Source organism: Cibotium barometz, chromosome 23, assembly GCF_041138505.1.
Source record: "Cibotium barometz isolate CiBa-2024 chromosome 23, ASM4113850v1, whole genome shotgun sequence".
Taxonomy (NCBI): domain Eukaryota; kingdom Viridiplantae; phylum Streptophyta; class Polypodiopsida; order Cyatheales; family Cibotiaceae; genus Cibotium; species Cibotium barometz.
The window spans coordinates 11,609,303-11,753,481 of record NC_141068.1 but is presented as its reverse complement, the minus strand read 5'-3'; the positions used below and the strand labels follow the sequence as shown (position 1 = coordinate 11,753,481).

The following is a 144,179-nucleotide window of genomic DNA, read 5'->3' as shown; positions in this document are numbered from 1 at the left end:
CATGTAATTCTATAGCAATGCATGTATATAGTTATAAAGCTGCGGATTTTGACAATAATGATTATAGAAAAATATATTGCTCACTTTTGCAAAAAAAAACAGCTTTTAGCTCCTACACCTCCTTGTCGCTAACTAGAAACATGGTCACAAGGTGGGGGATGTGCATGGCACGGCACCAAGGTAGGGGGGCTGCGGGATGTGAGGGCACCGCACCGGGGGGGGGGCACTGCACCAGGGGGGAGCCTTCTTCATCAAGTTGTGTACCATTTAACCTAGCAATTAGAGTTGGTAAGCCTTCTTTATCAACTTTTGTATCGTTTGGTCTATCAATTAGAGTTTAAGGTTTATCAACTTTTGTATCGTTTTGGTCTATCAATTAGAGTTTAAGGTTTATCATGCTCCTAAAAATGGCCTACATTGTGTGGTTACACATATAAATCTCCATTGTTTCTTTAAATTCACTACTTATTTCATCCTTTTATGCTACACTAAGCCAAGCATGAGCTTGTTTATCATTGTGTGCTACACTAGTTATTTCTTTAAGGTTTATCATGCACTTATGAATCCCTTATGAAGAGCCTAAATTATACATATAAATCTCCATTGTTTCTTAAATTCACTACGTGTTTCATCCTTTTATGCTACACTAAGCCAAGCTTAAACTTTGTAATTGGTGTTTTTTGCTAAATTCTCAAACAAGTCCTAGAATAATCCTTAAAAGGCAAAGACACACTTATTTAAATACATCAAAGCTTTCTCAAAAAAAGTTATTAGAGAAAAACCTTCTCCAACTTTTTGTACTTCAAATTGGAGGGATGATTACAAATACTAGTTGCATCTTCTAGGGAGTTGGGGATGTAGTATACTTCTTCACAAGTGACTAAACAGTTAATAACAATCATCATAATTTGCACTAGTTGTATCATTATAACTCCTAAGAACTTTGTTCATGCACATAAGGACAAACCTCACCAATTAAACACTCGAACATCTTTCTTTATTGCTTGTATTTATTTATTTTAGATGCTTCCTATCTTCTCTAACTTCCCTGAGAGAATCGTCGATGCTTTATACCATAATTTATGTATAGGTATAGAATGATTTGTACCATAATTTATGTAGCATATGGACTACAAAAATTTGCTATAAATATTTTATGCAAATTTGAGTCATCCTTCCCATACAAATCACTTGAAGTGTATTCCGTGAATAACTTCACACGTCGACCTTGACTAACAACTAAAAGCACTCGATGAGAATGAATGCTTTCAATATTTCTCTAGCATGCCTTGGCTAGATATCGATGACCATGTTTTTTTTAAGGCAATCTAAAAGGTCCTAAAATAATTCTAAAGAATGCAAATGCTTCCATCTAATTGGGATCGACTTGTGCATTAGTGAGTTCCTAAATCTTGAGAACTTATAGCATAAGTGCACAATTGACATGACTCTCTTGCTCCCTGTCCTACTCGTCCATCCTTTTGGATTTGTAAAAAAATTGATGGTGTATTTGTGTTAATCCAAGTTTTTGCTCCATCTACTCATACCACAAACTTACTTAGATACCAAATTAAATTATGACCTCCTCCTCTTCCTTATCTCCTAAACTTGTGAATAGGTAGTGGCATATCCTTGATGATGGAGGGGTTTTTCTCCATTGAGAAGTTACTTGCACCACACTTAGGGAATGACTCACCCTTTAAGGAATAGTAGGCCCTAAGTCTTTGTCTTTAGATTCCACATGTCTTGCCTTAGAGAGGGTGACCTTGATAAAGAAGAAGACCCTCCCACAATCTTAGCTTCAAGTGATGCATATAGAGAGTACGCACGCACACTGATACAAACACACACACACACACACACATACACATAGAGTTTATAAATAGGAATTTACGCATATGCTCTATACACAAGGTTATATGCACCCCTCTCTATGCATATAGATGTATGCATACACTCTTATGCATTAAGAACTTACACATAAGCTTTTATACATAATGCATTAGAGCTTATGCATATAAGAAAATGAATTAGAGCTAAGTCATAGGCTCTTATGCCTTATGCATAATGTAAAAGAGCTAATGCATTAGCTATTATGTTGAAATTTGAGCATAACGATGAGCTATGGTGGATCAAACACTAGAATCAACATCATTAACAAAGTGATTAGTAAGTGATTAAGATGTAATTAGTGAATAATTAGCAAATAGATTAATGTAGGCATAGATACTCAAAAACCAGCAAATTCTCATTAGGGCTATGCCTCAATTTATAGAGTTTACATCAAGCATCTAATCCCATTGATTTCTCCATGATTCACTCCCAGAATATCTCCACCTCTTGCCTGATTCTCTCCACCTCTTCTCTTTTCCCTGAATATCTCCCAGAATAACTCCACACTCCTAAATTCCCTCATGCTACCCATTATTCTCTCCCAGTAGATTATCACCGTCTGCAGTCGCCCATCTGCAAATTATTGTGTCTAAATCATTGAATTGACAAAGAAAGAACATAGGTTTTCAGCAATCAAGGACCCAAAATGTTATAAGAAAGTCGCTCACCTTTGCTAGATCAGCGATAGAATTGCAATCAATTCTCTAGAGCAGAGACTTCAATTTTTTGTTATAACCCTTAGCTTATACATACAACTCTAAAAGACACTTCGTATCCACAGTGTTATATTTATTGAGAGTTCATATACTCCTGTAAAGCAATATTTTATTTATATGTATGAATAAACTTAAAAGTTAAAGACCTTACTAATCAATAGCAAAATATAATTATATGATTGAAAGGGTTTGATATGATGGACAATAGCATAGAGTTATTTAATCACAGATTGTGTTAGTACTAATGCAAGAAACCCACCCTTAATGTTAGTGGAGCTTGTATGTTTTAGGGAATCTATTAGAATCACATTGCTTATACTCATATTGATATACAACATAATCAAACAATATTTATAGATGAATGCATATTACTATACAGCTCTATATTTAGTAGGAGCAATGTGCACACCATTTAAATTAATTTTGTATGTAACCCACTTTCAATAGTTTCTAAAAACATCATTGACAGCCATGTAATTCTATAGCAATGCATGTATATAGTTATAAAGCTGCGGATTTTGACAATAATGATTATAGAAAAATATATTGCTCACTTTTGCAAAAAAACAACTTTTAGCTCCTACACCTCCTTGTCGCTAACTAGAAACATGGTCACAAGGTGGGGGGTGTGCATGGCACGGCACCAAGGTAGGGGGCTGCGGGATGTGAGGGCACCGCACCGCTATCAATTAGAGTTTAAGGTTTATCATGCTCCTAAAAATGGCCTACATTGTGTGGTTATACATAGAAATCTCCATTGTTTCTTTAAATTCACTACTTATTTCATCCTTTTATGCTACACTAAGCCAAGCATGAGCTTGTTTATCATTGTGCGCTACAATAGTTATTTCTTTAAGGTTTATCATGCACTTATGAATCCCTTATGTGAAGAGCCTAAATTATACATATAAATCTCCATTGTTTCTTAAATTCACTACGTGTTTCATCCTTTTATGCTACACTAAGCCAAGCTTGAACTTTGTAATTGGTGTTTTTTGGTAAATTCTCAAACAAGTCCTAGAATAATCCTTAAAAGGCAAAGACACACTTATTTAAATACATCAAAGCTTTCTCAAAAAAAGTTATTACAGAAAAACCTTCTCCAACTTTTTGTACGTCAAATTGGAGGGATGATTACAAATACTAGTTGTATCTTCTAGGGAGTTGGGGATGTAGTATACTTCTTCACAAGTGACTAAACAGTTAATGACAATCGTCATAATTTGCACTAGTTGTATCATTATAACTCCTAAGAACTTTGTTCATGCACATAAGGACAAATCTCACCAGTTAAACACTCAAACATCTTTCTTTATTTCTTGTATTTATTTATTTTAGATGCTTCCTATCTTCTCTAACTTCCATGAGAGAATTGTCGATGCTTTATACCATAATTTATGTATAGGTATAGAATGATTTGTACCATAATTTATGTAGCATATGGACTACAAAAATTTGCTGTAAATATTTTATGCAAATTTGAGTCATCCTTCCCATACAAATCACTTGAAGTGTATTCCATGGATAACTTCACACATCGACCTTGACTAACAACTAAAAGCACTCGATGAGAATGAATGCTTTCAATATTTCTCTAGCATGCCTTCACTAGATATCGATGACCATGTTTTTTAAAGGCAATCTAAAAGGTCCTAAAATAATTCTAAAGAATGCAAATGCTTCCATCTGCTCTCTAATTTATATAAGCATTCATTAAGAAGTAACTTATATTCATATCTATTTCAAGCTCTCGAATGTACATAAGTATTGATTAAAGATCTTGAGGTAGCTATGTTTCTTTTTGAGATTTCATGGCAATCATGGAAAGTCATTAAATTTTTTGAACTGAAGATGAATTCAAATGAGTCTCTTCCACTACATCAAGAGTATCTTAACTTAGCTGGCAGGTATCAAGAAACATTTTAAGGAAGATGTTATCATAATTGTTCTTTTAAAGAGTCTCCCTCGAGAAGAATATAGTAACATTGTTACTACTCTTACCAACTTGCTGGCACCCACGTTTATGGATGTCAAAGCATCTTTTCTAGAAGAGTTCAACAAAGTCAAGCAAAGGCAAGGCAACACAAAAGGAGCCTTTTTCAACAAAGGAGGATTTAAGAAGTTTGGCTCAAAAGCTCTCTTCAAAGGTTCACATTAAAAAAAAAAAGGATTTTCCTAAGAAGTCTTGTAACTTTTATGGAAAACTAGGGCATTAAGGGAAGGATTGTTTCTTCATAAACAAAGCACAAAAGGCACTTCTTGTTGCAGGTTAAGATAACTCAAGTGAAGAAGAAGCAGAGACCTCATGAGAGGTCAACTATGCTCAAGATGACTAGGCTTTCTAGACCAACTAGAGCCTAGTCCCATCTATGGTCACTCCTCTATACTAAGTGAAATATAATCATAACTAGAGGTCTAGCATCCATCATCATAACTGGCATTGTAAACCTCCTTGAGTAAGACCTACAGGTCCCTGGATGGTCATCATAACCAGCATTATAAACAATAACTAGAGCTAGCATTGATGTCTTAGTAGCCATGGATATTTTATTGAGGGAGGGTGTTGAAATAACACACCAAAATATCATGTGACATTGGGGATGTGGGCATATAACTCTATGGTCTAAAGTCTTGATTTGGCACAAAGTTTTTGGGCATGATCATACCTCTAGGAATATTTACAAGTCTTTCTCCACTCTCTACTTTACTATTATGGTAAGATCTTGCATCATCATGTGTACTTAACAATCACTTCACTTCTATATTCACCATGATTAAACCTTGTGAGTGACACCATGGATTCTAACAATGAGCACTAATGCAAGAAGGCTCTAAGAATAGTGTAGCCAATTAGAGTAGGTAAGAATGGGATTGACAAAAAAATATAGTAGTAGGGTAAGTAAAATCTTATATTCGCACCCCTGTGTAAAATCTGGTGCTTGCTCTCTCCTAACGAGTCACCTTAAGTCTTGCCCAACCCACCTCAATAGAGTAGCCATGCAAGTGGCTAGTGATTGTAAGCCATAGGAAAGACATTTGTCTATATGTATTGTGAGCCACAGGAAAGACATTTGTCTATTCGTATCTCAAACTCCTCTTTGACACAAGCTCAAGATAATAAATTTTATATTTTTTTATGTGCTCTCTTTTTTGGGATTTGTAATAGATAGTTAAGAACTTGGTTCCAAAATTGTCTATAAAAAAATCCCAAGATGGAGAACACTTGCACAACTCCAAATTTTACTATTTTGAGCTCATTTATAAATAAGATTTTGAGAAGATTATTTCAAGGTATTAACACTAACTTAGAACACTTTAAGCAAAAGTTATGAATACAACTAAGAGAGAGAAAGAAAATACAAATAATGAATAAAACCCAATGCACATAGAATGATGCCATATGCAAAAACGAATAAGAACTTAAAGGTCGGCCTTATTGAATAATTGATTTTGAGTTTTTTGATTAGGCTCTGAACAAAGTATGAAGTTTATTTGAGGCCTCTTCAAAAGTTTCTTTTCCATCTATATGATGGATGTAATTGTCACTAAGGCCCAAGGTAATGATTGCCAGTGCCTTTTTATCCTTGCTTACCTAGATGTTCATTCGTCTCTGGTGGTCAATATTCTCTCTTTTCCAATTGTGACACCCCACAAACCCTTCCTCATCAGAGTAAACTTAATTTTGGTTTGCCATGTATGGAAACCAATTCCTTCGAACGTTTCAAATTTGAATGAGTTGGACATGATGTGGATAGGTCTTACCACTTGGTAAATTAGTCCAAGGGTAGTGTCTAAAACCCTAAACTCAAGGTTAAAAACCACCTTCTCCATACAAATCCATGTCTGTAGCAAGAAATTCTAAAAACCCCATCTTCTTTGCATCAAAATAATAATAGGTTTTGGCTTTGGCCTTGGATTTTTAAACCTTTTCAAAATAACTAATAAAAATAGGGTTGAGAAAATTATGTCACAAACTTGTTTGTTGAAAGGAGGGATGAGGGCTAGTGTTGCTTCAAGGCATGTATAAAACCCACTAATTTTCTCTTATGTTTCTCCCTTTTTTTCACAACCTTATCCGCTTCTCTACCATGCACGTCGCTTCAAAAAGCTATGTTTTTGGGAAAAGGGACTTGAGGGTGAGTAGTGGGGACAAAGAGTAGAAAAATAACCGGTTTTTCCTCAACAATGGCATCAAAAGTGTTATGGCTTGCACCACCATTTGTAAGATTGCTCAAACATCAAGTCATGCTTACACCACCATTTGTAAGATTTCTCAAACATCAAGTCACGCTTACCTTAACATTGTGGGGACTTGCCAATTCCCGAGATTGTATCTGAGACTCCAAGCTCCACTAGTTGGTGCTACCTTCTTCCCCTTTGAATCCCACTCCTAGTTGTCACTGCCACAAGGGAGCTTTACGACAACTCCAAGTGCTCTCACTCTTGGTCCTTCACACACAATGGAAAAGAGCATCTCGTTTCCTCTCCTCACTTCATCTCGCTAGGTCATTGGCTAGATTTTCTCATAATACAACATTTTATAGTGTTGTTCATGACACTTATAAGCCATCTCATGTGTAGAGAAGATATGTTTAGTTAACCCAAAATAGGGTTAACTTATGCTACTTTTGTGGGTTAACTTATGCTACTTTTGTGGGTGTTTGTTATTTTGATCAAATTGTGTATCTAACCTTGTGCAATACAAAATGTATGTATGATGATTTATAAGAAGATGTAACCTTGGGTTGGGGAACGGATTATACCATCTACTCGGTTGATGAAATGGCCACCTTTCTTATCCATTCTAAGGAAATCATAGTACCATGAGGGTTGGTTATTTTGATCAAACTATGTAACCTTATGCAATGAACAATGTATGTATAATTTATAGGAAGATGTACTCTTGGGGGAATGCATTATACCATCTACTGGGTAAAGAAATGGCCACCTTTCTAATTCATTCTAAGGAAATCATAGTACCACTATGTGCCAAAGGAGGGCCCTACCTCCAACCCTCAACCTCCTGATCAAAGCCCAACTTTGTCACTAGCTATTTCCAAACTTAACTAAATAAAATACATAACACCAGTTAGGCCAAACATGGGATGTTACCTACAGATATCTCAAGAATAAACAACTTCAACTTACAACCAACAAAGTGGTTGACCTACCTAGTGTTCTCTAAGAAAGCTTTATCATCAACATTGGATATACTACTAATAAACATGTATATCGAAGATCAAAATCTTTTCAAGTGAGGCCTCTATGAGCAAAACCCCTTCCACCACAACCCTATAGGTTCCTAGCCAAGCCTCGCCATGGAAGATTACTGATATGTGAGGATGCTACAAAAATGGCTACCTATAAAGGTAGAATTAGAACCCTATAAAAATGGCTACCTACAAAGGTAGAATTAGAACCCTACAATCATGGGGTCAACCTAAATCTCGGGTGCCATGACAACATGAGTATCAGAGAAATCAACCATAGAACTTCAACATTGGATGATCTCAAGGGAGTTGCTCGAAGCTCAAGGCTACAAGTTGGCATGGTTTTCCAAACATCAAAGATATACCACAATTGCTACAATGTAGAAGTTGTCAATGTATTTCAAGAATACTCTGCACTCTGGTTACCAAAGAAGTTGCTACATGGTCAAGATTATTATCAAGGTAATACACGCATCTCCATTCCAAATCCCAAGGCATTATAGTCCAAGAAAGGAAGAACATGTAGATACTGCAACATTGCAATTTCAACCATACATATCTAGCATATTATTTAAGTCCCAATAGTCTCTAAACCATGGGGTAAAACATGTAAAAAATGCCTACCTCGAAAAAGGTAAGGAGCTATGGAGGTGAGTAAAGGTCATTCTTGGGATTTTTGAATTTAACAAAACTCTCTCAAATTAGTTTATACAAGTTAAATGGTACCTCGTAATTTTCCATTCTCATCCACAAGTATGATTACTATGCATCTATGAATCTACATCCAATATTAGACCACGGTCACAATTACAAATGGTACACATGCAATGGTATGTCATATAATAATGGTCCGTTCAAATTGGTTCCAACTTGTAAAGTTTCAAAGTTCATGCATAAATTTCTAATGGACCATAGACAAATTAAACATCTCTAATGGTCTACGGACAATTTCATTAGTACTTAAAATAGTACATGACACTTTCAAATGGTATGACATATATTTTCAATGGACATCATACATTTTTTAAGTTGGTTACAATGGTACACATCATACATTTTTTTAGTTGGTTACAATGGTACACATCAAATTTCAATGGACCAAGGTAGCATAAAAACATTGGGCCGTGTCCTTTTTTTCATACGAGATGGTTTGAAGATTAGGGGAGACTCTGGTAAAATTGCTCCAACCTCCTATATACCTATACAAGTAATCAACTCCATCATAAAACCATTGAACTCCTTCAATGCTTTTAGGGAAAATGGCATATGTATGGGCCATGCTTCTATAATTTTCAGTAGAGGAGGCTATGAATATGAAGCGGTTGGGCATTGAAGACATAGTCTTCTTTGGTGTATTAGCTTGTAATGATTTGTGCACATGGAGTGCATAGTTCTAATGTGTCAACATTTGAAAATTGTTTGCATCATTAAGTAGAGCACTGGGACATTGATGGGAGGAAGAGATCCAATCTATCTCTCTCTCTCTCATTTCTTTGAAAAAAGGGAGGTCCAAGCTTGTATCTTATACCAACGAGCCCTCTAGTCCCTCATGATCATGTGGGATAATCCCCATCATGCCCTCCTTGCATGTGGTGAACTCAAGCCCTTATTTGTTTCTGCTGGCACACGAGAAAATGCCTTGCTTATGGGAAATTTGGGACTATGATTTGAGAAGGCTATAAATGCCACCTTGGTGTAAGCTATGGTATGAATTAAGCTCCTAGTATGATCTTTAAAATGAGCTATCAATCTCCCCATAGGATTTATAACCTTATAGATAATAATTCCACAAAAGTTCCATTATGCGCGTGCCAATCATAGTAGCTAAAATTTCCACGTTTTTGGGATTGATTTGATGGAGCTCCAAAGTGTCTTTTGGATCATGGATTAGTACAAACAAACTTGTATAATACAATGTGCAGATATGCCATGTTGTACATTTTTTACCAACTCATTGATGGCCTTCACAATATCCTTTTAAGTAATATCCTAGTAAGATTATAGTACTTTATATGGGTAATAACCTAATTAGTTCAATAATTTGGTTTATGATTTAAGAGATATTATGATCTAAAAGTGTCTCTAGAGTCATAGTTGCATACATTCAACTAGTCATGGGATTTTCCAAGTTGTGGTTGTATTGCTTGGTGGTCTTTCCATGGGTTTACCAAGAGTTTTGGTCTGAGTCTACCCCATTTGCTTTGATCTCGATAGCTTTTTGGTCAAAGCCATCCACGTCCAACGATATTTGATTGGTGTTGGCTGCAAATACCTTATTTTAAACAACACTGTTAAAACCCTAAGATCTCTCTAGATAATTGTTATGCATAAACATGCATAAATCAGGCATAAACTCAACCACCCAACCACCCCCGAGCCCAAGGGATGCATACATGAATTATAAATAAAATACATCATACCTCTACCTTGATGTCCCATAACCCGTCAAGAGGTATAACACAATCCAATAGCATGTAGCTATAGTATGAAATGGTAGGTGAGTAGATATGGACCTCTACACAAGAGACCATAGCATAAGCCTCCAAGCCTCCAAGCTTCAAGCTCCCTTGAGTGTGCCCCATGCCCCTATTATATAGGAGGGCCCTCAAGTGACTTGACTTTCCATTTCCCATGTGTGATCCTTGGATGTCTGACCCTACCCTTAACCCTTAAGGTTAGTCCTAACCCATGCTCCACTAGAGCTTGTTCCCATGCTCCCATGCTCACAAGCCTAATGTGGGTTAGCCTCCTAGTATATGCACACATAATGTGTATATAACATAGCACACATAATGTACATATATAACAAACACCTACACATAAAGTTCAGACCTTAAAGGTAAGAAGCATGTGTATTTCTAATCAAATGGCTAGGAACCTTTACAAGTATGTCTAAATGTATACTTCACATATCCTTGTCCCACCCATCACTATTTGATTGTTGGTGAATTGTCTCCAGATGCCCTTTTTCACTACTATGCTAATTTTTGCTTATGAGATTACGATTAATAACGATCAACTTGTTGTAACTACATGGAGAATAATATTGCCAACCCCAATGATTAAAATAAAGCTTGCAATGTAAGAAATTACTTTATGGTGAAGACACTAACTTAATATGACGACTAGATTTTGATGTAGAAGCATGAAAATGTAGGTGAGTAGTTAATGCTATCCATTAATTTAGCAAATCAAATATCTCTTGGTTGGTGTAATATCTAAAATATCCCAATGTTTACAAGGAAGTTTATATATGTACTATATATTTTATTTTAAAATCTACCAAGCCAATGGTTAGATCTTTAAATATTTCATTATCAAAACCTACATGTAATCAATTATTCACCCACATAAAAACTTAAAACTTCAGAGCTTGTAAGCCTACATAATTTTGATAAAATGGATAATAAACTTTGCAAGAGTGTGTATCACTTACATATTCTTGTAAAGTTTTGTACCTATCCAATGTCATTTGATTGGTCAGTTGACTCAAGATGCCTTCTTTTCACAACACCTACACATAAAGTACACCATAATACCTACACAAAGTTTGGAGCTTAAAGCTTAAAAGCATGCTTACTTTTAATGCAAACTTTGTAAGAATGTGTATATGTATACCTTGCACCCCTTCCATGAAACTTGTCAAGACACACTCTTGCAAAGTTTTTACCCCATCCAACACTATTTGATTGGTAAATTGGTTGGAGAGATTCAAGCCTACGGGGTCAAAACATGCATATACACACATAGAATTGTGACCTCGGTGCTTGATGTAGCCACATGGAGATGAAACTTATCAATCCAAATGGTTAAACGAATGTTTGTTAGGCTAGGAACATCTTTGTAGAGAAGTCTTGAACTTGATTAAATGGCTAGATTTTTGTATAGAAGCTCGACAAGTTTTGGGATAAAAATTATGTTTATCTTCCTACACTACACGCTCATGTCCCCATACCTATGAGTGCAAAAACTTTTTTTATCCTCTACTTTATGCCAAGTACCTCGTTATGGGATGCAAAAAAATAAGGACTAGGTTACGCTCCCATGTGGAAACATTAAATTGGTATGTGTTAAATGTTTTCTTTGTTGTTCCCACACCTCACATCCTTTTACAATGGTTCGCAGCTCATTCAATACCTTACTTTGATCCCCATTTGGAAACATACTTGAAAATCACAATGGAGTGCCATTTTAGCTTCCTCTTCACTAGGAATTTTTAAACCTGTTTTTGGCACTAGAATGTATATGTAATATTTATTTAGTTTTTTCAAAACTAAATACAAATGTTGTCTTAAACAAGACCGATCATGCCTTGGACCAATAGTTTAGCCTAAGGTGATCCATCATTCTTCTTGGATTTTATCTTGCACCAATAGTTTGGCCATAAGGTGATCATCGCTCTTCTTCATAGATGTGGATGAATTAGATACCCAAATGGGAATTTGTATAATCATGAATTTGATAAGCATATGAATTATTAAATTGTGTTTAAATCACTATGATGAGTTTGATGTATCCATAATCACCCTTTAATTTCAAGCATATAAAATGTAATAAGAGACTATTTGAGAACGTTAGACTTGTCTCTAGTATGATAACCAATTAAAAAGTTGAATGAGCAAGGCCTTTTTTCTTTGGTAACTTAGATATGTCCTTAGATATGGGAGATATTTTGAATGGTTAGTCATTTTTTATCTTTTTAGTCCCACATAGGACATGTAACCCACTTGCAAAGATGCAAGGATGTATAGTGTGTTTGTTGGTAACGTCCTAAGTCTAGATGGGTGAAACACTTAGGAGAGCAACTAGGGCTAGCCAAAGGGGTTAGGATTTTTTTTGTATGCCTAAGTGTAGGCTATGTGGATATAGCCCAATTGAGCACACCAAAGTGCCCAGGCATAAGTTCCAAGGGGGCCTACCCTAAAATAAAATCATGGAAGCATCTTCTACTTTAAAATTACTCCCACAAATCTTGACTATAGAGAATACAACCCTCATGATGGCTTAATTTCAAGCCATGATGTAAGGAATAATGCAGTGCTTTATCTAAATAATGGAAGCCATGCTGGTAATCAATAACTTGAGAACACAATCTACCCTACATTGGAGTGAGAGCAATAATGACATAAGCACCACCAGAAGGCTATGGAAAATGTGATTGAAGCACCAAGCCATAGAATTGGAATGTTAACAAGGAGTCCCACCAATGGTGGGCCTTGGAAATTGAATGGGTTTGGAGGATCTTCAAAGGATCAATGCATAAAGGGTCCTCAAGGTATACCCCGATATAGGTTTTAGGAAGTCATAGCTCTAAGCCCACAGACACCACACCTAAACTAAGACACCAAATTAAAAGGCATGTGAAGGAGTGATAAAGAGTGGCTCCTACTGACATAAGACCCACATTGACCTCAAAATAAAAGGCATAAGAAAATTTGACAAGGGTTGCTAGTATGCAAAGAATAATTATCATGAAACATAAGACCCACATTGACCTCAATATAAAAGGCATAAGAAAATTTAACAAGGGTTCCATGTATGCGAAGAATAATTATCATGAAACCGAATGTTTTTTTAGCCATATAATCAAACATGGAAACAAGTTTGCCTAATAGCTCCACCTCTTCCATAACCACCCATGCATGGTTCTTGCCTAGCCATGTCCAGAAATTTGACAGGGGTTACTTGTATGCAAAGAATTATTGTAATGTTTTTTTAGCTACATAACAAACATAGAAACAAGTTTGCCTAATAGCTCCACCTCTTCAACAACCATGGTTCTTACCTAGCCATGTCCAGTGGATCATCCTTTTGAGGATGCAAGTGTCAACCCCATCACATAGCATTATTATCACATGTAGCCTTATCACATAGCTCACCTTTTCCACAACCATGGTTCTTACCTAGCCATGTTGAGTGGATCATCATGTTGAGGATGCAAGTGTTAACCCCATCACATAGCATCCTTATCACATGCATAAGTGGATGATTCATGATCATGATGTTTCACTACAAAAAAAGGTGTAGAAAGGGAGGAGATGAAAGGACATTATAGAATTTTGACCCTGAATGTATGGGGTATGGATTACCTTGTTCTGCTTCTTCTTAGTTTGGTGGCCACTATTGAGAGTGTGTCTTTTGTAGCCACATAAGCTTGAAGAGAATGGAGCAAAAAAGCATTCTTAGAGAGGGAGTGAGAAAGAGAAAGAACGAAAGAGTTTTCTCGTGTGTGTGTGTGTGTGTGTGTGTGAGAGAGAGAGAGAGAGAGAGAGAGAGAGAGAGAGTCTTTTGTAGCCACATAAGCTTGAAGAGAATGGAGCAAAAAAGCATTCTTAGAGAGGGAGTGAGAAAGAGAAAGAACTAAAGAGTTTTCTCGTGTGTGTGTGTGTGTGTGTGAGAGAGAGAGAGAGAGAGAGAGAGAGAGAGAGAGATTTTAGGGGGAGATCAATTTTCAAACGTTATCATTGCATACCAGATTTTGTGTGTGTGTGTGTGTGTGTGTGTGTGTGTGTGTGTGAGAGAGAGAGAGAGAGAGAGAGAGAGAGAGAGAGAGAGATTTTAGGGATTTCTCGTGTGTGTGTGTGTGTGTGAGAGAGAGAGAGAGAGAGAGAGAGATTTTAGGGGGAGATCAATTTTCAAACGTTATCATTGCATACCAGATTTTGCAACTCCTCTATATTTTGATGATGAGCTGAAATATGTTCTTAAATGTGCGAAAAGCAATTTGGTGATCAGGGTCACATTTTTATCACATTAGATACATTCTTTCAAGATATATCAGCCTACAAGAGGAAAATATCACAAGTTCATATCAAAGAAAGATCACTATTGTAATATTTTGAGAGTTTGAAAGAAGATACAAACTTCAAGTGCCCTTTTCTTACCATCTTGCATGCTCAAATTGTTGGAATTATTCGCATTATTTGGCATTTATGGATTTATTTGATGGATATTTATTTTATGTGCAAGCGAGACTAATCACCTCTAACTTGTCACATATTTTGAGCTTATATTGTGAATGTCAGTCTAGATCAGTGGGTGACACGGTTAATGTACAGGACGTGCATGGATCCATTGGGCTTGCTTCGCGACAGAAATCTATTGACGCATGGTGCATGGCGAGAAGAAGAAGGAGAGAGAAGAGAAGGGGAAAGAGAAGAAGAAGGAGAGAGAGAGAGAGAGAGAGAAGAGAGGAGTAAAAAAGAAGTATTTAAAAAAACTTAAAAAACCAAAAAGAAAACAAAAAACCCAATATATATATATATATATATATATATATATATATATATATATATCTTTTGAAGGGGTATATTTTTCCAATCCTTGTTTTCCTCTACATCCCCGATTTCTACCAAGCATCTACATCCATGGATTCTAATGATGGCACTCAACCACCAACCATTTCGAATGTGTCACCTCTTCCCGCTCCTACTTTGGAGAAGCACATTCTTCTACTTGAGATGCAACTTGAAGAGAACAATGCAAACGCCAACGTGTTCACGAAGAATCTCTCGATGTCATGCCTCTCGAAGAATCTCCTGATGTCATGCCTCTCGAAGATGATTGCTTGAGCAAGATTCTCAAATCCGTTTTCGACTCACAAACGAACTCACAAGGACTCCAAGATCAGTTGTCGCGCATTCACGTTCTCCAAATCTGACCAAAAAAAAGATGGTCATTTAGTTCTTTCTTGGTTGACTCAATTTGATGATTATTTTGCTGGTGAACGATTCTCGAAGGAAGATAAAATAAAGTGTGCTACTAATCATTTGAGTGATTGAGCTTCTTTGTGGTGGTGGAACGCACTTCGCATGGGTCCTACCAATCCTCTCACATGGGATCAATTCGAAGAAAAATTCAAGTCTGCTTTTCTTCCTCCACAATTCCACCTTAACACTCGTTGAGCATCGAATCTTCTCCGCATGAGAGATCCTGATATTGTTTCTCAATACACGGAGAGATTTTGGCAATCACTTCTTATGCTTCGTATGCTTGAGGATGTTCCTGTGAAGAGTCACTCCAACAAAAGTATGAAGATGGTCTTGAGACAACTATTCAAGCGGATGTGAACATGTCCAAGCCAATTTCTCTTGATGACATAATCTCTCTTGCTCATGATTCCGAGCGCAAGAAAGGTTTGCCTTTTCAATTACCTCGCAGTGGTCAGTATGCTTTTCCACCCAATTGGCAATCTTCTTTCGTGGGGAATCAAGGTTTCTGATCTTCTTTCGATGCCCTCAATTTTATCAATCTCCTTCATCACAACAACTGCGTCCATGGAATGGTAATAATGGTATTTTTGGTAATGGTAGTAGCAATGCACACACTTTTTCCAATTCAAATGTAAAGAATAATTTTAATACTACGCACCCAAGCAATGTACACCCGAAACCCAATTCTAGTCACAATAGTAATGCACCCACTCCTTGCCTTACCCAACCTCGTCAAGGCAATAATGTGCCTACATGCTTTAAGTGTCATCGAGTGGAACATCAAGCCGACAGGTGTACCTTTCGTCCTACTCAAGTGGCACAACTTCATAATATTGAAGACGACACATTCTACGATGGTGATGGTGATGGTGATACGACTCCGGATTGGACGGAAGAACAACTCAACAATGAAGAAGTAGGTATGCAAAGCGAATCGATAGGTACTTCAATCACTCCTCGCTCTTTACTTCGTATGAAAGGATCGACAGGTACTTCAATCACTCACTCTTTGCTTCGTATGAAAGGATCTATTAATGGAAATGATATCACTCCAATGCACCTGATGATTTGCTTGTCTTTAGTAAGAATCATGCCAAACATGAAGAGCATCTTGTATTAGTGTTTAATCTTCTTAGAGAAAATCAACTTTATGCTCATCCAGATAAAAGTCTCTTTTTCCAATATGAAATTGAGTACTTAGGCCACATTGTTTTAGGTGAAGGTATCAAAATTGATCCAAAAAAGGTAAAAGTTATTGAGACTTGGCCTATTCCAACATGTGTTAAAGAAGTTAGATATTGAGACTTGGCCTATTCCAACATGTGTTAAAGAAGTTAGATATTTTTTTGGTTTGGCTGGTTTAGGAAGTCTGTTCGCAATTTCTCATTGATAGCACTTCCTTTGACAATGTTGCTTAAGAAAGGTCTAGTTTTTCGATGGGGCGAAAGCAAAAAAAAAATCACTTGATAGACAAATATTTGTTGACTCATGGCCCTATCCTCTAACTTTCAGACTTTACTCGACCGTTCTTCCTTGTAGTCATTGATGCTAGTGGCTCAAGAATCGGTATTGTCCTCATGTAGGATGGACATTCTTTGGCTTATGAGAGTAGAAAATTGAGACCTTATGAACTTTCGTATAGTACATATGATAAGAAGTTATTAGCAGTTCCACATGCCTTACGCATGTGGAAACATTATCTTATGGGTTCTGAGTTTATGATTAAGATAGACCAACAAAGTATTAGATATCTTCTTAATCAACCTCTTATCTTAGACCGCCATATTAAATGGGCATCTTTTATTCAGAGTTTTCATCCTCTTATCCAATATCAACTTGGTAAAGATAATGTAGTGGCTGACGCACTTAGTCAACGACCTTCTATTTCTAACATTTCAGTGCCTGACATTCATTCATTGCATAATATGCGTGATTCATATGTTACAGATCTTGATTTTTCTAATGTTTGGCACAAGTTAGAAACTAATAATTGGTTGCCTCTTCATGATTATGCATATAATGATGGTTTCATTTTCTTTCAAAAGCGTTTATGCATTACACTTCCTTATAAATCTTTTATTCTTGAAGAGATGGATTGTCCCCCATGTGTTGGTCATCGTGGCATTCTCACTACACTTCGCACCATAGAAGAATATTTTTATTGGCCATAATTAAAACATGATGTTGCTTGTCTTTGTATCGGGATGATTCTTGTACTTAAACAAATATCTGACATAAACATTGCCATTGTGAGTTGTAGTTTGCTCACGAGATCAAGAATTACTTCAGCAACTAAAATTTTTGTTATCAGCCTCTAGGAGAGGTGGGTCATCATAAACGGGGATAGAGGGTGGTGTACCTTTAAAAGGTCTAAGTAGACTAATGTGAAAGAAATTATAAATATTCCAATGGTCAGGAAGGGATAAACGATAAGCATTGTCATTGATCTTAAAGGTTATTCTAAAAGGCCCATAAAATCATGGAGATAATTTAATGGCTGGATGTTTCTCAAACTTGAGTTTGCGCTTTTCTATGCAGAGCCAAACTAAATCATTTTCTTCAAAAGTCTTGGTCTTCTATGCTTGTTAGCCTATCTAGTATAAGCTTGTTGAGCCTTAAGAATAGACTCACGAGCTTCGGCCAAAATACAGTTATGAGTCATGGCATTACACTTCCTTATAGATCTTTTTCTGGTGTACCTTTAAAAGGTCTAAGTAGACTAATGTGAAAGGAATTATGAATATTCCAATGGTCAGAAAGGGACAAACGATAAGCATTGTCATTGATCTTAGCAGTTATTCCAAAAGACCTATAAAATCATGGAGATAATTTAATGGATGGATGTTTCTCAAGGGACTTTAGTTTGTGCTTTTCTATGCGAAGCCAAACTAAACCATTTTCTTCAAAAGTCTTTGGTCTTCTATGCTTGTTAGTCTGTCTAGTGTAAGCTTGTTGAGCCTTAAGAATAGACTCACGAGCTTTGGCCAAAATACGGTTATGAGTCACGGCGGTAAAATCATTGACCACTGCTGGAACTCCATGAGAAAGCCTAGTAATTGGACTTGGAAGTTTCTTACCATAGACAATCTCAAAAGGAGCATTGTCAGTGGTTGTATGAGGTGTGTTATTTTATGCAAAATGCAAAAGATGCAAATATTGATCCCAATTTGCAGGGAGATGAGATAGTGTAAGACCTTAAAAGATCTAAAATCGTGCTATTTGTGGCCTCAGTTTGTCCATTACTTTCTAGATGATATGCAGAACTAAAATCAATCTTTGTGCCTAAGTTTGAAAATAAGGCCATGCAAAAATGATTACCAAAACGAGAATCACGATCTGAAATAATGACTTCAGGTAATCTATGATTTGTGAAGACAATTTTGATAAACAATTATGCAGCATTTGAAGCATTCAATGTTTTATGACATGCAATGAGAAAAGCTTGCTTACTAAACCTATCCACAATTGTCCATATCATAACATTTCGAGAAGATGTGGTAGGTAAACTAGTTATAAAGTCCATAGAAATTTCTTCCCATGGTGCCGCGGGAATGGGTAAAGGCATGAGTAGCTCATACTGTTTTCCTTGACGTCTTTTAACTTGTTGACCTGTAGAAGAATCTCAGTGGATTCCAGACCATGCCCTTGCTACACAATGTTTAGCAACTGAGGACAGTTGCTTTTCACTAGGGAGGAATGTTGGAATTATTCGTATTATTTGGTATTTATTTATTTGATTGATATTTATTTTATGTGCGAGTGAGACTGATCACCTCTAACTTGTCACATATTTTGAGCTTATATTGTGAATGTTAGTGCAGATGAGTGGCAGGGTTAGTGTGCGGGATGTGGATGGATCCATTGGGCTTGCTTCGATGGAAATCTATTGATGCATGGCGTGTGGTGATTATTTATTTGGCAGTGGGCAGTGATATTTTATGTGCACATTAGCGTGCAACATTTTGATATACAATAGGTATATTTCATGAGTGAACCTTAGAGTGTTCACATTTTTGTATTTAGGCTTATGCAAGCCTAATGTGGAGATCCATATTTTTGGCTCTTGCTTTTTGTACAAGGATATATATTTAAATACACCATGAAGACGACGTGAGCCACTCTCATGGTGGGGGAGATTTAACCCACTTATGTCTTTCAAGTTGATTTTTATAAAGGGCCAACCGTGAGCTTCCAATACAAATGTTGGTACCTTACACCAATAGCGGAGTAGTTATCCCACTTACTTCAAGTCTCCATCAGCATAATTACACTACAAATGATTTCATAGATAGTTATAAAAGAGCTACAAACTTAGATGGTTAGTACATTGCACTAATGCTTACATCTTTCCATAGGAGTCCCTCTTGTGTGGTCAACATGCTAAGTGATTTCTTGTGGTGAGGCCCACATATGTGTCCATCCATGCCCAGAATATGGTAACAACCTCTAGTTTGTTGTAAAGAGGATGCCTTGTGTGTGTAAAAAGCATTGGATATTTTCATGCACCCATCGTGGGAGGGCCATGTATGTGGGCATAAATGCTCCATTGTGCTCTAGCACCCTAGGGGTTGATTTTTAAAGAACCTTTTTTAAAGAACCTATCTGTGTACAAATTAGGAGGGTTTACACAAAACATTCATGGTGTGAAGTTTGTTTTTGGCATTCTGTATCTTGGATAAAAAAAACACAAGCCATCTATATTTGTCTTTATTTTCTACTCATTTGCAAGGGTCATGGTGTCTTTAAAGTTTAGGCCTGCTTTTAAAAAAGCCAATAGTGCATAATAAATAATAGCTTGAAGTTTAGGCCTGCCTTAAAAAACCAATAGTGCACAATAATAATATCTTGAAGGGAGAAAAATAAAGGTTTTTTTTTTAAAAATGGGGTGAGTTCTCTAATATTACAGGAGCAAGATTTGTCTTCATCACCTTTCTCTCGCATCTGGGCTATTGCTTCTGCAAAAATGGGCTTCTTTAGGTCAGTTTGCTATTATTTTGATTTGTCGAGAGAGAGAGAGAGAGAGAGAGAGAGAGTTGACTGTAAAGTCTTCCATCCAGCTCTCTCGTTCTCTCACGAGAGAGAGAGAGAGAGAGAGAGAGAGAGATCTCTCTTCTTGTTTGTGAGAGATCAGGTATGAATCATGTTTTTTCATTGCGCAACTTTGAGAACTGGATCTGTACATACACACACGTAGAGACATTTTTTGCAGGCTCATTCCAGGGATTGATTTGGGCGTTTAGCAAAATCAGGTTTTCTTCTTAACTGGCCACTGTAACTGCCCTCTTCATCCTTTTGGGGGCCTTCTTAATCACATTCTGATTTGATATTTGATGTAGACAAACCATGTTTATGGGTCTTTTCAAAACATGGTTATTGGCTGCCCCTTTCTCCACATTCACAATACGAGATTAACCATCTTCAACACATGCTATTGGATTGCTTAATCTGGGCTCTCCTTTCTTTTGCCCCCCCTCATCAGACCAGGATTAGCCATTTTCTGGATCTTATAAACACATGCTATTTAACTGTAATTTGACCATCATACCCAGGTTTTGGTCTAGCTAAACCAGGTTTCTGTGTCTCTTAAACACATGCTTCTAATTAGGGCATACCCCCCCCTCCCTTCTTCTTTCCTTCCGCCCCTCATTAGACCAGCTTAATCAGAATATTGATCACGCAATTGAGAAAATCTGGTGAGTTCTTTATACAAGAGGATGGGTTATAGTATTTTTTAATGTCTAAACACTGCATTATGTCTGGACTTACGAATGTTAGAATGAGTGTTTGAAAGTTTGGACATGATAAGGCAAAGCTTTAGTTCTCGAGTTCTGGTTTCAGGATTCCAGTAGCTGGTCAGATTTGGACATGTTATTTCTCCTAGTCATCTCCTACCGATGGGATAGGAGGGGACATGAGCGCAAAGGAGGTTTAAGGGGTGTGATGGTGGCCACCCAACTATTCTGTTGGGTCCTCATTATACATACATGCATACATACATACATGTGTGTGTGTGTAGAGAGAGAGAGAGAGAGAGAGAGAGAGAGAGAGAGAGAGAGAGGTGATTTCTTTTTGCTGTAGAAATACCATGATAGAACTGCGAATCACCACGCAAACATGCCCCTCATTGTGTGCTGTGTCTAACAGGAAAATTGGGTGGCTATTAGGGCACGCCTGCATGTGTGCTTTAAAAAAAAACATGTTTGTTCATTCTTGTTTTTGTTTTTTGTTTTGGAGATTTCTTCTAACCCTCACCGGCATGTGTTAATAGTCACATTTGGTCTTGCAAGGCGCTGTGTGTAAGTAATATCCTTGAAGTAAAGAGTGAAGTTTTTTGAGTGTGTGTAACAGTTAGCTGCTGTGAAGGATAAAGGGGGCGTGCTGTGCTCTTTTGATGAGCACCTTCATCATTACTTTTCATGGCAAAGGATGCAGGCCAGGTAGGTTGTGTGTAATAACTCACCAAGACTGAAATAATGTCAAAACAACTATTAGAAGTTGCCCGACCAGCTCAAAGCTCGTCAGATATCTGACTGAAGTGGGTGGGGAGGTCTTGAGTTTGGACAGCAGGCAATATTGCTGGTTATCTAGCAGCTTGCCTGCCCATCCTCTGCATATTTGCAAAGCCCCTTAGCCTTCCTTGTTGTTGCATTAGTGGGTGTACTTCTACAAGCTTTGTGAAGCCACCCTTTTGAGAACAGCTTAACCTAGTCATACTCAGCTAAGCTAATTGGTTCTCTTATTTGCAGGAAGTTTCTTTTACTAGTACCGAGTGGAATTTGTCGTGTCCAGAACCCCGTCAAAAGGCTTTCTCAACATGCAATTTCACAGGTTGGTAATGCAGATGATATATATATCTTTAGCATCAAGATTAATGACCTCGACTTAGGCTGGACACAGATGGATACCTGCCTGTGTGATGCAGGCAGGGACTTGGATGGGCAATATTGCCTGTCCAATGATGGCCCCTTCACAGGTGGGGACCGTTATGTGTAACCAGCTTTAGTATTATAGTTTTTATATTTTATTCTTTGTTCTTTATCTGTACGTTTGCATTACAGAACCTGGGTTATTGGATGAAACAATCGAAGTTGTGAAGGAAAAGGTGTGGAGTTTCAGAAGCGGTAAGAGGTTACCCTCTAAATCTCTTATCTGTCATGGTTAGATATCGTGTCTAAGAGTTCATTAGTGACCACCTTTGGTGTCTCATACATGTTGTAATGGTTTATGAGCAGCCTGGAAGGGTGTTGCCGAGGTTTTCTGCAGGATTGGTGTGACTCCTACAATTCTTGGGTATTCGTATCCTTCAAGCATATATTTTAATCATATAGTTAACGATGGTGATTATCATCAACTTGAGTTATTGCCTTGCTTTTGGAGCTCCTTCAAGGTCACCTTTTGGGGCCATGTCTATGAGATTTGGCTAGATCAAACCAAGGTGGAAGCCTTTGTGATGTGGCCAGCCCCAGCAGATATGTATGAACTTCATGGATTTTTGGGGCTGACAGTGTTTTGTGGAGCATTATGCTCGGAAAACCAATCCTATAACAGATGCTGTGAAGAAGGAATCGGTATTTTGCTCATGGTAGAGTTGGCCAACTCAAGAGGAGAGGGGGGGGGGGGAAGAGAAGGCCTAACTTTTAAATCTGCACAACGGCTTTGCACATGGTGGGATGAGAAAACCATTTGTTTTTGAAACCTGCTGTTCATGTAGCTAATGCGCACATATATGTATGTATGTACACTTATGCAGGCATGTATGCAAAGTATGCATGTATCTCCATGTCTGTTTACATATATGCCCATTGGCTTTGCTTGTCAGGATGGGAAAACCATATGTATTGGGAATCTACTGAACATGTAGCCATTGCACGCATATACACATCCCCACGCACATATAGTATGTATGTATGTATGCGCACACATAGAGGCACACACACATGCACAAATCTCCGCTCAATTCTGTCGTGTATTTTAGTTTTGAACTTAATGTTGTCAGATCAGTGCCAATCCATGAGGATGATTATGTGAAGAAGCATGATGAAGACCGGATGGCTTTGGCAAAAGTTGATGCAGATGAAGGCAAGGTCCCAAGGGAGCCTTGTGCCCATGTTTTGAAGAGGAGTCTCTCGGGTGGTTCCATCCCTGAAGAAGACAACTTGTTGCTGACAGAGGATGAACATGAAGAAGATGTGGATCATGGGTTTGCAGAGTCAGCGAGAAAGGATATAGGTGTGCATTACGTTTCCTGCCTACTACACTTTAAATCACGACTCATTAAGAGGAACCAAACAAGAGTGTAGAATCATTTGTGCCATGTGGACTTGTCATAAAGTGTGTCATGTGCTAGAGATGGGGTTTGTTCATATATAGTTTTACCGACACAGTTGGGGCATGTGTTGTGTACGCAATCAGGAGTGTTGGTTATTGGTTGGTTTTGTTGATTGGGGTAGCATGGTCTGTATCTTATAGATTGCTTTTCTTGCAGTTGAGACAGAGTCTTTGACTAGATCAGCAAGCTAGCAACAGAGGAGAAGCCAAAAACTCGACAAGGGGAATAGAAGTGTTGTCGTTTTTCTTGATAGATGTGAAATGCCTGTGAATTGACAATGGCATGGACTGTTTTGTCCTCTATACACACATATATATGGAGAAAGGAGAAAGTTTCTTAGTACCACATCTTTGTCTTGAACATTGAGTGATGATTTTGCGAGATGAGTATGAAACAGTTTGCTGTATAATGGGTGGTGCTAAAGAGCACCTGGTCCTGGCCAAAGTGCTTGTGAGAACTGATGTGATTATTATGATTGTATACCTACTTGATAACTGTGTGCATGATCTAAACTTGCCTGGTTTGCATATCATATTAGGCTTGGAACAAATTATGAGAACAAGAATCTGCTTTTTATGATATGGGTACTTGTGTGACCATCTTGTTTGCCATTGTTAGCTTTGGAGATGTGGCAAAGTTCAATTGGGAAAACTGGTTCTTTGAGAATTTAGCAGTAGTCTTGGTTTCTTTGTTTACGGCAGGCAGCACTACGGGGATTTTTGGTTTCTAGCTTTGACAACTGGTCATGGGTGTCACCTTCTTCTTCAGATATGTATGTGGTCTTCACTCGCCCTCTCCAGGCTTGGCCTCAACTTGTCTTTCTCACCTCAAGCGTTGAGGCAAGGTAGGTCTCAAAGCAAAAACTTATTTGCTCTGCTGATTGTTAGTGTTTCGAGAAATTGTTTGCCAGAGTTGCCCACTAATCATTTGCAGATGTGCAAACTCCGGGTTATGGCGGATCTTGTTTTGCTCTCTGGCCATGGCAGAAGGCCATGCTTGCTGTACTGAAGGCAGAACCCTAATTTTGGCATCCTTCCATTCTGCGTTATAGTATTTTTTTTCCATGCTTGTTCTTCTGAGAACCCACATTAGGGTTCTGTTTCCATGTCTGATACTCTGGATCAGGGTTTCTTTATCTGCATTAGGATTCTCAATCAGGTACCTAGCTTTAGGGTTTCATTTTCCTACGTTTATTCATGTGCATCAGGGTTTTTACAACCCATACCATCAGGGGTTTTTGCCTGAGATCAAGGCTACGGTATCCGAGACTGTGTCAGAGTTTGCATTATCTGAAGCACGCACAAGGCTGTCTTAACAGCAATCTTTGAAGATGTAAGCTGCGATGGAAGGCATAAAGCTCCCAAGGGCAAGAATGATGGTGTAGTGATCTTCCTTGGCATACAAATTTTCTTACTGCTTCAAGAGGTAGGCATATGTTCCCTGTTAGATTAATTCAGACTAGGGTTTTCTCAAGTCTATTTCATGGTATCAAGGATTAATCCGTGAGATCCCACCATATGTGCTTCCCTCTTGCTTTGGAGACCATGGATCTCGAGCCTCAGACAGACATTGCAGGCGTCATGTCTTCACAAAATGTGGTCACTTGCCTGTACAAAACCAAGCTTGCAGGAGAATACAAGCTCATCTCCATTATGTGGTGCAAGAGCCTCCTGGGGCAAGGCCTTAGTGTGAATGTGGATCACCCTTTACCCCATCTCACGTGCTTCAGGGATGTGCATAACTGGATCTTCAACTCCAGTTACGGGCATGCTGTCTTCTTGTTTCAGAGGTGCACGGACGGTGAGAAGTCCCGGCTATGAGTGGTTGGAATTTCGTCACCTTTCTGCAAGGACATCGATCTTACAGTTTCAAGCATGCAGAGAAGAACAAGCTTTTGCATGAATTTAATGTAATGGCATTAATTTTTTCCTTTGCCTGCCTGCCCACTTCTAGTTATATTAATGACTATATATGCAAGTTAATGGCTCATTGACATTGAGTTTGTTGTATCTTCCATGTTTATAGTCTTGCGTTAGTCCTTTGTCACCACAGAAAGGTATGGTACACCTTAACAGCATCCATGCATACCGCGTCGTGGTAATGTGTGTGGAATTGTTCATGTCTCTAGGAAATCTCATGGTGGTTGCCACCATGATCATGCTAGTATTTGGTTTCCTCAGTGCAACGAAATGGGTTGTTTGACAAGCTTCTCTCTAGATGGTGGCGTATTTGTTTGCAGCTTGAAACATTGTGGCAACGACACATAAGGGTAGAGGAATACACACTGACCTTGGTGGTTTGGAGTAGATCTTGTTGTTGGCATCAAGGATGGTTGATATTTATCTGCTTACAAAGATAAATGTAGTTGGGAAGCATTGATTTATTTGGACTAAAGGGTGTCTTTACAAATGCTGTCACACGACTCCAGATGTATTGATAGAAAATGAGCTCTCATCCACACACATGTTGAAGATTTTTATTTTATTTTATTCTTTTTTTTTTTTGGGGGGGGGGGGGTTGCAATACTTCTATCTCAACTCCATACTCAACAATGTTCTTTTCTCAAATATTTGTTTACTTAAATGTTTATCGTCCTTGTGGAATTTGGACGAAAGAATATTTTTTGGTGTTCAATTATTTCTCTAGCCAACAAGGACTTGCATGGTTTTCCATGTTTTGGAATATGCTACAATTGGGTTTTTGAAATTTGGGTGGATTTTCCCTAGATACCTTTTCTTATTAATAGGCTCTTTTCTTTAAATAATAAGTGATTGTACTTTTATTTACTTAAAGACATTATTTGTCATTAAAGCAAACATAATTTCCCCCTTGTTTGTTAGTGAATGCATGCACATAGATGCTAGTACAATGCACATTTTCTTCATGTGCTTGTGTTATTTTAAGCATAGACAAATTCTACAATGCTACTTTTTTTTTCTTTTTTGTGGTACATTTGTTTTTTATATGAAAAAAAATTCGTATGGATTCTCTATACATGATACTTGACATTAAAATACAAGGGCCACTATCATCAGGAGTTATGACCACAACATAGATGAGATAGGTTTGTTCCCTTTTTTGTTTTTTTGGGAAGGAGCTCACACAAATGTGGATTTGGATTGTTTCTTCTTTGTTACATGTAGAACAAATCATGTTACTTGTCACACATGACATTTAACATAGCATGAAAGGATTTGAAGAAACACCACACTAGAGATCTTGTTTTGGTGACACATACTACATTTTACATGAAAGGACACTTGTTCAAGAAACACTACACTTGTGTTCAAGTCAAGAGCTTACCTTAGTCTTGATGAAGCATGTGTCTTGGGTTTTACTTTAGAGCCGCAATCTGTAACTTCCCATGTGGGAGCATTAGCTCGTCCCTGTCACATCCTCACTTCGTTTACACATCGGAATGCTCCTTGTCGAAGGGATGAAGGGAGAGCTCTCTATGCTTTGATGGAGGCAACAAAAGACCTGTCTTTGTGATGGTTCACTATCACAAAAGATGGGAGAAGAAGAGGAAGCTAATGCAAGAAGAAAACCTACAATTAAACCTATCTAGTATGCATCCATCATTCAAGCAAGAAGAGGGAAGAAGGGGAGCACACAAGGAAACTATTGTAAGGGAATGATTGTGCATTGCTTATTGTCAAAAATGACTTATGTATAGTGACTAGTTTTTACATTAGGTTGGTCAAACTTAAAAATGGTCTTGTCTCTATTACTAGTCAAGAATGTACACTAAGTCCGTAGACTTTTTCTATTTGACATTAAACTCACAGTAAGGTTACTTTATATATTCTAGTGCCGTCTTACAAAAGTCAAGTGTTTGTCCGCGCGAGTAAGATAGCAAAGTGCCTTATAGTAGATCGGTCGGGCGAAACCATGTTAACCTACATTGTGGTTAACATTTCCCCTTCCTAATGGTGACCACGTCCTCATGTCACCCAAGTTGATGGGTGAAGTTATTGCTAGGAAGTGGATGGTCTAGGATATGCCATGAAGGTAGTAGTTGAGGTTAAGTGGTATAGTTCGGGATCAATTCACAACTAGATGCAGGGCAAAGTGATGAGAAGCTTTGGATAGACTTGATGGTAGGCAGCTTGTTAAGGAAGCATGAAAAGAGACATGTGATGTAGAGGTTCTTCATGCTAGGCCTATGTTAGCTGTGAAAGTGGTGTGGACCCTCCAACATGAGGTAGCTGGTAGAAGTGATTCACACCGCATGACTGGTGGAATGAGTGCCATGACTCCATGGAATGATTGGCATGGGTAGATGGAGGTCCCATGATATCTTAGTGCAATAGAGTATAATGTCCGGATCTCATAGCATGATGATTAGAGATTGGGATGTTGCTAATACATCGGCCAGGGTGAGGTTGTGTTGGTATTGAGTAGGAGTGGAAGTAGAGGATAGGTACATGAGGGCCCGTTGGAGGTACCTGTAAGGTTAGGGATTCTCCAAGTGATAGGTCATACACCATGGGCCAAGCTTGCACCCGCCTAGTCTCCCTATTCAGAAATGTATCTGGAGGGTTAATGTTGACAAAATTAGGTATATGTACAAGTGTTTGTGTGAACCGTGAGATGCGAAAAGGGAAAAATTTTATAAAGCTCGTTGTGAAATATGCAAGTGACATGCATGGGCTATGGCCGGAAGGTGTGCTCGTGTGTGTACACTCCTCTAACACAAGGACTTCTGTAACACAATTGCGTTCTTTGACACTTTTTGCTTTCTTCGACTTTTACTTGACATCCCTGTTCTTGGGGAGTCAATATCAATAGAGGGTTTGAGGCATGGCAAACAGATTTCGTGCATGGTTGTGCCCACATTTGCAGGGAGTTTCGAGGCCTCTATGGCTCAAGGGATGTGGCATTGTTAAACCTGCGGGATAGTCACTGTGGATCAAGGGGTGGTGTGGTCAAAGATGGGGCCACGAAAGGTGCTTGTTGATTGTAGGAAGGTCCAAGTAATGGGTCGTACCATCATGGGCCAAGCTTGCACCCGCCATGGTCCCCTCATCTAAAAAATACCTAGAGGGTTATTGATGATGAGGTTACTATCGGTTCATGTATCGACAATGTTTAATGTGTCTATAGTATACAGAGTCCGTGTATATATCATAGGTGGCATGCATGGTCATTGGGTAAAAGGTGAGCCCATGTAGAAGCTTCGTCCGTTGAAAACTCCAACACGCTGCTTTCTTCGACACTTATTTGTTTGCTTTCTTCTACTCTTATACATGGTTTGAGATAGAAAATTGGTAGTTTGTGTCTATAACATGCAGAGCCTATATATATATTGCAAGTGGTGTACATGGGCATTGGGCAAAAAGTAGGCCTGTGTAGAAGCTTCTTCCATTGAAAACTCCAACACACTGCTGTCTTTGAAACTTGTTTGTTTGCTTTCTTCGAATCTCACACATGGCTTGAGGTAGAAAATTGGTAGTTGATGTGTAACGAGGTTGGCTGATAAGGTAGGTGGAAATGAGATTCGACTGTCCATGAGAATGGATTTATTTAGAACACCCAATCTCTTCGACTCTTACACATGGTTTGAGATAGAAAACTGGTAGTTGATGTATAATGAGGCTGGCCGATAAGGCGGGTGGTTTGAGATAGAAAATTAGTAGCGGTTGATGTGTAATGAGGTTGGCCGATAAGGCAGGTGGTTTGAGATAGAATATTAGTAGTTGATGTGTGACAAGGCTAGAAGGTAAGGTGGGTGGGAATGAGATTGGGTTATCCATGAGAATGGAATAATGGAAGAATTTAGGACATCCAATCTGGTAGGTACATGGGTAGACCACGAACTATGGGTGGCTTGCTGGACATGGAGGGATCCGGGTGCTTCTTGAGCCTCTTTTGAAATATTAGTAGCTATTCGGTCCACTTGCTTAATGCATGGTGATGTCAATGAAACGAAGGGAAGCATTATCGAGCTTCCTCGGCTTGGGTGTGAAATTTGGAGTGCCGAAGTGCCAGACAATGCCGGCCTTGGGCATGCGGCATTATTGTGACCTTTTGGGCATCTCTACCTTATGTCAAGAGTAGCAAATATGGAGGCAAGTGTTGTGCCATGGAGGTAGATGTAGAACATAGTTGAGTGAATCATTGCTTTTGCTAGCTTCAGTTGCGTTCATGGCTTCTTACCTCATTTAGGTGATCTTCTTGGTTCTCTTCTCATCGGAGGTTATGTGCCCTCTCCACTCCCCCCCCCTCTCTCTCCCCCTCTCTCTCTCCCCCCCGCCACAGAGAGACACTGATACAAACTCATACCACAGGGAGAGGTGGGCGACAGCTCTAGCTCACTGATTTCTTCCAGAGATCTATCCCAGTGCCTACCCTGGCACAGGAGGGGGTTACACTTTAGCGTGCTGCGGACCTCCGAGCCAGACAGAGACCGAGAGCACCAGGCTACCAGACTCCCAGACTACATCAAAGGGAGATCACAGAGATACGGGCTCGACATCAGCAACATATCCATGAGCGGTTAGTTCACTTACACACACCGGGAGATCATGCTCTGAGGTATTTTTGCCTCGCCATCGCCTATGTATCACATATTACACCCCCATTATGGTACTGGTTGGAGCTAGACAGATTTGCATTGCATTCTTGTATACCCTACGCATATAGGTTGCATACTGAGCCTCTAGCAGTAGTGCTCCATCCATCACACCCCCCAGTAGCTCAGTACTTTCATACTTTATTTCATGTTCATTTTGTCCTTTTTTTTGTGGACATCCAGAAGACATTGACAGTTGTACATTGATTTGTCTCATAAGTCGAGTTCGGCCTCTAGTAGACATTAATACAGCTTTCTTTCTCTCTCTCTCTCTCTCTCTCTCTCTCTCTCTCTCTCTCTCTCTCTCTCTCTCCTGTTCTATTGCGCGCTTTCTCTCTCTCTCTTTCTTCTTTTTGCTTGCTTTCTCTTATATTATTGTGATAATAATAATAAAAAAATATTATGAATTTTTTAAAAGTGTTTTTTATGTGGTGACATAAGCTAACTTTTATTTTCAAGATTTTTTTCGGGTGATGATATGCCAATGAGAGCCTACGTGAAGTGAGTCTATGTGATGACATGGCAATGTGACTCAATTTTTTCAGGTGATGATGTGGCAATGTAAGACTACATGATGATGTGCTTGTATGATTGCTAAATTCCCTTCATTCTCATCACACAAGAGAATACAGTAAGTAGGAACAATTGAACAAGAATGCAAGTATGCTATATTTTATACAACATGCTCATGCGAGGTTCTTACAAGAACTTTCAAACCATCATATAAGCTAGAAAACGAAAGCACCAGACTCATCTTGCCCCCCTCCCAATGGTATGCTAGTACATTGACCATCATGCTCCCCTTAATCATTACTCCATGATGCTTGGACTATGAGATTGACTCAACTGTGAGCATCGTCACACCAGGGGTCGCTTTTCCTGAGGACCTCTCACCAATGAGCCCGTTCAACCCCAAGTTACTAATCCTAACATCACCTAAGCTAAACTGGACGACCCGAGTCATGCATGGTCAGGCCCTAGACTCGTTACTTTCCACGATTAGGCTTTTGAGAAAGCCCTCAAATTTTTCTTCTAAACATGGGTTTTTCACATTAATGTGAGTTATTGGACCTTAGCAACTAGGGAGGTTGAAGTAATGTTAGAATAAGATTCGAGGTGGTGGAAGAAGATTCAAGGTTGTGGAAGAAGATTCGTTAACTTAAATTTAATGTGTATAAATACACGATGCTGGCCTCAATGCTTGGGGAGGCACAGAAGGGGGGCAAGGGGAGGAATAGGAAGAGGCTATGTAAACAAGATAAAACAACAAAACCAACACATCTAAGGCCCCAAAACCATCTATTCTTCAAAGTGTGACCTCCAAATTAATGCCGAGCAAGGTTGCCAAGCCCTTAGGCTACTCCCTTACCCTACCTTTGCCACAACAAGTGTAGTTGGGAGCTTTGCCTTAGAGCTACAATAGGCAATGCAAGGACCCCACTTGCAACCTAGTTCACCAAGCCCACATGAGTCTATTTCATTCTAAAATCATACGAGGCCAAAACTAGAGGTAATACTAGATGTAACATGAGCCTAGCCATACGTGACATGAACTCGCTAGACATGACAGGAGCTCACTAAATTCACGTAGCCCTAGCTCACTAAACCTATGTGAGCCTATTTCATCAAAAAATGCATAAAGCCTATTTTATCCAAACCGCGTGAGCCAAGCTCACCAGACACCGTATAAGCCCAACTACACATAACGTGAGCTTCACAAGACATGATGACATGAACCAAGCTCACCCAACCCATGTAAGCCAACATCATCAAATCCATGTGAGCCCAATAAGTCAGAGATAATCCAACTCTCTCTATTCTCTCAAAAGACTAGAGTAATCATTATTCTCTCAAAAGACTAGAGTAATCATTATTATAATTATTCTTTTTGTAATGCTGAGTTTGTGGATTAGTACGGTTAATAAGGATTAGGATTTTGATTCTCCTTAAATAGAAAAAGAATACTTTGTAATTGCAAATCGGGATTGAGTGAGAATGAATTATTCTTGTATATTGGGCATATCACAAGCTATGGTCTCCTTATGAATTCCCTTTCAATGTACTATGAGAGAAGTAATGGTTTTGCGAGAGTTTAGGAGATTAAAGAGAACTTTCATTTCTTTGTTGGGAGAGAGCTTGGTGTGTGTGAGTAAAACGGATTGTCTTCTCTTAATCTAGGTCCTCATTGTTTATGCTTAGAATTAATTTGCATGTGTTGGTGTTAAGAATATTGTTTATTACAATAGATACCCGAGTGGCTGAGTTAAAGGAAAATTAAAACAAATATGCGAAGAACTATGAGAATTTCTTTTAACATGAAAAGAATGTTGAAAACATTGAATTGGTTTCCAAATGTTGCATTGATGTCTTTATTGAAGAAGGTGTAATAAGACTAATAATAAAGATTGGAACCTAAGCCGACATACAAAATTGACGAGGGTAGCGAGGATTCCCCATCTACATCTCATTCAAATTCACAAAGGACCACTATAGCAGATCACTTGTTTGGGTACAAACTACATCTCAGGATTTTTATTCTCATGATATGTTTTCTTATAGCATTCAAATGTGTGTTGCGTTTATCGATTCTGAATAGTTCATAAGTAGCGGTGCATGAAGTAAACCAGAAAAAAGAAAAAAGAGTTCTTAACAGATATGTGATCAGAGGCGGTCCTAGATGATGCTACCACTGATGCCGATTTTGATGTCGTTTTTGTCTCTCCAACAGTTGCCGTGTTTGGAGTTCAAGCACCATTTGAGAGGCTATACCTCGAGCGGACCGTGTGTGTTTGAGAGCGACCTAATGTTCCATATCCTCCACCTTCGAGATGATGCCAAGTTTCACATCAATCCAATTGTGTTGTGTCAATTGTTCGCATCTAGTCTCTGGTCGAGTTTGTGTTGTAATGTAATAACATCCCCCCACACGAGGCGTTGGAACGAGTCATAGGTATAGGTAGTCTTTAGGACATTTGATGGTATAGGTAGTCTTTAGGTTTAGGACATTTGATTTGCAAGTTTTCGAAGGAAAAAACCAAATTTGAACATGAGGCAAGAGGTTTAGTTTTTTTTTTTGGGAAGGTAGATTTGTGCGTGCTGTGTGTGTAGACATCGAACCCGGCTCATTCTACCAGCATGCCCGTTGGCTAAAGGTCAGGGTTGTAATCTAACCAGCATTAAAAATAAAACTAATGCTCCGTACCCAAGCAACTTTGAAGTGCGTCCAACTCTGTAGTCGTGTTATACACTCTTTCCCTCCATTCTGAGAGAACCTTTTTTGTCGTTGGAGAGAGACATGGATACTCAGGAGACGGGTCTTCGTCGTCGTGCCGCCTCCTCTTCATCCCCTCCGAAAGAAGAAGACAGAGAAGAGAGGGTGTCCCCAGGCTCTTCTTCTTTTGCAGCGCCCGAGGGCCAAGAGAAGGCATCCTCATCATCATCATCATCATCATCCGCCCCACAGGGGATCACTTGGGGCTTTGCCTTCGTGGCCCTCCTCTTCGTCAGGCACTTCAGCGCCAAGTCCAACCTCATCCATGACTGCGACGAGGTCTTCAACTATTGGGAGCCCCTCCACTACCTCCTATACAAGTCCGGCTTCCAAACGTGGGAGTACAGGTACCTTCTCACCCTTACAGTTATGGTCCCGCTTAGGACCTAGTGTTCATGAATATGCCTTATGTGGCATTGCTGTGTATTGATCACTCGTTTAAGTGATCCCTATCGTCCTTGTAGTGGAGTAAGGGTGGCATCGGGACAGTCGATCTTGTTGGCCAGAGGGGCTTTGAAGGGCCGCCCTCATGCCGGGCCAGTTGCTATATCCACTGCCTGATTTCGCCAGATTTTTTCTGCAAGTGTGGGAAGGGCGGCCACTTATCTGAAGCCCCTAAAGCACTAAGGTTTCGACACTCTGAATCTGGGACTTGGCTGGGCATCTTCAAAGACTTTGTCTTCGTCGCATGGTTCTCTAACAGCTGTACATCCCATTGGTAGAGCGAGTCGTGACATACTTCTGGACATACCCTTTGTCCTTCAATCGCAAACATTTGGAAGGGTGTTGCCTTGTGGTACTTGGGCGTGTGTTGCAAAAAAATAAAATAAAATAAAAAATCAACTTGATACTAGCTTAAGACAAGGTTAGCTTTTCCCTAGCCTTGGTGCATAACGTAGATAGGAATGCCAAACCCATCTCAAACACTTAATATACTCCCTAGGTAATGTAGGTTGTTGTATTGTGTATTCTCTCTGTGAGCAAAGTAGCCTTACCTGATATCAAAGGCATTAGTCTTCAGATGCATGTGCCGAGGCACTCCAACAACATGTACAGGGTAGACCAAGGAAGAGTAGGGTGCAAAGACCAATGTGAGCCCTCACTTGCAGGGACAAGGTTGTTGAGTGTGTCAGATTAGGTTAGGGTTTGCACGAATAGGTGCATGCTAATGAGGGGAGGCAAAGGCCTTTCAGAATGATCAAGCCGGGAGTCAGAAGATCAGGTGTTAGCACAATTGGACATTTGGGTCCAAGATGGAGGCCCAAGGAGGACCTTAGGAAAGCATGCGTGAGACCAGATCAGGGTGGAAGTAGATGCATGCAAGATTTAGGGTGCCCATGGGTGGCTTAAAGCTCTTTGCCTGGGCATCAAATTGGGAAAAGGCCAAAAGGTGTGAAAGCCTTCAGGGGCATTAGTAGGTGATTTTATGCCATTAAGCAGCTTGACTTCTGGTCGTGTAAGTAAGGAGGTAAATATCACATATGGAGGACTCCATCAGCCCTCTTCCCCTCATTCATCTCCTTCAAGAGACAAAAAGCAGGACATTTTTGGCATCAGCCCAAAAATACAGCATAGTTATTACGTGCATCATGTAGAGAGATGTCACGTGGACATGGTTAGCCAGCTTAGAGGCAACATTAGAGGCTGGATAGGGCCAAATTCAGAAGGCCTAGGAGCTGTCTGGACATCTCTAGACCAGGCATCCTTGTGGGCATAGTTGGCCACAGTTGGTCGCCAGCAGATCATCCCTAAAAGGATACCTACAATAAGGCGACTGAGGACAGATGATACCATCCCAGCACCATTACCGCTTTTCCAGATTCTGCATTAATGCACATTGTCATGGTGCAAGACATGCACTGGCTAATCCTCAAGAGGCAACATATAAAGAACCAGACTTGACCCTGATTTTGGAGGAGTTGTTGATATTGGCAGGGAAGGAACTGGTGGTGGACGAAAGAGGTTGTCGGCCAGCGCATGACGGAGAGGAGGACCTGTCAGCTGCAGCAAGGGTACATGGAGTTCTTGACGACCAGCAGTTGGCCAGTTCACTAGTAAATCCCAAGGATGTCATGTGCAAGACATGCACTGTCAAATCCCCATAGATCTCCTCATGATCGTTCCTGGTACGAGACTCGAATCCTGCAAACAAACAAACAAACAAACAAACAAACAAACAAACAAACAAAGGGGGTGCAGGCTTGCAAAAGCCAGTACATGAATTAAATGTTTTATTCACTTTTTACTACAAATGGACCATCCATTTTAGCAACAACAATTAATTTATCAACAACGAGCCATTCAACTCATGAGCCTGGTTAAAGAAAAACTCATATGGAGAATCATTGAAGGGAAAAGCATGTACGTGGTTGCAGGATTGGAAATCCAAGAGGATCTCGATCGTAATTGAATGGGATAAGTTCAACCAAATGCTCGTGGGAGACTTATGCGAGCTTGAGGATGATCACACTAAGTCAACCAAATTTTGTGATCTCTGAGTGTTGGATTTGATGGAGTTTTTCCCCTTCTTCTCCAGCATTTGTGAGAGGATTTGATGCCTTAAATATGATCATGGCCTTGATAAGGCCATCAAAATGAGGTGCATAAGAACAAATTGACAAGCTTAGACAATGCTGTACTCTTTGCTCAGATGTAGTTGGATCTAGGAAGTATAAGAGTACCCATTCATCATCGTTTGCTAATGTTTCACAAAAGAAGAAAAGGTGGAAGAAAAGAAGAGTAAGAGCACTTGCCTTGACATCAAGGAAGACTTACCGACGTCCTTGTTTAAGAGGCCAAGGATGGAGACTACAATGGTAAAACGTAGGTGAATGACCTCCCATGTTTTAGATCATAGTCACACGGGACGGGGGATGACACAATATGTACGGAACGGGGACGGGGGTAGTGAACGGCACTTAAAAATTACTTTGTCGGCGCCACCCACTCGCCTATACGGGCAAAGCTTGCATGCCCATGGTCGTGCACCGCTTCCATATCAATATGACACCGATTGTGGCTCACTCGTTAGGAAAATTTCTTCTTGCATTATTCCTATAGGCATGACAGAACTTTCCTTCCAAGGGGTTATTCCCAATATGAAATAGAATTATAATAACACCTAAGCACTTAACACAATTTAAAGCGACAGTAATGATAGTGGCTGGGGTGTGGAGTAAAGTTGGTCGACCAAGAGAGTCCTATGTGTCATGACATTAAATTATGATAAGAACCCGTGTCTACAAGTGCTAACCTTTATGTAAAACTTGTTGGTGTGGTCATTCCTAACCACAAACGGGTAGGTTTGACTTCCCAGTCCTCTTCTTCAAGGTCCACTACATGATCCATGTTTACAAAGATTTTCTTGCCTCTAAGTTTTGCTTGCCTTTACTTGGTTTCTCTTTGTGCTTCCTTTTTCATCTCATTCTATTTTTCTTTTTCCTCCTTTTTGAGGTGAATTTCCTTCAGCGCATTTTGCGTGAGCGAGTGTGATTGACCTCATCCCACCATGTCCATCCTGTCGTCCTTCTACGGGAACTTGAAGTGCTGCCGCCACATGAGGAGAGGATGCCATGGATGATGGATGCCTCCTTGTCACTTGATAGCTTGAGAGAGAGAGAGTGTGAGTGAGGCTTGAGCCTTGAAAGTTGAGGGAGAAGTTGAGTGTGGGTGGGTGGGGGTGTGTTGTGTGTGTGTGTGTGAAGCTTGAGAGAGTGTGTGAGGGAGAGAGTGTGTTAGTCTTGAGAGGCTAGAGCTTGCTCGTATGAGAGCTTGAAACTTGAGACCTTGGCCCTTGAGGCTTGCCGCTTGAGGGAGAGTGTGTGTCGTGTGTGAAGCTTAAGCTTGAAGTGTGAGAGGGAGTGTGTGTGTGTTCTTATAGGGAGGGTGGCAAGAGAGAGGCCAAGGCCCAAAGCCTCAAAGGCTCAAGGCCTATGGGCCAAGGCTAAAGGCCCACGAAAAGCGCCCCCCCTTCCCCCCCTCCTCCCCCCCCCCCCCCCCCAAATGGCTAGAAAAAAATGGTCAAAAATTTGATCATTGCCCAAAGGGTAACGTGGGGCATTCCCATGCAGCCGTCCCCTCCTGGATCCATCCACGGAACGCCGTCCCTTGTGAGGGATGCCCAGCTGGGGATGTCGTCTGACCCCGTCCCAAAGTGTACCCGGGACGGCGTCCCCCCGTTCCAAGGGTCCGTCCCCTCCCTCCTTGTGACTATGGTTTAGATACACCCATGTTGGTCACCATGCCTGAGACCTGCTTGGAGTTGTCCGACACCATAGTCGCAATGCAACGGGAACAAGAAGGGGAATGCCCCACACACACACACACACACACACACACACACACACACAAATGCTATTGATCTTTCATTTAAAACATGACAAACATCATACATTATACATAGCCATTGATCATGAGACTTGAGATACTCAAGAAAAATAGAAATAGATCCAGATTCCACAATCAACTTCTAAAACTTCAAACAATACAAAGAGGTGCAATGCGCAAGAGCGTCAACAAGAATTATAGGATGCCACAACCTTCCAAGGAGGGAGGTAAGATATCACCTTGTTGAAGGTCATAGTTTTGGCTCTTGGGCATTGAATTTTTCCATATGGTTGAGTGGCTAGCCACACTTATATATAATTGAGAGGAATAATTTACATGGGATAATGTTGATGTAGTATTTGGCAAAATGGAATTTAACATAAAATCTTTCAATTTGTCATAATCCGGATTGGATTAATATATTATTTAGGTTTGATGTAATCAATGTATTCTTTTGTTTTCATGCTTGGCTTGTAGTTACTTTGTGTATTGGATTTTATGTTGTGATGTGTTTTTCGGCTGCATCCTATGAACCTAAACTCACTTGTAAATCTGAAATTCTAGTTTAATGAATGATTTATAGAAAGTAACATGGCAAAAAATCGAATCTAAAATTTGTGGATAGCTAGCTTAACTTGAGATTTATTGCTCTTAAGCTAGACTTGGATGCCATCCATATCGTCATGGATGGACGTGCAATCCACAAGTAAAGCATGCTGTAACGTCAGCAAACTAGGCCATGGACTAGTTGTTGCACACAATGACACCACCATGAAATGATTTATTTCCTATGACTTTAAAGTAGGACTCTAGTCCTAATCGACATTTTATATTTGAGTTGAACATGACTCACAGTCACACATATGTTGGACTACTTCAGTACTTATGGAGTTATCCCACAAGTTGGACAAGTCAATTATTTGATCCTATAGTGGATGACTACAGAGTTTGACACTAGTTGAAGGGTGGACTTCTCGTTAGCTGGCCACCCTGTGATGAGTAATGGGTAATGAGTTTTACACACATTAAGGTTTTTTGGACCATTTTTCACTAGTTTGGGCTGGACATCTTTATTTTTTGGGTATTTTAAGGAGCCGTGGGTCTCTAGAAGGGGGAATTTCCCTCAGAGGTGTTGACTTGCTCATAAAGGTGTCAAAACTTGTTATTTCCCACAACTCAAGGCTACAAACATTGAAAAGGGGCCCTTGTACACATCATTGCCACCCTTTCTCCTGTTCTCGAAGCCATGCGTTTCAGCCCTTACCTTCAGTTCAATTGCCTGCTGCTGTCCGTACCTTACGTACTTTCCCATAGCCATCCACATTAGCCCATGTATCTCTTGTACCAACGCTTGCACACAATGCACCTGCTGTACTAATCTGTTGTCCCGTCTGTACTGGTTGTACCAGCACATGAATTTGCAGATGTACATGCTGGCCATTGCTGTTGCAGAACAACAACATTTGTATGCCTGCACTCTCATGAGAGGTTACCAGACGATGGAATAGGAGGAATCACATTATGCATCTTCTCAAGATTTATGGCTGCTTCTCCTGTTGATATGATATTGTTTTTTTTTTGGTAAGCCTAACCCTTGAATAGAAATGCAAGGAGAAGAGTATATTGTTTTTCCTTGGGATTTTTTTTAGGGGGAAAAATTTGAAATTGGCCTAGGTTTATGGAAAATGTTTGTGGAGCACTCTTTGCCCACAACATCATGGATTTATGACATATGATCTTGGAATTCTTATGGTTTCATCCAAAATGCATATAAACTAAGAGAACCAGGGTATGCTTGTGGTATTGGAACCACTATATGCCCATACAGAAGCTAATGGGTTCATTGTTTATACCATATACGAGGAGTCGTGTTGGGATTGTGGAATGGAGTGAGTGCTTCATTGTTCCCAACACCAAGCTCATTGGTTGGAGTTGGGATTGTGTGAGACAACAAGGGGATTGTTGAGAGTGGGAGAAGGGTTGCCAAGACAAGGATCCTTGAAGATCGTGGAAGAACGAGGAATATCATAGCTAAGTGTTACGTCTCGACATGTCTAGGGTTAGGGCTAGGGATGTGGACTAACCTATGTTAGGGTTAGGGCTTAGCTGGGGCGTGGGGACCTGAAGGCTTCACACGTGGGCTAAGGACACTAGAAGGATGAGATCTAGATTGGCTAAGAGCTTGGGATTAATAGCCAAGGGCTAATAATGGCTAAAAGCTTATAAACAAAGCAAGGGTCAATAATAGCCAAGTTATCTACGTGGGTCCGTGGTGCTTCAAATAGTCCTTTCACCACAACAAGGTGGCGCTGGTTAAAGCTCTTTAGACATTGTGTAATTGGAAGTAATCAATCAAAAGTACTTGTCACCAACTTTTCACCAACATAGTGATCTTTTCCCAACCCCAATTGGTGCGTGTATCACCATCCAACTTTGCGTGTAACTTGGGGGCTTCAGTATCTTCATCGTTGGAGTCTTTTTGAATTGTTTATTGTGTGTAACAAGACCAAATCACAACAGTCCAGTTCGGGAACCTCAGCTAGGAGATAATGAACTAGAATGGGACGAGGAACTAAAGCTAGATGAAGAGTAATCCTGTGAGAAGGATCGATGGGGTGTCGCTCATCTAAATGACGACTGCAGTGCGAATGGAAAATCCCATGCTTGCTTGTCTTGTGATCCAAACGATGGCTTATTTAGGACCATGAGCAATGCTCCACTGGATGCTCAATGTGTTGTGTGGATGGAGTGAGGTGCTCTACCTCGTGCTTGAGCTCATCATCTTCGTGTAGTGAGTGTCGGTTAACGACGTGGTCCACGAGCCTTGGGTATTACACCCCAAGGGTCCTAATCATAGGACAAGCGTGATTATTTTCCAAAGTAAGGGTTGTGTAGGCTAGCTTACCGCCCAACCATAGGCCTACATCGGTAGGCCACCGTCGTGCCTAGGGGCTAAGGTTTTAGTCCTCAAAGATCCATGCCTCATGCAAGTCATGCAAGTTATGTGCATCCAACCATGGAATGGTAGGGGTGGGTCTCACTGTACTGACCACACAATACAATGGTGCTTACCCACTCATAATCCCCCACTTAAAGTTATAAATAGCTATAACTTATGGGATTATTAACTCTTGAGCCTTAGCTCCTACAACCAGCCCACTTTTCTAATCCTAGGGCCCCCTAACCCTCCATAATAGGTCAACTAACCCTGCGGTAAGCTTTAGGTATGTAACATATTGTCCCTCCTCGGAAATGAATCAATTGAAATCAGCTAAGTCGAACATTTGACTCCGAAATCAGGTTCATACTCTTTTAATCAATCCACGTATTTGCATGTACAGGAACCAGCTCAATTGAAAGTAGTTGTTTCAATAGACTATCTTCATGGAATAAAAGGACAAAATCAGAACCTACTTAAGTTTTTGAGGAACACAACAATCCCTCAATCCCCAACTCCCACGAAATCGGATAAGCTTAAATCACCGAGACAATTGTCATAACTAGCCACATCATAATACCTATTCTCATTAGCATTTGGTAATTCATCAAGCCTAGGGGGTATAAATACACTTCCCTCTCGAAGAATTATAGGATTGTGAGATATGTTAATCCTCAAGTATATGCAAATATTCAAAGGATACACGAGCATTCACATCTTGCGATCCCCCAAAGAATGCTCATATCAATATTGTGTCCAATACAGAACACCACTGCTAAACCTCTAACGTAAGCAGTTGGTTTGCTATGTACCAACAAGAAATTCTAGCTACACCTAGATCTATACTTGCGAGTTCTCGAAGTCTTAGGGAATCTGGGCTAATACACATACCAAACATTACCTTGCTGTCGCCATAAATTATATGCTCAGTATTGTCGTAGGCAAATCCCGACCAATCAAATGGTCACTCCATGTTCACTATATCCAGCGTGCCACCACTATCTGATAAATCATCTTTGCTTGTTGACAGATGGTGGACAATCATCACGAGCAAGAATTCAACTCAGTCAATCATTGACTATTCGAAGTATCCAAAAACTTTCTCCTCAATCATTGGGTTGTGGAAGTCACGACGCAAAATAGCATCAAGGCTCTATTGGACCAAATAACTCTACTAGTCAACACTTGACCACACAAGCAAATAAACTGGACATCTGCTACAGCCTACATCTGAGGCTAGTGTACCCACCTCATGAACAAGGCCGATAAAACAGTTGTTTTACTATCTAGCAATCATGAGTTCTAGATGTCTATCACATTGGAGGTTGATTCATCTGCCTCATCGAAAACCCATAAACCAAACATGGTAGGTCTTTGTGTCCCATACCACCAAGGTATGCTCCATATACGTTTTACTTTGGAATGTTTTTTTTGGAAGGTTGCTAGAAATGTCATCCGGTGCACAAATTGAACTTACTCAATATAATAATCCTATCCAAAAAATCAACTGATCTCAATGTGTGATATAAACTTTGAGAACATATGATATGTGTGTGCATCAAGATTCACAAATAAACCAAATAGTTTCCATAGTATCGCTAAGAACTAGCGAAACATTGAACCTTCACCTTGGCAAAACATAACAGCTTCACCATATCATAGACCCAATCGTTAATTGCTATCAACAAGCAACCACTCAGCACTTCAATCACCATTTTTCTTGTTGTCTATTCCAAAAAAACAACGTTGCTTCCCTTCGATCCAACAACCCACGAGATTAAGAATATAGATGTATGGAGAAATCCTACATGTAAGAGATCCTAGCATCCCATACCACGAAGGTATACTCCATATAAGATCTCTTGTAGACCATAAGATTAAGTCAAAGTGATTAAGTCTCGCTTAATCCCATCTTCAGACCAAGACTCTTGCCTTAGGGAGTAATTTTTAGGTTAACCCACCGCATCAATTCGCCTTGAACAACATTCGTTGCTACCTCCTTCTACAATCACCAGCTGTGCGTAAGTGTAGAGGGCTAAAAAATGGCAATCAATCTAGGTCCCCAAATGACACAGGTGACTGAAACAACTCATTGGCACAAATCACAATCTTCAGAAGGCTAGTGAGACTCAAAGTACCACAACTAAGTCGTACACAGGAATTTTGTGAAGAGCTTAATAAACTTGTCATTCCAATCAAAGGACTCATGGAGATTTTGTCAAAATCTGAAGAGGAAAGTCTTGGGAATTCCACTTTTACCCAGAATAGTATCATACTGCTTCTCAAAAGAAACAATAAATCCCATCACAATGAAGTTTCTAATCATCTTGTGTGACTGCCCGCTACAAAACACATGTTCTATCCAACAGATATAAAATCCATGAATGATCAAGTTCTGTCGACAAACCTTTCCTCACTTACAATAATCGATAGTGTCTCTCGTACCTAAACATTGAGAGGAGGCAAGGTGCACAGAGACAGAGGAGCACACGCTTAAGACTCCAGCCCTGCCTGCCTTGCTTTTCACCAAGAGAGAAGCATGTAGCTGCAGCGTGCCAGCCTTCCCAAGAAAAAGCACACCCACGTGCAGATGCAGCCGGTGCCTCCAAAAAGAGCATAGGCCCCCCATAATAGCATATGGGCCACGATCCCTCCATAAAGGGTATTGCTTTATTTTTAAAGGTTTTAAACCCCTTTTCCACATGGGTTGAATAAAAATAACCTTGTTAAAACCTTGAGTCCTTTTAAACTCCCAAACCGACACCATTCACACTGTCCACCATAGCTGACCCACTCATAACCCCCCATTTATATAATGGACTTGCAAGTTATAAATAGCGAGAACTTATGGGATTATTAACTCTTGACCCTTATCTCCTATAATCAGCCTGCTTTCTTAATCCTAGGGCCCCCTAGCCCCCAGATTATGTTAACTAACCCTATGGTTAGCATTAGGTACGTAACCTTGAGGTTGATGATGCGGGTGTTGAGGGCCCCAATCTGCGTGGATAGCATATGAGTAAAAGCTGCCAATTTATCCTTGGAAGCCATAAGAAAAAAGTGAAAACTCTGGAGCAGGAGTACCCAAAACTGATTCTTTTGAAACCCTAATGTTGCCTTGAACTAACCCTAATCAAGCAGGCAACACATAGGGGATGTTGGAAAATAAAAATTTGCAGGTATCCTGGGCTCTGATACGAAGTGTAGAACTCTAGCGCTGTGCATATACTGACAGAATATAAAGAAGAGCTGAAGTCTTGCAACACACACACACATACACACAAGTTATCCTACCATATTCCTTGTAGTATGTTTGTAAATATTCACAACCAGATATTCTGAGAATACAGATGGTGATCAAGTTTGCTAAATCTCAACCCGAACTGTGTGAACCATGCTGGTCTGGAGCAAACACTGGTTGCAGATTCTTCTCCTTGCTTCCCAGTCTCCGCACTGGAGGCCTTTAAGTGTGGAACACATTGATGCGGATTGTGGGGCCAGAGGCACCTTTAAATAGGGTCTTCTAGGGCTGGTTGGCTGGTCCATGCCGGTTGTGGGCTGGTTTGATTAGAAATTAAGCCCTTTTTTAATCCTTATAATAAAGGCTTATATCAATACCCAACTTCATACTTGTGGGTGATTATTTTTTGCCGGTCCAAACTTGCTGTCTGCCTATTGTAGTCTCTGTATCCGGCCTTTTTATTCCTTGCACCTGCACAGTTCACGCTGCTCATCTGCCCAACCTGCTTCAACCCTGGTGCCTCCGTCCATCCTTCTTGCTTCCTGCAGCCGGCACATAGCACTGCTATCCAGCTAGCCTGCAGGTATGTCACATCATATTTTGGACTTCATAATATCGAAGCATGGTGCTTTTTGTGTTTATGACAGTGTGTGGATATGTTGACAGAATAAACCTGCAACTACGCTTAAAGGATAACAATATGAGTAGGGATGTCTAGTGGGTAGTCCATGACATGCACGATGATCTGAAGCTTTAGAAGTAGGCTCATGCTGAAGCAAAGATTGCACTATCTCAGGAAGCTATTTGGGTTTTCATAACTTAGTGTGCTTTGGATATGGTGGTGAAGCTTTTTAAGGTTATGTCTTGTATTGCACGCGAAGCTTTGAGCTTCTTACCACTTGTGATCTGAAGTTTAGTATCATTCCGACTTGTTATGTGACTACAATCAGTGCATATCTGAACCATGATGTATGTGTCTCTGTAGGGCAGTTCGGAGTTTGCTTTGAGGTCATACTTGTATTTGCTCCTTCATGCGTTGGTAGCTGGCCCAGCAACATGGTGGTATGGTGGGGGCCCTGGAAAGGTTTGTATTGTAACTTCCAGTGCATTAGATTCCAAAGCTGGCAGGTGTTTAGAGTGGGTTGCTTTTGTAGTACTATGTATTTGGCTCCAACTGAAAAGAACGAGAAACTTGGGTTGAAAGCAAATTTGGTAACCTGTTTTATGTGCACCAGGTGCATGTATTTTATACTACTCGGCTAGCTCTTGGCTTTTTATCGGCGGCATCAGAGGCAGCTCTTGTGGCAGCCGCTTCGAATCGCTATGGCAAGAGGCTTGCTGCCTATACTTTGATGCTTCTGTGTTTTTCAAGTGGCTGCTTCAATGCTAGCACAAGTACGATCAATACTTATTCTCTCTTTTTACTAATCTAAAAAGCGTGCCTTTTTTTGTTTTATGAAATTCTCCTAAGTTATTGTGTTGCCGTGATGCTCTCTTTTGTAGGTTTTCTTCCCAGCACATTTTCCATGTACACCATAACTTTAGCAGTTGCTGCCTTACTTTACGGAAAGCCCCTCTTGGCTGTAGTTGCAGCTGCAGTTGGTGTCTTATTAGGTTGGCCATTTTCTGTGCTTGCAACCGCGCCGATTGTGATCTACTCACTGATGACAGGAGGCCTCATAAGTACGATCTTGGTGGGCATAGCAACTTCAATCTGCATCCTTGTGAGTATAAACATCCACGCCCTCATACTGTTCACAAACTGTCACTTTTATTTCATGAAGAAAGATGATGCATTGCTTGTTCAATGGTCATTGGAAATTTTTCAGAATAAAATAGGGAAATTTGAAGTGAAAGTCATTTCAAAACGCTTACACACAGAAAAACACTATCATTTACAACATATCACACCTCATACCAAGTGGCCAGCAGGGTTTGAACTTATGAACACCCTATCCAACTGAGCTAATACTTGCTGGTAGGCATTGACATTTTAATGTTTTGGTCCTTCATTTATTTATTTTTTGATTTTAGCTGGTTGCACATTATACAGCAGTAGAAGAAAAGTGCTAAGTTTTTTTTTGAGTGTGTGTGTGTGATGAGTGGATGTGTTTAGGTTTGATTCTATAACCATGAGGAAAAGAACCAGGCTATCCTGATGAAGTGATTTTAGTCTGTTTTGAGCAAAAGGGTGAGTCTAAGAGAGTCTAGCAGAAGTGAGAGAACCAAATTCACTTACTTGATAAAAACGAACATTAAAACAGCCTATAACATGTGCACATGAACCATACTGGGTATCAATAATTGAGATCCATCAGTTTTTGCGTTTCCATCTTTATCTGCTTTCATCTTGAAGATGAAAGACCTTCGGGACGAGCTTGCTGTTTGTGGCAAGGACATCTCCACAGAGGATATGGCTCCCTCTCCCCCCACCCCAAAAAATAGGTAATTTGATTGGTTATGACAATTGTCTATGTGATGTCAGATTATGTGATTTCTCGAGAAGTCCAGTCTTTCATGTCACTAGATTGAAAGAGATGCTGGGAGAGCTGAGGATAGCATTGTGACTCCTTAGGATTTTGTTGAGGTTGAGAACCTGTCTTAGGTTCCACATGAACCGGAAATGGTGACTGATTTGAGAATAAAGCAACTTAGAAATAAGTTGGTCCCCGAGAATAAAATTAAGTGGAAAGATAGGAGGGAGGACTCGACTTGGGAGATAGTTGCTAGTTTATTGTGTAGGTTTTTTGGTTTTCTTTCTTAGACAGATTTTGTTTCCAAGAGTGGAAATGTCTTAAGGAGGGGAAGATACCCCAGAGCAGCATATCAACGACTGACGACCTCGCCTGCGAGCTCCGCTTCTCCCCCCCCCCCCCCCCCCCCCGCTGCTTCTCGCCATCGCGCCCCCCTCCCCCCCCCCCGCCAGTCCACCGCTTTCTCCACCGTCCTCTCCCCCGCCTCCTTCATTGCGCCCCTCTTCGCCATCTCTCCCCCGCCTTCTGCCTCGCGTCCTCCCCCGCCTTCACTCCCCCGCCTCCCTCCTCGTTTCCGCCTTCTTCCCCCCCGCCTTCTCTTCCTTCGCCACCTTCCACGCTGCCTTCCCCGCCATTCCCCCCGCCGCTTGCTTCCTTCCCCCGTCATCTTTTCCTCCGCCTCTCTAACCCCTTCGCCTCCTTCTCCCCCGCCTCTCTTCTCTCCCCCGCCACCTCTCCCCCCTCCGCCTTCTCTCTCCTCCCTTCCGTCTCGCCCCTCCGCCCACCGCTAACTCCTCCTCGCCTCAGCTTCCCCCCCCCCCGCCCCCGCTATCCTGTAGCCCTCCGCCTCTCTTTTTTCCTCGCAGGGCTGTGCCCCTCCCGTTGGTGACCCCGGTTTCTGGCCTTTTCCCTCTGGAGGACTCCATGGAAGCCGCTCCGACTAACCCTGCCGATTCCGGTCTCCGTCTGGAGTTCACAGCTGAAGATCTTCAGTTGTTTGTTTCCACAGTTTCCGCTCTTGAGGCCTCCTCCTTGGTCTGCAAGATAGTGGGTAGCCGTCCGATGCGGAGAGAGCTTCGCGACCTTTTGCAAGGCAGCCTTGTTGGCGTGCCCGCCAAGATCGTCAGCGTAGATTTTTTGGGATGTGGCTACTACCAGGTGGATTTCGAGTCCCCACAGGCAGCTCAGATGGTGCTGGCTCGGAGCCCCATTGCCCTCCGCTCATCCCGGGCGTTCCTGGCGCGATGGACTCATGGTTTCGACCCCGCTTCTGACCCGCTAGCAGGCGCGACAGGTTTCCCCGTCACTATCTGCTTTCCTGGACTCCGTAGGGAGTACTTGCCCCTCTTGTCATCCATTGGCAAGGCGTTCGGGCAGGTGGTGGAGACGCCTCAGACAGCGGCTTCAGTGATTGCTCGGGCAGCAGGACTCCCGTCCATTCGGGTTGTGGTTCCGTCACCGGAGTCCCTCCCGAAGACGATCCTTCTCCCTTGTCTTTCTGGAGGACATATGATACAGCGCGTGGAGTATTCGGGCCTCCCCGTCCAGTGTTACACATGTCGGGAGATGGGCCATCTCGCACGCGCCTGTCCCCGCAAGGGGGCTCATCCTTCACGCTATGCCGCCTCTGGACCCCCTGCAGGAGACCCGAGGGGTGGCCATCCACTTCAGAGACCGGACATCCCTGGCTCGCCACAGCAGGCGCCATCATCTGACGAGCAGGCCCCGGCGGAGGATGCCGCGCAGTCCCAGGAGGCTGGCGGATGGCAGGAGGTTCGCCGGCGGAAACGCCCGGCCCGCAGGGACCGTCGTCGAAGACGCCAGCAGGCAGCACAGGCTGGCGGACAGCGACTCCGGTTGGCGTACAGGCACCTACCCGCACTTATGCTCCTGTCAGGGATAGGCGGCCAGCAGGTCCCACCCCGATGGACGAGGATTCAGACTCAGTGCCCGTTGAGGCCGCTGGTGGAGCCTCCCACGTGGAGACCCCGCTCCCGCCTCCCCGCGCGGGGGGCCCCGCCCCCTCCTTGGAGCAGATTCCTGAGGATCTTGGGCCGCACTCTTCGACCCCCGGCTCCCCTTCCCCTCACCCGGAGAGCACTCCTTCCACCCTCCCCTCTCCCCCCCCAGCCCCCCCCCTCCCGCCTCCCCCGGCGGCCCCCCCTGACACCTATCCTCTGGCAGATGCCTCTCCATCCTCTCCTCGCTCTCCCCCCTCCTCGCCGCGAGCCCCCATCCCTCCCTCGGCCTCTCCAGGATACTTCGCCAGACCACCCACTGCCCCGGGGCAGCTAGGCCAGAGCTCAGTCCAGCGGCTGTTCCACCGCCACTCCGGGCCGGTGGAGATGGCGATCCTTGCTTCGCCCGCCACAGAGTTCTCTCCAGCCTCCCCTGGGGGGCCCCCGCGAGTGATGGGGCTACCAGTGGATTACGGTTTTTTCAGGTGCCTCCAGCTGGATGTTGGCCCGTTCGAGACACTGGTCGCGCCCTTGCGAGTCTGCGTGGTGTGCCATCCCTCTCGTTCTCCCTCTGTGGTTTTCTCACCACTTCAGTGACTTGGGGCTCACGGACCTATTGCAGACCCGATTACACTCAGCCCGCATGAGCTTGTTTGGTATAGGAGACTGGCGGGCGGATCCGGTCCACACCTCAGTTGAGGCGGTGCTTCTGATTCTCCTCCATGCCGCCCCGAGGGTGCAACCTACCTTTAGATACATATATGCAGAGGATTGGTCTCACGCCTATGCCCTGGACAGGGCGAAGGCGGAGTGGGGCTGGACACAGAGACAGGTCACCCTCTTTTTGGAGAGACTCCGCACCCGGACAGACAGTGATTATTCTCCCTCCAAGCCGGCGCCCAAGACTCACAGAGTGGAGGGCAGATCATTCGGGCCGGCTGAGAGGGGTGAGCCAGTGGAGGCTGCTTCACTTGCCATAGCTCATCCATGAGGATCCTCTCATGGAACATCCAGGGTCTCGGTGGACATCGTTGCTACATTGGTCGGGGCAGACTTCGCCAGGAGATCTAGAGGGCTCTCGTTGGAGGACCCATAGATATCCTTTTCATCCAGGAGCACCACCTTTCTGCCGGGCGTACCCGCACCTGCGGGAAGATCTTGCCAGGCAGGAGACACTTTTTGGTCACCGGCATATGGCTCCCAGGGGAACCAGGGTGGAGTATGCATCTCAGTCAGCGAGCAGCTTCTATCCGAGGTTGTGGACTCTGGCATTCTGGTCCAGGGTCGTGCGCAGTGGATCATCCTTCGGGTTGGGGAAGACCGCATTGGCTTCCTCAACTTCTACGCCCCTAATGGGGCGACCGGGAGAGCCGAGTTCTGGAGCACCATTAGGCAGTCCCTCCCCTTGGCAGACCACTGGTGCCTCGGAGGGGATTGCAACATGCTGGAGGATGCAGAGGACAGGATGGGGGGCAGCCAGGAGACCATTCATGGGCCGGAGCTCGCTGCCTGGGAGGAACTAGTGCTACAGGTGAGAGGCCAGGATCTGTGGACTCTCCCGGAGTTTGGCAGGCTGCAGGGGAGTCTATCTTTCTCGCGCTCGGATAGACGGGCCACAGGAGTTAACCTTTCCCGCATCGACAGGTTTTACATTGATGAGTGGGCCTGTGATAGAGGTGGCACAGTGGGCATACTTGCAGGCTCCTCGTTTTCAGACCACTTTCCAGTGCTTCTCCAGATCGAGGACCCCACGAGAGGAGAGCAGGGCCAGAGCGTCCGGATTCCAGATTGTCTCATAGAGGAGCCCGAGATTGCGATCAGAGTTGAGCAGGTCTAGCAGGAGCTGCAGTTCAGGAGAGGATCGGCAGCCAGCGATCTTGCCAGTGGCTTGCAGGAGATCAGCCAGATGCTCAGACAGGCTGCCTTGGACCGGCTGGAGGCCTTCAGAGAGCAGGAGAGGAGCCTACGGAGGAGTCTAGCGTCCCTCCAGAGACTCCAGGAGAGGGATCCTACGAGCCCTTGGATCTCAGAGCAGATGGAGTCAGCTCGCACTGAGATCAGATCCATCGAGGAGAGGAGGGTGGAGTTCCGATTCCATGCTCGGGCTTCTTTTTGGACACAGGTTGGAGACAGAGTGACTCGAGATTTCTTTGAGGCGACAGGGCCTCGCTTCAGACGAGAGGGTCTCAGGCGTCTTCGGCAGGCTGATGGCCAGGTTGTGGTGGATCCCCCCAGGGTTCGGGCTATAGCCACAGATTTTTACAGGGTTCTCCTCTCTGCTGAGCCAGCAGATGACAGGGTGAGAGAGGCTCGGGAGGCAGTCTGGAGCTTCACGAGACCGGTTGTGCCGGCCCATTTGCAGCACTCCCTTCTCTCCCCCTTCTCGGATACGGAACTGGAGGAGGCTTTTCAGGCATTACCTCGGGGCAAATGCCCAGGAGAGGACGGTCTTTCGGTGGCTTTCTTCCAGAGGTACTGGGGCCTCTTACATAGGGGCTTCAGATTGGCATTCCAGGAGATTATGGAGTCAGGAGTCATGCCGGACAGCATGGCAGAGGGGTTGATCCACTTGATCCCCAAAGAGGGAGGAGACAGACTGGAGATTAGACAGTGGAGACCGATCACCTTGCTAGGCACGGCCTACAAGGTCCTAGCTAAGGCGATCAGCAGGCGGCTTCAGCCTCACCTTCCGGACATCATCCACTCCACGCAGACAGGCTTCATCCAGGATAGGAGCATTCTGGATAACATTTTCTCTTTCTGGGAGGCTACGGCTCTGGCTAGATTTCGACAGGAGGATCTGGCAGTGCTCCTTCTCGACTTCGAGAAGGCATATGATCGGGTGGACTGGGCCTTCTTGGAAGGCACTATGGAGAGGATGGGCTTCCCCCCTCAGTGGATCCGTGGGGTCTCTGCACTCTACACATCGGCTCATAGCCAGGTGCTGATACAGGGCGTGCGCGGAGAGAGGTTCCAGCTCTCGCGCTCGGTGCGGCAGGGGTGCCCCTTGGCGCCCTTTCTTTTTCTTTTTGTGGCGGAGGCCATGAGCACTTTTTTGACGGCACAGGATACAGGTTTGCGGGGCCTCCAGCTTCCCATCCGCACCTCGGAGGAGCTCCTAGACTCGGAGTTTGCGGATGACACTGCTGTCTATCTTCAGGGAGGTGAGGAGAACCTCCGCCGCTTCGCCTTAGCCATGGACAGGTTTTGCAGAGCTTCGGGCGCTTTGATCAACTGGCACAAGTCGTGTGGGTTGTGGGTCAGCTCTATGCCCCCCCCGACTTGGAGGCCAGTTGACGGTTTTCAGTGGCTGCCCCCCGGCACTACAGTGCGTTATTTGGGATGCTATGTGGGCATTGACATATCTCCGGAGCAGCAGATAGCCCCCCTTCTTCTGAGCATTCGGAAGAAGCTTCTGTATTGGAGTACCGCTCGTTTATCTCTGGCTGGCCGAGTAGTTGTGGCCAACTAGGTTCTGCTTGCTACTATGTGGTACATCACTTCTTGCTGGGCCTTCTCTCGGGCGTGCATTGGCCAGGTGCAGAGGCTCATCAGGAACTTTCTTTGGTCCGGTGGCGACGGGCGGCCCGCCAGGGCCAAGGTGGCATGGGCGGTGATCACTCAGCTGAGGGAGAGAGGCGGCCTGGGCATTGTTGATCCTATTTGCCAAAGCCGAGCATTGCTTGGCAAGTTGGTAGTTCGTGGCCTCCTGCCAGGCGCTGAGCCGTGGAAGGAGTTTCTTGTTTCCAGGATGCTCAGCCGCACCCCTTCTCTTAGCGGCCCCTGGACCCCCAGCATCAGGTGGATCTTTACAGAGCAGCGATCCAGAGGAGTGGGCCTTGGCTTCGAGGAGCGTTTTGCAGCTAGCCTTCTGAGGGCCTGGTCGCATCTGAGGCCGTCACTCTTCCAGACTCCCTCGGGCATCGATGAGGGCGCCTGAGGCAGCCTTTGATCTGGAACCCTTTGATTCGTCTCCCCAGTGGCCATATGGTTGGATCGCGGTCTCACGTGTCGTGGGGCCCGCTGAGCTCTGGCCCAGCCCAGTCCCTAGACGACTGGATAGGTTTTCAGCAGCTGCCTCTAGAGGCTCAGGAGAGGAGACTCAGTGGGATGAGGGGCAGAGAGTTGATGAGACAGGACATTGAGGCGGCCATCCCCCGGGAGTGGCGGACCCCAGTACAGGACCCTCCACCTCCACAGTGGATGGGTGTCTTTACTCGGCATGAGATCCTTCTAGCGGTCTGCGGCACAGCGGAGAGAGTCGCCCCACTCACTTTCGAGGTGGGAGAGGGTGGCCAGCTTCAGAGGACACGACTAGATTTGGATGGGCTCCAGGGATGTATTCTTCAGAGAGTGCGGGTGGTCGGCTTTCATCAGAGACAGTGGCATGTAGACCCCTCACCGGCCTCGATAGGGGAGGACTGTTCTTGGAGATTATGGGCTTGGGACAGCAGGCCTCTTATTCGCCTTCAGTGGGATCCAGGTGAGTGGTTTTGGCGAGATCCCTACTTGGCCCCTACCAGCCCAGGGATCCCCTTTTTTCAGTACACAGCGAGGCTGGGGCGGCGGATTCAGAGACACAGGATAGCGAGCACCCCGGCGGCGACCGAGCATTGGCGGCGACAGGGGCTCTCCCCTGCCTTTCTTAGGGACTTCTGGCAGCGCCTTTGGGCCAGCTTCCGGCCCCGGAAGGTGATGCTGTTTCTCTGGCTCACAGCGCATAGAGGACTGGCTGTGGGGGCGTGGCTAGCTTTCGGCAGTCACCCAGCGTCCTGCCCTCGGTGCGGCCATGCACAGGAGTCGCAGCGGCACTGCTTATGGGATTGCCCACAGGCACAGCAGGTCTGGCAGCGCGCTCTCAGGATGGTTTTTGCAGGCTCACCAGGTGAGATGCTGGTGACGTGGGGTGCGGTGGCTTGGGCCACGGACAGCGGCCCGGCCCTTGGATATGAGGACGTCCCTGGCAGTGCGACCATCCAGGTCTCTGACAGGGTGATGGCGGTGGTTCCGACGCCAGACTTCTCTTCGGCAGCCCCTCAGGAGGGGGTCGGGCACAGATGGGAGTTGATCAGCAGCATGACGGCTTGGCACATTTGGAGAGCCCGATGCAGGGAGGCCATTGACCGCCAGACGACTCCACCGGCGGAGGTCATACAGGCCCTCTGGGTGGACATCATTCACACCTTGAGAGGACACTGGGGGAAACTCCAGGGCGACTCGGATCGCATGAGAGGGCGCCGCAAGGCTTTCCTCCGCACTTGGCAGCCTGGCCCTTTCCTCACCGCGAGGGGCGAGGATGTCACTTGGCACTACAGGCCTCCAGTTTGGCTTTTCTCACCTCCCACATGTACTACTAGGTAGCCCCCCCCCAGAGAGCGGCCAGCCACGGGGGTGGAGCTCAGGAGTTCACTGTGTTTTTATCCCTCCTTGCGAGGTGAGCTTTGTAGCCTTATGGCGTTTTCTCATTAACTAATAGAAGGATCTTTTTTCCGGAAAAAAAAAAAGGGAGGGGAAGTATGTTATGTACCTAGTGCTAATCCTCGGGATTAGTGGTCTAATCTGGCATATGGGCAGCTAAGGTTATTATTAATAAATCCATGTGTATTGGCTATTTATAACAGGATGGTTATTTATAATAGCAATGGGCACTATATAAGTGAAACATGATTATTGTTGTCATAACCTCACTATTAGTTAGGGTTCGACCAAGACTCTGGCCATGCATGTGGCACAACATAGATTGGCATGCCGAAGGCCTCTATGGGGCAGATTGGCATGGATTTGTGGGCTTAGCCTTTGGCTTAGAGTTGGTTCAAAGCATAGAACCTATGGTTGGGAGGTGAGCTAGCCTGCACCCCTCTTAGGGGGTTTGTATTATTCACTTGTATTTTGTGTTTAATAGATCCGTGGGGTTGTAACATGGGCTGATGTGGAGGAGATTGGAGAGAGAAAGACAAGGTTGAAGAAATGGCCTATGAGATAGTTACAGAAAAAAAACCAAAATGGACAAGTATAGTAGCAAGACAAATAATGTAAGGCAAACTATATGAATTGAACCTGTAGAGGATTGTGGGGATGCACATAGCATGAAGAGATCATGACTAGCTTTCTCTGGTCATGAACCTCAGCAACAAGTTCCTCTAGGATTTGTTGTGGGGCAATAGTTGTCAAAATGCACAGCGGAAATGAAGACAACTGCTATAGAGAGCAATACACAGATAAAAGAGAGAGAGAAGCTATTGTAACTTTGCTATATACACCAATAAAATCCCGGAATACACAATGGAGAGTGTGGGGGAGCAAGGGGCCATTTTATATGGCCCCAGGCTGTACTACTGCAAGTCAGGTCGGGTAGTAGAGTCTAGTCGGCCAACATCTGATACAGTCGATAGGCAGAAAACAGCCTCCCACACCTAGCAAAAAATGGGAAAAATACATGGAAGTGAGGAAAAATGGAGAAACACCAAAACTGGGCGGCCACACCCACAACAGAGGCCTTGACATAGTGTACAGACAAGAGATGATTGCTAACATTTCCTTTCAGCTCCTGGATGTGGAACCAACCCCAGTGAGCTGGAGTGCCGCCGGAGCATAGCCTGAGGTAGAGACTTCGTGAAGACGTCCGCCGCATGTCCTCCGTCGAACAATAAAGAAGCAAGATGTCACCAGCCAAGATCTTCTCATGAACAAAGTGATATTGTATCTCTATGTGCTTGGTCCGGGCATGGAAGACCGGGTTCCGAGCAATAGCGATACAACTCTCGTTATCGCACTGGATGACCGTGGGCTCCTTCTGTGAAAACCCAATCTTGCCAAGCAACCTCCGCAGCCACACAACCTCGCAAGCAGCACCACAAGCATCTTGATACTCTGCCTCTATTGACGATAGTCTCTTGTTGCTCCATGAAACTGCTCCTGAGCCGAGGGAAAAATTGTAGCCTGATGTAGATCTCCTCGTGTCTAGATCTCCTCCCCAATCTGAGTCACTCCAACCTTGGAGTCGAACTCGTTCCTTCGTTTCATTTGGTGTAGAAGAGTCCAAGATCCTTTGTACCTTGCAGATACCGCAAGATCCGGAATCCTGCGTCCCAATTAGACTTCAACGGCATCTGCATAAATGAGCTCAACAGTCCCACACGAAAGCTCAAGTCCAATCTGGTGTTCAGCAAACCAGATCAATGAACCAACCAGCTTCTGGTACAGAGAGGCATCAACCGGCTCACAAGGATCATTCACTGTAAGCTTCGTGTTCGGGTCCATCGGCGACGTGATAAGCTTGCAGTTCTCCATCCCAAAGGTCTCAAGCAACTCATGAACATTTTGCCGCTGAGAGACAAAGAACCCTCTCTGGGTCTGCCAGATCTCCAATCCCAAGAAGAAGTGGAGTAAGCCTAAATCGGTCATCTCAAACTCCTTTGACAAGGCAGCCTTCGTCACTGCAATGTGCTCCATATGACCGCTGGTGAGAATGAGGTCATCCACATAAAGGATGATCAACGTGACCATGCCACGTTCTCGAAAGAGATATAGGTTGGGATCTGCAACCGATCTTTGAAATCCAATCTGTAGAAAGAAGGAATCAATCTTCTGATTCCAAGCCTTGGGAGCCTGCTTAAGACCATACAAGGCCTTCCGCAATCTGTAAACCATCCCCTTTGACCTTGGAACCTCAAAGCTTGGAGGTTGCTCAACATACACCTCCTCTTGCAGGTCACCATTAAGGAACACAGATTTAACATCCATCTGAAATACGGGCCACCGCTAAGAAGAAGCAAGGGTAAGAACGGTCCGAATCGTGGTCATCCTCGCTATCGGTGCAAAGGTATCCTCATAGTCGATGCCAGGCCGTTGAGCATAACCCTTAGCCACAAGTCTGGCTTTGTGTTTGTCCACCGACCCATTTGACGTACACTTCTCCAAGAAGTGGCGGCTCATCAACAATGGAAACTGGAACATGCTCATCAAAAACCACATCCCTGCTGATCACAACCTCGTTCCTCTCTGGATCATACAACTTGTACCCCTTGGAAAGAGAGTTATATCCCACAAAGATAAGCTTTTGGGACTTTGAGTTGAGCTTCCTCCTCTGCTTCTTTGGAATGTGAACATATGCATCGCTCCCAAACACACGGAAATGGGTGACATCAGGTTTCCCTCCAAAATACGCCTCAAAGGGAGTCATGCTCGGTACTGAAGTCGTCGGAGAATGGTTGAGGATATGGATAGCCGTAGCCACAACCTCTCCCCAAAGTGGACGAGGAAGATCACGATGCTCCAGCATCGTCCTCGCCATCTTCACCACAGTCCTGTTCTTACGCTCAACTACTCCATTCTCAGACGGCGAACCTGTATTGGCTAGCTCCCGCGTGATGCCATGTTCCGCACAAAACCGCACGAATGCATTGGAAGAAAATTCTCCTCCTTTGTCAGCCCTAAGAGTCTTTATCTGCAAGCCAGACTCTTTCTCCACCATCACATGCCACTCCTTGAACCGAGCAAAAGCTTGGTCCTTCTGTGAGAGAAAATAAACCCATGTGAATCTGCTACAATCATCAAGCAGCAGCATAAAATACAAAGAACCTCCCAAGGATGTTGTCGGCATAGGTCCACACAAGTCAGTGTGTACCATCTCCAAAGGTTTCGAAGCCCGCCTGGAAGCGTGCTTCGGAAAAGATTCCCTGTGTTGCTTACCACGAATGCAAGAACTACAGCGTCCTTCCTTGCTGCCACCATCTGGCAAGCCAACCACCATCTGGCAAGCCAACCACCATCTGGCCTCGCAAAGCTTGTCGCAACGCATCCACATTCAAGTGGCCAAACCGAAAGTGCCACAAATCACCAATTTGAGAACCTATCAAAGAGGAGATTGCGGAGAGTTTGTATACACCATTCTCCATACCGCCTTCCCAAACAACCTGGCCAGTCTTGCGGTCCCGTAGAGCAATAGAATGCTCCTCAAAGTCCACCCGGAAGCCAGTCTTGCACACCTCATGCACTCACAACAGATGAAAACCAAGTGCGGGGACGTAAAGAACACGAGAGGAATGCCCCCCCCCCCCCCCCCCCTACCATCGGGAATGATCTCCAGCCGGCCCTCACTCTGTATCGGTATGGTGGAATTGTTGCCAATGAAAATGCGACTTGATTGTCGTTTCAGATCTTGAAAGAAGTCACGGGAAGGAATCATGTGCCTAGAAGCACCACTATCAAGAATCCATTCTCGAGTATCCTTTGCGGTGAAGCCAACTGCCTCCTTGCTCGAAGAAGATGAAGCATCGGTGTCCAACATCTCCAAGTGCACAAAAGCTGGAGTCTTTGCAGCTGAAGCTGAAGAATCAGCACTCTTCCCAGTCCGTTTGGGACAGTTCCTCCAATAGTGGCCTTTCTTGCCACAATCATTACAGGTCCTCTCGGCCTTCAGTTTCTATCGGTCTGAATTGGTCTTCTTCTCATAAGACTTCTCGGATGAAGACTTCCCTTTGCCCTTGTTGTTGTTGTTACAACTTTTTGACTGTTGGCCGGTCGAGGCCTCAGAACCTCCGCCCTGTGGAGGGTTCGTGAATCGCTCTTCCTGGTCCAAGACCATGGGCAGAAGCTCCTCCCATGTGATGGTGCTGAGCTTGCCATTACTGGTGATCAAAGAGGAGTAAAAGGCGAGTATTGAGAGGGCAAATGTGACAGCAATGTTATGGCCATATCCTTTGATGTGCTCCCGCATTGTCAACGACTTTGCAGGATTCATCATTCTCAGCCATCTCAAGGAAATCTGCCATCTCAAGGGTTGACAAGGTGGTGGGTGGGAAAAAAAGAAGAAGAAGAGGCTGCAAATAGAATGCAAGGTGGCTGTCCAACGGTGATGGCCACCTTCTACCCGATCTCCAAGTCCCGTACAGCCCAAAACAGTCTCCAATCAGCACCTCAATCAGCAAACCCTCGACGTCCCATTGTCTCCAAGCTTCAAGCCACGTGGGGCTCTTATACCATGTCAGAATGCACAACGGAAATGAAGACAACTGCTGTAGAGAGCAATACACATATGAAAGAGAGAGAGAAGCTAGTGTAACTCTGCTATATACACCAATAATATCCCAGAATACACAATGGAGAGTGTGGGGGGGCACGGGGCCATTTTATATGGCCCCAGGCTGCTGGTCGGCCAGCCCAAAACAGGCCGACAGCAGCAAAGATGCTCACAACCAGCAATAAGCACAGTCGGCCAGGTGAAAAACCAGTCGGCCACTACTGCATGTCAGGTAAGGTAGTATAGTCCAGTTGGCCAGTATCTGATACAGCCGACAGGCGGAAAACAGCCTCCCTCACCTAGCAAAAAAATGGGAAAAATACATGGAAGTGAGGAAAAATGGGGAAACACCAAAACTGGGCGGGCACACCCACAACAGAGGCCCTGACATAGTGTACAGACAAGAGATGACGGCTAACAATAGCATGTTGGCTCAGGATATGTATGCTAGGAACACCCAATGACATGTTGCTTTGAGCAAACGCACAAATTGAAGTTCGGTTATTCATAAGGCCCTCTTATTTCAAAGAGTTGGTGGGTCGTTGCCCGAGTGGCTACCACACCAGACTGCCTAGAGTTTGGACCATGACACATAAATATGTAATATATAACCCACTATAAAAAATAACTTTTTTTTTTGAAATAATAATAACTATGACGACCATCGATACACTATATCTTACATTAAAGAACATTATGTTTTTTTAAAACTATCTTTCAGCTTATAGCATGGCGTAAAGGTATCCAATAGGAAAATTATTTGGATCAATCAAATTGATACTTTCGTTTTGTCGTTGGATGCAATTGTAGCTTTACATGCAGCTCAATTCAAATTTTTAGAATTTTGGGCTTCACTAGATGAATTTTATGTTCTGTCTTGAATTATTTTTACTTAAGCTTTTCTAATATACATATGAACTTTGTGTGGTTGGAAAAGGGCACCAAGGAAGCTTCTGTATTATGTGCCCAATTATATTGTTTATCTTGCTGCACACAGATCCCATCAATTTTGGCAGACAGATTCTTTTATGGAAAGTGGACACTCTCAATTTTCAATTTAGTTTGGTACAATGTTTTTGGAGGTGGCGATAGCTCTCTCTATGGGGTGGAGTCACCAACATTTTATCTTCGAAATGGTTTCAACAACTTCAACTTTGCACTTATATTGGCTCTAATGCTTCCCTTGATAGTGCTACTTGCACGGAAGAAGACCTATTTTTCACTCTTGGTTTTAATATCACCTATGTATATCTGGTTGGGTTTTATGTCCCTTCAACCTCATAAAGAGGAGAGGCAAGTCTTGACTTCTCTTTTATCTCTCAAGTTTTTTTTTTTTGATAAGTTTTTGTGGTGCACTATATTGAAGAAAGTTTGTCCAAATTAAGATAGGTACAAGTGAATATATTGAGAGGACATTCATTACACTAACTAGTGCTGTGTACAGTATGTTTGTGAACTCTACAAGTCCAGAAAGTTTGGCGATAAACACGTTAAGTCTAGATATACATGCTAGAGATTTGCTCTCACATTAGTGTTGGTTTGAGGGGGAGCATAGCTCCTTGAGTGTAGGGTGTGTGCATTTGGTTGGGAAGAATGTGTAAGGGTCTCTGGACCTTAGTATATCTTCTGTGTATGTAGAGATGGGACAGTCTCCTAACTTGCGGACACTCAGGTGTTAACAAAGAGGTAAGGCCAAGGGCCTATATAATTATGTACTCGGTAGCTAATTTCAAGGAGGGTATGAAGATTTGGCTAATGCGAAAGAGTGCCGTTTGTTTTGCAAACCTTGTCTCAGATGTGCAACTATAGCTTTGATCCTCTTTGAGTAGAGTTTACTTGTCATTGTATGTTTCATTTCATTTGTAAGTTGGTATCAAAGTGCACCCCCTTTTAATTTCGGTTTCCAACTTGTTCAGAGTAGGTAGGCTTGTGCTCCTTTTGTTGATTTTCCCTCTTTGCTTTGCTGTCCCCTTCTCCTTTCCCCTCCACATTGAACGTACATTTGACTCCAATAAGCCATGCTTATTTGTATTTTGAGCACCTTTGGTCCACTCATCAACAGTTCCTTGGAGGCCTTAAATGAGAAAATACTTAAATGCAATGATTTGGTGTCGTATGTCGATTCTTGAAGCTGTATACCATAGTCACAGGGGACGGAAAGGACGGACTGTTGGAACGGAGGGACACCGAGTCGGGACGGTTCAGGAACGGGGACGGCAGGGGACGGTCGGACGTCCCCCTGGAGGCGTCCCTCACAAGGGACGGTGAAGGGGACGGCAGTAGGAACGGGGACGGCACTGTGGGGGGACGGCAGGGAGCCATTCTGCGCAGTCAGACTGGTTTCTTTTGCCCGTTTCTAGCCGTTTGCGGGGCCCTTTCTAGCCGTTTGCCTTGGCTGTTTCTAGCCGTTTGGCTTGGCCGTTTGGGGAGGCCTTGAGCCTTTGAGGCTTGGGCCTTGGGCCTTGCCTCTCTCTTGCCTTGAGGTTTGGCCTTTAGGCTTGAGCCTTGGGGCCTTGGGCCTTGGCCCTTGAGGCTTGGCCCTTGCCTCTCTCTCTCTCTCACTTGCCCTTGCCTCTCTCTGCCTATCTAATATCTATATAAGAACAAGGCTACAAGGCTACAAGCACACACACACCCCTTCAAGTTTTCAAAGTTCAAGCAACTCTCTCTCTCTAGTCTCTCTCCCTCAAGCTTCTTCTAACTTAGTAACTTCAAACTTCCAAACCTCTCACACAAGGCCCTATTCTCTACTATCTAGACTCTCTCTCTCTCTCTCTCTCTCACCTCTCCCTCAAGCCTCTTCCAACTTCCAAGCCTCTAGGCCTCTCTCTCTCTCTCTCTCTCTCTCTCTCTCTCTCTCTCTCTCTAGTAGACGTTAATACAACTTTCTTTCTTTCTCTCTCTCATTTTGTATCTACTTAATTATTAATACAATCAACCGTCAACACCTTCACACATTGATTGGCGTATTTTGTTAATATGACTCAAAAGCTTACCATTTTATGTAAATTTGTGCTCATTTTGATGTACTTCCAAAGTAGAATAAGTGTAGAGTAGAAAAACTTTAAAAAAAGTATTTTTTGAGTGCCGTTCCCTCCCCTGTCCCCGTTCCGTACTTATGGCCGTCCCCCGTCCCCGTCCCCGTCCCCGTCCCCGTCCCCTGTTCCTTGTGACTATGCTGTATACTCTTCCGGTTTCCAACTTGTTCAGGGCAGGTAGGCTTGTGCTCCCTTTTTTGATTTGCCCATTTTCTCTCTTTGTGCTCCCTTCTCCTTTACCCTCTGCAATGAGCTTACATTTCACTCCAGTAAGCCATGCTCACATTTTTATGTTGAACACCTTTGGGCCACTTATCAACAGCTCCCTGGAGGCCTTAAATGAGAACACACTTCAATGCAATGACTTGGGCTCATGTGTTGATTCTTGAAGCTGTATAATCTTGTAAGATGATTTCATGGACGCATGCCAATGCATGTCACATTAAAATAACCTGCAAGTCAGTCTTTTGGCAAGCAAGGGCGCACCTCAAACATCCCGTTTTCCAGAGTTGGCTGTTAGATGGTGGGGATTAAGACAAACACTCGTGTTGAAATGCTTTGGGGGACCCCCACTTGGACTGTCTGGTGCATTGCGTCGCTGTTATTTGCTTATTTTTGACTTGGTTCGTTCTCACAGGCTCTCCAAGGAGTACCGTTACATCATCAGGTAACGGAATCTCAGAAATGCCTTGACTGTTGCTTGTGTGGTGGACATTGGCTCTACCTCCCCCCCTTCTCTCCCCCAACACTGCCTCAACAATCTACATGTTATAAGCTTTGTAGTCACATGGAGTTTAGTTGCTCTGTAGCTGAGGAGGACGGGGAGAGCCTCTGGTCGCTACCAGAAAGGTCATTTTCTTGTCCACCAACCACCCCATTGAGCTTTTATCAAGTTTCAACCACCTAACTTTCACCCTTTCAAATTTCTTTTGAAGTCTTCTTTGCCATATTAGCGGATGTGCAGATTACTTTCGAAGTCTTTTTCCAAGTTGAGGCCAGCTGGTTTATATTGAATCCAAAGTGGTGCAATCCAACCAGTTACCTTGTGTGTGCGCGCGCGTGCTCTTTAGTGCTAGTTTTCACCATGGCTGACCTCCAAAGAATTGATAAAAATGTTATCTCTGAGGATTTGTCTAGGACAGTGACATATCTTTATGCATGAACTCGCACCTACTCTTGGGTGCTGATGAGGTGAGTGAGGATGTCATAGCACAAAGTCTGCTATGCATGATAGAGTAAATGATTTGAAGCTTTGTGAGAAGACTCTCATAGTGTCAAGATCACACTTTGGTTCTTGTTAAGTTTGGGAAATAACATGAACTTACGATTGGTAAATGATTTAGACATTGCTAACTTGAGGGCATAAACTCAAGATTGTCTTGGACATGGGTTTCGATGGAGAGTAGTCACTGTTGGTCTTGGGGCCAAACCACACCAGATGAGCAAGAATCCTGGCCTCCATGTGTAGCCACCCTAGAGTATGCATACTTTGGACTCCACCTGTCAAAGTGCAGGGGGGGAAGTGGTACTGCCACACCTCCAGGCTTGAGGACACCAACTCCCCTACCTGGTCCTGAAGGCTTGAGCGATCCAACTCCATCCGAGCAAAAGGCCACAGGTGGGTATGCACATCAGTGATACTCAGGTCGTGCAAATGATGCGAGAGCTCTATGGCCTGTCCCTGAATAGCGGCGGATGATGACTCCATGCTCCAGTCCGTTCCTTGTGCTGCACTCAGTGGGAAGAAGAAGATCATCCCGCGACTCTTTGGGGTGGACAGGAGTGATATTGCACCACACATGTGAATGGGAGCCACTGTCTCCTTGAGCATGCCAGTGCCTTCGACAGGGAGACACCGGAAGAAACTGTAATCAACTGGCTGTCCCAGCACCCTTGGGGAGGGGGGGACGGTTGGGGGGGGAGAGCCCGCACTGGAGAGGCAGTGATGGGTCATCTCTACCGGCTCCGAAAAACGATGGATCAAACGGCGGACTGAGCTGGCCGGCTGTCTCTGCTCCTGGTCTAGTGCAGCCGGGGGGCTGTGAGAGTCCACCTTCCGCTGCGACTCGCACCCCTGTAGCTCCCTTGGCTCCAGCTGCATCGGAACAACCACCCCCCCCTTCAGCCTCTCCAAAGCAGGAAGAGGGGGGGGGGGGGCGGGGATGGGCAAGGGCTGCGAAGGGGGGATAGGGGGAGAAGGGTTCCCTGTGGGGGTGGGGGCAGGGGGGGTCTTGACTTGCAAGTTGCCGCAGGCTCTGGGTCAGCAACCCTTCGGGAAACTGAAAGCCTGGAGGAGGATCTTGACGAGGTAATGGTCTCCAGAAGCGGGGAGGCTCGAGGCGGGTTCCTCGAAGGAACTAAGGGGGACCCATCACCATCGAGGGGCTGCTGAGGTAAATGCGCGAAACGGTTCTCTGACACAAATGTATCCTCCTGGATCCTGCTAGCCTGGTGCGTGCTCTCCCTCTGTGCCATTGCCGCCTGTCTCTGTTGATTGAATTTGTCAAGCGTCTCACTCCTCTTTGGTGCGTTGCTCTGGTCTGGAAGGTAGCTGGTGTTTCCGCCTCGGGTCGGCGGTTTGCCAGTCTCAACCGAGCACGCGTCCTGGTGCTCTGGTACCTAGGGGCCTGTGTCCCGCCCACCCCCTTGGGGAAGGTCCGAATTGGGGTTGCTGGGTGGGGATTAGAGGCGACCACCCGGACTGCCGATGGGGACAAACTCTAGTGAGGTGGCCCATTTTCCTGGAGATGACATGTCGGGCTGGGATGCTAGACTCTGCAAAATAGGGTCCCCCCCGCAGACTAGGGAGCATAATGGAGTGAGATTGATTCATACGAAGGGATTGAATCCCGGCCGTGCATGCAAGACCCAAAGCGGTGGTGAGGGGGGGATTCCATCACTCTTCTGATATCACCAGGAGGAGAGGTTCCTAAGACCTGGAAAGCAGACTGTCTCAAGAAAGCTTGAGATGCCAACCAAATGGTCAGATGTCGGCTTCCACCTCGCAAAGAAGGCCTGGGCGGTACATAGTGTGATGGGGCTCAGTTGCTAGATGGGCTGCCAGAAGAGGCTAGGGGGCTGAAACTAGAGGGAGGCGAAAGAGAATAGGGAGGGGTTGGGGGGGGGTGGCGTGTAACTCTCCAGCATATCTACTGGTGGAGGATATGGTCCAAGCCAACCGGGTGGCTTGGGTGGCTTCTTGTGCTCAAAGTCCTGATTTCACGGAATTACTGTCCATTGATTCCACGTAAATACTACCCTCTGAGGCGTACTTTCCTTAGAAAAAGTGGTGGTAAAAGTTGAGGTTGTGCGGGTTTAGAAAGAAGTGAAGGATTAGAGAAAATAGTGGGTTAGAAAGTTACGAGAAGGGAAAAGACCTTGCTGTCGATAGAGAGAGTGTTTTGAGATATGTAGTTGCTCCACACATACAAGTGCTACACTTGCCCTTTTAGGGACCTTGAGAAAAAAGAAAAAAACAAACTTGGTGCTGTCTTTATAAAAAACCCCCCTTTTATCAAAAAAAGCAGGCTTGCTCTTTTTTTCTGTTTTAAAAGGCAGGGTTCTTTTAATAAGGAAAAACACCTATGCTTAAAAAAGAAAAGAAAAGCTTCTAATGCTTTTTTCTGTCTCTTGCATGTGGACAGCGATCTTAACAGTACCCCCCCTCTCTCTCTCTCTCTCTCTCTCTCTCTCTCTCTTCACCTTCTTCACCTTCTTCACAAAGGGCATGGTCCTCAAGGCCATTCGTAGACTACGCAATGGACGAGCCCAGGATCATGAGGGACTCACTGCCGAGTACATCTCGCATGCTGATGATACCCTGGCACCCCTACTAGCCTACATGTTCAATAGAGCCCTTTATGAAGGATTTCCACCCTCTTGGTCCACCAACACCATCATCCCCATCCTTAATGCCAGAGATCCACTTGATCCTAATAATTACAGGACGATCATGATTGGCCACACATTGGCCAAACTCTATGGATCAGTGCTAGAGGCGGAGCTCAGTTCATTTGCAGAGAGCCAGGGATGCAAAGCCTTAGGACAGGCTGGCTTTCGGAGGAGCTATTCTACTCTTCACCATGCCATCATCGAGGAGGGTAGAGCATGACATCAGAGGATTTATTGTTGCTTTGTGGTTTTCTGCAAAGCTTTTGATACTGTACCTTGAGCCCGGCTCCTACATCGTCTACAAGAGATTGGAGTCCCATTTGACATGGTTTGGAGCATCATCGCCCTCTATGAGTCCGTTACTGGACGAGCGAGAGCAGATTTTCAGCACTATTGGGGTGAAACAGGGCTGCCCTCTATCACCCACTCTTTTCGGCCTCTACATTGACGAGATCTCGAGCTTCATTGACGGATTAGGCGGGGCTGGTCCCACAATGGCAGGCATATGGATCCCCATACTGCTTTATGCAGATGACATAGTCCTCCTCTCAGACTCAGTTGAGGGGCTTCAGTGATAGTTGGATGCCTTACATGACTTTTGCACTCAGCGGGACCTCTCTGTTAACCTTGGTAAAACCAAGGTAACGGTCTTCAATACCTCTTGCCCCTTCACATCGAGATGGAGCTTCACATATAGAGGGGATCTTGTGGAGATTGTCTCATCCTATGTCTACCTTGGTGTCACTTTCAGTGGCCCACGCTTTACCATGGTTCCCACAGCACATGCTAGAGTGACATGGGGATATGCAGCCTTGAGCGGCAATGCTTCCAGGGCCCAGGCACATTTCCAAGAGCCTAGGACGAAGGGTTGGCTTTTTGACACCCTCGTCACACTAGCCTTGATGTATGGAGCAACCTTATGGGGGCCAGATTTATCCGATGAGGATTGGCAGCGAGTTGAGAGGCCCCAGGTCATGATGTTCTCCCGTATGATCCGCAACAAACCATCAGTCCCACACTAGATTATCCAGGCAGAGTTTGCTGCAGCCCCGATGGTAGTGGATGCACTCTTCCAGACAGTCACATACCTCTATCACATCAGTCACATGGATCCCCACAGGTACCCGAGGCTTGCCTTGAAGTCCTCCAGACAGCTAGCACTTGAGGGCCACTTTGGAGTATGGTATGCTTGTACTAGTTTCCACTTGGTTCTCAGTATATGGGCTTCGCATGGACCGCCTACCCCCCCTTTAGTATAGTTTGGACTCCCCTTTCCTCGGGCTCTCTCACTAGGATACCAACCGGGTTATCCGGTTAGATCTTCTCAGCCTCTACACCCATTGCACATGGATCACACCTCTAGAGCTCCCCACAAAGATGCACTTTTACCGAGATCACTTCCTCACACTCACCGAGGATGGATTCATCCAGCAGCGAGGCTACTTGAGTGTTCACATGTCCCATGCCATGCGGATTGTGATTGGCCATTTACGGGTTTCATCCCACCGCCTCAGAGTGGAGATAGGTAGAGCCGGGAAGCTCATACAGGGACCCAAAGAGGAGAGGATATATTGATTATGCCACACAGAGGTTGAGACGGTGGAGCATTACATATGCCGCTGCCTAGTATACTATCAGATCCGCAGGAGGTTTCACTGTCTATTTCTTGAGGGATTTGGTCCACTCTCCAGGATCATTGACTTCCAGGACCAGCGTTGCCTAGGCTTCTTCCTGCTTGAGCTCCGCAAACATAGGAACACCTTCTTGAGAGAGCTTCGGCCCTAGGCACCCCGCCCCCTCCCCCGCCAGCCAACCATCACCAGTTTCTTCCGGACCTAGGAGGTGGAGGACACTAACATAGTGGATCTTGTGGACCCTCCACGAGCTGCACTGGACCTACCTCGCACGAGAGGAGTTACCTCGGACGGAGCCTCTGCACTCCAGCATGCTCGACGCCCTCGGCCCTCCCGTCGGCCACGATCACCTCATCAGCTCTAGATCTAGGACATGCTCCACCGCCATCGAGCTACCTTTCCACGTGACATAGCTGAGGGAGACCTCTAGGCCATACTCATTAGCCCCATGCTTGATATTTTGGAGAGTGGTATACCATCTACTCGGAGCTGATGTTGCTCTCATGTTTCTATGTTCTTAGTATTCCATGATGAGTTTCCATGGACAGTTTTGTATCACCCCAGTGAGATAGCTATGTTTATGTTTTCTTTCTGTTTTATTTTGCATTCCATGATGAGATATGCCATGAACATTATTGTATCACTTTGGTCTCATAGTCCCATTGGGTCTTTAGTAGATGCTTAATATATCTTTCTTTCTTTCTTTCTCTCCCCCTATTGGCTGCATCAGCACGCTTTCCCGTTTTTTGTATCTCCTCATCACAGCTACAGCCCACTATCCGGCCTTCCACGGTCTGCCCGTCTGCTGTGTCTACGTCTGTTGGCTTATGATGGCTGCCCTTGTGTGCGTGATTTTCCTGGCCTGGACCGAGTTGTGTTGGTTTGGCTAGGCTGCATGGCTGGTGGGCCTGGCCATGCTTTTGACTAAGCTGCCTATACTTGGCTGGCTAGTATACATGGCTACTGCCCACGTTGTCCAGCCCATGTGACCTGGCTGCTGAGACCGGCACACCTTGGTTGTGTTGCCCACAGGTGTCTACACACTGCCTTGCAGCTGCCCGCCATCTGGCTGGCCTGACTCAGCCTTGGCCGCCTGTGAGCCTGGCCGCTTTTGCCCTCATGTGGACCAAGCCCACCACGGGTTATCACCCTACGCTTGTCATACCTAAAGCATGCGTGCTTTTCTCAACCAGGGACACTCTGTTACTGCATGCTCTCCATTAAAAACATGACCTCCTGGACCGATCCACGGTGCTTGCAGCTTATCCACAAGCCACCCTGTGGACCTCGGGTCCTTGCTCTCCCTGCCCCCTGTGCTATCATCCACTTTCTTGTCGTAAGACCTCTATGCTTGTTTGCCATCTCTGTGGGGCAAGTCTGATGAGGACATATGGGAGCTCATGGTAGGCATGATTTTCTGCACAACTTGGAAGCTAAAAAGCAACCTTTGCACCATAGGGTTTTTCCTCTGTCCCTGACACATGCATTTTGCAGTCAGTGCATGGTGACAAAGTGGCTCATCATAGCAGTGCAACATTTGTACATTATTAGAACCCAGTAGGATGATATTTGTCGTATGCCGTGACCCCATTGTACATCTGTTAGAAGTCATCTCCTGTCTAGTTTTATACACCAGGGCCTTTGTTGTGGGTGTGCCCGCCCTTATGAGGTGTTTTCCCATTTTTCCCCACTCTCCGCATTTTTCCCCTATTTTTCCCATTTTTTCTGAGGCTTGGGAGGGCTGCCAGAGGGTGCCAAGAGCAGTACAGTGCTGGCCGACTGGATGTTTATCAGTCGTGGGCACTCTTGCTGCTGGCCGACTGGTTTTCATCGGTCGTGGGCACCAGATTGCTGGCCGACTGCATTTATGCAGTCGTGGACTTTTTTTATCAGTCGTGGGCTTTTCCTTATGCTGGCCGACTGCCCTCTAGGGAGGTATATATAGGTCCTCAGCCCCCATACCTCATTTGTATCATTCCTCGGGATCTTCTTGTGTATATAGAGCAGAGTTACACGCCTACATCTCTCTCTCTCTCTTGTGCTGTTTTTCTGCGTGCATTTTTGCTCGTGTTCCCAGATTTGGTCATCATCTCCGCTGTGTATTCTGACATGGTATCAGAGCCTAGGCTCTAGATAGGTCTTGGGATTTGTGTGAGCAAGAGGGGGGCTGTTTTGTGGCTGATTGGTGGACTGTTTTGGGCTGATTGGGAAGAGGAGAAGCAAGAGGAAGGCGGGCTGAATTGCTGGACAGCCACTTGCAGGTTTTATTTCTACTTTGTTCCCACCCACCCACCCTTTTCAGAGTACATCCCCGCTATGGCAGATCTGTTTGAGATGGCTGAGAGACATGTGAAGATCCCGACAGTCCCCACGTTCCCGGTGGACCGTCAGTTGGACGGGAGTAACTACGGCATATGGAAGTTTATGATGGAATCCGTTCTGGAGTCCTACTGTCTCGCTGATTTCGTCGTTGTTGGTGTTCCACGGCCGGAAGTAGAGGAAGGGGAGTTACCGTCAACCCGAAAGGACCGGGAGGCCCAGACGCAGATGTGGGATCGCGTCAACGCCAGGGTCCGTTCGTTTATTTTCCTCAATTGTACACCACAGGTAATCAATCATGTAAAGCACATGACGCTGGCCAGAGGTATATGGCAGCATTTGGCCTCACTTTACAACAGGGTATCGCCCATGAAGAGGATTTCCTTGGAAGTACAGATGCGGGTTATGAGCCCTGCAAAGTCGTCGACAATGCGGGAGCATATTAACAAGCTGCAGGCTCTTCAGCAGGAAGTTCTTCAGGCTGGGAAGGAGATATCATCAGAGGACATGGCCATAACGTTGCTGTCACATTTGCCCTCTTCGTACTCAGCATTTTACTCGTCGTTGATTACCAGTGGTGGCAGGCTCAGCACCATCACGTGGGAGGAGCTTGTGCCCATGGTCCTAGACCAGGAGGAACGATTCACGAACCCTCCTCAGGGTGGAGGTTCGGAGGCCTTTACTGGCCAACGGTCGAAAGGCCGTAACTCGGGCAAAGGGAAGGCTTCATCGGAGAAGTCTTTTGAGAAGAAGTCCGACGCTGACCGCGAGAAACTGAAGGCAGAGAGGACCTGTAATGATTGTGGCGAGAAAGGCCACTACTGGAGGCAGTGTCCCAAGCGGAAGACCGAGAAGGGTGAAGACTCCTCAGCAATCATGAAGACTCCGGCTTTTGTGCACCTGGAGGTGATGGACACCGATGCTTCATTTTCTTCAGGCAGGGAGGAGATTGGAGGACTCTCCGCAACGGATACTCGGGAGTGGATTCTCGATAGTGGTGCTTCCAGGCACATGACTCCTTCCCGTTTCGGTTTACAGGATCTCTGCAGGCTTTCTGGTCATATTCTTACTGGGGATACGTCCACTATCCCAGTTCACAGTGAGGGCAGGATGGAGATAGTTCCCGATGGCAGAGGGGGGAAGCATTCCTCCCAGGTGTTGTATGTTCCGGCACTTGTTTTTCATCTATTGTCAGTGCATCAGGTTTGCAAGACTGGCGTACGGGTGGAGTTTGATGAGCATTTTGTTGCTCTCCGGGACAAAGCAACAGGCCAAGTGGTTTGGGAAGGCGGAGTGGAGAATGGAGTCTACAGGCTTTCAGCACTCTCTCTCCCAGGTCCTCAGGATTGTGATGAGTGGCAGTCTGGTAATGGCTACTCAAGTGTGGATACGCTGCAGGAGCGGGCTTTCCGAGACCAGGTGGTGGATAGCTTGCCAGTAAATGGCAGCAGTTGGAAAGAACATCCAGTACTGAGGTTGGTAGTTCTTGTGTTCGTGAGTCAGAGGAAGCTGAACAGGTCACTTATGCTCTGATGTCTCGTAGTGTTCGGGACATAGAACTTCCAGTAGTTGAGGATGTTCTTTCCACGGGGACCTTTCGGAAAGCCAGGCAGGTGACAGGTGATTACTTGCAGAAGGAGGTGGTTTCTCCAGGCTTTGTGGTTCCGGATTCAGAGGGGGTGGTTGACAGTTTTCATCAGGTTTCCAGGACTTGCTTGTGCACCGTAACAGGTGTTGATCCTTGTGAGCAGTGTGATGTCTCTGAGACTCAAAAGCTGTATGGTTCATTGATCTGGTTGATGGACACCAGATTGGACGGGAGCTTCCTGATGAGGCGGTTGAGCTCATGGTTGCAGATGTCTCTTTGTGGGGGAGGATCGCGTTTCCTGTGGTTTCTGCGGCATGCAAAGGATCATGGACTCTTGTACACAGGAGGGGGATTGTTGGATGGAGTCCGACTCCGCGGTTGGAGTGACTCGGTTTGGGGAGGAGATCCAGACACGAGGAGATCTACTTATGCCCCAGGAGCAGTTTTACGGAGCAGGAGGAGGTTACATTGCAGGTTTGGGCTTCCACTGGAGGAACCCTTGGTCATCCAGAGGCACTTTGTTCGTGAACAGATTGTTGCTGATGACATCTTGTTGGAGTTCTGTTCGACGGAGGACAGTACGGTGGACCTCTTCACGAAGTCGCTCTCTCAGGACTTGCTCAGGCGGCACCCCAGCTCCCAGTGGTTGGTTACACAGCCAGGAGCTGAGAGGGGGTGTTAGAAGTCATCTCCTGTCTAGTTTTATACACCAGGGCCTTTGTTGTGGGTGTGCCCGCCCTTATGAGGTGTTTTCCCATTTTTCCCCACTCTCCGCATTTTCCCCCTATTTTTCCCATTTTTTCTGAGGCTTGGGAGGGCTGCCAGAGGGTGGCAAGAGCAGTACAGTGCTGGCCGATTGGATGTTTATCAGTCGTGGGCACTCTTGCTGCTGGCCGACTGGTTTTCATCGGTCGTGGGCACCAGATTGTTGGCCGACTGCAGTCGTGGACTTTTTTATCAGTCGTGGGCTTTTCCTTATGCTGGCCGACTGCCCTCTAGGGAGGTATATATAGGTCCTTAGCCCCCATACCCCATTTGTATCATTCCTCGGGATCTTCTTGTGTATATAGAGCAGAGTTACACGCCTACATCTCTCTCTCTCTTGTGCTGTTTTTCTGCTTGCGTTTTTGCTCGTGTTCCCAGATTTGGTCATCATCTCCGTTGCGTATTCTGACAACATCCTCAGTCCAGGATAAGTCAAGCACGAGCTACGTAGGTCATTCCTCAGCCTTAGTGGGTCAGTCAGTCAGTCAAGTCCCTTAACCCACTTGGAGAGAATCATTCATGCATGTAGAGTTAGTAGAAGCCTTAGGGTTTGCATCAGAAAGCACTGTGCATTTTGCATAATGTGCATTCATATGCTTGTGCATCATTTAGAACATCTCAGAAGCCTTAGGAAATTCACTAGGATTTATCTGGTATTTTTCTAATATTTTATGGTATTTATTTAGCATTTAATGTCATTTATAAACATAAAGTTTATTAAATAAATGACCAGCCAACTTGACCAGCCCCTATTTAGTATAAATAGGCTTGCATAGGGCTTAGACATTCCATTCAGTCTTCAGAAAGCTAGGCGCCTTGATCCTCGGCCTTAGGAGCATCCACGCCATCAGCTTAGACTAATCCAGCCCTTCTGGAGCTTTTGTGTTAGCTTCTCAACACTCCTGGAGCTTGCGTTTTTGCTTCAGCATCCCCTGCAGTTTAACGCAGCACATTAGCAGGCTCATACAGCAGTTCAGCAGCTCATTCAGTCCCTTGCAGACCTAGGCGCAGCATACAGTCCATAGGTGCCTGCATTCAGCACCCTTTCAGGCCCCATTTTAGCAAGTACCTCTGCGTTTTGAGCATATATCACAGCCAGCAGCTGTCCAGTCCAGTTCAGCCCTGCGTTTGCAGTTCTACAGCAGTTCCACCTTGCGTTTCAGCCCTACAGTAGTGCCTCCGCCTTCTGTGCATCATCCATACATGCTACAATCATCTGGTGAAGGTAACATATCATTCATAAGCATTTTCAGCATATTTACATAGCTTAGAACAGTCCACCGCAGTCCTTTCTTAGCCTCAGGTGTGCAGCCCTTCCTCATGCCCTTGGGAAGAGTGCATAGGCTTGAGATCAGTTCATTAAGGTGTTTCTACAGCCGTGTATAGTTTAGCCAGGTTTCTGATCCTCCGAGATCTTGCGTTTGGCTTATCTACAGTCCACAATCATTCTCTCTAAAGTAATAAAGCAAATACTATCTCGGTAATGGAATAGGGGGCTCTTCAGTGGGTAATTTGGGACCTGAAACGCAGGATACAGAAGACGGTGTGAGCATTTGTGTGATAGGATCCTCCAATACAAAGACTTCCGCTGCATATTACAGTCCCTTGCACATCCATGTCAGGAACCAATTCTTCTACATGCTTTTCTTGCACACTTGCATGAGAGTACTTTCTTGTACATCCCACACCTTGGGTTCATACTTTGTCAGATCCGGGCTTTGATACCAATGTAAAGTCTTCACAAGACCATGCCCAAGGATTATCTAACATAGAGCCACCGTGGATCAAGGTAAAGGACATACCTGAGAAACCATAGCGAGGTTTCCTTAGACCTAAACATCGAACTCGTTGCGTGACCGCGATAGACTGTGAGTAGCAACTCCATCCAACCGAAGGTTTAGTCCTCGAACCACCCCCAAGTCTGAAGTCAGATTGTGGTGAGCCTATGAGCCACCGATGACCCCAACCCGACATCCCATACCACCAAGCCGAATCACGCGTTGACAGCTCCGTGGCCGCATGCTCCATAGTAGCCCTAGGCTACCGCGTGGCTCCATAGTAGCCCCAGGCTACCCCAAGTCACTTATAGTAATAACCTTGCTAGAAGTTGCATGCTTTTATTTATAAAGCTTTCGTGCTTTATTTATAAGCTTTTAGCCCCTAATTATTATTATTAGCTATTATTAGTCCCTAGTTTTATTATTAGCTTTGGTTATTATTCGGCCAATCTAGACCTTCTCTTGCTGGTGCGCTTAGCCTACATGTGAACACTCTAGGTCCTCACACCCTTGGCTAAGCCTTAACCCTAATCCTGGGCCGGCTACTGTTCTGCGTGTTACGTTCTGACCGGCCTAGGGGTAGGGCGGGGAACACGTGGACTAACCCAGGATTAGGGTTATGTGCAAAGTGGATGCATGCCATTGCTGCCCGCTGACTGTGCAAGCTGTCCAAACCCACATCCCGAAGGCCCTTGGGGTGGGGGCTTACTCCACCCTGACTTGGGTCTTTTGCAAGAGACTGTTTTGGTATCACCATGATGAAATTATTAGGGTCTTACATTGTATGTTCAGTAACCGGTTTGCATGTCACTGATTGGCTTGCTGCAAGGTAATATATGAATGTCTGTTTTCTCGTTTACAGATTCTTGTATCCAGTGTACACACTGATATGTGTTGCTGCTGCTGCTACTGTTGAGATCATCCCTGAGATGGTGCAAAATGACAAGCGGGGTGCTGAGGATTCAACTCTTTTCATGGTTTGGAGCCTTTGACAGATGGATTTTTTAAAAGCTTTTGGACTCATGCAGGAACTTTCTATGAGAAACTCTGCAAAGGATTTTTTTTATTTGCACTCTGCAAAGGGTCTTCTATTAGAAACTAATGGGTTGGATTTGGCAGGTACTTAAGATTTTTCGACCATTAATTTTGGGGACTATTTTGGTTATATCTTATAGCAGAACAACGTCCTTGCTAAGCGGGTACTCTGCTCCTCTGAAAGTTCTGAGTTATCTTCCTTCAACACCGCATGGCAGCGGTGCTGCCGAGAAGGGTACAAGTATTGTTACATTCTTTTTTTGTAGATCTTTGTAAGCCGCTGCTATGGGGATGTTGTGTACCAATATTTAAACAAACTTTCCCTGTATGTTTACAAATCACTTTTTGCAGATGTAACTGTATGCGTTGGCAGTGAATGGCACCGATTCCCTTCATCCTTTTTTCTGCCGTCTCCCGTATATCAAGTCCAATGGCTTGATGATGGCTTTAAGGGTCTCCTGCCGTTGCCATTCAACAGCTCTATTGGTGGAACTGCAGCAGCCCCTTCCTATTTCAATAAATTAAACCAGGCCTCCGTTGAGCAATATGTATGTGTCACTACCATGATCAAAGAGCTCGGCTATTTGGGGTTCTCTTTTTCGACCTTTCGGACACTTAGTTGTGATATTGTAGATGTTGACAGTTGGGAACTTTTTTACAGACGACAGATGTAGACGCTTGCAGCTTTCTTGTGGAGCTGGATTTGCATCGTGAGAACATTCAGCTTCGTGGAAGCAATAGAACCCTTTGGGAGGTAAAGGAGGTCAAAACTCCTATGCTGTTGCAATTAAAGACGGGAAAAATTCAAACTTGTAATCATAATTTATCTTCAACTATAATGCTTCTGAATTTTCTTACTCGAGGGTTGTGCAGGTGGTTGTGGAGCTCCCCTTCCTTGACAATGAAAGATCACCGGTTTTGCAACGAGCCTTTTTCATCCCGTGGGCTTGGCAGTCATCAAATACCTTTGGCACATATAGGTTATTGAGAAAAACGAAGAGTTTAGAACTAGTGTCGTGAGCTTCCTGCCGTTCAGAAGATTATCCACAAAGGCGTGTAGATTGGTTGTCACTAGATCCCATCTTTCAATTCCATGTTTAGGGTTTAAGGGCTGAGCAGTTATTACACAATCTGGTGCTATAATGAGCTTTCATTTCTCTGGATGAAGTGGATCTCCAAAGTTAAATTAAGCAATTCAGACTTTCGGCACATTGGTCTTAAAACATTCGGCAAGTATCAGAGCACTAGTGAAAGTAAGAATTTTGATAGGAGGGGATGACTTTTAAAACAGCTTACGAGGAATGATGACAAACTAATGGGAAGTCAACGAAAGCCAAGATGCCAGCCACAGTTTCACATCTTGGTTGTGGTTTGATAGAAGACTTAAAAATACATTTTTGTATCTTCCTTTGCAATCTTGTCATCATTCTTGTGACGTTATCATCAGTATGATCAGTTCTTTGTTTATGCTTTTTTGCTAAACTTGCCCGTGCAGATCACCTTGGTTCCTGAAGTGACTGGATTTTTTAAAGTCTAAGTTTCTGTTGAGACTATGAGTAATTTGAGGAGCTTGGATCTCTTTTTTGAAATTGGTGTCCTCCGACTGCGCTTCTCCTTTTTGAAGTGGAAAATTTCGACTGTTTGATCACACAATTTAAAGATCAAATTGTTACTTTTAACTGGCTTTAGCTGTGAGAGTTCTATGCATGGATAGAGAGCCTTATGCAAGCATAGAGAGCTCTATGCATACGAAGGGCACTCTATGCATGCATAGAGAGCTATACCCTTACATAAGAGAGGTATATGCATGCGTAGAGTACTCTATGCATGCGAAAGCTCATAGAGAGCTACAATCAAATCTGGCTTATCCACATCTTGGCCATGTGTGATGGCCAACCATGAGAATTCAGTAGTTAAATCAATTCATTTAGTCCCTTGCTTTGTGAATGGGTATAAAGATGTTCTTTTGTCAATGTTGGGTAAGCCACGGCAAATGGAGTCATTCTAAAGCTTAGAAAGGATAATGCAAAGATCTCACAACAGTGGGCAAATAATTTCAATTTCAGGTTCCCATGATCTTTGAACCTACCATTTGTGAGTCTCTTTGATAACTTGGGCAATTAACTCCATAGTAAAGACAGGAGATTTGGTGAATCAATTTCTTTAATATCAATGGGCAGTGGGCTGATTACATTGGATAGTGTCGCTGTAGATTTGCCAAATGTCAAGACTGCCTAAAAAAATTGCCATTTTTAGTACTCGGTGTTAGTCCACGTGCAATGAAAGTAGGTGTGTGTATTCGTTAGACAAACATTTGGCATCTATATTTTCATAAAACATTAATACATCCCAAGACTTTCTAGAATGAGCTTACAGTCAGGGCTACGTTCCCATGGTGATGGCGGATGGGTATATCAAGATGCCAAGATACCTTGAGATTCATGTCACATGCACTTATGATTTCCATGGGGCAAATCAGAGTGTTTTAACATAGGCTCCACAATTGAGATTGAGAGAGGTTGTGATATAAGTAATATATAGCTTAGATTAAAAAAGTATCTAGCATCATAAGATACTTGGTATATATACATCAGAAGAAAATCAAATTTCTACCTTTATAATGATAAAAGCAAGAATCTAACTTGGATCCCTCTATGAGATTTAAGTAGGTTTAGATTGCACAAAATAACATGATAACACAGTATTCAAGTCTCTATTTTGAAAAAAAAATAACATATATATATTTTAAAAAATATGTCAATTCAATGATGAAATTTATGGAATTACCTATTCCAATGCCATGCGTAAGTTATGGGCCATGGCCTACTTCATCAACTTGGCAAACCTAATTTTGCTGTTCAAATGTAGAAGTCTTGTATTTCTACCTCTGGATGTTTTGACATACAAGATCAATGGTAGTACACTTTCTCTCTTGAAATAGAATCGCAAAAAAGAAGCATTATATATTATTTTCTACCACTAGATTTTGACATACTTTCTCTAACTGAAATAGCATGCTGTCACGTACAAACTTAAAGCACAAGAAGAAGTATTAGGTTTATGTAGTTATTTGAAAGTCACATCATGTTTATGTAGTTATTTATCATATAGATAGCTTTTATATTGATACATATTTGCTCAAAAATTCATATATCGGAAAGGGAGGTCTTGTGATGCTAAACTCTGGAGCGGAACCTGATGGATATGAGCATACATGCGAGAGCTACAAGAAGGGCAATCTTAGTTTTATGATTTGCCAAAATTCTTATCTTTTATTTGTGGTTTTCCATAAGAATGTGTGACATAATAAGGCTAACCCCCTTGATGAGGTGATCTATCATGCCCATAAATTGGATAAGATGTTAGGCTCAAAGGGAAAAAAAGATACATTCAACACTAGATTTTCTTGAAAGCCGAACAAAAGTTGGCAACAAAAAGCAATAAAATTAGCAATAATAATGAGTCTTTGCACTTCAAAAGAAAGTAAAAAATCTATCCGCATCTTTGCACTATTAATTTGTGCTTAAAGTATTGTAAGGCCAAACATACAACAAAATTTTGTGCTATGGCCCAACCCTCATAAAAGGTAGAAAAGGTCTAAAGACGTGTAAATCTCTTTGCATTTTAATGGACTTTGTAAATGCTTAAGCTTACATTAAGAACTAATCCCTTCATGCTTAAGAACGAATGCTTTGTAAGTGCTTAAGCTTACATTAAGAACTAATCTCCTTCGTTACCTCTTGATGCTAATTAATGCTACTCTTTGTTGTGGCATGGTCATGCTATTTTGAAGGTTCCATGGATTTTATGAATTCGTTAGCTCTCTATTATTGGTTTTATGAGAGTTTTGGTCCAAGCAGAGAATGCTAGCATAGGGCTTCCCTCATGTCTATAGATTTCCCTATTACTTTTAGCCTCTCATGTATCAGTTTTTGATTCAAAATCTGGCCAGGGAAGCTTTTTGCTTTTTGCATGTGAACCTCATATATTTCTTTGACATAAGCTCTAGTACAAATCTTTCGAATGCTAGAAAGGTTCATGGTAACCCCTAGCTTCCAAGTTTCCATGACTGAAGAAAAACCACCCTTCCTGTGCTTAGATGCTGAGAGGCCCACACACAGATGCTAACAAGTAAAAATAATCAAATCTTAACACAAAAATCATGGCTAAAAATCAAAATTTCAAATTTCTTTTCAAAAGATATTATTTGCATGCTTGTCACTTTAATTTTCTAGCTTTTGTGTCATTTCATTTGATTTTTTAAAAAATCATTTTCGAGATAAAAATAATGTTTTATGAGACTTGTAATCAAGCAATAAATTACTTAATTGGAAACTGAAAAACTAAGAAATTACATCCCCATTAGCTTTTCCACATTCATATATCATTTCCAATACTTTGTCCCCTATATGGCACATTAGTTTTTGCACTGGGTGATTGAATGATGGGTTCTAATGCATTTTTATCGTAATTTTTATTGGGCCATCATATCTCTATGGTCTCACCTCTCGGCCTTGCCATTTGTATACCTCTACACTAGGTAGCCACAGGCCAGGAGACCATAAATTTTGGTCGATGATTCTAGCTTAGGAAAATCATTATCTTACTTTTCACCACTATCAAAAACATAAGGGCTAGCATCTATATTTAAAAATAGAAAATGTCATCCAAATCATAAGCTGGCACTCGCAAGAGTAGCAGAATAAAGCCCAAAAGTAAAAGAATTAAGGTTCTAGAGGACAATCTTTTGGATGTACAATTCACCATCAAATAAAACTTGGCTTCTTAGAGAAGTTGGAGTTAACAGAGGAAGGATTAAAGTCAGAGTGGTTAGATTAGGTCAGAGGGAGGAGACTTGCCAATAGGTGTTTATCTACCATGCCCCAAAATGTTATCATGTTTCATAGGACCATATGTTGACCAAACATCCTTCTATTTCCACAAACTTAGATTCTTGCAAGGTCATATGCTTTGTGATTTTGAAACTATGATTGACACTAAGCTTTGGCCCCCTTACAAAGCTTTCAGGACCCAATATTCCTTAGAGCTTTGACGCTTACACTGGACAATATCTTCTCAAAAGTTCTTGCATTAATGTCCTTAGTTTGAATCGTTGTGCCTAAAGATGTCCGGCATAAGAGTCAAAAGTTTGAGTCATCTCGTTCGGCTTGTTGGGATGAAGGCATAGTTTATTTTTCGCACAACACATGCACAATAGCAAAAAAATTCCATTAAAAGTTTTTTTTGCGCATGGCATTGCTAATTGGTTTTCTGACCATTGGCATAGTCCTGCTTTTTTTGCATAAGCGTGTAGAGAGTTGCCAATCTAGGTATTGGCATAAGAGTCTAAAGACTTTGGTGGTAAATAACACTGGCCCAAGGTACGACCCATGGCCTAGATAGCCTTGTTATATTGCACGGCATGCTATTCCTTCATGTGAAGCATATAGGCATTTGCAGCTTTCAAGCGCTTGCTTTAGGCACTCTTTTATTGTTTTACCCATATACATGCATTACACTTGACATTTGTTGCAACCTTGTCAGCAAAAGCTAACTCTCACAATAATAACACCTAGGTAGCTGACAATTAAAATGCAACACATATGGTTACATTCATGGTTCATGAAGTGCTTCATCGATGTTGGTGGGCTAACTCTTCAAGTCCTCGGCTTCTTCCACATTGACATATAGACTAACCTCTCGACCTTGCTCTTCATTGCATAGGTCTGAGGATGAACCCACAGTAGGCAGGGAGAAATGTTAACCCCATTTTCGGGGAGGTTAACTAGGCAGACGACTCTGGTAGGCCCCATCAAAAATTATTTTTATTGCCACCCAAGATTCAGGAAGTATAATTTTGTAGTGCTTTGTAATAATGTCTGACCAAGGTGGACACTAGCCACTTAATGATGGTAATTAATGAGGCGGGTGGCTTTGATGAGTTTCTTCAATACATTTTTAATAAAGCCAAGATTATTACAAGTGATCCGTATTGACAAATCTATTTATTTGGGTCACTTTATAATTTTGCCCGCCAAGCGGTATTTTAGCACTTCATGTAAATCTATTAATATTTTGTACTCATAACAATATAAACAAGGGATGACCGAGCTAAGTGTAATGTCGGCATCAAAGAGATATACATTAGTTAGCCTAGGACACACATATTTGTAGTTTAGATTAAGGCCAATTGGCCAAGTCTAGTTGCTCAAGCACTTAGTAAGTTGTATTTAATATAACTCATTTAATGAGAATGGAAACTTTCCTTGTATGAGATTAAGAGCACTAGATTCTCTACTCTACCTTATCTCTTGAATGTGTGTGTGAGAGCTTGCATGTTATTATCTCATACCACCATAGCTTCTTATTGTGAGAGGGGTTTATCCTTGGAGAGCTACAACAAGCACCGCAGGTGACAACGGTGGAAGCTACGTCACAAACTAGCTACTTCAACAAGTGGTTAGAGAGCCTCCCTTAGAAATTTCTAAATAGATAGACACTCTCATCCCCACAATAAACAAGTAAGTACTCTCACTGGTTTTGGCTGGCAGGCTTTGTCATGGATCTAATTTTCTAGGAAAATAGAGTTTTAAAGAACTTTGCAAGAATTGATTTAATTCAAATAATCCATCAAATACCACATGGTCAACATATTCAATAATCGAGAGAAAACAAATAAAAATACTTAGCTCACAAAGCACGACTCCAAGATTGGGTGCAATCTCCCCCCTCATGTGTGTAACTCTGCTTCTGTGACATGAGTATTTAGAGAATTCTATTCATAAAAATAGCCCAAGGAGCTAATAATAGTTGAGCGTACAAATCGGGCTTGCTTTTTCCACTTTTGGGTATTGTTTTACATATTATTAACCATATGAAAGTTCCTAAGGTTTGTACATATAAAAGCCTTTGCCCAAATTTAAATGTTATTGGGCCTTTACACTCGCACATCTATAATCTCGTGCACATTTGCACATTCCATTAAGCTGATTTTTGCACACATTAAAGCAAGATCATTATGCATCAAAAATATGATAAAACATATACATGTAACAGTCCTCCCGTTTGAGGAAGCAACTGTCCTCAGTTGTGTAGAAGAAAATGCTACAACAAGAAAAACTCGTGCAACAGCTAAATTGGTGAGCCTCGCACTCATCATCAAATCATAAATAATAATGCAAAATAATATAATATAGACAAGATCCCTTATGTGCGACACACACGCATTGCTCATCACCTATTTCTGTAAACATATCCCAATTAATTGCCTTATGTATAATTAATTCCAATATGAAACATTGATAGGCACAAACACAACATATATTCGCCACTTGTTTCACTATGATGAGAGTATCATTATGTACACATCATCTAGCATGGTGTGAGTTACCATTTGTTACACTTTAAGAGCATGGCACATTAGTTGCTTGAACCACTTGTTTCACTTTGACCGTGTGTAGTTGTGCAGCATAGTCCACTTATTTCACTTTGACCACAATATAGTTGTCAAGCATGGCACTACTTGTTACACCTCAATAACATACACCTGTCAAGCATGGTATCAAGCTATGCCAATACCACTAGATAATTAGTATTTAATGTGGAGTCACCCACGATACCAATTCACTATGATGGCACACTAGCGTCCGGGCGTCCCCGTGTACAACTAAAGGGTGGACATTATATGTAACATCCGTCCTACTTGGGTAAGCAACTGACGTCAGATGCATGTTTGCTTATTTGCGAGCAAAGGAGATCATTTGTCTTATAATCTATAAATTCGAGTATCGTCTCTAATTATAACAAAAGACATTGTATCAAGGTTTCTATGTAAACTATATTAGTATTAACACACTTAATCAAGGATTAAAATTAAATAATTTTTAATTAAATGTTTATTAGCTTTTTGTGAATAATCTATCTTAGTGTCAATACCTGTGTTATGGTCATTAAGAGATGGAGAGGGTTTAGGCTTTAAAAATGTTGATGTTGAGGTTTGGTGTTTCTTAGAAAAACCATTTCTCTTTTCACAATTCCAGGCTAAAGAAATAGTTAAGCTAAGAGAATGCGCTCGAAACATATTTACCTCTGATCGAACTGTAGGTCTCAAACCTGCTATGAACTTTCTTCTTTGATCCTTGGTGCAAACCTTCTCAATTACCTGCCATTTGTAATAAATTTTACCAAAACCTGTCGATATAAGTTGATATATTCTCTCTCTTAAGCTGTTTGAATGTAGACCATCGTTGTCAAGCCTTAGCTTTATATTGTGACGATAAGAAATGTTTCTTTGAGAGTTTTTGAAACTCTTTCCATGTTGAAGGTCTATGTTCACCTTGTTTGATAACATTCCACCATAAGGCATGACTTTTCAATCAAGTGATTTTTTATCATTTTCTGAGAACTTTTTGCCAGAGAGATAGCCATCTAATTGGCTAATCCATGCAATAAGAACTCGTGCATCCTTCTTACCATCATAATTTTGGAAAGTGAACACCTTTCGCGGCGTCTTTCTGAGAATTTTGAGCACGCAAGGTAGCTTTAACAGCGCATCTAATATCTCTTCATCTGAGTCGGAAGAATCATGTTTGTGCTTGGAACGCTTCACTTAACGCTCTAATTTGCGTTGGAGTTCTCGCTCATTCACTGGCAATTTCTTCTTGAAGTGCTAAGATTTGTTCTTGCACTCTGCGTGGTGCGGGTAAAGTAGCCATTGCAATTTAATAACGTAAATGAAGATGGAAGATTTAGCTCTTGAATTCATCGTCCAATAGTTGGCTAGATACCATCCTCCAAGAATTTGCGAAAGTCAATATTTTCTTGATGCTGAAAATTGAAGAGCTAAAGGCTTCCAATATTTGAAAAAGAAAAGAGGACTTTTTCTGGATTTTTTTTTTGTAAATTTCCTATGCCTCCAGAAGATCTAAATTTTCTCTAATTGTTTTTCCTTTACATAAGCCCTTCGATGCTTTAAAGGTGGGGTTTTATAAAGCTTAATATTTTAAGGCCTTAAAGCTTATAGTTTAAGCTCTTAACTTTGTATAGTTTACAAAGTTATATATATATATAAATAGTTCTTCGCCGAGATGTGCAACAAAAGAAAAGGGGGTTTTATAAAGCTTTATTTTATAAAAAATTATTATCAAAACTGTTATAGGACCATGGTACATGGAGATTAGAATATCTCACAAATTGAATAATAGAAGAAATAAAACCATCATTTTCATAGCATAAAACAAAAACATAAAAATCAAAGAACACGAGATTGGGTGCAATCTCCCCCCCTACGTGTGTGGCTCCACTCCCCACACGCGGTATTTAAATCATATTCATAAAGCCATAAATAGCATAGCTTTTCCAAAATTGGGCTTTTACAAAATTGAACCATAGTCCTTTAAAAAAAAGCATCTCATAAAAAAAAACCTTGCCCAACATATGTACAATGGGCCAAACCATATAAAATCAAATATTTAGCACGTATGTGCTCGGCTAGATAATCTCGTCGAATGTCCACCTTGGTTGTTCCAAACTCATAATCTATACTCAACATAGTCCACAATGTTAGATCACAATTACTTTGGAATCACTCACAAAAATAATTCTAACAAAATGGAAATCATTCACTACCATGCATCACACATAAACCATGCATCACACATAATTAATTGAATTCACTCCCATGATAAAATATTATGAAAAATCTCACTCCTGTGATAATCCTCCCGTTTGAGAAGACAATCGTCCTCGGTTGTAACTATCAACACACACAAGTGATAAAACACATTAATCGTTCTCACATTGGATTCACTCACAATGTCATTATGTATTTAAGTGGATGCACTCCTACATGTCCTCACGCACATCACACGTGTCTTAAAGTTGATCGGATTCACTCACATGATCAAACTCACAGAACCTTTACATGCGTCACACGTGTCTTAACTCACACTCAAACTCTTACATTGGATTCACTCACAATGTTTTCATACGCGTCACACATATTCACAGAGTACACCACATGTTTTGCACGTGTCACAGCTGGTTGGATTCACTCACAACCAACTAGGGTCACCCTCATCAAGAATTAATTTAGAAGAGTTGATTGGATTCACTCACAATCAAACTCACATATTTCTTACATGCGTCACACATGTCATAGTTGGTTGGATTCACTCTCACAACCAATTCAATCACAATTGGATTCACTCAGAATCAAACTCACACATTTCTTATATGCGTCACACATGTCATAGTTGGTTGGATTCACTCACAACCAATTCACTCATAGTTGGTTGGATTCACTCATAGTTGGTTGGATTCACTCACAATCAAACTCACACATTTCTTACATGCGTCACACATGTCATGGTTGGATTCACTCACAACCAATTCACTCATAGTTGGTTGGATTCACTCACAATCAAACTCACACATTTCTTACATGCGTCACACATGTCATAGTTGGTTGGATTCACTCACAACCAATTCAATCACACTTGGGTCACCCAAGATATTCTTTTTACTTATTGGATCACCCAATAATAAATTAATTACCATAATATTACCTCTTGTTTAGGTTGCAACTGACCTCAGTTGCATATTTAATTAGCAAGTGAAGAGGGTCAGAATATAATATCCGTCAGATAGAATCCCTCTCAACACTAGATTGTGATAAGTTATCTATCACAGATAAATATCACTTAGATTATCCGTCTCACGGACACCAAAAGAGTATCTTTCACATACACCAATACGAGTATCTTTCACAGACACTAACACAAGTATCTCTCACAGACACCTGGTTAACCTTATTTGAAATAGAAAAGAGAATAATTTGAAGAAGGTGTATTAAATGAGGTGTTAAATTTTAAAGATTGAATATGAAATAACAATAAGTTACATACATTCTTCGGTGATCAGTCGAAAAACATATGTGCATCATTGTTCGGTGGATCAGTCGAAAAACATATGTGCATCATTATTAGTTCACTTAAGTCCTGATAGTGAATGGTCTAATATGTGTTTTCTTCTGCGTATAGAAAGTACATATCAATCATTGAACTATCTTGACCATTATATTTGAATTTAACTATAGTTTTTTTAAAATAATAATAATAATAATAAAATCAAAGAATGCATAAATATGAGTTTTAGGTTTACCTCTCTAGTGGTGGAAATCATGATTGGGAGTTCCCTCTTGTTTAGGTTGGTCACCTTTGTCTTCGTCTTCAATCATGTTCACGCCCACAACTTGATTCTTTTTCTTTTTTAGACACTCATATGCATAATGCCCTTCTTTGTCACACCGTAACATGTAATCACACGAGATTTTTGATCTCCATTGTTGGTTTTCTTTGTAGCTTCAGTTTTCTTCCCATTCACTTGTGGACCATTATGCTTCTCTGCTTTATCTTTGTGCTGAAACTTCTCAAAATGTGTAGACTGATGAAACTGAGGAATATGAGAATCACTGTAGTATCCCTTGGAAATCCATTTTTCTTCTCGCAACATGTTGCTAGAGAGATGGCATTGCTAAGAGAACGAGGATGAAACATGTTCACTTTTGCTCTAATAACTGGCTTGAGATCTGCTATGAACTTTCTCCTTTGCTCTTTTTCACGCACTTTCTTTCTAGCTTGAAATTAAAATAAAGTTTGCCAAAATCTGTCACCATAGGCTGATATATTCTCCTTTTTGAGCTGTCTAAAAATATCCCATTGCTGTCTGGCTTTACTCTTATAGGACAAAGATAAGAAATCCTTTTTGATCAGCTTCTGGAATTCTTTCCATGAATTTGGTTTGTGTTTACCCTATCTAATAACATTCCACCAAAGAGCTGCACTGCCCACCAAATAATTAGTAGCACATTTAACCTTATCCTTCTCAAAAAAAATTTCTCTAGAAAAATAATCAGCAAGCTGGCTCAACCATGCGAGTATGACGTGTGTATCCTTTTTGCCATCATTATCCTGAAAAGTAAAAGCCTTTCTGTTGATTTTGTGTCCTTTCGAGACTCTTGAGCTTTGAGAGTAGCTCGCACAGTCCTTTGGATAGGGTCGTCGTTAGAATCCGAAGAATCAAATTTGGAATATGCACGTCTTTGCTTCTTGTGAGTGAATTTCCACTCAAGATCTTCTCTTTACCTCTTCTCACTCAAAAACTAAGCTTGAAGTATGTTTACTTAATCTTGGATAGTAGGTGGTTGTGGATAGATTGCCATTGTAGAAAAAGCAAGTAAAATAATATGGAAATGCAGAAATAAAATAGGAAAGGTAGCAAACTTATCTGACTCCCATGTATTTCGAAAGAAGGGTTGTTGAAATGCTTGAAGTCGATGACGTCCAATCGAAGAATAAGAATAATAATCCAATAATGCCTCGATGCTGACAATGAACTCAGGAAATAACTCATTGGAGGATTTTTCAAAAGAGTCGGAAAAAATGTCGAAGAAGAAAAACCATTTGATCACTTTGAATTTCTTTTATAGAGGGAGTAATTTTGTAAGGCTCCTTGTCTTTATCTCTTTTTGGTATGCAATGAAAGTAGTAAAGCTTATAATAGCTTTTAAGTTTTAAAGCTTACAAAAGTTAAGCTTTTGATAAAGCTTCTCCATGGCTCTAATTTTGTGCAAGGGGTATGCACATTGAAAAGTAGGAGGAAAAGAAAAAATAAATATCTGCACCTCTCCCCCACAATCTACACTTATAGATGTGCTAGGAAGGTATATATAAGCTTTATTTGAAAGCTTTAGTAAGCCTTATAATAACAATTTTTTTTAAAAAGATTTGGATAGTCTTAACTAAGCTTTTTTTAAAAAAAGATTTGGTTACTAAAGCTTTGCAATAAGCTTCACCCAACCAGCGGACAGCATGTAAACTATGCACGTCGGCGGATTGCGCAGAAGGAAAAACTCGGCCTATTTCTCGCTTCCGCCGCCGTGGAGAAGAAGAAAAGGGAGATTATTAAAAAAAAAATTTTCAGTCACCTTACCGATTTGTGGAGAGAAGGGTGGGGAAAAAAAATTAAATTGGGAAAGATATATATATATATATATATATATATAATTCTTGGCCCTTCAAAAACTAAACCACTAGCCCAGTGCTATTTTTGGAGAAGAAAAACTAAACCACTAGTGTAGTGCTATTTTTGGAGAAGAGGAGAATAAATTTTTTGAGAGCCCTCCTCCATTAATGGAAATTGACCACAAGGCAAGCTTAGCAATTCTGTCTGTGAGATGAGGCCCATAACCTCCTCAAAGAACTTATTTCATCAATAAGGATATTAGGTTATCAAAACTTGTCCATATAGCTACGTAATCAAAACTTATTCATATAGCTACGCAAAGTTGAGGGTGTAAAAACTAGTTTCTTGTAAAAACTAGCATGGATGCATAGTGTCTTGATAATGAAAAAATACATATATTTGTACAACTCATTGAAATCCAAATAAAAACACTGTTACATGAAATTTGGAAAACTTAAAAAATTAATTTATATATTAAATAATTAATGAAGAAGCATGAAAATTAGAAATGTGCATTCTTAATTGCCCCATGAAGCTATGAAATACATTAATTGTAAAAATATTTAAAAAAAGGGACTTGAGATCCTAGAATCCAACTTGAAGAAACATGGAAAATTATAATTTGTTGCTCCTAGAAATGTCCTCTCCTCCCCAAGGGATTAATTTATATATATGTAACATAGCACCATTGTGTGCATAAAGGGTTTTAAGGAACTTACATATATGATGCAAGAGGGAATTAGATAGTTGTTTAATGTAATTAATTTATATGAATTCATAAAGGAGAGCTTTAAATTCAAAATCCTAACATATATACTTTAAAAAAAGGGAATAAAAATTGTGTATTTAAAAAAAATCTAGGGGTATTTTCAATACATGCATGCACGCACATGCTATATGGTTTTTTTTCACAAAGATCGAATGATTGTGGGTTAAGCACATTCGCAAGCATTACTCCATGTGCAACAACTTCTTCTAGTCATATTTTTATACTGTGCAATGCACTTCATGTAAAACGATTATGGGAATCTCCGAGCTTACGAATTGTATAATGCCAAAAGATAGTCAAAACATTGAGCTTACGACTTGTATAATGCCAGCAATATACATTTACGCTAGAGAATTAGCCTAGAATATCTTATTATTGGGCCCCTAGACAACACTAGATGGGCGGCTGGGCATTTTACAAATGAGTATTGTATAAAAGCAATTTTGACAAATAAGAAAATATATAATCCCATTCTGACAATTGAGTTTGAGTCTACTTGCTCTTGTGATTGAGTTTCTTGTTTACTTTCCTCTTCTTCCTTGTTGCATTCATGCTTAGGGATTGTGTGGGTGAGCGATGGTGTTATTGTATGCTCTCTTCTCCCTCGCTCCTTCTCTTGTCTACATTCCCATGCTTTTCCCTCACCCTGGCATAAAGTAGAGGTTGAGCTTTCCATAGCTCTCTCTCTCTTTACTCCCCACCCATTTGCAAAGCTCCCTTGTGGTGACAACAAGGGAGGCAAGGTTGAGGACCCTTCCTCTCCATAAGAGAGAGTTACTATTCCAAGGCTTGAGTGTGCTATCTCATGAACATCTTTGGTGCTGTTGGAGACGTACCTTGGCTTAGGGCTCCCTTGCTATACTTTGCAAGTGGAGTATTGACATAGCCTAGTTGGAATGCAAATCCATTGATTGGTTTGGCTTTACTTATGTTTTGATGTTTGTTTTGTTGATTAATTGATTACATTAGTGTAATGGAGCATGGAGCAATCTTCAAGCTCAAGGTGCTGTGCAAGGAACTATTATCCTCCCTTTCCTTTGATTCAAGCTCTCTTCTTCTTGCATTTCCCAAGTTTTTGAGTTTTGGTTCATTTTAGGACTAAATTCCACCATTAATCTTTGTATAAACACACCATTAGGTTTCATTGTGCACATCATTAGGTAGATTAGGAAAGACTAAAGCATGTTATCCAAAAATATGCACCATTGAGGAGTAATTAGAGAGCAAAATCTAGATTCTTAGGCCATTGAGGAGTAATTAGAGAGCAAAATCTAGATTCTTAGGCCAAAACTCAAAAAAAAATATTCTTTGGTTTGCCTTCTCGATTGGGCCTTGATATAAATATGTTCCCAAGTCCAAACGCACGTTCCCAAGTCTGATAGGGAAAATTTACAAAATATTCTCATTAAGGTAGGGGTTAAAAAATATTCTTCACGTAAATGCCTATAATGATAAAAATGGTTGAAAACTGATTTCCACCACTACAAGTTGCATACTTGTCAAAATTCCATACGTACATGCCCAAGTAGGAAAGTAAGTTCATAACTCCAAAGATTTCAATTGGCCACGCACATACCTAACTTCCCTTGCCATGCACGTTCCAAAATTTGTGAATGCACGTTCACAACACATGGCCACCCACATTCCCAACTCACTTAGCCATGCACAGACCTTCTCGCAATGCATGTAAACTTGAGAACACATGTTCACAAGTTCACAAAACAGAGATGAAAACTTGAAAAATTCACATGAATCCAAAATATCCAGGACCACTACAAGACATGCCTGGGTGAGAGATGCTCTTAGTTGATTACCCTTACATGAACACGAGGTATGGTAGGATTTTTGGACTCAAACCCATGCCTGAGGAGAAAGAGTGCCTTTAATGACACTAGATCTAGAGTACCCTCACAAGAGGAGTCTTTGCATGCTTCACAATCTCAAGAAACCCATAGGAGCAAAGCATCCCTAGAAACCAAGTGTTCGAGCAATAGCGAGGACACTAGCTTAAGTGAGACCTATTCCTGGGAACCTATTTCTTTGGACATGCATATGGACCAAGAAGTTAGTGTGCCTAACTCCCCTATGACAAATCAAAGGAGTTTTGTAGATGTCATCAGAAATATCATCATAAGCATAACAATTGAGAAGTGGGAGACAAAGGCTCACCAAACTGACCCAACAAGTGAGAGACCACCCGCCGCTGCTAGGCAGACAAGTCGGAGGCATCCGCTCCCGACATAGACGCAAACCAGGCTAGGTCAAGAATGATAAGTGTCAACCCTATAGAGGAAGGAGTAATCCTTCCTTGAACAACAACGAGAATGGTTGCTAAGACATTAACTACTTCGGCAACTCTTGGATCATCTAGCTCCTCACAGAAAACAAACCTTAGTGTGTTCAATATAGCTTGGAGACCCACTATCCCCTCTGGCTTTGCTACATTTGACTTTGGTAAGATCAATATAGGGGGTCTAGCTTCAACATTACTACAGATGCCGAAAAAACCACACAAGCCGCTAGGGCTGAGGAGTCAATCTAAGCTGCTGCATACACAACCATGGGAGCCATGCGATAAGGAGTAGGGAGCTCAAAGTTAGACTTAACTCTACAAGAAGCATACATTCCACAATACGAACTAATATTGTGTGGCTATCCTCCCCATAGTACCCAAACTTGCCTCGAGAACAAGCGCAACACCAGTCAATACGAACCAGTCTTGCGTGGCTATCCTCCCCGTAGTACCCAAACTTGCCTCAAGAACAAGGGCAAAACCCGGCATATGCCATACCTCCACCGACCAATCCATATCCATACTACCACCCTTAGCCACCACTACCCCAACCACCACCTACACATCCACCAACCAATCCATATCCATACTACCACCCTCAACCACCACTACCCCAACCACCACCTACACATCTACTCTCTACACTAACCACCACGAAAGATATCTTGAGGATAGTGTTAACCCATTCCTAGGGTTAACAAGATCTATCGCCATTATCTTATATCAAAGAGTCACTATAGATACACCAAAGGGTCACACATTCAAGATATGAAGCAATAGTGTCCAAAGCTACAATTTGGATGGGCGCTCGTAATGGTGTGACGGAGTATTTATGGGCGATTCCCGCTTCAAAAGCGTGTGGTAGCAAGTTAGGATGAAGTCCTAAGTGATGTACTTCATGGATATATTATGAGAGTAGTCATTGTAATAGCATTAGGCCTCTTATGAGCCTAAAGTACCCGGCTGGCCACAGTTTAAGTGTGTGAACACTTATGGCCATGCATATAAGTGAATATCTCTCATAATACAATATACTATCTCATTGTGCAATTGAGTCTTGCTCTTGCTAATCCACCATCCCTTGGCTTTTTCCATTGTTTTTCCTCTAATCTACGCATTACCCATTGCCCATTATCTTGATTAATGGTTTCCCATGAAAAAGATATGGATTTGATGGTGATTTATGTGTGATTTGGTGTAGAATAGCCCTCTTTTTTGTTTTTGAAAAGAATGCTTTTTGCTTAAATTTTAGCTTAATTTGTTGTTGTTATTGTGGGTTTTCATGTTCTTAGGGCTTGCACATAGTTTGTATTAGGCTTAGTTTGCATCCATTGCATTAAACAATGTAATAGAATGCAATTTTAAGTGAATGTTAGCTCTCTTTAGTGTTAAACATAGAACTAAGATCATTAATTTTAGTTTAATTATGCGTTTTTTGTTGAAATTGTTTGCATTAGAGTGTAGCAAGCATTAGGAGTAGCTTAATCTTTCAAAAAAAAAATTAAAACTATAAAAAAACCTTGAATTCGACTAATTTCTCTTAATGGACTGGTTTTTGTCATTAAGGGTGATTAATCTTTTTCAAGAGACAAAAAAATTAGAAAATGTATTAATTGGAGTCTAAATTGATCATATGAGTAGTCGAAATTAGTATTTTTGAGTGTTTTGAGAGTATCTAGATGCATCAAAATACCTAATTACATCAATTTATTCATTAATTAGAGAAATTTGACTCTCTGCTTAATTTTACCTTAAAAGAGGAGACCACAAAAGTAAGAGTCTAATTAATCTCCTATTTTAGATTAATTTACACATTTGTTGATGCACAAAGATTAGCATTTCCTTGCTCTATCCAATGATGTGCTCAATTGTGTGAATTAATTAGAGATTAGTGATTAATTAGAGTCTTTGATTAGTATAAAGGAGTGAAAGATTAGTGAAAAGATTAATCTTACATTAATTCTTAATTATTATTTTTACATAACTCATTTTAAGGCTAATGAGCATTCAATGAGTAGATGCTCACATGAGTTGTCAAATTGTCCATTTGGGGGTCATTTATGAAGGGTGTAAGGGGTGCCATAAAAAGGTTGACTTTTTTGATTCCTACTTACCTTTTCTAGAAAATGCCCATATCTCCTTCATTTTAAATTCAAAAAATACTCCCCAAAAAAAGAAATTCGTATTTCCCACTAGACTAAAAAAAAAGGTTCACGCCGTGAACCATTTCTGCAACTTCACGGCCAAGGTTTCACGTCTTAAGAGTCCGCGTCTAAAAAAATAATAATAAAAAAATGGTTCACGCCGTGAACCATTTTTATAACTTCATGGCCTAAGGTTCCACGGTCTAGGAGTCCACGTCGCCAAGAAATAAAAATAAAAATAAAAATAAAAAAAATAGTTCATGCCGTGACCCATTTCTGCAACTTCATGACTTAAGGTTTCACGCCCTAGAAGTCTGCACCCAAAAAAATAAAAATAAAAATTAAATTTAACTTTTTCATGAAGTCAGGTTCACGGCGTGAAATACTAAGGATTCATGGCATGAAACCCTTCGTTCATGCGGCCAAGAAAAAATTGAGTTTAATTTTTCCATGAAGTCCTCTTCACACGACGTGAAACGCTAAGGGTTTACGGTGTGAGACCCTTCGTTCACGTGGCCAAAAAAAAAAATAAATTTAATTTTTTCGTTAAGTCCACTTCACGGCATGAAACGCTAAGGGTTCATGGCATGAGACCCTTTGTTCACACGGTTTTAAAAAAAAATCGAATTTAATTTTTTCGTGAAGTCCGCTTCACGGCGTGAAATGCTAAGGGTTCATGGCATGAGACCCTTCATTCATGCGGCAAAAAAAAAAAAATCGAGTTTATCTTTTTCGTGAAGTCCACTTCATGTCGTGAACTGCACCTTGCTAGTTCACGACGTGAAAGGGGGTCCGTCCGGCCAAAAAAAAAGGACTTTAGAAAACACTCCTGTTTGGAGGCCCGTATCTCCTAAACTGTATATCCGATGAAGGCACTCTAGGGTTCATCAAAAAGCTGACATTAAGCTCTTTAACTTTGGACCACGCCGTCTGAAGTCAAAATTGATCGTTTTGGCCTTCGACCAACAGCCTCAAAATTCGACCCAGAATTTGAGGCAAAAAGTAACCCAAAAACCACGAAAAATCGTAAAAAATAGCACAAAAACGATGATGAATCATATTCGGGCTACTTATTGGAGGGTTTAAAGACAAAATCATGGACGACTCAGGGAAACAAAGTTATAGTACTCCAAAAATACTACAACTCTCTCATACGGAGTTTTTCAAATTGCTTTTAGAACACCCTAAAAAATGTGCTCTGGAAACAGAGAAAAAATTCATGGAAATTTTTGTCATCTTGAGACAGTGATGGAAAATAGGTTTTAGGACCTCCTACGTGCGTATAGCGCCTAAGCTAATTTGGGTGAACGGACACCCGTTTAACCCAACGAAGAGAACGCCAGGCCTCTTGAGGCTGTAACCGGCAGGCTGTGAGAGAATATCAAAAGCAAAAAAAAAAAATATGTGTTTACTCATTAAGGAGTATTTAGGCAATTTGACATCACCAACGATAGAGGGATTGCCAGGGATCACACAAGAACTGAACCCAATGGCTAACATCTTTGAGCCATTGAGATCTATGCCATAAATTCACCTCCCAATGCCATTGGCCATGCCTATAACAAGTGTGTCATTGGGTTTTACACCCCCTGTCACTTCGATCCCACACCGGGCTTTGGTCCCTTACCTAACATCTCCATGAATCCTATAAGTACTAACCCTTTCTTGGTGGATGCCCACAGCTTGGATATACTGACTAGTCTAGGAAGGGGGGTAGCGTAAGGACTGAGTAAGTCTCTCTCAACAAAAGCACTCATATACGGCCTCAGTGACTCAGACAAAAGTACAGCCGTATAAATTTCCAAAATGATACTGACGGAAGAACAGACTCTGTTTAATTTATACAAATGTTTGAACAGAGATGTGAAGCCTTTGAAAATCCGAACTGCCCCACCAAGGTACATGCATTGAACCTATTCTTAGAGGGAAAAGCTAGTTCGATGGTTCATCACATTGATGCTCGCAAAATCAAGGCCAACTTCAGAACCTTAAAGTTAGCCTTTATCTATGGCTTTTCAAGACAAGGTGATCGGTGGAGTGTAGCAAAAGAACTCTATTTAATTGAGCGTAACCCAAATGAAACCATTAGAGACTTTATCCTTTGTATAAACTTTTAGACTCGCGATGTGAGTCATGGGAAAAATTAAATGATTCTAAATTAAAGAGATGTTTCATTATGGGCTTAAAGAAAAACAGTTTACACAACTTGATCATTGTATCCAACCCGGAAACATTCGATCAATGTTGTAAAGAAGCAATACGTTTAGATGACAACATGCTAGAAGATGATCATGCTACCGGCTATTCCTCATCTAAACTAAGTGAAGCAATGGCAAAAGAAAGCTCGATCTCAGAATTGTCATTCCTCGAATTCTACCGGCTATTCCTCATCTAAACTAAGTGAAGCAATGGCAAAAGAAAGCTCGATCTCAGAATTGTCATTCCTCGAATTCTATGAAATCTTGCTTAAAAGCTTTGAATCGACATCTCTAAGAGAGGATGAGCTCCTTCAAAACCAAACATCCTTAATGCCTCTACAAGTGAGGAATGAAATGCCTTGTGTTGAGTGCAATCACTTACGACCATCCCAATCCCCATTGTGCATATAAGGCACCTGTTTTTCTATACTGCATATATTGTAAACCTTTGATCATGATACCAAAAAGTGTCCCACTTCATCCATAATTGACTCAAAACCTCCATCTCCTATGCACCAAATAGAAACAGTTCAAAGGGTGGAAACTGCTCAGGAAGCAGTTAATCGAACACTTCAGTGTTTCTATTGTCGTGATCTCACAAGGTGGCAGACTGCACAGTTTGGAACATTTCCATGCCCATAGTCATGAACACTTTGCGACCCATGTGTAAACGATGTGGCATTTATCACATGTTCCAAGATTGCCCAAGACGAGTTGCTTCAATGCAACTTGTCGCACAAAATATAACTCTTAACATCTTAAGTGTACAAAACGGGCAATTGTCCAATGTTATCCTTGAATGTGCTTACACGCTTACAAGTCAAGGCACGAGAGACAGTAAAAAAGAATGCAAAAGACAATACCTTAACATGAGTAGAAGAACATGCTTTAAAGTAGAACCCAAAAGAAAAAGCAAAACCTAAACTCAAGAAAAACAACGGATAACAAACTATCAAAACTAAGATTGAATTAAAGGATAGGAAAAAGGAGCATGTGGAGGACATAAACCCAAAAGAGCCAAAGGCTACAAATGATGCTGAAGCATCCACCTTAAAGGCCACGACACAAATCACAAAACCCATATGTGCAACATAGAATCAAAAATCCCAAAAGAAAATCTGATTTCGTTGCATGGGCAAACATAATGAAAAACTGACAATCCAAAGAAAGTCAGAAGATAAAACAAGCTAGAGTACGTTACTTAGTGAGGATGAAACAAGTTCTGATTCGTCACTCAGTGCACCTCATAAGTTAATCAAGAAACTAGAACCTACCCAACTATCCCAAATGAAAAATCATGATCATATAACATATGCGGAATGTAAAAAGCAAGCTCAGGAGAGCATGCTTAGCTTGGTTGAATGTCTTATAGGATCACCAGTTGTGATTGAGCCTCATAATGCCAATCCTAAAAAGCAACCAAAATACAAACCTAGAGGAGTACTGTTTCCTCTTTCAAGAGGAAGACATACTCTTTATATAAGAGTCATTTGAGACATATTGCACGAATTATACGCTTGAGAAAGCACGTGAGGAATTCGATAATTCCCTTACAAAATTAAAGCAGTCTCTCAAAACCTCATTTGGAGGAATGCTCTTCTCTCATGGTGAAGCCAGCATAACATCAGCATTGCACCTTTAAGGGCTCAACAACATAAGTTATACCAAGACATAAAGAACTCCATAGAACAGGACTGTGAGGTTTCACAAGTTTCCAACAGTCCTCATTTACCAAGTGTGCCACTGTACACATTGGGTACTCTTGAAAAGCTGAGAGCCAAAAAGAGGATGAAAGTGAATGGGAATATGAAACAGAAACAGGATCTAAAGCTGAAACAAAAACTGAAACATCCATGGTTCTTTTGGCAGATTCTATCACGGTATGGTTGGATTTCCTTACAGGTAATGATGTTAAGCGCAAAAGCGCATTGATTAGCCCTCACGCTAGTCATAACATCATGACAATAGACACTTGGGTGTCATTGGGACAACCTAAACTCATCCCTACAGACAATAGTCTTGCAAGAGGAGCCAATGGACAAAATATTGAATTTCTAGATTACTTTAGCTACAATAGGCGCTATGGAATTTACATTCCATGTTATCGTAGATTCCCTTGAGTATGATGTCATCCTTGGTGGAACTTGGACAGGTGAATCGTTGTATTCAATAGATGAATCCATGCAAAAACACTCACCTTGAACACTCGTGTAGACATTGTACAATTGCTTTTACGGGAGAATGAGACCATAGAGGAGCTGGAACTTCCAACATATCTTAATGAAAAGATCTCTAGGATTCTGGTTAGATTGAAAATTTCAAATAAAATCACCACAGCTCAAGCACAGCTTTATCTAACATGAGAACACAATCTCATGACCTTCGAGCTATGGGATTTGTTAGGTCAACCAACACTCACAGCACATCCTGAAAGAATTCTCTTTACACAAGACTTGAACATGCCATGTTTGGGGTACTTTGAACATGTATATTGAAACTTGTTAAAATGCAAGCAAAGTGATGAGGTATGGTGGATCAAATACAAGAATCAACATCATTAGCAAAGTGATTAGACGATGATTAAGATAAGATTAGTGAGTAATTAACTGATAGCATAATGTAGGCATGGATACTAAAAAATGAGCAGATACTCATTAGGCCAGTGCCTCAATTTATAGTGTTTACATCCACAAGATGCCAAGCATCTAATCCCATTGATCTCTCCTTGATTCACTTCATCTCTTCACTTTTCCCAGAATATCTCCACACATCCTAGAACTTCTCATGCTACCCTTTATTCTCTCCCAGTAGATAGCTCTCACCTTTTCACTGCTACTCACTCATTTACAGACTCTCTTTTACAGCCTCTTACTAAGGGCTTGTTCGCACACACACCCATTCACTTGTATATTTCAACACCTCCCCTCAAGTGAAGAATCCTAGCACACTTGGACCCTATACCAAGTTTCCCTCTTACTTGGTAGCCCGCGACCAGTGCCTCAAGTCCCTAACTCATAGTCCTTGACACACTCTCTCTCTATGTGTCCAAGGCTTACTATAAGTGCCCGTGTGTTAAAACCCTAAGATCTCTCTAGATAATTGTTATGCATAAACATGCATAAATCAGGCATAAACTCATCCACCCAACCATCCCCGAGCCCAAGGGATGCACACATGAAATATAATGAAACACATCATATCTCTACCTTGATGTCCCATACCATCAAGAGGTATAACTCCAATCCAATAGCATGTAGCTATAGTGTGAAATGGTAGGTGAGTAGATATGATCCTCTACACAAGAGACCATAGCCTAAGCCTCCAAGCCTCAAGCCTCCCTCAAGTGTACCCCATGCCCTTATTATATAGGAGGGCCCTCAAGTGACTCTTGACTCTCCATTTCCCATGTGTGACCCTTGGATGCCTAATCCTAACCTTAACCCTTATTAAGGTTAGTCCGAACCCATGCTCCACTAGAGCTTGTTCCCATGCTCCCATGATCACAAGCCTAATGTGGGTTAGCCTCCTAGTATATACACACATAATGTGCATATAACATAGCACACATAATGTACATATAACATACTTCCCCTCTCTCAAAACATTGCATTCTTGTAATGAAATAAAGGAGAACTGCGCTCAACAATCTCAACCGAGTCCCAAGTCGAATCCTCTATTTCCTTATCTTTTCACCTAATATTAACCTCAGGGATTAGTCAACTACAAAGTTTCCTTTCCCTGAATTCAAGTACCTTATCAGGTTCATGTGGAACATAGGATAATTCTTTGACTTCAATGAGTTCTTGAGGAGTAACTGTGTTATCCTCACCTCCCAGTTTCCCTTTCAATCTATTGATATGAAAGACTGGATGAACTCTAACATGTGGAGGTAGTTTAAGTTCATACACAACCGTGCCAATCTGATGTATAAATCAAAATGGACCACAATATCTAGGAGATAAATTCGAGCATTTTTCTGTTAACAAAGTCTGAAAATCTTTAGGAACTTTTAAATAAACTAACGCTCCTAGTTCAAAAGACCAAATTGAGCGTCCTATATCAGCATAGAACCGTGCCCTATCCTGAGCACTCCTGATAGAATCTCGAGCTTCGGTCAGCATTTCTTGCATATCACGCAAGAAATCCCTCGATGCATCAAGCTCGATGTCCATAATAAGACCGACATCAATAGGTGCCCTGGGTTGATACCCATACATAAGCATGAACGGACTAAAACCAATAGCCGTATATTTAAAATTGTTATAGGCAAATTTCATATTTGGAAGATATTTTTTCCAATTTGATGCTTTTCCAGAGACATGCACGAAGCATATCCTCTACAATATGATTCATACGCTCTGTTTGCCCATCAGACTGCGGATGATCATAGGAATTCATACTCAAAGTAATTTCCTCGTTGTAAACCATTCGAAATAAAATAGGAAAACATGGAATTATAACAGCAGGAACCAGGGATTCATCGGCGCCCTGACGTACCCACATCTGTACATGGAATAATCGACGTCTCGAGTCACCCATATCAACATAGAGAGTCATCATCATCTCGATGTGTCACATATGTCCATTCGTAAACCATCAGGTTGATTGTATAAATCACTTAAAGTATGGAACTAGAGAAAGAAATGCCAACAAAGGAAAAATCCAAATTTCCTTAATCCGAACACAACAAGATAAACTTGTTGAACTCTAAAGAAAGAGATTTCAACAAATGAAAATACCGATGAGATTACCGATGAGATTACACTCATCAATACATGCAGGCTATACATAAAAGAAGATTATCTAAAGAATGCCTACACTATAACTTCTAGTGAATTCAGAAAATGAGATTGTCTTTGAATGTTGAGGTCAACATGCCAAGTGATGTAAGCAAAGCAACAATCCTGAGCCCAAATTATCCCATAAGATAATATATGTGAGGGATCACTAGCGTCCCAAACCACCATGAGCACCTTTCTAATGATAACTACCCAATAAACACAATAAAGTTAGGGTAGAAAAATAACTCACCTAGATATATAAGCAACTAGGTATCCAAGTTGGAATATATACAAAAGTACAAGGAACATAGTCCAAAATTACGTGCAAAAAACAAAGGCAAATACTACCTTCAAAGCACATGATATTATCCAAAAGATCAAAAGATCCTTGTAAAACTATGGATAAAAGCATAGAAGCTCCTCGAATCCATAAAAACCATAGTTGATCATAAAAATCAATGCATGCCATCTAATGGTCATTAATCATGCCAAAAGAATCCTTAAAATTGGTGGCCAACTCATCAATCTGGAGTATATGAACATGGTGTCGTTCAAGCAAAACTCCAAAGTAAGTGAAACACACGTGTGTAACACTCAATAAAAAACCCCTAGACACAAGTGATCGAGGCAAAACCTGATGAGTCTATATAAAACTTGGAAAACATCCAATAAAATCCACCAAAATAAACCGATCAACTAACCCATGATAGAATTTATCTTAGGATTAATAAATTAAGCACAGACCAGAAGAAATTAAGGAACATGTCCAAAAATAATGGCTAAACAATGGTAAAAAATCATGCAAACATCGTTTAGAATTAATCCAAACAGAAATATCTACTAATACGAGATATAATCGTATTAATAATATCAAATAACCCGCTTCTATCTAATCTCAGCATGAGAAAACATACTTCAACATTAAATAACCCTCCAAAATATTAAATTCTTGAGAAAAAAAATATCATGATTTTTTTCTAATTTTCTCTAATTTTATAAGGCCTCAAAATACGATAATTTTGAATTTCACCAAGACTATCTTATGGCATTCCAAACCTATATTTTTCCAAAAAAATTTTAGCAATTAGATTTGCCAAAATACCATTGATATTTTAAAAATACTAATTTCTAAGATTTCTAAAAATAATTTCTATAATATTCCTAATTTTTCCTAAGAATCCCATCGTTCACGAAATTTCCAATTCCGCCCGACAATTCTCAAATCCAATGAAGTTTTTTAATTTTAATGGATTTTTTAAAATTTTGGTTCAAAAAATATATTTGAAAAGAATTTGAATGGTCATGGGCGCTCGAATGGACACACCACATGCCAACACCAACCCCACATTTTCTAGAAATTTAAAATAACCTTTGTCTAATTTTTCACTAATTTTCAAGAATTTTTTAAAAATTTTAATTAACCCCGAACGCATTAAAATACGAACGGTCAAAAAATTTCAGAATCCCAATGGTTTTCCCGGAATATGGAAAGCCAACAGTTTTGGGAAAATGAAAAGACAAAAAAAATCGGAATGTGAAAGTTCAAAAGTTTCTGGAATCCGAAAGGTCAAAAGATTTTCTGGAATTCGGAAAGCCAAAAGATTTCGGGAAAATGGAAAGCCAAAAGATTTCCCGGAAGATGAAAAGCCAAAAGGTTTTTAGAGAAAAAAATTCTAGAATTTTTTTTCTCAAATATCAAATTTTCTCTATTTTTAGGCTTTTTTTAAGCTTTTTTTTGAAAAAAATTCAAAAGCTTTTTTGTAAATAAATTAAAAAAAACCAACTTTAATAAGCTTAACTAAAAACTTATAAAAATTTCTTTTAGTGGGGGATCGTTTTTTCGCCGATGGCTGCGGAGCCCCCCCGTCCCCTCCCCCTCTGCGCATAGAAAAAATGAGAGAGGGAGAGGAGGTCTCCTTCTCCACTCTCCTCTCTCTATCTTCTCCAAATCATTCTCTCTCCTCCCCCTCCTTCTCTGTAATCAGAGAGGAGGATTAAAACTTGATTAATATTTTGATTTAATTAAACCACTCTTAATCATAATTATCAATTAATTATGATTAAAGCTTAATCAATTAAAAAAAATCCCTTTTAAAAGGAGTTCACACGAGCGAGAGGAAAATAGACGAGAAAAATCAGATTTGAGAGGCGGAGAGGGTCCCATGCACACGGGAGAGCATTTCATGCATCAACATGCTGCTCCCTGCTGCATTTCAGCAGAAAATCGGCAGAAATTTGATCGCATACCCGAGGAAAAACCTGTAAAAATGTATAAAAAATATATTTTAAACCATAAAAATGCTCAAAAAATTTCTACAAAATTAAGAAAAAATTCCTAAAAATTCTAGAAATTTAGGAAATCCATTCTACCAAAAATATCCATAGTAAAATATGTGGTATTTTTGTAAAAATTTCCATTAATGCTTATTTTAAACCATAAAAAATAGAAAAAAATAGCATTAAACTCACGAAATTTCCTCGCAACAACGATTCGTCCATTGAATAGTAGTAACACATGTTCCAGTCAAAATTCAGGAATCAATACCCATGTCTGCAAAAACGGGCGCATCAGAGACAAACTCACAATGCTCTTGTCACCCCGATGGATGTGAAGCATAAGTGCACAAGAACCTGTTGCTCGCACGTCATGCCCTAGCTGACCCATAGGATCATTTCAAATAAAAAACCATCAAGGTCAAAACGTGCAACTTGACGGGGTCAAAATCTGCAATTTCACGGCCTTAAATCAAATCACGGAATTCCAATTCACAGAATTAACTTTCACGGGTTTATCCCATTTCACGGCGGAAGCACCATTTCACAGGATTAAATTTCATGGGTTTAGGCCATTTCATGGAATAACCTTTCACGGCCTAAAAAACTTGCAACTTTACGGAATCAAAACCTGCAACTTCATGGAATTCCATTTCATAGAATTACCTTTCACGGAATTCCATTTCATGGATTATCCCTTCACGAAATTCCATTTCATGGATTATCCCTTCACGGCGGCCAAAAAACCTGCAATCTACGAGTTCAAGTCTCGCACGAATTAATAGTCTCACGGCTTAAGAACCTACACTTTCACGATTTAAGCCACATCATGGATTAAGCCATCTCATGCATTAACACTTTTCCAATGATCTTCAATAGCCATTATATAATTGTTAAGCTTATAACTTAATATTCTTTTTGCTATGTTAATGAAGAAGCTATTCCATGAGTATATATCCATACTCATGCATAGGAGAACATTTACACCAAAGCCTCACCATCGACGACTTCCAGGTACATCTCTAGATGGGGAGACCATAGTGGGTAAAAGCCTTGTCAATGGTACAACCCATCTCCTAGAATTTTCCTTCAAATTACAAACCTCTCCAAACGACGCTACCATCTTCACAAATTAATGATCTTCAATCCTTAGTGAAGATATCTATATTAGCCTCACAAGTCAATGTAATTCTTTCAATCCTCACCAACAAGTGGCTACTTCAACATAGAGAAGTTCAATAAGAGTCTATTTGACTCAATTCTTGTACTTCATGTCTATTTGCTTTATAAGAGCACTTAAATAAACATAAAAACAAAAAAAAGCACATGGGCAGAAGAAAGCAGGAACATGTCCTACTTAACAACATTTGACAAGAACCCTGCCGCCACACAAAAGGTACATCCTCGAAGGCCAATTTCTTCAAATAAGGAATGCCACTTCAATGAATCAAATGAGGAACTGAGAATCACCATCTTGTTCTGATGATTAAGTCTACGTTCCTCTGGATCCTTCCCTCTCTTCTCCTCCATTATTAACATCTCTTAGTGTCCCAACTAACACAAATCACATGTAAGATTGCTTATGATTGCCAAAAACAAAGTGAGCAAAAAGCCAAAAAAAGCTCACAAAAATATAAAAATGCAATCACTCGCAAAAAACCCCAGCCTCCCACCTTGTTATTAGGAATTCCCAATAAACCACTAACCTTTTCATTCACTAACTAGCTTTTCTTATTCCTTCCAGAGGAACAAAGAGCATTGAAGGTCACTTAAAGTCACTGACAAGCTTGTCCATTCTCCCCACACAAAGGTCTTCAATGTGATTACGAGGATGCGATCGCCATCAGAAAGGGGAAGATGTTAACCCATTCCTAGGGTTAACAAGATCTACCGCCATTATCTTACATAAAGGAGTCACCATAGATACAGCAAAGGGTCACACATTCAAGATATGAAACAATAGTGTCCAAATCTATAACTTGTATGGGCGCTCGTAATGGTGTGATGGAGTATTTATGGGCGATTCCTGCTTCAAGAGCGTGTGGTAGCAAGTTAGGATGAAGTCCTAAGTGATGTACTTGATGGATATAATATGAGAGTAGTTATTATAATAGCATTAGGCCTCTTATGAGCCTAAAGTGCTCGGTCGACCACAGTTAAGTGAGTGTGAACACTTATGGCCATGTATACACGTGAATATCTCTCATAATACAACATACTCTCCCATTGTGCAATTGAGTCTTGCTCTTGCAAATCTCTCTCCCTAATGCATGCTAGTGAGCGTGTGTGAGTGAAGTGAGGTGAGAGGAGGGACAAGTACTCGTAGTGCAACACCGTGGTGTGACAACGATCGCGGGAGGCACGGTGGAATTGCTTCTCAAGGAGTTCTAGAGCTTGGAGACCTTAAGGGTTACGAGCTCAGCCATTGGAAAGATCCTCACAACAGTTGCGGTTCACCATGTAATCTCTTTTTGGATGTGTTTCAAGGAGGGTTAGGGTGAGCTATAGCAGATAGTAGCCCAAATAGGGAGGGGGTAGCAACACCTCCATAGGCTCTTGTGTGGTAGCGGGATCAAACACTAGGCACCAAACTACTATCAAGCACATGCAAATCATGAAACTAATGTCCAAGTTCAATGGGAATGTAGATCCCATTGCATGCCTAGAAGTGTTTGTTCACATGTATGCCACATGTGGATGGCGAGATGACCTTGTATGGGTAAGTGACTTCGAAATTACCCTAGAAGGGAAGTTAGGATAGTGGTTTTGCTCACTAAAACCAGAAGAGAAACTTGACTTCGACTCCCTAAAGACTGCTTTCACAATTGGGTACTCTCGCCCAGGGAACTTGATGAAACCCAATCGATCAACTTTACCACGTTAACAAATAGTAAGAAAAATAATCCATCAAAGAAGATATCAAGAGAGTCAGATACATTCATTCATGATGCTCAAACAATGACAAGTTCTTTGACAAATAGTTAATTGGAATATTCTTGGAAGGAATCTTAGATTTGACCTTACATAATGCCTTGTACTCGAAAAAGTGTAAGAACTTTGAGGAATGTTGTAGAAGCTCCAAGAACTTTGATAATAACTTCATTGTAACTTCTTCAAGGAATCTCCCTAAAGGAATCCCTTCTGAAGCATCCTTCGGTACAATACTTTCCAAGGTAGGTGTCAAAGGGAAAGAGCCACATGCCATGCCAACCATAGAAGACTTAGCACCATGCTTATTCAACAAATGGCTGAGTAATGAAAGGTCGGGGGTAAGAAAAGATAACATAGGCCAATCACATCTGAACCCTAGACATGAGTTGGTCTGGTGTTCAATGTGATGTGCCAACCACACAAGCACCAAATGGCCCCACGTAAGACTAAGGCAAGGAGGTATCTGGTGTGCTACAAAGGATGGGAAACCATGGCACTAACCATTGCTATAAAAGTCAACCTCAAAAGCAACAATTGATGGTTTCACTAGCTCCACCCGGCCAACACCTAGCCTTGTGAGCTCCACCGATAAGACCCATACTGCTAACACACCTCACTCGAGGCAATAGGTGTGCCAATGGGAGTCCTAAGTCCAGAACTACCCCTACCACCAATATTACAAGCAAGATATGGATAATGAATAACTAGTTGCAGATTGTCATATGCTCACCAATTACATACTGACTCACAAATACAAACTCCACTGATAGAAGCTGCCTGTCGTCTGTGAGACGAGCTCAAAAAAGTCAAATATGAATGGCAAGAAGAGGCCACCAAAAGAATAACACTTGAATAGGATCTTCACAATAGAAAATAGGTTTATCAAGCTACATTGGTTGCAATAAACAAACATTGGTGCCATGAGAGTAGAGTTTGACAAAAAGGTGGCTGACCTTTTGGCACATAAAGAAGAGTCCAAATGAATGCAAGCACAAGTCATGCAACATGTCCAAGAACTGAAAATAGAGAGGGATGCATACAAAAAGAAACTACAGAAGGAGACACATAGGAAGGACATTAGAATTCCAAGACAAGCTCCATTAGCTAAAACAAAGAGAATTTGATGCAAGCAAAAATATGGCAGAAGAATAAATCTCATAGTTACACAAAAATGAGGAGGTAAAAAAGAAACAAATAAAATATCTTGAGCAGAAAAGAGAAGATCTCAACAAACACCATGCGAAAGTTATCATTGCCCATTCTCTAGCCATGACAATTGAGAGCTACCAAAATAGGTACTCACAAACTTGACCACATCCCTCCAAGAAACCCAAGCATCCCTTCAAGCATCTTTAAAACTAAGGAAGAGGCACTAGAGCAGATATCAACATGGCTAGTAACAGGTTCAAATAACTCAAGAAGCTGTGATGAAGTATGATACGCTTCTATAGGCAAGGGCAGCATGAGAAGAAGAAATTACATCACTTCTAATAGCAAAAGACCAAATGATTACCCAACTTAAGAAGCAATTTAGCCAACAATAGAAGCCACAACCAGTAGCACCAAATGAGCAGTTAAAGAACCTCGTGGAGCAAGCGTCGCAGTTGGCATCATTGCTAGTGGTTCCTTGGGCCCCTCCACAAACCTTTTCTTTTTTCTTGTCTACACTAACACTGTCATTTTTGTAATATGACATTAGTCTTAGTGAAGACCTAACATGGGGAGACATCTAGCAAAATTTAGATAGGGATGTTGACCCCACCATCATCAGGGATTTTTTTCATAATGATCTATTCCTAACACATTATACTACTATATATACATATGACATGCATCCTATAGTGCTAAACTTTAGGTCATGGTGTGGATTTCTAATAAACTCTACCATTTTGGATGATAGGGAAGAATTCTTAGACCTTTATATGCCACCTGGCTATCCCTCTACCCTTGCTAATTTTGAAACCCTCACTAACTCTTTTGTATGGTTTCAAACCCAGGGATGGGTAGAATCTTATGATACATTTACTTATCTAGGCCCTCATGAAAGTACATTGTACCAATCCTACGCGATCCTAAAGCTTTATCAAAATATCTATAAACATCTAGAGAAGAGATTATTCTCAGTGGTTTACGACTTTTTTTATTAAGCACATTGAATATCCAACTGTTGTCTTTCCAGAGCAATAGCTAGAGCTTAAAAACTTTTTGAACCTCTATTATCATTGACAAGGTCCCATTCACATGGAGCTTCTCGTACCTCTAGATCATTATAACCGTAGCCCACACATCCCAAAGGGACTAGATGTCACGTAGGAAGGGGGTGATGTTAGCCCGGTCACAACACTTGGACCATGTCAACAAGAGTCAATGCAAATCAAAGGTCAACTAAGGAAGCAATCATCAATGATTCCAAGGATGCATGGATCATCTACAAGAGTAGTGTGTGCGAAAGACATGGCTTTAACAAGAAGATTAAGCTCATGAGTGGCCTCCAAATTATGGGCAGGTGCCCAAGATGGGTCCACATGATGTAAAGTGCCAATTCTAAGGTTAAATGTGATGAGTAGAAATGGATTAACAGTCTACATTGAACAAATATGGATTCTCAATGCCCAATAATGAGAAACCTAAAGCATGACATAAAGTAGTTTTTGCTTATAGCGTTATGGAAAGCTTTATGAAAACATGTACTATTAGGCACCTATGACAGCAATAGGGTATGCCCAAGGATTTCCTTATTTGCTAAATTAGGAGCTTAGGGAAGAGGAGTTCAAGACTAGACTAGTGAATACGTAAGTCGTTAGTTCGGATGAACAAGTGTGAACACACATAACTTAATTGTGTATGAGTCAAAATATCTACACTTAATAAATTTTTACATGCTCACTTAGTTGTTATGGACAAGTGTGAACACCCATAACTTAATTGTATATAAGTCAAAATCTCTACACTCAATAAACTTTTACATGTTCATTTTAACTTTGAGAGCCCTATTTCCCTCTTTCCCTCTTGTGGATGTTTCTCATTACTCTCCTTGTGGTACATCTCTCTTGCTAATGATCGTTCCATGGTGGTGCTTATGAGTGTTCTAGCTTTCATGGGAGCTCTTATGTTGATTTTTGCACGAGTTTGTGGATTTACTTAAGGTTTGAAGTTTATGTGACTGTGGGAAGGTTGCATAGGATTCTCTTGAGTGAAGGAACAAGCTTGGGGATCAACTCTCATACTAGGGTAGAGTGAAGAAGGAGCTTGGGCATGTGAAGGGAGTGGAGATAGGAATAGAAGAGAGACATGGGTTTGGGAAGAGTTGATAGCAAAAGAAAGTGCAGGGCTGAAGAGTAGGATTGTGGTTAGGGTTATGAGAGTGTGGGGGTGAAGAATGGGATTGTGGGAAGGATTCTCAGAGTCCAATTGGTAGAGAAATCTCCTTTGCATCTTGCTTTGTGCATCTTAGAGAAGGATTAGACACAAGGGAGCATTTCCCTCAAGGGAGAAGGAGGGAGGAGAGTGGAGTAGCTTGCCTTGCTTCTCTGCAAACTTGGGTGGATTGATCATTCTCACACTTGAGGCTTGCACCTCACATCACACCTTGCACTCACATACTTGTGAGAGTGTGGGGCTAAAGAGTGGGATTGTTGTGGGAGGGGTTGTGAGAGTCCAATGGTAGATATACTGGCTTGTTCATCTTGGAGAAGGAGTAGACACAAGGTAGCATTGCCCTCAAGGGAGAAGGAGGGAGGAGAGTGGAGTGGCTTGCCTTGCATCTCCACAAACTTGGGTGGATTTATCATTCTCACATTTGCACTTACACTTGCACTTGAACCTCAAACGTTGCACCTCGCATTCTACACCTCACACCTTTGCAAGTCACACCTCACATGTCACACGTTGCACTCCGCACCTAACACATTGCACCTTGTTTTACACACGCTACATCTCGCACTCCATATGTCACCACACCCATATTATTAATTCACCCTAGTGGAAGTAAGAGGCTAACAAATCTATGGAATTTTGATCATGGATCTCCCTCGAGACTAAACGAGAGTAGGTTAGAATGGGAATAAGAGTGAAATTATAGGAGCAGGGTAAGTAGAACCTTGTTGTTGGTACCATTATTCCACTCTCTTTTACTACTACTTAAGGAGGAAGTGATTACTCGTGTGTAGGAAGCCTATTTGCAAAAAACATTATTGATGAAGACCACCACACACAAAGAAGCACAATAATGGGGTAGAGAAATAGATGTTGCTCACACATTAGATGCTCTTCACACAAACGAGAGTACACATAAGATGATACTCACACATTACGTGCTCCTCACACAAAAGAGAGTACACATAAGATGCTACTCGCACATTAGATGCTCTTCACACAAAAGAGAATACTGTCTATCTTTTTTCTCACAAAGAAAATTATTTCATAAAAGAGAGTACTCTCTATTTTGTTTCTCACAAAGAAAGTTATTTCACAAAAGAGAGTACACATAAGATGTTCTTCACACAAAATAAAGAAAATTCTTTCACTCCACTCTAGAACCTAACCCCCCCCCCCAATGAGATGGAGACAAGGAGACGAAGAAGAAAGAAAACCCCTCACATGCTAAGACCACTCCTAGAGGCTTTGATGCCATCTTAAATTTGTGAAGTTCAAAGCAAGTGATCAATGCCATGATTGATTATGCAAAATAGTTAGTAAGGATTAAGGTAAACACAAAAGATTAAGCAAAACTCATGAATCATTCCACTAAGAAATCTCTAATAACATGTAGCAAGTACATCATTTTATAGTTCCCCATGGAAGCTCTAGATCTCATTAACCTTCTTGGCCTTCATAAATGCATCTTTATCCATATAACTTGTCTACACATCTTGAACATTTCCTAGATAATTCTTTCACCTTTCTCCCTTTTACAAATTTTCATAAGATAGAATCAATTTATAGTTTTATTTTTTGGAATAATTATAGTACCGTATTATATATGATAGGTAATAGATTTACATTTAAGATTGAAGTTTTCATGGTCAATTGTTCATATTGAAGTAAGAAATATAGTCAAACTACATCAATCCTTAATTAAAAGGTAAAATTTGTAATTATAGATTGTGGAGTTTAAATTATAATTCATAAAAGTCTCTTTCTAAATATCTCTTTGGTCTTGTAATATAGTATCTATCTATCTTGGATGCCATTTTGGTTTTCAATAAATAATACATTTTGTTTCACTCATTTTGAAAATTTTCTATCTCAAAGATTTTGTGCAAACTTTGCTAGTATATAGTCATATTGTATTGAAGCTCAAACAATCCTAAAAATGAAAAATCACGTTCCTTGTTATGCTAGACATCTTAGTGTAGCCGTTGTGGAGGATCCTATGCCTTTACAATGCTCTATCCTTAGTTTAATAAAAGTTGCACCTACATATTTAACATCCACACTCTCATAGATTCTCTTTGCTTGCTTCAATAGAATATGGAACTACTTTATGCAAGTGATGAACATTAAAATCTATCCAATATTTAGTAAATTATTTCATGGTTATCATTGTTCAACCCACCCATCCCTCTTGCAAATTCTTTAACAAACATACACGCTATTTTTAAACAATTGAAAAGTTAATTGACTCCACCTCGCTTCCATTTTTCTCCTAGCTTGATCAATGTTCTTAATGTCCCCTAACAATCAAATAATTGGAAAGCACAAGGTTATGGAGACAATCTTTATTTTTGACCATATTTGCTTTAAAAATGAGGTGCTTGCTTGGGCCATTATACCTTTGTACTAGCATTTTCTTTGAGGTGTTTGGTGGACTTATCATTCCACCCATTTGCAAATTTATGGTTTTTCATTTTGGACCATGGCTTGAATGCCTAATGCCCTACATGTACTTGCAAGAGAAGGCATGCCACACTTGTTCCTAAGCGTGAGATAGGCATAATGTAATCAAGCTAGTCATTGACAAGAAATAAAGTGTTGATGTTTATTTATTGCTTTCCTTGTATAGAAACTAGAAAAGGTAAGAGAGGATAGTTTTGATTTTTTATTAAGGTTCACTCGTTTTTCCTTGTACACAAACTAGTAAAGGTAAGAGAGGCTAGGGGTTTATACATTTTTTTTGAAGGTTTTGTGAATGCTATTTGATTTTTTATAGAAAGGGCCAAGGCCAAACACATTGTTCATACTAGGGGTTTATAACTTCTGTTTTTTTTTGGTAGTTTTTGTGCATTTTCCAAATTCCATTGGATTTTTTATAGGAAGGGCCAAGGCCAAACACATTGCTCATACTAGGAAAAAGATGCGCTGAGTCGCTACCAAGCTTGCATAATACTAGGAACAAGAAGCGATGAGTCACGACCAAGCTTGCACAATGACTTTCTTCTACTAGAATCTTATTACCAAGAGTGTGTAACTCTTGACCAAGCTTACTACATTTTGAGCATGTAAAGTGAAAATTCCATCTAGCCTTGATGCTTTTATAGGAAACGATGTCTTCTTAGGTAGGATGGTAGCTTGAAGAAGGAGGTGGGGGTTATGATACAAGGTCTAATGTAACCTCTTTCAAATAATTTATGGGGCTAGCCTAAAATCACTATGAACTCCTCCACCCTAGCACATAGGGAAAGCCTCTCACCTATATGATGTGAAAGGTCCTTGGCTTTGGGTACATGCACACGTGTGTGTGTGTGTGTGTGTGTGTGTGTGAGAGAGAGAGAGAGAGAGAGAGAGAGAGAGAGAGAGAGAGAGAGAGAGAGAAGCCTTAAACCCTAGGTCCTTTAGTCATATTTATCAATGACCACATAAAGATGCTGGAGGGCTAGGAACATGTGTTTATTGTCAGTAGATTAGTGACCTCTATTCAAAAACTTTTTTCTTTCTACCAGCGCCCTCAATCCAAGTTTGATTTGTATAAAAGGATTTGTCTCTCAGTGTTGAGGATTGCGTTAGTTTTTCATAGCCCTAGTCGGGTAAAATGTTGGGGTTCTAGAGCATCTTTTAGATGTACCCAAGAAGAATAGAAGCATGAAGGATCATGGAAAATGGTATGGTATACAGGTACAATTATGGACTTCCATCTACACGTAATGAATTTCTTAGTTTAGTTTCAAAGAGATGCAAAGCTGTACAAGCTTTGTTGAATAGAGTTGTAGTCATATATCTATGTGTAAAGAATCCATTATTGCTTCTAATCCTGTTTGTGTATCATATATCTGTGTAAAGAATCCATTATTGCTTCTAATCTTGTTTGACTTGGAGATGATAGAAGTAAATGTATGTAGTTTTTTGGTGTTTATACTATTTAATGTTGCAAAAATATTAACAGAGTTTTATCTTTGCACGTACACCATTCATGTAAGTTTGGAGGTGATTAGAAGTAAAAGTATGTGGTTTTTCAGTGTTTATACTATTTGATGTTGCAAAAATTATTTGCAAACCATTTTCTCAAGTTTTGAAATGATCATTGAATTACATTGATCTTCTCTTTTGCTTTGTAATAGGTTCTTTGCATATGTGGAGACTCTAATATTCTTGTCAAATGGCTTTTGAACTTGATCTAGATGTGCTATATGAGTCTTTTCACTGGTACCAAGTTATTTCTTTTTGGCTTGCTATGAGGTCTTTTGGACTCTTAGAATAGTTTCTGAATATGTATTTATACATATTCAGAATAGTTTCTGAATATGTATTTATACATAGTCATATAAACTAAGTTAAGGAAATCATAATTGGGGCTTTGAATTTTCCACATATCTATGAGAATTTTAGAAGGTTTATGTCTTTGCCTAGGCTTGTTGCAAGTGCTGAGATGTATACAATCAGTGTTTTTTTGGGGACTTTCAATGATCTTTAGTACCTCCAAGTCTACCAACTTTTGTTCTCTATGATAGTAACGATTTGTAAACAAATATTTGTGTTTCTTTATTGGGGCACTACATAGTGGGTTTGTATTGCGAACATAGGTGGCATGGTACCTCGATATTTGTTGAGAGGAAATAGGATGGCTTATTGAGCTTTTCTTTGTGTTAATGTTTTTTCCATGTCTTTTCAGGCATGTACATTACATATGAGGACAATGCAAAAATGTTTTTTGTGAACCTTTAAAAGGACATTTTTAAAAAAAGTTTGGCGGAATCACCGGTTTATATACACACAACTCACACACCCACTCCTATTACATAAGCGCACAACAATGTAGTGCGAGTAGGATTCGAAACTGAGTCAACTCACTGCTGATACTCTCTGATCCTTTAACCATTACACTACAACCATGTTGGCTAGGTTACCAAACTAGTGTTATACCATATACTTGGCTTCATTTGGCAAATATTCATACCAAACTCGTGTTATACTATATACTTGGCTTCATTTAGCAAATATTCAACCTTCAAAATAGGCATTTTATGTCCTCTTAGGTTACCAAACTAGTGAATCATTGCCCAAAACCAACCAACCAAGCAAAATAAAGAGAGGTATTTGTTTTTGACGGATTTTCCTTCAAAATCTTACAGATATATTGATTTTGTAATCGAAAATTTTAAAATCTGGGCGACCGATAGTTTCAAGAAAAGAAAAAATTTCAATGGGCTTTTCTGAAATTGAGCCATAAAAATTGCACTAATGCCATAAAAAATACACTGATGGACGGTTTTTGCTAGTGATACTACATTTGGTAAAATACTAGTACTCAACCCACGCGTAGCTGCGGTATGTAAAAGACATTAAGAAGTGAAACGCATGAATGGAAGCCGGAATACGAAGGGTCAAAAACGACAACAGCACATGCCAATTAATAATAGAGATCGAAGGGGTTTTTCCTCTTATTTTGAAAAAATCAAAGATTTCTCTTTTCTCTCCTTGTGCCTTTTGTTGTCCATGATTAATATGTAATGTAATATGGTCATTTCAAAAACTGATGAGGACGACTTATACCGACTAAAAATTTAGCTATATAACTTTGACACGGAAATTGATCATTGAACAGAAAATAGGGGTGGAGAAACATGGAAAGCACGCTGCCCTGAAGACAATTGTGCGCACACTCCCACACCAATTGGATTGTTCCATTGTCATCCTTATCGCGATCAGCGTCATAGTCTGCTCATGAGGTGGTGTTCTGCTTGAAAAGTAGGTCCTGGCGTTTGGTCGCGCAAGCCATCGTAGTAGGTGCGCCATAGGCGGTTTGGTTTAGCAGGTAAACAGACTATTTGGGCTTCGATTAAGGTTTCCTTAACCCTAATTAGAGTTAATCTAGCACTATCTAAGTTTTTGCGTTTCGTGTGCGCATTTTTGGTGGGTTTCTGTCTCTGCAGTCCAGCTCTGTGTTTAAGGTCAGGGGAGATTAGGAGGAACCCTCGATTAGGGTTTGGTTTATAGACGTCAAGGGGCTGGACAGTCAAATTATGGTTTAGAGAAATTCAGAGAAATTCAGTGTGTTTGCTGAACAATCCACAGAGTTGTAGTACCCAGGAAATGTCTGCGATGGGACCCTTTTCATGAAAGCTAGCCTTCTTCAACCCTTCACTCTTACATCCTACCAACCCCCCACCCTTCTTTCTTCACACACACACACACATACACACATTTTCTTCCACTTGTTTACTATGTGTCTCTGACAAGTCTCTGATCCCTTTGCCTTCTTTGATGCATTGTGATTACAGCTTCATTCATGTAAGCCTCAAGTGCTTATCTTGCCCTCTCTGACCCTGGATACATCTTCATTTTAGTAACCCTACCTGCCATTTTGCCCTCTCCCCTATAGCCATGGACCTTTACTTCATCATCCCCTTCGCCATTGGCCTACTCCTCTTGCTAGCTCTGCTCTTCCGGCGCAGACACCACCTCCCTCCCGGCCCTCCCCCTCTGCCTTTCGTTGGCAATCTGTATGACATAACCCCCTTGAGATTCAGATGCTTCTGGGAATGGTCCAAGACATATGGCCCCATCATGTCAGTCTGGTTTGGCTCTACCCTCAATGTGGTCATCTCCTCAGCTGATCTGGCTAAAGAGGTTCTGAAGGACAAAGATCAACAGCTAGCAGCTAGAAACCGAACTCGTGCGGCAAATTTATTCAGCAGAGATGGTCAAGATCTCATCTGGGCAGATTATGGCCCTCACTATGTCAAAGTCCGGAAGGTCTGCACGCTCGAATTGTTCACTCCGAAAAGGCTTGAAGCTCTCCGCCCCCTTAGAGAGGAGGAGGTTGCTGCCACGGTTGAGAGCATTTTTAAGGATTGCGGTGGAAAAGGTCAGAACTTAGTGCCAATTTTGATGCTTACATTTTCTCTGTTTCAATTTTGTCTAACCTTTGAAGGCACATTATGCCATTGTGCACATGTATCAGCAAGCATTTGATTCCTTAGATGTGAGTATACATTGAGTGGGTTGGCCTTGTGTGTCCAGGTGGTGAAGCAAAGGCCATCACGGTGAAGAGATATTTGTCTGCCGTGGCTTTCAACAACATCACCCGAATTGCATTCGGCAAGCGATTTGTAGATGCCGAAGGCAAGGTTGATCCACAAGGGAATGAGTTCAAGGAAATTATAGCACAGGGGATGAAGCTCGGTGCATCTATCAAGACGCCTGAGTTTATACCATGGATCAGGTGGATGTTCCCCCTGCAAAAGGAGGAATTCTTGAAGCACGGTACCCGACGGGACAACCTGACAAAGCTGATCATGCAGGAACACACCATCGCTAGAGAGACAAGTGGTGAAACTAAGCAGCACTTTGTTGATGCTCTTCTTACGTTGCAGAAGCAGCATGGCCTTACAGACACTCACATCATTGGCCTGCTTTGGGTAAGTGGATCTTATGAGTTGGGATTTGCAATTTTTCTGATTTTGTAATGTAAGCATGGCTAGGTATAGCAGCTGATTTGTACGTATAGACATTCCAGCAATACTTAATCAATCGACCCTTTCTTCTTGTACTAAGAAAGCAATGCTATGTTGGTTTGCAGGACATGATTACTGCAGGCATGGATACCACAGCTATTTCTGTCGAATGGGCTATGGCCGAGCTAGTTCGCAACCCTCGCGTTCAGCAGAAAGCCCAGGAGGAGCTTGACCAAGTTATTGGCATGGAAAATGTTGCCAAAGAAATAGATTTCTCAAAGCTACCATACCTTCAATGTGTTGTCAAGGAATCCTTGCGACTGCATCCACCAACACCACTCATGCTTCCGCATAAGGCAACAGAAGATGTGAAAATAGGCAGCTATGACGTGCCTAAGGGGACTGTTGTGCATGTGAATGTTTGGGCTATTGCAAGAGACCCAGCCATCTGGAAGGATCCCCTCACATTCAGGCCAGAGAGGTTTTTGGAAGAGGATGTAGACATCAAGGGGCACGATTATAGGTTGCTACCGTTTGGAGCTGGGCGCCGGGTCTGTCCAGGTGCCCAGCTTGGCCTGAATCTAGTCGAGCTTATGCTCGCCCGCCTTCTTCACCAGTTCTCATGGTCACCTCCAGAAGGGTTGCAGGCAGATGACATTGATATGACTGAGCGCCCAGGAGTCGTGACATTCATGGCGAAGCCCTTGGAAGCAGTGGCACAACCTCGTCTGCCTGCCCATCTATACACAGGCTAAGTGGATATGTGAGGAAGAGATTCAAACAGTTCTCTTCATGGAGCTTTTTCCCAGATTTCTCAAAGGTTTTCTTTCTTTTCTAGTGAGCACGAGGAATATGCACGTGCTTAAGTAAGATTAGGGCTCGTGAAGCTTGTATGAGGTCTAAGTGTCTTAGTTTTTATAGCCTCACATATGATTATTAAGTGAGTATTTTAACACTGGTTGGGAAGGACAACTCACTAGCATTCTGAAATAATTTCATCTTAATACTAGATTTCTATTACATCTGGAGTATTATTGGTAAAAGTTACCCATAATCCTAGTGTAAACTTTCTTTTAGACGCAACAAGCCATGTAGAAAAATTATTTGTTGAGGTACATTTTTAATTGAGTTCTAAGGTGACATCCAGAGTGAGTACATAACATTTCTTGGTGTATATAGCTACACGTAGCCAACATGCTCTAGGTGTGTTGTACAATAAAGAAGCCCAGTCTCCTTGATGGATTGCTAATCCCTTATCTCTACTGAGATTTAACTTCACCCCATGACCAGCCTAGTAGTTAAGTGGGACGAATTTTTGCTTCCCTTCTTGAATTTATGGCATAGGACCATCATATCATGGGGCTTCTGGTTTTCCCCGCGGTCTCACCATGGAAACAACATTGAGTTGCACCATGTACCCACTCGCGAAAATTTTCTTCATTGTTGTTGAAGTTGCATGTAGATCACCTTAATGAATGCCACAAGGTATCCAATGTCTTCAATAGCACACAAAGCTCCACGATTTAGAGGACATGCATACCTTGCATCTAGAAAATGTTTGGTTTTTTAAAGAATTCAAGAGTTATTGTGACCTTTTCATTGCTGGTTACAACCTTGGGTGAATAAAGAGCAGCATTTTTAAGTATTTTTGATGCTGTTGGTGCAGCATTTCCATGAAGGAGTGACGGTTGAGCTTTTTCATTGTTTTTGATCGACACGAGATTTGCATTTCAAGGCAGTAGCATGCACAATTTGAAGTGGTTTGGGCCTTTGAAACATGGTTGTAATAGTCCAGTATGTCTAAGTTAATGTGCTCTTTTGGCAAGTGTTTTTGGTAGTAATCAATGTTTGAACTCACAAGAACTCTTTTTTCAAACTCAAAGGCATTGCATAGGTCCATTTTTCATCCATGATACATCTAGGTCTCTTAAGTGAATAGTTGGTAGTAATCAATGGTTTGAACTTACAAGAGCTTCTTTTTAACTCAGAAGGCATTGAAACAAATCCATTTCTCACCCATGATACATCTAGGCCTCTTAAGTGAATAACAAACACGTAGTATGATCTCGATTGAGTGTTTTCGCCTTGTCTGTGTTGGGTTTGGGGGCATGAGAGAGAGAGAGAGAAAAGAGGTGGTGGTATTCTAATTACTAGCAATCAACGTGATGGAGCATACCATGGGCCAGGTTTTCACCTGCCATGGCTTCCTAGCTTGAGATATATCTATAGGCCATAGTGATTAGAGAACCATGTAACATCAATAGTGATGACATTCTTATGAACGCTCCTGCACAAGTCTCCTTCTTGCTACTTTCTTTGGTTTTTGCCTTCTTCGGCTCTTTTTTTGTTTTCTATGAGATTTTTTGTTGAGTACTTTTCACTTGGCGGTACCTGTTTTTTGGCTCACTGGACGGTGCTCATGCTGCTTTGGGGAGCCAGAGTTGTTTCTGTCCGGCATAGTAGCCTTGGTCCTCCAACAACTCCCTTTTGAAGAACCATGTTTTCGGTGTGGGGTTGAGGCTTAGTTTTCTGGTACTTTTAGGCTCGGTTTTGACTTGCGTATATTCTGGACCTTTCTCTCGGGTACCCAGATTTTCTTTTGACCTTCATAGTACCCTTGTGCTCGTAGCATTACTTTTGGGGCTTCCCTTCTCATGGAAACATTGGTGTTGTTGGGGGTTGCTGGGTGTTCCAAATTTTGCAAAGTTAGTTATGTTAGCAGTTCAGATGTTAGTTGGGTTAGTTTTTGGAGAGGCCACTTGCATCGAGGCAAAGCTTGCTGCTGGCGAAGGTATGTTGTAGAGGCGAGGCTTTTATGGGGGCTTGGTGACTCATGCCTACGATCAAGGATAGGATAGGCCTCTTCTTAAGTGGTTTGACCGGGGCATAGGCAATGTTTAGATGCTCGATGAATACGAGCACTACCTTGATGGGAGAAAGGTTTGCTAGTAGTGGAGTTTGGCAAGAACAAGGCTCTTCATTCGTCAAAAGAACAGTTACCTGGCGGTGGAGTCCCAGTCTATTTGGTAGCAATTGTGCCCCATCCAGGAGTACTTCTTCGCACATGGTTCCTACATGCATAACATAGAACTTCCCTTCCAAGGCGTTATTCTCAATGCAAAACATAGTAGTAAACTATCGAATGCATGGAGTTTTGCTGTGTCTACTCCTTCAATTCGCACGTGTGGGTGTCAACACCGGTTGTTGTAGCGCACACCAAGTTGCATGGGACATTAGGTTATGGCTCACATCTGTGTTAACAAGGGTAAGGTTGTGTTATAGGCAAGTCGTTGTAGTCATGCCCAGTTAGAGTCTCGCGGGCTTTACCTCCAAGTCCTCCTCTTCTATGTCAACAACCTGGGCCATGTTTATTGAAATGTGGTAGTTGTGCAACTTTTCTCGACGAGCCTTAGCTTCTCGTTGGGCATCTGTTTTTAGTGTGGCTTATTTTATTTTTTCTTCTTTTTTGTGATGAATGGTCTTCAAGGCATTCTCAGTCAAGGGGACATAGTAGCGTCTAGGTTTGCTACTGCTAAAGAAGCCTTGTATTTTGACACTGCTAAGTGTTTCAATGTGCGTTGATCCTTGTGGAGTTAGTTCGTAGAGAAGAAATGGTCCTAGCCTCTTATATTTGAGTTTGCACTTTTGGTTTTTAGTGTTGTATAGGAGAACCATGTCCCTGGCTTCAATACCCTTCCTTGAGCTTTTCATCGAACCATTCCTTGCACCTCAACTTTTTGACGATCACTCCATAGACGTCATGCAGTTGGGCTTCATCCAAGCATTCAAGTTCAAATACTCGGGTGGTCAGACATTATCAGTTATTCTCACCTTGATGGCAATTCGTAAGCTTGGGACCAAGAATTCCATGGGCATGACAACATATGTTCCATATGTTAAGTGGAAAGGCGTTGTGTTGATGGCAACTTTGTAGGCCATGCTATAAGCCCAAAGAGTACCGGGTAACTTTTGTTCCTAGTAGTCATTGTGCATGAGGCTTCTACTGTCTTGGTTAGGATGGCACATATAATCTTGTTAGTGCTTTCTGCACCTGATCATTGGCTTGAGGATAGTAGGGCGCGGATTTGCGATATACGACCATGAATTCACTCAGTAGGAACTTGATTACATCATTAATAAAGTGGGTTCCCATGTCACTTAGTGGACACCCAAATCTAGTAATTATGTTCTCGTAAAGGAATTTGGTATATGCTCTTGCATCAGTCTTTTGGGTCGCATGGGCCTCTACCCACTTGGTGCAATGGCAACAGTGATAAATCGTGCTTGAGTATCACAAGCCGCTAGACTAATTGGCCCAATAAAGTCAATGCCCCATTTTAAAATGGCGCAAGAGACACGAGAGGGTGCATGAGCATTTTATCATGGTTGTGAACACTAGTAAATCGCTAGCATATTCATCGCAGCCTTTTACAAATTCGGCCACATGTCTAAACAAAGTGGGCCACTACAAACCTGCCAGTATACCTTTTTTGGTTGTGGTTTCTATGGAAAAGTGTCCTCCAGCTACCCCAAAGTGGGCTTGCTCAAGGATGACAACATATTCAAATTCTTGAGGACAACGCTCCATGATGCCATCTTGGCCCCCAACTTGTACAATTGTCTGGTAATTAGTTGGCAAGGGGCTACCTTTTTGATAAGGCATCAGGCTCTATCGATTGGTGGAAGTTCATCCTCTAGTCCGACCGATGGTTTGCTCTAGTGGGGATGTGCCCCAAGTGATTGACATGCACATGCTATGAGCTTTTGCCTTGATGGTCGTGCCCCTTCTACAATGGGGATGGTTTGCTTGACTACCTCCGAGGGTACACCCTTTATGCCCGTATATTTCCAAGCCAAGCATTCTTGGAATTCTGTGAGTAAGTCCATGAGGTCTTTTTTTTCTTCAGGGGATAGGCCAATGTACACAGGTTTGGAATCCTCGTCAGGTCCTACTAGGTTGACCCTTCATGTCCATATATTTCCAAGCAAAGCAATCTTTGAAATTTTGTGAGTAAGTCGATGTGGTCTTTTTCTTCTTTAGGGGATAGGTCTTTCCCAAAGTACACAGGTTTGGGATCCTCGTTGTCAGGTCTTGCAAGTTTGCTTCCTTAACCTCAAAATCGATCCATTGTAAGATTTCCTTGGTTCTTCCTGTCAAGGGTTCTCTTTGCTTTTTCAAACTATACAAAGTGGTCACCCACATTGTATGTTTTGAAACGCTAGGTCTTCCACATAACGCTCTCTTATAGGGTCCACCACGTAGCTTCTTTTTCAGCTTTGGTGAAGGTTTTGTTCTTTGTCCTTCTTGCAGAGCGAGTAAGTTTTTTAGACTTACTCGACTTGGTGGGGTTATCTCTCTCTGTGATCATTAACTTGACCAGAATTTTAGAAAGATTCAACTCTTTTTGCCCCATTGATGGCAACAGTCGACATGGGAGTCTATGGCCTTGACGTATTGAAGCCAATGGTCTTCTTTTCCTCCATGGAAAAGATATAGGTCATCCACCTTTGATTTTTTAGGGCCCCAAGCTAATACCTCTCTGGGTCATGGATATTGCCTTCAAATTTTGATGCCCACATTGCATTGCCATAGTGCTCAACGTGTAGACGGAAGCGATTTCCTCACCATTTATTTTGGCATATTGTCTGCCTGTGCTCATTGGGTGAATATCCATGGTTGCAAGAATGTGCATCCAATTTTCAAAGTCATTCAGCTTTAGAAGTGAGGCAAACTCTTAACTTTCACTTTCTTCATCCAACGTTTTATAACAAGATTCACACGTTTACATTAATGGTGTTATTGGTGGTTAGGGAGTCCACCAAAGTACGCCACTCATAGGATGCATTTTCCATATTTGTACGTTTACTTTGAGGGGTTCATTCCTTTTTTGTACGTAGATGTGGTCCATGTCCCAATCATGGACCATTCGGGTCTCTTTCATGAAGTGTCGGCCTAGGATGCAATAGGAATTAGGTTGCTGAGAAAAGTTCATCACCAAAGAAGAGTGGTAGAAACTTAGGCCAAAAGTTTTAATTCTCAGATTTCGCAATAACCTCATGGGATTTGTTGTGTCTCCATCAGCAAGATTGAGATTAGGCTGGTAGCACCTAGTGATGGTTGCCCCCACTTCTCCAGCATTGCTTGTTGGTAATGATGCTAACTCTAGCCCCTCCATCTAAGATGGTGATTACTTGGCTATCCTTGTATTTCATAAGGAGGATGACATTCATGTCATTGCTTTTGAAGTAGTGGCCTAGCTTATTCGCTAGGTACCTTTGTTGGAAATGCTTGGTGTGAACGGCCTTAGGAGTCTTGAATTGGTTCTGTAAGATTCCTCCCCAGCCTCTCAAGATGTCCAGCATCTTCCCCTGTAATCAAATCCCTCTTCAGAAATATAAAAGATCTTGTTTCTACCAGTTTTGGCCTAGAGAGAGAAAATATTCTAGAGAGAGAATATTTAGATTTTAAATATTTTTGGATGAAAAAAATTCTCATCTTATTAAAATAAGTTCCCCTGAAACAGAAGTTCAAAAAGATTTCCAGAAGGTGCATTAGAAATTAAGTATAAGAGGCATTATCCGGGGGAGGGGGGGGTGAAGATTTTTTCGAAATTTTAAATTAAGGTTCCTATGGACCAATAAGAGTCATCCAAATGTAGGAAGGAGATAAATAGAAGAATAAAAGAAAAATCTCTCAAAAATGAGTAAATACTCACATAAGATGAAGAGTTGACTAAGGACAAGGTTAATCGTTAAAAAAGAGAGATATTTAGAAGTAATGATGCATTTTTGACACCTCTGCATGGGGGAATTCCCCTCATGAAGGAGGTGCCTATTTCACATGCTTGAATGAGTTTTAAACTCCCAAATAATGAGATATTTTTATCTCTCCTCTCTCCTGTTTCAGCTAGATCCAAAAAGTGGACTAAACTGACCCAAAAATGGTCAAAAATTGACCAAACTGATCTGGAAAATTCTAGAATCAGTTGGCTTGGTTAGAAGCTCACTTTTTCCTATAAATAGAAGCCTTCCCCTTTGTTAAAACTCAATAGTGTTTTGCACTGTTACCCTGCCTCTCCCAAGTGCCAAAAACAATGAATTTTACTCATAATTCATTAGTTTTTGACCTTCCCTCTTCCAAAAGATTGGTGGCCACTCTTGTTTCAAACAAGAGTAGAACCCTCAAACCATTAAGCCAAAGGAAAGCTCTCAAATTCATTAGTAAGTTGGAGATTCTTCTCTTTTCCATTCATTTTATGGTTTTTTATGATTTTTGTCTTCTCTAAATTGTAAATGATGTTATGCCTCATTAAAAAAGGCATTCCCCTCTCTTCTTTAGCAAATCCAACCATTCTTTATCCTAGATGAATGATTAATGGAAAAAAATCAAGTTTTCATAATGTTTCTCTTAATTAAGTAGAAAATGTTTACTTTAGAATGATTTGAACACTCTTGGTGAACTTCTAATTAATTTTAAAGAGTAAAAAAATTAAAAAATGGTCAGCCATACAAAGGAGGTTATGGCAAAATTTTTAAAAAATATAAGTATTTTCTTTTATTATTCTAAAAGAGTAATCCTTATGGTTTTTATATTCTAAAGTGTCATTTTCATGCATAGAAGATGCATTTTGATTATTTGTATAAAAAAAATTTATTTTTATTATGAAGTATTACTTTCATTATTATTTGATTTTTATGCATAAAAGATTATTATTTTTATTATAAAAGTGTTACTTTTATCATATTTAATTTTTATGCATAAAAGTATGCATAAAAGATTATTTTTTTATTATAAAAGTGTTACTTTTATCATATTTGATTTTTATGCATAAAAGTATGCATAAAAGATTATTTTTTTATTATAAAAGTGTTACTTTTATCATATTTGATTTTCATGCATAAAAATATGCATAAAAGATTATTTTTTTTAATAAAAGTGTTACTTTTATCATATTTGATTTTTATGCATAAAAGTATGCATAAAAGATTATTATTTTTATTATAAAAGTGTTACTTTTATCATATTTGATATTATGTATAAAAGTATGCATAAAAGATATTTTTTTATTAAAAGTGTGATTTTTATCATAAATGAATTGTATGCATAAACATATGCATAAAAGATATTTTTTTATATTAAAAGTGTGATTTTCATCATAAATGATTTTTATGCATAAATGGGTGCATAAAAGATATTTTTTATATTAAAAGTGTGATTTTCATCACAAATGATTTTTATGCATAAATGGGTGCATAAAAGATATTTTTATATATTAAAAGTGTGATTTTCATCATAAATGGTTTTTATGCATAAATGGGTGCATAAAAGATATTTTTTTATATTAAAAGTGTGATTTTCATCATAAATGATTTTTATGCATAAATGGGTGCATAAAAGATATTTTTTATATTAAAAGTGTGATTTTCATCATAAATGATTTTTATGCTTAAATAAGTGCATAAAAGATATTTTTTATTAAAAGAGTGATTTTCATCATAAATGATTTGTATGCATAAACATATGCATAAAAGAAATTCTTTCATGTTAAAAGAGCGATTTTCATCATAAATGATTTTTATGATGATAAAAGTGTGACTTTCATCAGAATCGAATTTTATGCATAATTAGATGCATATAGAATCTTTATAATTAAATAAGGGTTCTCCTTAATCCTCTGTTTAATTTTTGCAAAAATTGGAAAAATGAATAAGTAGATAATCTGTGAGAAAAAATGTTACCGTTTCATATTCACTAAGATGGTAATGAGAAAATTCAATTAAACTATCGAAGTCGGAGATCGAGATAAATGATTATTTTATTCCTCATAAGAAATTCATGTTTTCGAAATCTGTAAGCAAATATTCGTCGTCGAACGAAATTTAGAAAAAGAGAAATTGAAATAGTACCTTTCGAGAAAGATAGTTTAGGAAGAACCTTTCCAGACCCAAACTCTGATTCAGACTATTGACCAAGACCTAATTCCTTCGTCAATGACGATGTGCCCAATTCAGGAAAAATGTACTCAAATCCCCCACCGAATCTGAAACTAAGTTAAGACTTTTGATTTTGATATGAGGATCAAGTTAACAGAATTCGAGGAATTTTGTTTGGAATTCAGACCTGGATCTAGGAGGATTGAGATACGGATTTAAGATTATTCATGGTTTTCAAACAACATCGAAACTGAAAACTTGCATAGAAACCCTGTTTTCTTAAAGGACTGTCTTACGCCAGAATGCTGGAGGGAGTATTTGGCATATATGTTTATCTAAGGGAAGTTCGGTTGCAACAGTTGGCGGGGAGTGTTCGAGGGACAGCTCACGCGGCAAAGCCTGCCGAGGTCTTGTGACCAGCCTCGGTATGGTTAAAATGGTGCGCTTCCGGTACAATGGGTGAGGGCCGATGAAGCGGTCCCTGAGTGAAGTGCCAGGACACCTAAGGAGGATCCTGGAGGGTTCTGACCAGGTGATGCACGGGCTCACGGTGCCAAGGACACCCATGCGTATGTCGAGGAAGATATTGTATGACAGACCAATGTTATTGTAATCTATCACTAGATCTCGTTGTTGAGTCGCTGGTCTCAACGGAGAGTCTAGAGTGATACTGTTTTGTGAGAAACAAAGACTCAATGGAAACTTTGAAGTATGACATGTGTAACCAGTAAATTGTTTGTCAATGGATTTTTTTTTAAAAGTTTTAAAGAGGAGTGTGTGCGTATCTGTTTTCTAAAGGTAAAGTTAAGAAAGGCATTTCAATTATGGGTGGGTGAGTACTTGTTTGGATCTATCGATTCCAGTGGTAGGGTGGTGGCTAACCCATGGGCCGGATGGGGTGGCTAACCCATAGGCTGGAATGAGAGGAGTTTTAATCAAATTGAAAAATCTTAGGATTACGCTAGGATTCGAGTAGCTAGTTAATTCCCTGATAAATTTCTCAATTTGGTGGATCAACGGCTGTGCCTGATCTTGATCAGGAAAAAAGCATTGAATTTACTCAAAATGATCAAATTATATCAGTGATAGTTTCCTTCTATCTGGTTTATTCAGGTGAAGGATAGTTTAGAATTGATCTCGTTAGAAAAATTCGTTAAGAAATTTCAAAAAGGTGGAATCATCCCCGCTTTTCGAGCATGGAAAATTTTCCCGATTACGGTTTTCGGAGTGACCACCAACCTAGTCTCGTGCCCGGACATTCGTGGACGAGGCCCCGAGTGAGAAACCCTGCCCCGCGCATGAGGGGGTTGCTTCCACTGTCAGCTCTACCGGGAGTCAGGTACGTGGAGGGGGCAGAGGGTTCTCACAGTTGGTATCACAGCGAAGTTGAAAGCTAATAAGGATAAACAAATTCTTATCAGAAATTGATAATAAAAACTCAGAAAAAGCATTTTTCATAATGTATTTTCATTCCGTAAGCTTCTTTAATGAAGAATTTTTAATCAAAGAAATTGTTTTTATAGATGGAAGTTCCCTATTTTTTTGGTATTCCTGACCTCACCCAATCTCAAGATATGACTGCGTTCGCATCTCATTTCTTCCGCTTCAACTCGAACAAGCCGAGCTAGACTCGCACGCCATTTTGAGGATTTATATTTTCCTAACCCAGTGGAGAGACTACAGCATAAGTGGTTTGCAGGGCAATATGTCCACGCCTCTTGCGACCACCGTGCAATGCTGTGGTAGAACCTCTCATTGGCTATGATTCTGTTAAAGCTGAAAATGGTGCGTGGAGTCATTCTATATCATTCGACGCCTCAAAATTTCAGACTTTCATGCCAAGTCTATAGACTCCTTAGTTGTTTTATTCCTATAAGGAGAAAATAATAGCTCCCTTGTCAGTAAGTGAACGTTTGTATCAGGGCATGCCTATGGCCCAGTACCGTCCTCTTATGCGACTCCCGAGGAGATTTTGAATTTTGGAGCCGAGCTGCTCTATGTACATATTGTAACTTTTATATAAATATAGAAATGTTTTTTGGAGAAAAATTCCCTGTTGTATAAGTGATTGTTTACGGACGATCCGATAAAGAAAAATCTGTTATCGGACATATGTCATAGATCTCCAATAAGATCATTGTCTTGTTTAAGAAATTGTTTTCCGAACCTCTTAAGTCTTAGGATCTCGTGGATGATATCAAAATAAAAATTTAATAATATATAAATTTTTGACAGAATCATGAGACGAGGAAACCGTGTGCGTCAGCTAGACCCTCTCTCCGAAGACGACGAGCTTGACCTTGATGTTCGCAAGGCTCTTCATAGGACTCAGCTAGGACCCTTCAAAGGAGAAGGGGAGAACCTAGGTGAGGCTGTAGAGAAATGGGTGGAAACCATGGAAGAGTCACTTTGACATCACAGGCTACAATGAGTGGAGCAAAATGGCTCTTGGCCGACTGAAAACAGTGGAAACAGCCAGGGTAGCATGGAGGAACCACTGTGACACCAACCGTCTGGACAGAAATACTTAGTCCTGGAACCACCTAAAAAGCTATCTAAGAAAGAGATTTTGTCCTCCTGGATTTTTGGAAACTAAAATGAACGAATTCTTAGAGCTAAAGCAGGAGAGCAAAACCATCGAGGAATATCACCAGGCCTTTGCTCTTCTACTCAAATATTCACCACCTCTTGATGAAGAACAACTCATGGCCAGGTTCATTCCAAAGATGGAATTTCTCCAGATTCCACAAAGATCCAAGTAGTCATAGATTGGCCTGAACCAAAGACAGTGAAAGAAGTCAGAGGATTCTTGGGATTGACTGGTTGGTATAGAATTTTTATACCAAAGTATGCTCTCATAGCTTCCCCTCTGACTAACCTTCTCAAAAATAATACCCCATTTCAGTGGTCTGCCAGGTGTCAGAGTGCTTTTGATAAGCTGAAGACCGCCTTCGTAACCAGTCCCGTGCTGAAGCTGCTAGATTTCTCTCTACCCTTTGAGGTAGTAACTGATGCAAGTGGTTTTGCCCTGGGAGGTGCACTCATGCAGGAAGGTCATGTAGTGACCTATGAATCCCGAAAGCTCCGAACACATGAGAGGAATTATGCTGTCCATGACCCGGAATTACTTTCAATAGTCTATGCCTTAAAGTTGTGGAGACATTACCTACTGGGAAAAAGATTCACTTTGATGACAGACCATCAAAGTTTAAAATGGATCTTCACTCAGAAGGACCTCAACATGCGCCAAAGAAGGTGGATGTAGACCCTGTAGGAATTTGATTTTGAAATCAAGTACCGCCGAGGCAAAGAAAATGTGGTAGTAGATGCCCTCAGCAGAGCAGAAAAGCCTCCTTGCTTGCAATTACTGTAATATCAAATCCCTTGATTATTGAAGCAAGAGAGAAGATCATGCAGGACAGATTCTTTGGCCCTATTACTACCCTACTTATGCAGGAAAGCAAAACTCCTCAGGAGTTGAACAGAGTTCAAGGGTACAGCTTGGATGATGGCATTATGTATTATAATTGCAGGCTATGCATTCCCACCAATGATGAGGGAACCAAAGATCAAATTCTGAATGAAGCCCATGACAACCTTATAGCAGGACATCCAGGTTTCATCAAAACCTACATGTCTGTAAAGAAAAGCTTCTTTTGGCCTGGTCTGAAAAAGGATGTACTGAATCATGTACGTCAATGTCTGACATGCCAGAAAGTCAAAGCTGAAAGAGTAAAAATGTTTGGGAAGTTACATCTATTGGACATCCCCCAGATGAAGTGGGAATGTATCAGTATGGACTTTATTACTGGATTACCTTCAGTGCAATCAGGTTACAACTCCACATTTTTGTGGTAGTTGACAGACTAACCAAAGTTGCCCATCTGATCCCAGTAAAAGAAACCTACACTGCAGTGGATGTGGCCAGAGTGTTCCTTAAAGAAATCTTCAGATTGCATGGCCTACCCGGCCTACAATGCTTCTTATCACCGAAGTATCGGGATGAGCCCTTTTAAAGCTCTGTATGGACAAGATTGCTTAACTCCATTAACTTGATCCGACCCATTGATTAAAGTCGAGATGTCCAGCAGATGCTTGATGACATGGAGTAGCAGATGCAGTCCATTCGTAAAGATATTAAAGCTGCCTAGGATCGACAGAAGCAATATGCAGATAAGAAGAGGATAGACAGAGAATTCAAAGAAGCAGATATGGTCTTCATTCGAGTACGGCCCAAAAGAAGTTCTTTATCTCTAGGGAAGTACAAGAAGTTATCCCCCAGATAGTGTGGGCCATATCTGATTACAAAGAAAGTAGGTGACTTAGCCTACGAGCTTCTTCTGCCTCCTCATCTCAAAGTTCATAATGTATTTCATGTAAGCCTTCTAAAGAAATATGTGCCAAGCCCAAATCATGTACTTGATTATGAAATCCTAACCTCTTCAACCCAAGGGCAGATGGAACTCCAACCTGAAAAAATTCTTGATGTTCGAGAAAAGATTCTCAGCAATAGAATTCTCAGAGAATTATTGGTAAAATGGAAGTTCTATCCTTTTGAAGATGCCACCTGGGAGAATGAAGCTGATCTGTTTGCGGGATTACCCCCAGTTTGCGAGATGAGGGCATCTCGCATTTTTCAAGTGGGAGAGAATGTAAGATTCCTCCCCAGCCTCTCAAGATGTCCAGCATCTTCCCCTGTAATAATAAAATAACTCTTCAGAAATATAAAAGATCTTGTTTCTACCAGTTTTGGCTTAGAGAGAGAATATTCAGATTTTAAATATTTTTGGATGGAAAAAATTCTCATCTTATTAAAATAAGTTCCCCTGAAATAGAAGTTCAAAAAGATTTCCAGAAGGTGCATTATAAATTAAGTATAAGAGGCATTATCCTGGGGGTGAAGATTTTTTTAAAATTTTAAATTAAGGTTCCTATGGACCAATAAGATTCATCCAAATGTAGGAAGGAGATAAATAGAAGAATAAAAGAAAAATCCCCCAAAAATGAGTAAATACTCACATAAGATGAAGAGTTGACTAAAGACAAGGTTAATATTAAAAAAGAGAGAGATTTAGAAGTAATGATGCATTTTTGACACCTCTGCATGGGGGTATTCCCCTCATGAAGGAGGTGCCTATTTCACATGCTTGAATGAGTTTTAAACTCCCAAATAATGAGATATTTTTATCTCTCCTCTCTTCTGTTTCAGCTAGATCCAAAAAGTGGAGTAAACTGACCCAAAAATGGTCAAAAATTGACCAAACTGATCTGAAAAATTCTAGAATCATTTGGCTTGGTTAGAAGCTCACTTTTTCCTATAAATAGAAGCCTTCCTCTTTGTTAAAACTCAATAGTGTTTTGCACTGTTACCCTGCCTCTCCCAAGTGCCAAAAACAATAAATTTTACTCATAATTCATTAGTTTTTGACCTTCCCTCTTCCAAAAGATTGGTGGCCACTCTTGTTTCAAACAAGAGTAGAACCCTCAAACCATCAAGCCAAAGGAAAGCCCTCAAACCCTCAAGCCATCAAGCCAAAGGAAAGCTCTCAAATTCATTAGTAAGTTGGAGATTCTTCTCTTTTCCATCCATTTTATGGTTTTTTATGATTTTTGTTGTAAATGATGTTATGCCTCATTAAAAAAGGCATTTCCCTCTCTTCTTTAGCAAATCCAACCATTCTTTATCCTAGATGAATGATTAATGGAAAAAAATCAAGTTTTCATAATGTTTCTCTTAATTAAGTAGAAAATATTTACTTTAGAATGATTTAAACACTCTTGGTGAACTTCTAATTAATTTTAAAGAGTAAAAAAAATTGAAAAATGGTCAGCCATACAAAGGAGATTATGGTAAATTTTTTTAAAAATTTAGAAATAAGTATTATCTTTTATTATTCTAAAAGAGTAATCCTTATGGTTTCTATATTCTAAAGTGTCATTTCATGCATAGAAGATGCATTTTGATTATTTGTATAAAAGAAATTTATTTTTATTATAGAAGTATTACTTTCATTATTATTTGATTTTTATGCATAAAAGATTATTTTTTTATTATAAAAGCGTTACTTTTATCATATTTGATTTTTATGCATAAAAGTATGCATAAAAGATTATTTTTTTATTATAAAAGTGCTACTTTTATCATATTTGATTTTCATGCATAAAAGTATATTTTTTTATTATAAAAGTGTTACTTTTATCATATTTGATTTTTATGCATAAAAAGTATGCATAAAAGATTATTTTTTTATTATAAAAGTGTTACTTTTATCATATTTGATTTTTATGCATAAAAGTCTGCATAAAAGATTATTTTTTAATTATGAAAGTGTTACTTTTATCATATTTGATTTTCATGCATAAAAGTATGCATAAAAGATTTTTTTTTTATAAAAGTGTTACTTTTATCATATTTGATTTTTATGCATAAAAGATTATTTTTTAATTATAAAAGTGTTACTTTTATTATATTTGATTTTTATGCATAAAAGTATGCATAAAAGATATTTTTTTATTAAAAGTGTGATTTTCATCATAAAGGAATTGTATGCATAAACATATGCATAAGAGATATTTTTTATATTAAAAGTGTGATTTTCATCATAAATGATTTTTATGCATAAATGGGTGCATAAAAGATATTTTTTTATATTAAAAGTGTGATTTTCATCATAAATGATTTTTATGCATAAATGGGTGCATAAAAGATATTTTTTATATTAAAAGTGTGATTTTCATCATAAATGGTTTTTATCCATAAATGGGTGCAAAAAGATATTTTTTTATATTAAAAGTGTGATTTTCATCATAAATGATTTTTATGCATAAATGGGTGCATAAAAGATATTTTTTATATTAAAAGTGTGATTTTCATCATAAATGATTTTTATGCTTAAATGGGTGCATAAAAGATATTTTTTATTAAAAGAGTGATTTTCATCATGAATGATTTGTATGCATAAACATATGCATAAAAGAAATTCTTTCATGTTAAAAGAGCGATTTTCATCATAAATGATTTTTATGATGATAAAAGTGTGACTTTCATCAGAATTAGATTTTATGCATAATTAGATGCATATAGAATCTTTATAATTAAATAAGGGTTCTCCTTAATCCTCTGTTTAATTTTCGTAAAAATTGGAAAAATGAATAAGTAGATAATCTATGAGAAGAAATGCTTCCGTTTCAGATTCACTAAGATGGTAATGAGAAAATTCAATTAAACTATCGAAGTCGGAGATCGAGATAAATGATTATTTTATTCCTCATAAGAAATTCATGTTTTCAAAATCTGTAAGCAAATATTCATCACGAAATTTAGAAAAAGAGAATTTGAAATAGTATCTTTCGAGAAAGATAGTTTAGGAAGAACCTTTCTAGACCCAAACTCTGATTCAGACTATTGACCAAGACCTAATTCCTTCGTCAATGACGATGTGCCCAGTTCAGGAAAAATGTACTCAAATCCCCCACCGAATCTGAAACTGAGTTAAGACTTTTGATTTTGATCTGAGGATCAAGTTAACAGAATTCGAGGAATTTTGTTTGGAATTCAGACCTGGATCTAGGAGTATTGAGGTACGGATTTAAGATTATTCATGGTTTTCAAACAAAATCGAAACTGAAAACTTGCATAGAAACCCTGTTTTCTTAAAGGACTGTCTTACGCCAGAATGCTGGAGGGAGTATTTGGCATATATGTTTATCTAAGGGAAGTTCGGTTGCAACAGCTAGCGGGGAGTGTTCGAGGGACAGCTCACGCGACAAATCCTGTTGAGGTCTTGACCAGCCTCGGTATGGTTAAAATGGTGCGCTTCCGGTATAATGGGCGAGGGCCGACGAAGCGGTCCCTGAGTGAAGTGCTAGGACACCTAAGGAGGATCCTGGAGGGTTCTGACCAGGCGATGCATGGGCTCGCGGTGCCGAGGACACCCATGCGTATGTCGAGGAAGATATTGTATGACAGACCAATGTTATTGTAATCTATCACACTGGATCTCGTTGTTGACTCGCTGGTCTCAAACGGAGAGTCGAGAGTGATACTGTTTTGTGAGAAACAAAGACTCAATGGAAATTTTGAAGTATGACATGTGTAACCAGTAAATTGTTTGTCAATGGATTTTTTTTTTAAGTTTTAAAGAGGAGTGTGTGCGTATCTGTTTTCTAAAGCTAAAGTTAAGAAAGGCATTTCAATTATGGGTGGGTGAGTACTTGTTTGGATCTATCGATTCCAGTGGTGGTAGGGTGGTGGCTAACCCATGGGCCGGATGGGGTTAGGTTGGAATCAGAGGAGTTTTAATAATCAAATTGAAAAATCTTAGGATTACGCTAGGATTCGAGTAGCTAGTTAATTCCCTAATAAATTTCTCAATTTAATGGATCAACGACTGTGCCTGATCTTGATCAAGAAAAAAGCGTTGAATTTACTCAAAATGATCTGGTTTATTCAGGTGAAGGATAGTTTAGAATTGATCTCGTTAGAAAAATTCGTTAAAAAATTTCAAAAAGGTGGAATCGTCCCCGCTTTCCGGGCATGGGAAATTTTTTCGGTTACGGTTTTCGGAGTGACCACCAGCCTAGTCTCGTGCCCGGACATTCGTGGGCGAGGCCCCGAGTGAGAAACCCTGCCCTGCGCATGTGGGGGTTGCTTGCGCTATCAGCTACCGGGAGTCAGGTGCGCGGAGGGGGCAGAGGGATCTCACAGGTTCATCCATCAATCCTTCAAGTCTTCCCATAAGCTTGAGCTTCCTTGAAGTAGCCAATAAAAATTTTCACTCGAGAGGAAAGGAAGATGGCGAGTCTAGCTATGTCTTGAAGTGTATGTCCATTATCACTTACGTAGCTTTCAGGGATGGTAATGGTGTATGGAATGTGTATGGGTCCCATTGAGTAAGGTACCCTCCAATCTGATAGTTTGGAGGCCATGGCCCCTAAGCTTTTCGAGTGTTCTTGGGTAATGGGATGGATTGATTATTTCCCTAGTCTTCTCCTGAGCAAGGTGAAACTAGTTTCGGCATTGGCATCCTTTTTAATGGTGGGGACCACAAGAGAGTCAGTCTTCATTTGAGCTTGGCATGCTCTTACTAGTTCTTAGGCTTCTTTGAGTCAGCTTTTTTCCACTCTGCTAGTTTCTTAGGGTCTATGACTAGTCCCTCCAGGTCTCTGGCAGGTTGGGGATTTAATTTTTCCTCTAAAGAGGATGAAGAGATGTTGGAAACAGTGTCCTCACTTGATTCCTCTTGAACTGTCATGTGGTCTTCCCCTCATCTTCTTGGCTCTATATCTTCTGGTCTTAGGGAAAACTGTAGCATTTTTTGCAACTTCATGAGCTTGTAAGACTTGGTTGTGTTTTGGATTGGCGGTTACACCATATACACTTCTTCTTGCAATTCATTGCATTCTTGACATCCATTTGGTGTAATGTCCATCCTCTAGATGCTTCCAAATCAATCACACGTCTCACTATTGCCATCGTTCAGAGATTCTTCACTTGTATGCTCTTAACTTGTGCGGGTTTTGTGTGGGCTTGGATTCACAGGACTGGACTTCATCCTTGCCGCCTTCTTTTTCTCTGCATCCATACCTGCTAGGACTTCTTTAGTGTTGGATATGAGTATGTCAACCTCGTTTAGATTCTCTAGGATATCTTTGTGGGTGACTTTTGAGGGCAACGATGCACCTGTAATATGGCTCAATACCTTGGTTAGAAGATATGGTTGACCAGCTTATTCTAATGATGCCAATTAAGATAGGTATTTAGCTAATTATGCAAGCAATAAGCCCAATCAACCTGCAGATTTAGATGGATCTTTTGAAGCTTCTATAGGTCAATTTGGTTGTCCCAGTCCATTGGATTTATCTGCATAATCATGGAGACAGCCCTACCAATCATTCCATCAACCTTTTTGTTGATGTTAATATACTTCACCCCAGCATTATTACCAAGAGATGTTGGGAAAAATGGGGTGAACCAGGTTTAGAACGAATGAAGCTTATCATGAACATGGCCGTGGGCCTCTACAAGACCCATGGGAGTTTTGCAGAAAACCAAATTGAAAATCTTTTCGTCCGATATCATCACACATTTGTAGTTATGAATTTCTTGTGCCCATAGGCTTATGATATCATATACTAGGCATACCTTTTTATGAGGGAAGCCAAACTGGTGCATGATTGGGCCTTGGATCAGATCTATTTACAAAAAGATACCTAGGTTCTAAAGGTGGACCCACAGTCTTGGAAGACACATCCTATGGAGGGTAACATTTTGGAAATGAGTCAATCGATGTATGCATCACTTTTGCCCTTGGGTTTTAGTGAAAATTGGATGCACATATTGTCAAACAATTGATGTGTTCCGAGAACTAAGTACATAGATTTGGAGGAAATGACATAGATCCTCAACTTCCATGATGATGATAATAGTTGGGATTGTTGACGAAATACTTGAAGCAAAGTTGACAAACAAGTTCTGATTGGTGAGAGGCATCGTCGAGAGGGAAGTGTGTAAGAAGATGGTTAAGACAAAAACACTACCAAGCTAGACGTAATAACATGATGTTACAAATCCAGGGGGCACAAAACTTGAAAGGATAACGGCCTTTAGTAAGGTACGAGGGATGTGGGCATGGAGCGGGCTTCTCCGAGTGGGATTTTTTCCTCAGTCCTTCTCTCCTTGTTCTCTCTCTACAATTTTAGCCCTCTCAACCTCCCCTCCCCAGCCCTCTGCCTAGCCCCACCTAGCCAAGCTTCGCCCTGCCCCAACCCACCCAGACTAGCCTCTCTCTCTCTCTCTCTCTCTCCTCCAACACACAACTCACACCCTCTCTCCCTCTCTTCCTCCCACTGTACATCCTCCATCTCTCTCTTCTCTTCTCTCTCTCTCTCTCTCTCTCTCTCTCTCTCTCTCTCTCTCTATCCCTCTCTATCCCTCTCTCTGAAACTCTCCTTCTCCCTCCCTCCCCCCCTCTCTCTCTCCCCCATGCTGTCTCACCACTCAACATTCCTTTTTTCCACCCCTCCGTACTTCATCTGACTCTATTCCTCTTGTTACATAGATATTAAATTGTTGTCCTTGTATCACAATCTTTCACAAACCTACATCGTGCTGAAAATACATACAATTGGATGGCTCACTCTCTCTCCCTCTCTCACAAACACTCATTTAACCATAAAATACTTCACAAAAGTGTTATATATTTCTCCACCTGAGAAGATTTTTACAATTGAGCAAGTGGCAACAAGGCATGTGCGGCCACTTTAACATCAGGCTCAACACAAACAACATTTCTCCTAACATGCTTGCATACCCTGGCCAAATCATTTGCTCTAGCAACAAGTCAAGGATAACATTCCATGGTCTTGTCATGGAATCCAATGTATGTTCCCATGTCTATTGAGCATGTTGTAAGCCTTCTACACATATAAACAATAAAAAATATGCATCAAACATATGTACGTTGGGACTTATGAATGGGATCCATTTTAGAAATTTATCTTACCTCTCCATGGCTTCCCGTTATTGTCTCATATCCATTCACTTTCTTCACAGTCATAAAAAATGTGCTGAACTTGTATAGTGTCATACTATGATGCAACGCCTAGTCTCATGAAAGCCGTCATCACAAGTGTCCATCTCTATAAACAACCTTAAAAAAAATGAAAATCACTACATATGCCAACCATAGATTGCACGTATTTTTAGATGCCGCCAACCTCAAAGATAATTAAACTCACATGTGCACTGCAGATTGTTCCAACCTTTTTTCTTGCACCTTATGGTCTGCATGAATTGCAGCTGCTGCCAATCCCTTTCCATAGTAACGTTCGACAAATGAATTGCACTATACATAGTGCCTATACTAACTAGTGTCCCATTGTCACATAAGACACTGCTAGTAATGTCAAACAACTACTCCTCATCGCTTGGAGTATTGATTCCAATCTTTCATCCTAGCCCTCATTATTCCATACATCCTAGCCGTCATTCCATACACGACACCTCCAGTGGGCAGTCTTGCCATGATCAAGTCACATGCCATTGGATGCCTTTCCCCTCCCATGAGATATCCTATTTCTAATTGGTGGAGTGACCTTAACGCTCCTATAATACGCTGAAATTTTAGGGTTCCACCACTATCGTTCATTAATTTAGCGGTTATGTCTATCAGATTGGTGAGCAAGACTTTACTGAGGCCTGTCAACTTTGTTCATATCATGGTTCCTTTAATTATTTTATGATGCATACAACTCGTGCACCTCATATGCTGTGTAAGACAAAATTACCATTACTCTACCTTTTGATTTTGGTTTCACTGCCAATTTAATGCACCCACTAGGACCACCAGCTGCTCTCCTACTCTGTCAAACATAAAATATGTTACTATCCATGATACTTCTTGTAAACAGTTAATGTTACATTTACACTTACTGTTTCCTTGGGATCAGGAGGCTCATCATCGTCATCACTCTCTCACTATGCTCCTCTATTATTGGAGTAGGTGCACTCTACTTATCATAGCATTTTACATTATATCACATTATTCTAGAATTGTGAATCAAATATCATCAACAAAGCGTACCTTAGGTTTTTTGTTCCGCACACTGCATGTTGTCATTCTTCATCCATGCATGCAGTTGCAATCTTCAAACCACACTCAACACTCCATTACTTCTACTTATCGCTACCCGTATGTTAGAGGTTTGCCTTCAACAGCAATGTGAATAGTAAACACTCACTGAACCAGGGTCAGGTGTGCCAGCTCTACATTAAGAAGAAGGAGGACCTCCTAATTCGTTGAAATGGAGTGGTGAATCCTCATTGTCACGTATACCAGTTTGCTTCTCATTCTTCTACCCTATGCAATAAAACTAATGGTTATGTATTTTTACATTGAGTGGGTCCAACATCATTCATCCTTTTTTTAAAACACACTTACTTACTTTGGTAGCTTGGTTGGCTATCCTTTTCTTTTCTTGTAGTACAGATTCTGCTTGCTCTCTATAGGATACTTTCCAGAGGGAATTCCAACACCAAGGAAAAGTAAGAAATACATCCTCCTCCCAAAATTCATTGTGGCCTATAGATTTGTGTACATTGTGTCGTTGGAGGACCTATCCATCCAATACTTGACAATTGGGGGCATCGCCTTGATTTCTCGAGCTAAAGTGCATGATCTTAGCCACCTGCACGACAACACAAAGAGTTTACAAATTGTAGGCTGTATAGTGCAAGCTCTCCTGCTATTAGAAGTCAGAAGATTGGACAACAAGAAAGTACCTCAAAACACATCTCTTGGATGCTTGCTTCAATCCGGGCTGCTTGTCAATTGTGAAGGAAGACTTCACTCTCTCGATTAGCTATTGAAGTACTTCCTTTTCATTTCGAGTATGGTGAGAGAGAATGTGTTGGGAAATTTCATTTTTGTAGGTTGTCTCTATATTTTGAATTGTAGAACATGCTATTGAAGTACTTCCTTTTCATTTTGAGTATGGTGAGAGAATGTGTCAAGAAATTTCATTTTGTAGGTTGTCTCTATATTCCAGATTGTAGAGGTGCTTCCTTTTCATTTTGAATATGGCGAGAGAGAATGTGTGGGGCAATTTCATTTTGTAGGTTGTCTCTATATTCCAGATTGTAGAGGTTCTTTGTTCTAAAATCTAGCTCCATAGCACCTCTCTTTTCAAGAACCTCCTGAAGTCCTATGCGTTTGCGAATGTTGTTTAAAATGGAAAAAGTCAGGTACCACTCCTGGGTTGGCATGATTGCCAAAGATCGTCATCACTACTTTGGTGATTGCACTTACCACGAGGCACATGATGCACGACCGTTGTGTCCTTGTTAGCATCCTTCTTAGTAGGTGCAATATATGACACTTATCTCTGTCGGCCCTAGTGTCAAGCATGCAATAGAGTACACCCAGTCTTCTGTGAAGCCTTTCGGCTTGTCATCCCAATTCACTTGCACTAGCAAACTACACAAACAGTACATGTTACATGCTTCTTTGTGGTCATACAAGCCTAGTAAATAAACAAGGAGAAGATACAAACTTGAAGAAATCTTCGCTATTAATTAGATTTTCCATCATGGCAAGTCTCCTAGTTGCTTTTCTGACACCTTGGATCAACTTTGTGAAATGCCTCTCCACTTACTTTGAAAGGTGTCAAGATAAAAAAATCCTTCTATTGGAGAGTCATGTAGTCCTGCCTGGTAGTCATCCTACAAGTATGTTATTTCACGATATTAGATTTATAGCTCGGTTATAAATGATTCAAAAGTCATCAATACTAGAAGACCTCGCTCACCTAGAAAAACAATTTGTGAGAGAACTAATAAGGGACAGTTGTACCAGGGTCATCGATCACCACCACGAGAATCCTTCTCCATATGTTTCTCCATCCACTTCTTATCCTTGATGAAGCCTGGTGAAGCAACGTATCTTTGTTAGCACATCCCTGTGCACAGGTCATGCATATCTTATCCATCACCATGGAACACACATATCCATTCTCATCAATGTTGTGTTTTAGTAATGAACATACATTTTTGTTGTCTATCGAGATATATATTAGAAAACTCACTTATTAATTCGCGCGATCACTGATAACATCTCTCCTTCAACATGTGTGGAAACATTCAATAGGGTAGCCTTGACAAATGGATGTCTTGAACTGTCGTGTGTGAATGCTGCATTGAAACTGTTTCAATATGCAAAGCTATACTCTACACACGGTACCGAAAACTTATAACAACACTATACGTCTTTTGATTTCTTCCATCCAAGCACGTAATCGGTGGTTTCCATTCTAGATGTAAAACACTTTTCGAGATAAGAACTCCCACTCAGTCCCTTTGATTTTATCCTCAAACTCTTGGTTCCTTCTCTCCCACATCTCATCCCACATACCTTTGTTTCTTTCCATTATTTCATGTGTTGCAGGCAAAGGAGTTGTGAATAGAACATATGAATGTTCCTTTTGTGCGCACATACACATGGTTAAAAAACTCGACACATAGCTTCATGTTCCGTGCATTGACTCGATGGATAGTGGATTCGCTACCAAACGGCAAAGTGGAATCAATGGAGTAGGCATGCTTTTTTTAATATGAAAAAGACGATAAGATTAAATAGTCTCTTTGACTAGTGGCTTTCCAATTCATATATTCATGGGAAGAGCGCATGTCATACCATCAGTCTATCCAAGACCTCTTGTAGCATGTTAACATGTAGTTCATACCATAGTTGATAACAAAAGCATCTCGCTGCTCACCTCCATCCTTATCATCCTCACTCACCGTTGTTTGAGTGGCACTCTTGTTGGCTTTTGGTTTGCCTTCTATCTCCACTTGTGCTACTTTCCCTTTTCCTCTGCCTTTTGGATTCTTGCGGACCATTTCTGTGTAATCACTATTGTTGTCATCTTCATTCCTTTGCCTACCTCGCTTTCTAGATGATGTTGGCACTTTCACCGTGTAATCCTCATCACTATCTTACTTTTTCTTTCTTCTCTCTCTCTCTCTCTCTCTCTCTCTCTCTCTCTCTCTCTCTCTCTCTCTCTCTCTCTCTCTCTCTCTCTTGTAGGTTGTCTTGATTGCAGGGCCCTTTTTATTTTCTTCTCTCTTGTAGGTTGTCTTGATTGGGGCCTTTTGTGATTGTTAAGTGAGGACTTCCGGATGTGCTGTGTGAGTGTTAACCCGAGATGTATGTATTGTACTCGTATCTCCTTTAACCTCTTTGCTTTCAGTTTAGTAGTAGTAAAAATAAAACTACAGAAATCATGAGACATTAACAAAGTATACTTACTAAGTTAACCTTTTCCCATATCACAAATGAGTTCACAGCATTATGCAACATATACATGTCACCCTGCTTAATTTGATATGGCAAGGGAATGTCTTGCTCCAGACAATTGTCAACCATAACTCCCACATTGCCATCTGGAATAGGTTCGAGAATGCACAGTTTGACTCCTTGTAGATGTGTGTGTTACATGTCCACATCCAACCTTCCTTCTTGTAAACATAATGGACACTTCGTCCATTATGCACAAATTCCTAACAACAAGTAAAACAAATCACTACTTAATTATGCACAAACACAAGTTCTTGAAATGTACCATTATAAGATCAAATCATACTATTGTTACCTTTACTTTTTCTGGATCATCTCATAGCCATCCAACTGTGTCAATGATGCTAGCCATCTAGAAATACGATATTGTCCAAATAAACACAAATATAACAAATTAATTATGTACATTAAATCATAACAAATAAAACATTTCAAAAAATATAAATATAAGAAATAAAAATATAATAATATTTTTTATATGTTTAATTATATAGCTAATATTTATGATTGATATATTTTTAATATTTTAAGATATTTATATTATAACATTATATAAACACAAATATAACAAATCACTTATGTACATAAAAAATATAAATATTAAAAAAAACTTTAAAATATAGATTAAAATTTTAATGTATTAATTATATAACTAATATTTTATTAAGATATTTATATTGTAGCAATTATTAAACATAAATATAATAAATTAAATGTGTATATTAAATTATATCAAATTTAAACAAATACAACATTTTGAAAAATATGTTAAAAAATGAAAATACCTGAGAGAGCAAGTGAGTTGTCTACCCAACAGGAAAAGGCGGATGACAATGCAAGGGAGGACCGAGAGAAGCGACGACAACAAGGGAAGGCGCAAAGGGCGAGTGAGGGGAAAGGGCGAAGGGAGAGGGAGAGGGGAGGTGGAAGCGTTAAAGGAGGGCGAATGGGGAGAGGGGAGAAGGAGGAGATGTAAGGAAGAGAGGAGGGCACAAGCGCAAGGGGCGAGAGAGGGGAGAAGAGAGAGAGGGAAGGAAGAGGAGTGCAAGGGGCGGGGGGAGAGGCAGTGAGAGGGAGGTGCGAGGATAGGTGGTGAGGGAGGCACGAGGAGAGGATAAGAGAGAGAGGGGGATGTGGAAGCGTTAAAGGTCGAATGGGGAGAGGGGAGAAGGAGGAGAGGTAAGGAACAGAGGAGGGCACAAGTGCAAGGGGCGAGAGAGGGGAGAAGAGAGAGAGGGAAGGACGAGGAGTGCAAGGGGCAGGGGGAGAGGTAGGGAGAGGGAGGTGCAAGGAGAGGATAGGTGGTGAGGGAGGCACGAGGAGAGGATCAGAGAGAGAGGGGGAGGCACAAGGAGATGACAAGGGGGAGAGGGAGGCACGAGGAGAGGATGAGGGGGAGGCGCGAGGCACGAGGAGAGGATAAGGGGGAGAGGGAGGTGCGAGGAGACGATAAGGGAGAGAGGGGGAGGCACGAGGATAGGATAAGCGGGGGGTGAAAAGAGAGGATAAAGGGGAGAGGGGGAGGCACGAGGATAGGATAAGCGGGGGGTGAAAAGAGAGGATAAAGGGGAGAGGGAGGCATGAGGCCCTAGGATAAGGGGGAGATGGATTCTAAAATAGGCGACTCCCCTTTATAAGGGGGATCATCTATTTTTGGAGGACGCCCCCAACAGTTCGCCACCCCCTTCGGGGGGTTGTGGCGAGCTCAAAACAACCTCACATTGTGGTGAGCTTGCCACAACCCACCACAAAGGGGGTGGGTTGTGGTGAGTTCCCTACAACCCCGGGTGGGTTGTGTGGCGAGCTTGCCACAACCCACCACCTTTGTGGTGGGTTGTGGCCAACCCCCCTTGTGCCTCCCACCTCCCTCTTCTCCCTTACAAAGATCCCCCCCGACCTCAAAACACACCATTTGTCCATTGGCAATGTGGACATGCCTAGAAAGAAGAGAGGCTCTTGGTTCTCCATGTCTAAACTAAAGACTAATCTGCTCAACTCTCCCATGCAACACACAAGGGTAAGAAGCTCTCACAGGACCAGTTGAAGTCTCCTCAACTCATGATCTCAGCTCGTAGGAAGTTTGCTATAGTGAAGTTGTTGGTAGCACTTCTAATAATTACATGCAAGCTTACATGGTTCTGGCCATGCCCTTGCACCTCCCACCTCCCTCGTCTCTCTTACAAAGAGCTCCCTTGAACACCATGTCTTCTTTTTTTCAAAGAACATAGTCTTCTTTTCAAAAAATCCAAACCCTGTATTTTTTGGTTTCTATGCAAAATGAGAGCATTTAATGTCATATAATTTAATATCATTAAATGACATTAAATACATTCTTTTTTATATCATCAATCATTATTTTTAACAAAAAACGAATCAATGAAATAAAAATCTATTCACTGAAGAATAATTAGTTAATGCATCCCAAATACTACTACTTGTTCTTGCTATAAATTCTTGTAGATTTATCAAAATATCTTAAATTTCATGTAATTTAAGCACCTCTCCAACTATATCTCTCCCACATTTTCACCCCTAATATTGTGTTCTGAGCTATCTAAGCCTTTGTGTTTGCAATGGATTGCTCTACTATATCAGTATTCTTTATTACCTTCAACAATGAGCAAATGGTATCTTTTCCCTGTGCAAGAGGTCAATATTGGTATTGAAAGAGTGGGAGTTACAATCTCCTCTCTTTAGAAATCCAAATGCTTCTCTTATTGTCTTTGCCATGTGAGTTAGAAGACAACCAAAATCACCTAATGCAGTTGTATCCAAGCAAGACCACCTCTCTCTCTACCGTGTATGTTTTTGACAAAGACTTGTCGAATACATATCTAGTGATTCCATCAAGTGAGGGTGAGAAAGATCCTCCAAATGTCCAAAAAGATTTCTTGGATCTCATAGAAGACGCTCCATCACGGTATGTAGAGGTGGTGGATCTCACAACAACTGAAGAACCTTCAACAACACTCATTGTGGTTCCAAAGGGTGATGAGTTGAACAACATTGTCAATGTCATAATGCATAGTAACTATCATGGTGGTATATTGAAGAAAATGTTAATGGGATGTCTGCGTATAGAGGAGGTTTCTGGAGTTCTTAAAATATACAATGGCAACATTGCTTTTGAGATCCCTTGCACAGGTGATTCTTTTCTTTCTCCCATGCATGAAATGGAACAAATGTATGATGGTCATGCTGGACTAAATCGATGAACACATGTAAAGTTCTTGGGCCTTGTGTGAGGAGAGCTATTGTGGAGGGGTTTTTGAATGCACAAATAGCCTATGCGGAAGCTTAAGAATAAATGGTAGACAATTGTCATGGAGTGGTGAGTGTTTGCAGATATTTCACACGTTAATCACAAAATAGGATGCAACTAACCAATGTCTTAAATTGCAGGAAAATGTACAGAGAAAGTATCCTAAGTGGGGA

General features: G+C 41.3%; 3 protein-coding genes across 8 annotated transcripts; all 3 read left to right on the top strand.

Annotated features, from left to right (window-relative positions):
* The first annotated feature begins 20,349 nt into the window (after window positions 1–20,349).
* On the top strand, window positions 20,350–24,457 carry LOC147625634 (uncharacterized). Of its 4 annotated transcripts, none has more exons than XM_086817153.1 (8): window positions 20,400–20,508; window positions 20,741–20,780; window positions 21,880–21,968; window positions 22,278–22,359; window positions 22,590–22,652; window positions 22,764–22,827; window positions 23,528–23,760; window positions 24,017–24,457. In XM_086817153.1, the coding sequence occupies exons 3-8, from the start codon at window positions 21,948–21,950 to the stop codon at window positions 24,049–24,051; spliced, it is 498 nt and encodes a 165-aa protein (XP_086673279.1). In that variant the 5' UTR covers window positions 20,400–20,508; window positions 20,741–20,780; window positions 21,880–21,947; the 3' UTR covers window positions 24,052–24,457. The 4 variants fall into 4 exon arrangements, with proteins under 4 accessions (XP_086673278.1, XP_086673279.1, XP_086673281.1 ...); XM_086817154.1 differs by lacking the exon at window positions 20,400–20,508 and adding an exon at window positions 20,557–20,662; XM_086817152.1 differs by lacking the exon at window positions 20,741–20,780 and having other exon boundaries at window positions 20,350–20,508.
* Window positions 24,458–33,477: 9,020 nt separating this feature from the next.
* EBS3 (Alg9-like mannosyltransferase family) lies at window positions 33,478–76,193 on the top strand. 2 transcript variants are annotated; one of them, XM_086817151.1, is made up of 10 exons: window positions 33,478–34,052; window positions 45,201–45,294; window positions 45,446–45,605; window positions 45,714–45,934; window positions 59,661–59,956; window positions 74,539–74,653; window positions 74,796–74,946; window positions 75,063–75,259; window positions 75,373–75,465; window positions 75,585–76,193. In XM_086817151.1, exons 1-10 carry the CDS (start codon window positions 33,730–33,732, stop codon window positions 75,729–75,731), a joined length of 1,797 nt encoding a protein of 598 aa, XP_086673277.1. In that variant the 5' UTR covers window positions 33,478–33,729; the 3' UTR covers window positions 75,732–76,193. The 2 variants fall into 2 exon arrangements, with proteins under 2 accessions (XP_086673277.1, XP_086673276.1); XM_086817150.1 differs by having other exon boundaries at window positions 74,796–74,952.
* Window positions 76,194–114,089: 37,896 nt separating this feature from the next.
* LOC147625632 (cytochrome P450 98A3-like) lies at window positions 114,090–117,063 on the top strand. Of its 2 annotated transcripts, none has more exons than XM_086817148.1 (4): window positions 114,090–114,314; window positions 114,433–115,367; window positions 115,523–115,920; window positions 116,082–117,063. In XM_086817148.1, exons 2-4 carry the CDS (start codon window positions 114,884–114,886, stop codon window positions 116,709–116,711), a joined length of 1,512 nt encoding a protein of 503 aa, XP_086673274.1. In that variant the 5' UTR covers window positions 114,090–114,314; window positions 114,433–114,883; the 3' UTR covers window positions 116,712–117,063. The 2 variants fall into 2 exon arrangements, with proteins under 2 accessions (XP_086673274.1, XP_086673275.1); XM_086817149.1 differs by having other exon boundaries at window positions 114,147–114,314; window positions 114,781–115,367.
* Window positions 117,064–144,179: the final 27,116 nt, after the last annotated feature.

Coding starts and splice junctions, on each gene's coding strand:
- LOC147625634 (XM_086817152.1), top strand. CDS start 21,948: ATGGCAAAGGATGCAGGCCAG. Junction 22,360..22,589: donor CTCAACATGCAATTTCACAG/GTTGGTAATGCA, acceptor TTTGCATTACAG/AACCTGGGTTATTGGATGAA. Junction 22,828..23,527: donor CCTACAATTCTTGGGTATTC/GTATCCTTCAAG, acceptor TAATGTTGTCAG/ATCAGTGCCAATCCATGAGG.
- LOC147625632 (XM_086817148.1), top strand. CDS start 114,884: ATGGACCTTTACTTCATCATCCCCTTCGCCATTGGCCTACTCCTCTTG. Junction 115,368..115,522: donor TAAGGATTGCGGTGGAAAAG/GTCAGAACTTAG, acceptor TTGTGTGTCCAG/GTGGTGAAGCAAAGGCCATC. Junction 115,921..116,081: donor ACATCATTGGCCTGCTTTGG/GTAAGTGGATCT, acceptor GTTGGTTTGCAG/GACATGATTACTGCAGGCAT.
- EBS3 (XM_086817150.1), top strand. CDS start 33,730: ATGGATACTCAGGAGACGGGTCTTCGTCGTCGTGCCGCCTCCTCTTCA. Junction 34,053..45,200: donor TTCCAAACGTGGGAGTACAG/GTACCTTCTCAC, acceptor TCTGTAGGGCAG/TTCGGAGTTTGCTTTGAGGT. Junction 74,953..75,062: donor TGCTGCCGAGAAGGGTACAA/GTATTGTTACAT, acceptor CACTTTTTGCAG/ATGTAACTGTATGCGTTGGC.